The sequence below is a fragment of the Thalassophryne amazonica genome, chromosome 10 (assembly GCF_902500255.1).
Source record: "Thalassophryne amazonica chromosome 10, fThaAma1.1, whole genome shotgun sequence".
NCBI classification, from domain to species: domain Eukaryota; kingdom Metazoa; phylum Chordata; class Actinopteri; order Batrachoidiformes; family Batrachoididae; genus Thalassophryne; species Thalassophryne amazonica.
Window position 1 is genome coordinate 76,971,087 of NC_047112.1, and position 116,346 is coordinate 77,087,432.

The following is a 116,346-nucleotide window of genomic DNA, read 5'->3' on the forward strand; positions in this document are numbered from 1 at the left end:
ATCTGCAAACTTGGGACATGGATTTAACAGGTCCTCCAGCTGCTGTGAAATAGATCCTGCCATGTTTATATCAACTTAGCATGTGCTGCGTTCACACAGTTCAGTGGTTCACACCGCTTTCGGCGCAGAAAATGACGTCAATAAATTGCGACGAGCCTACGTGGAAGTAAAATTGTCCCTGAGTAAGGTCTCTCGGGTAGATAAACAAACAAAACGACAACAACAAAAAACTAACATGTTTTTACTGATTTTTACGTTACACAGGCAGTTGAAAGTTCCTAACTGAAAAATATCTAACATGTCTGGGCAGCTTTTCAGAAATATATGCGTTTTTTAAATTCAGAAACTTTATTGATTTAGAAGTAGTTCGACATAAAAACAAATAGTTTAAGGACAGGTACAAAATGAAGTTTTCTGCTGTTGAATTTACACTTATGAATAAATTTTTTTTGCCTGTAGTAATAAAAGGTTAATCACAAAATACTTGTTACATTTTCTAAAAAAAACAAAACAAAACAAACAAACAAACAAAAAAACCCAGCAACAACAAAAAAATTACTTTCTCCCACAATAAAGTAAAATCTTTACAGACACGGTCAATTAAATTAATAAATTTACTGAAATCTTGCTAAAATTTACGAATGTGTGAGCAGTGCCATAAAGGTGCAGTTTTCAGTGTGACCCTCTCAAAAGGAACAGGTTGTGTTTATATCAACATGTAGTGATTGGCTGGTTAATATCTATGACTGATTCTAAAAGACACCTCCTTTACTTTATTTACAACCAGGAATTTATGAGGAATCATCCAGACTTTGTTTCCAGTTGATATCACTGACATATCGATTCCAGTAAAATATTGAAGATGGATTACAGACGATATCTTTTTGAAACAAGGCATGTATATTTATGTTGCTATTTCTCAAAGAATGTTGTGAGAAGCAATTTTTATGCACCTCACTGGCCTGTAGGCTTTTTTGTTTTTGTTTTGTTTTTCTTTTTTTTTTTTTACCAAAAGTGGAGCAACTTTAACTTTTGACGCCTGTATAAAGTGAAATTGAATTTTGTCACCTTTTTTGTTTTTTTGCTGTTATTACCCCATAACGCCATAACATTTCATCATAGATAGTCCAAACTACACCTTTTTGGTATCTTTATGATAAGACAAATAATCTGGTATTTCTTTCAATATGACTGCAGCATTTTTCAGTCGTGACCCCTGTATAATTCATCATTGACCCCTGTAGGGCATTAGAGGTCAGCTCCAGGATACCTCCATGTCTGAAAATAAACTTCATGCCATATATACTAACATTTGGTGCTTTCTCACAAAATGCACAATACCTTAAAAATAAATAAAATTAATTTATTTATATATATATATATATATATATATATATATATATATATATATATATATATATATATATATATATATATATCAGAGGTGGGATGAAGTCATTCTCAAGTCAGGAATCGGTAAGTCTCAAGTGCCAAATCACACATCTCAAGTCATCTTGCAAACAATTGGTGGGTATTATGACTTGAGAGTGACTTGCTGGTGACTTCGTCCCACCTCTCATATATATATATATAAAACAACAAAAAAATACCAACAAAGAATAAAGCAAGCACAGACAATACAGATTAATCAGCAAACTAAAATATTTCAACCCAACAGTTAAAAGCCAATACAGACTTAAGCTTTTGTGTTTTGAGATCAGGGGTATGTCATATGCTTGGACATTGCTTACAAAAATAATTTAAAATCAGGTTGGGGATGTGAGGTTTGCTAGAGTTTTGAATGATAGAATTGTTAATTGTTAATTGAATTGGGAAAGCTCAAAAGTTGCAATCTGTTGGGAACGCTGTGGTGACTAAGGTTGTGAGATTGGGAGAACATGGAAGTAAAGGAGGATCTTATAAAGAATGTAAAGTTCAGATGTGGAGCAGTTAGAAGTGCAATGCATCTAACCAAGAGAATCGAGAAGACAGAAACTGAGTGAGGTGTATCTTGGATTCATGAGGTACAGGGTAAGGGAGTATGCACAAAAGCCAATGAGATGCTTTAAGTACCATAAGTCTGGCCATGTGGCAAAAGTGTGCAAGGGTGAGAAAAGATGTGTCAAGTGTGGCGGAGGCCATGACTATGAAGAATGTGGGGAGGGAGTGAGTCCAAAATCTTGTAATTGTGGTGGAGGCCACAGTGCTACATACTGGGGATGTGAAGTGATGACAAATGCAAAAAGGTGATGAACATAATAAGGTGTCCTACTGGAATGTAGTGGGGAGCAGATACAACATCTTTAATGCAAATTTATGTGTATTTGATAACATCAAGAATGGAATATGGAAGTTTGGTGTATGGATCTGCCTCCAAGACAGTTTTGTTTTGGTTGGATCTAGTTCAAGCTCAGGCTCTCAGGGTATGTACAGGAGCGGTGCATTCATCTCCGGTGTGCGCTCTGCAGGTTGAAACAGTTGAAATGCCACTTAGCTTGTGTCAGAAGCAACTTCAGGCTAATTATTGAAAAAACCTAGTGGATCAGAAAGACAATCACCCGGTTATTCAGCCAAGATGGGAGAAAGAAGTGGCAAAATTTTCAAGCTTTGGATGGTCAGGAGAGATGGTAGCAAAGGAACTATCATCTTCTGTCCAGGGGTTTTGTGGCCTCCTGTTCCTTTGTGGCAGCTAGAGATACCCAAGGTTGACCTTGCACTACTTAAACTTAAGGCAGTGAATAATAATGGAGTCCTGTCAGTGCATTTCATGAGCAAGTAACAGAGAGGTACCAAGAACATGTGTTACTTTTTACTGACGGGTCGAAGGACCCAGAAACAGGTGCTCCTGGAGCAGCTTTTGTAGTCTAAGGATGGAATATTAAGTAATGCAAGAGTGCATCAGATTTTCTGATATATTTACAGTGGAGTTATTGGCTATTCTAATGGCAGTCCAATGGGTGTCACAGAGTTATCATTGTAAAGTGTTGGTGTGCAGTGACTCTGTGTCACCTATCAATAGTATTGGGACAGGTTCATCCAGGAGTTGGCAAGACCTCATTTACGACATTGTTTTGGCCATTAGGGATGTGGCAAGGAAAGGGGTTGAGATAATATTGATCTGGGTTCCAGCACATATAGGTATCCTAACTAAATGAGAAGGTGCATAGGTTGGCCATGAAAGTGGTGACAAAAAAAAACACAGACATCAATATCAATTTTTTCCAAAGCATAGGGCAAGTTTATAGTATGGAGGGAAATTAATTTACAATGGAAAAAATGCTGGGAGCAGGAGAGGGTAAGCATTTATTTTCAATAACTAGCAGAGCGACAGATTCAGGAAAGAGCTGTCAGAGGAAAGGGTGGAAACGAAAGGATGATGTTACTATTGCTAGACTGAGAACTGGTCATACTTTCTTGAACAGTACTCTGGAAAGCATCAGGATGGACTATGTTTGGAATGTCCACAGCTAGAGACAGTGCAGCATGTCCTCGTGTAATGTAATAAATACTCCAGAGCAAGGCAAGAGCTTCTCTCAGAATTTAGACGAACAGGCCAGAAAGAAGTTTCTGTAGCAAGTATTTTAGAGATAGGGTCGAGTGGGAGGTGGAAGTGATGTTTTTTTTTAAATACAGGACACGTACTGGACTTATTGAGAGGATTTAGTACTGCTATAACGGACTGATGCAGAAGGTGGCAGCACTGCAACAATAAGGATGCCGGCTGCCGTTAAACACCATAGAAGAAGAAAAAGAACGCAGCGAGGCAGCGTCGTCCAGACTAGAACACATTTTAGGGTTTTTCTGAGTAAAAATGTCAACAAGCGATTTCTATTTGAGGTATTATGTTGGGCACAAAGGAAAGTTTGGGCACGAATTTTTAGAGTTCGAGTTCAGACCTGATGGTATGTTCGGTCCCCCAATAGTTCTGTTGTATTCGCTTTTGTGTATGTGTGTGAGCTAACTGGTTAGCGAGGCCGCAGCGGGCTTTGAATGGACCTAAAATACAACGCGCTACTTTATAAGTATAAGTTATGTGGACTGAGTCAGAGAGAGAATGATAGTAAATGAAGTTTTGTTTGCGTTTCACGCTGAATATTTATTTGCAGGTAAACTGAGGTACGCAAACAACAGCAACTACAAGAACGACGTCATGATCAGAAAAGAGGTAAGAATTTACGTCGCTCATCAAACCTCTTGTACTATATATAAGCTATAAACATTTCCACTATTAAAAAAATGTAACCAAAGAAAATTGAGGTTGCCTGTTTGTGGAGCTGGTGTTCCCGTATCTTGCGAGAGAAATAAATGACAGCTACAGACGGTTGCCCAGTTCCGGATCACCTTTTTAAAGTCCCTCTATACGGAGCCATAATGCAACTAAATATCCTTTATTGGGTATTGTTGTATTGGGCATAAGTCTGGATGGGGTAGCCCTTCTACTTAAAGTGTGAAGCCACATTATGTGTGGTGCAAATATTTGCCGGAAATGGATCACTTTGCCCGGTTCTGGATCACGACACTTTGGGGGCATTCCTAGCATCTGGCTGGAGCCCTTCTAATGCAGAATGATACACACTGTGCCTGAGAATGTGTTTTGAACACAAAATGATATAAATTATACTTATTAAATGAGAATTTACTTAGTTTCTTAAGGCACTATTATACGTTTTTACGAGCAAAAAATGAAGTGTGGAGGTGAGATTTCTCCCGAATTAAAAAGTAAAAGCCCCCACATTCATGCCCATTCATGATTTTGAGATGACCCCCAAAGTACACATGGCTCACAAGTACTGACACGAGGCTGCTGCTTCAGTGACCCACAACCGGCAAATTTTCGCGTCGGAGATAAATGCGTGCAGCAATTAAACAGCAAGACATAACACACGGACATTTTCTACCCAAGTAAGTAAGTATTTTCCCACTCTAGAACCAAAAACACCGAATGGCTAACTCACCTTTGCAACGTTTTAGAGATCGTTACTTTAAAACTTGCAGGAATGAGTCGGTTAGAAAAAGCGCGCACACCGCAGACACCAGACGTTTTGATTCCTCTGCTGATCACAAGGATGGCTGGATCCGGACGAGCTTGTGGTCGTTTGTCGACAAAACATCAATCTTTCCATTGGTACCAAGTATTAGCTTATTCGCACTGATTACGAGAAACTGCGGCACAGATACTACAGCAGTGATCCGGAACTGGCAATGATCCAGAACTGGGCAAGTGACTGTACGATCCTCAGCACATAAACTGTTTAGATTATTTCATTATGAATCTGACTCCTCTGCTTCCATGGGCAGCACATAGGGTTTTAAAACGGAATAGTCTGCACCATGTGTCATACTTAGTTTAGTATTACAGGGTAGTAACATATGTTATATGCCACTGAAGCCAACATTCAACACGGTCAAAACTATCCATCCATCCATCCATTTTCTTCCGCTTTATCCGGAGTCGGGTTGCGGGGGCAGCAGCTCAAGCAAAGCCGCCCAGACCTCCCGATCCACACACACACCTCCCCCAGCTCCTCCGGGGAGACATAGTCCCTCCAGCGTGTCATGGGTCTTCCCCGGGTCCTCCTCCCAATGGGACGTGCCCGGAACACCTCTCCAGCGAGGCGTCCAGGGGGCATCCGGAAAAGATGCCTGAGCCACCGGTCAAGACTAGTATTCCATTTATTAATACTATGTAATGTGGAGTTGTGTCAGGAAGGGGGTCCAGGGGGCATCCGGAAAAGATGCCTGAGCCACCGGTCAAGACTAGTATTCCATTTATTAATCCTATGTAATGTGGAGTTGTGTCAGGAAGGGCATCCGGCGTAAAACTTGTGCCAATTCAAGATGCAGATCCACCTCGAATTTACTGTGGCGACCCCAAGTACAAACAAGGGAGCAGCCGAAGGGACTTACTTACTTAATCCTATTAGCTCAATCAATAATTTGCATCACGAACTTTAACTTTTGACCCCTGTACATAATGAAATTGACTTTTGTCACAATTTTTGCCATTTTTACCCCATATCTTCATAGAATTCAGTCATAGATAGTCCAAACTATACCTTTTTGGTATCTTTATGATCAGACAAATAGTGAGAATTTTAAAATTTTGACCTCTGTGTAATTCTTCAATTGTCCCCTACCTTGGCTGCCCACTGAAAATTCATGAACACACTCATCAGTCCACAAAATATTCCTCCGTTTCTCTTTAGGCCAGTTGATGTGTTCTTTGGCAAATTGTAACCTCTTCTGCACGTCTTTTATTTAACAGAGGGACTTTGAGGGGGATTCTTGCAAATAAATTAGCTTCACACAGGTGTCTTCTAACTGTCACAGCACTTACAGGTAACTCCAGACTGTCTTTGATCATCTTGGAGCTGATCAATGGGTGAGCCTTTGCCATTCTGGTTATTCTTCTATCCATTTTGATGGTTGTTTTCCATTTTCTTCCACGCGTCTCTAGTTTTTTGTCCATTTTAAAGCATTGGAGATCATTGTAGATGAACAGCCTATAATTTTTTGCACCTGCGTATAAGTTTTCCTTTCACCAATCAACTTTTTAATCAAACTACGCTGTTTGTCTGAACAATGTCTTGAACGTCCCATTTTCCTCAGGCTTTCAAAGAGAAAGCATGTTCAACAGGTGCTGGCTTCATCCTTAAATAGGGGACACCTGATTCACACCTGTTTGTTCCACAAAATTGACGAACTCACTGACTGAATGCCACACTACTATTATTGTGAACATCCCCTTTTCTACTTTTTTTTTTTTTTTTTAACTAATAGCCCAATTTCATAGCCTTAAGAGTAGTGCTGGACGGTATGACCAAAAATGTATATCATGGTATTTTTCTAAATTATATCGGTTTCACGGTAAAGTAAGTCCCTTCGGCTGCTCCCTTGTTTGCACTTGGGGTCGCCACAGCAAATCCAAGGTGGATCTGCATGTTGAATTGGCACAAGTTTTACGCCGGATGCCCTTCCTGACGCAACTCCACATTACATGGAAAATTTAAGCAATGCTGTCTAATAATACTGCCTAAGGGAAGCATGTATAAAGTGAATAAAATTGTTCCTAGCACAGAACCTTGTGGAACTCCATAATTAACCTTAGTCTGTGAAGAAGATTCCCCATTACATGAACAAATTGTAATCTATTAGATAAATATGATTCAAACCACCGCAGCACAGTGCCTTTAATACCTATGGCATGCTCTAATCTCTGTAATAAAATTTTATGGTCAACAGTATCAAAAGCAGCACTGAGGTCTAACAGAACAAGCACAGAGATGAGTCCACTGTCTGAGGCCATAAGATCATTTGTAACCTTCACTAATGCTGTTTCTGTACTATGATTAATTCTAAAACCTGACTGAAACTCTTCAAATACACCATTCCTCTGCAGATGATCAGTTAGCTGTTTTACAACTACCCTTTCAAGAATTTTTGAGAGAAAAGGAAGGTTGGAGATTGGCCTATAATTAGCTAAGATAGCTGGGTCAAGTGATGGCTTTTTAAGTAATGGTTTAATTACTGCCACCTTAAAAGCCTGTGGTACATAGCCAACTAATAAAGATAGATTGATTATATTTAAGATCGAAGCATTAATTAATGGTAGGGCTTCTTTGAGCAGCCCGGTAGGAATGGGGTCTAATAGACATGTTGATGGTTTGGAGGAAGTAACTAATGAAAATAACTCAGACAGAACAATCAGAGAGAAAGAGTCTAACCAAATACCAGCATCACTGAAAGCAGCCAAAGAGAATGATATGTCTTTGGGATGGTTTTGAGTAATTTTTTGTCTAATAGTTAAAATTTTATTAGCAAAGAAAGTCATGAAGTCATTACTAGTTAAAGGAATACTTGGCTCAATAGAGCTCTGACTCTTTGTCAGCCTGGCTACAGTGCTGAAAAGAAACCTGGGGTTGTTCTTATTTTCTTCAATTAGTGATGAGTAGTAAGATGTCCTAGCTTTACGGAGGGCTTTTTTTATAGAGCAACAGACTCTTTTTCCAGGCTAAGTGAAGATCTTCTAAATTAGTGAGACGCGATTTCCTCTCCAACTTACGGGTTATCTGCTTTAAGCTGCGAGTTTGTGAGTTATACCACGGAGTCAGGCACTTCTGATTTAAGGCTCTCTTTTTCAGAGGAGCTACAGCATCCAAAGTTGTCCTCAATGAGGATGTAAAACTATTGACGAGATAATCTATCTCACTCACAGAGTTTAGGTAGCTACTCTGCCCTGTGTTGGTATATGGCATTGGAGAACATAAAGAAGGAATCATATCCTTAAACCTAGTTACAGTGCTTTCTGAAAGACTTCTACTGTAATGAAACTTATTCCCCACTGCTGGGTAGTCCATCAGAGTAAATGTAAATGTTATTAAGAAATGATCAGACAGAAGGGGGTTTTCAGGGAATACTGTTAAGTCTTCAATTTCCATACCATAAGTCAGAACAAGATATGGTATGATTAAAGTGGTGGGTGGACTCATTTACATTTTGAGCAAAGCCAATCGAGTGTAACAATAGATTAAATGCAGTGTTGAGGCTGTCATTCTCAGCATCTGTGTGGATGTTAAAATCGCCCACTATAATTATCTTATCTGAGCTAAGCACTAAGTCAGACAAAAGGTCCGAAAATTCACAGAGAAACTCACAGTAACGACCAGGTGGACGATAGATAACAACAAATAAAACTGTTTTTTGGGACTTCCAGTTTGGATGGACAAGACTAAGAGTCAAGCTTTCAAATGAATTAAAGCTCTGTCTGGGTTTTTGATTAATTAATAAGCTGGAGTGGAAGATTGCTGCTAATCCTCCGCCTCGGCCCATGCTACGAGTGTTCTGGCAGTTAGTGTGACTCGGGGGTATTGACTCATTTAAACTAACATATTCATCCTGCTGTAACCAGGTTTCTGTAAGGCAGAATAAATCAATATGTTGATCAATTATTATATCATTTACTAACAGAGACTTAGAAGAGAGAGATCTAATGTTTAATAGACCACATTTAACTGTTTTAATCTGTGGTGCAGTTGAAGGTGCTATATTATTTTTCTTTTTGAATTTTTATGCTTAAATATATTTTTGCTGGTTATTGGTGGTCTGGGAGCAGGCACCGTCTCTACGGGGATGGGGTAATGAGGGGATGGCAGGGGGAGAGAAGCTGCAGAGAGGTGTGTAAGACTACAGCTCTGCTTCCTGGTCCCAACCCTGGATAGTCACGGCTTGGAGGATTTAAGAAAATTGGCCAGATTTCTAGAAATGAGAGCTGCTCCATCCAAAGTGGGATGGATGCCGTCTCTCCTAACAAGACCAGGTTTTCCCCAGAAGCTTTGCCAATTATCTATGAAGCCCACCTCATTTTTTGGACACCACTCAGACAGCCAGCAATTCAAGGAGAACATGTGGCTAAACATGTCACTCCCGGTCCGATTGGGGAGAGGCCCAGAGAAAACTACAGAGTCCGACATTGTTTTTGCAAAGTTACATACCGATTCAATGTTAATTTTAGTGACCTCCGATTGGCGTAACCGGGTGTCATTACTGCCGACGTGAATTACAATCTTACCAAATTTACGCTTAGCCTTAGCCAGCAGTTTCAAATTTCCTTCAATGTCGCCTGCTCTGGCCCCCGGAAGACAATTGACTATGGTTGCTGGTGTCACTAACTTCACATTTCTCAAAACAGTCGCCAATAACCAGAGTTTGATCCTCGGCGGGTGTGTCGCTGAGTGGGGAAAAACGGTTAGAGATGTGAACGGGTTGGCGGTGTACACGGGGCTTCTGTTTAGGACTACGCTTCTTCCTCACAGTCACCCAGTCGGCCTGCTTTCTCGGCTGCTCGGGATCTGCCGGAGGGAAACTAACGGCGGTTAAGCTACCTTGGTCCGCACCGACTACAGGGGCCTGGCTAGCTGTAGGATTTTCCAAGGTGCGGAGCCGAGTCTCCAATTCGCCCAGCCTGGCCTCCAAAGCTACGAATAAGCTACACTTATTACAAGTACCATTACTGCTAAAGGAGGCCGAGGAATAACTAAACATTTCACACCCAGAGCAGAAAAGTGCGGGAGAGACAGGAGAAGCCGCCATGCTAAACCGGCTAAGAGCTAGTAGCTGCGCTAAGCTAGCGGATTCCTAAAAACACAGAAAGTCAATAATGTGTAAAGAATTTAGAGGTGATTCAGCAGAGGGAGGGAGGCACGTGAAGATTACACTGTGAAACAAATCGTTATCTAGTTAAGTAGATCAATCTAACTGCGCAGATTAAACAGCTAACAGATACAGCAAAACACCGTTGTGCTCCGGAACAGGAAGTGATACAATACCGCAGTGAGAGCCAACCACCAGTAGAGGCCGGTGAAGCTCTCAGAGTTCACAGAAGCAGTGAGAAGGTGAAAGAAACAAGGGGGGTATATTTAGAGAACAAACAATCTTTTCAATTGTAATAAAAGTGGTTTGACCACTAAAAACAGTTTGAGCCATGAAACATCAACATACCAAAACTATTAGATCAACCCCAAAGCTAGTGCACTATTATAATAGGGCAGCAGGTTGTGAAGAGTTGATAAATAACAAAATTTAATTTATGATATTTACATCATAATGAGCAGCCTATATACAACGCGCCATTGGAGAACACAGGCTCTATGCCCACTTACTGGCTGATTTAAAGGGTGCTGCCCCATCAGCAGTACATCACTTTTTCAAATGATCTGCAGAGTGCCATTGTGATACAGAAAACATGCGTTTGCCTGATACATTATGATCAACGCTAGGCAATTTATACACATCATGTACACTCTACACCTTTATTTTTAGAAAATGTGCAAATGTTTAGAAATACATGTACAAATTGCAAGAAAAGACAAAGCTTGATATTTTATCCAGTAAACTTTTAAAGTTTAATTTACAGCCTTCCAGTAAACTTTTAAAGTTTAATTTACAGCCTGTGATTGAAAGCTCTCTGCTAAGAGTGAAAACCTTCATTCCAAGAAGGAATAGGCTGTATTCTGATAAGTATTATATCATAGTGATTGTGTATAACTTTTATCAAAATTCATGTGGATTGACAGCGGCCAGCTGTTAAAGCTGAGAGATTTGTGCTGGAGTTCAACTGCCACTGAGGTACATATGGTTCAACTGTATGTATCAGATTATTAATATTGTTGTCTTAATATTAATGTTTTTGTTTGAAAATAGTACCAGGTTGTAGCCCATGTCATGGTGGTTCAGAATATGTAACTTTGGGGAGTTCACCTTTTGTAGTTTTAGAGCCTATTCCGGACAGACAGAAAGACAAAAGTAGCCATTTATGTATATAGATTATTTTAAACTTGTTTTATGGAACTGATAATGAGCGAAGGGGTAATGAACTACTTGTATGTAAGTCCCTTTGGCTGCTCTCTTGTTTGCACTCGGGGTCACCACAGCAAATCTAAGGTGGATCTGCATGTTGAATTGACACAGGTTTTACGCTGGGTGCCCTTCCTGACTCAACTCCACATTACATGGAGAAATGTGGCAGGGGTGGGATTTGAACCCGGAACCTTCTGCACTGAAACCAAGCGCATTAACCACTTGGCCACCACCCCTAATGAATTACTTGTATTAAAAAAAAAAGTTCTTTCAGCTTCTCCCGTTTTCCTCCGGGGTCGCCACAGCAGACCCGAGATGGATATGCATGTTGATTTGGCACAAGTTTTTCGCTGGGTGCCCTTCCTGACACAACTCCACGTAAGATGGAGAATGGGCAGGGGTGGGCTTGAACCAAGAACCTTCTGCTGTAGACCCAAATGGGTTTTGACTTTATTGTGACATCCCTATAAAATATGACCTGAATGAATAAATAATAAAACAGTGTTTACGTAAACTACAATAACCAAATATTCAGTCTGCCGCAAATTATGGAAGCCAGTATTCTCTCTCTCTCACACACACTCACTCACACACACACACACACACACACACAGCATAATGTTATCCTGATGTCGGTGCATCATTTTGCTCTTGAGGTTATAAAGTTCAACTATTATTTTGTGTGATGTACCCCCCCCCCCCCCCCCATTTATTATTATTTTTAAATAAACTAGGCGTACGTACACAAGAGTGTGATGGAGGAGCTGAAGAGGATCATTGATGACAGTGAGATCACCAAAGAAGACGACGCGTTATGGCCGCCTCCCGACAGAGTTGGCAGACAGGTCTGTTTTCCTTAGAAAAGTTAACTAGATTTTCCCTGTTTAAAGGTTCTCTATGTGACTTCACTAAATTTCTGCTGATTTTAATTCCATCATCAATGATAAATGTGGCTGAGTAGCTGACACATTAACTCACTGATCATTTACGTGATTTTTTTTTTAACCCCAACTTTTATAGGAACTAGAGATAGTCATCGGAGATGAACACATTTCATTCACAACGTCAAAAATTGGCTCTTTGATTGACGTCAACCAGTCAAAGTAAGTATTTTGTCTGGTGCTTATGTATCATTCCAGCCGGCCACATTCATTGAAACGTCTTTTTTTTTACTTCTTTCAGGGACCCTGAAGGCCTTCGTGTGTTCTATTACCTGGTTCAGGATCTGAAATGCCTGGTCTTCAGTCTCATTGGTCTACACTTCAAGATTAAGCCCATCTAAATTTATACTTTTATTTCCTTTAACCAGTTTGTTACCACATTTGTACATTTGCTTTTGACAAAACTGTTTATTTTAAATAAAAGCTCAAAGGTAAGAAGTCTATTTGATTAGTTATGTGGGAATGTTGCCTGTGATTGTTCGTGCTGTATAATTGAGGGAAGAATAAATGTGATCCAAGGTGACTTTATTTCAGAATGCATTCATTTACAACCAACAGAAATGCCACCTAATGATTTAACAAGTTGGTCAAATCGATTCTTTGTCAACATAAGCAAAATTCACAACTTGATAAAGCACTGCCTTTGCTTCTATTATGAGTCACAGAGAATAGTAACTTAGAAAAAAAAAAGAATATCTCAGCAGTTAGAGTTTACCCAAAAACCTTCAACTGGCACTTCACATTAAGACACAGCTATAGTGGTCAGAAAAATTGGCGCCCCAGGTTTAAGTATAGAATTTAAATTATGTTAAAAAATATGCCAAATATGAATGAAAACTGATCAACTGTTTCTTGAGATATTGCGCTAACCAGGGTTAGCCTTGAAATTGACCCCAAGCTCACCATAGTGACGTGTGTGTGTGTGTGTGTGTGTGTGGGGGGTCAACCAAGTACACCCTTATGCTAAATATGAATGAAATTGGTCAACTGGTTCTTGAGATATCACGGACATGCTGATTGCTGTATCCCCCCAATATTTCATACCAGGAATAAAAATTGTATACCGGATACTGTAATTGGTGCCTATGAAGACTTTACAGTAAATTAACACTTTCAACCAATTTTCTTGAGTCAGACTGAGAGTAAAGGGACTTTGGATTATGCAGTTTCTCCAGACAGACACCTATAATTCCAGTTAGGTTTCTTGGTGACTTCCGTCATTAGTCTTGCAGTTTTTGAGAAGTGCCTACACAGATTTACTGTAGAATCACACCGTATTTTCAATTTTGTACTTAAGTTGTAGTGCACCAATAAAGCTGAGAGTCTGTAACAGTGCAAAAATGGCTTGTAAAAAGATCCTTTTCCAGTTAAGAGTTGTAGACAAAATCAGTTATGGATCAATACGAATGACACTTTGTGTACACTGACTCACACGACAGTAATTACAGTACATCTGATTTTTGACATTCATGCCACACGCTTTCAGGATCTTACAGGATGGTGAGCTGCTCTTGCCCCTGCAGTATTTAGACCGCCTCCAAAAATCTTTATCTGTGATGTGAATAAATCATAATTTTATAATACAGAATAGATAAATAAGAAAACACAGATCTGTTCCTATTTTGTAAAACACTAATTATAGTCACCACATAATTAAACTGCATCCTTCAAGTATTCTTTATTTAGCTGAGTGGCTGTCCTTCCAACACAGAGAAAATGTCCTCTAAAGACTTATGTACACACTGCAGGAACTCGTGGACATTTCGAGCTGGGTAGCTCGACACGTTGCAGCCAATCCAGTCGTCATGAACACCGTAGCCAATGCCAAACCCGTCTGGTACCACCGGGGCAAAACCACCGAGGTTGACAGCTGGACTTGAGAGGGTGCTGGTAGAGAGGATATTGTGGTTGATGGCAGAGTATGCTGGGTCTGTGTAAAAGCTGTGCAGGGTCTGGCCAGCAGAATGAGCCAGGTACCGCAGGGCAAACAGATGGCGGTCAAAGCCTTGGCCTGGAGAAAAAATGCAGTTGGAAGTGTAAAGTGTCTGGGGTGGGATCACACCTGTAACTGCAGAGGTTACAGCAGGTGCAGAAATAGTTGATAGTACAGAAATCTGTAAGCTTATTGCCAATAATGGGCAGCTATTGTAAAAATCAAGTTTATCAGAAACAAGTTGAAAATTTGGTTTAATGCTCTTAACTGTGACAAGCTTATTTTTAAAGTTTGAAGTTACTTTAGGAGAAACATCTGGCTGTAACTCAAACAAGTTAGCACTGTTTTGGCCAGCTGACAAATGATAAAAAGTCCCTTCGGCTGTTCCCCTAGGTTCCACTCGGGGTCGATACAGCAAATCCGAGGTTGATCTGTTTGTTGATTTGGCACAAGTTTTACAACAGATGTCCTTCCTGATGTAACGCCACATTACATAGACAAATGTGGCAGGAGAGGGGTTTGAACCACCAACATTCTGGACTGAAACCAAGTGCAAGTGTATTTTTTTCCTCAAGATTTGTTTTTGCATAAGTTCATAACTTTTTGCATAAGTTCATCATAACTTTAGGATAAATTACTTATTATGAATTTAATTTTCAAAGTGGCACTAATGACAACACTCATACTAAACATAATGTTGCTTGCATAGACTGATTTTGGAGATCAAGCAATAATTGCAGATGGGCTTTCTGAGGTCCCAGATAGCTTTTCTGATTTCCTTTTCTAACTTTCAAAATTTAGTAAATTAGCAGATGGTCCACTGATACTTATGTGTAGACACTAGTCCCTAGAGGCATCTATTTTTGATTTCAAATGTGTGCAAATGCAGTCCCAGAAAATTCTGAATGTGACAAACAAGAAACAGGTGTTGTAAACAAGTCAATGCTGCTAAAAATACAAACTTGCAGAAACAAAGATACTATTCTGACATGGTTTTGCACATAAGACTGGCATAGCATGTTTGAAGTACACACATATGTCAGAAGGTGGGGGGGGGGATACCATATTCTGTCCCCCCTGGTTGAAAAGGTGGGGGGGACATGTCCCCCCTATCCCCCACCAAATTGCGCCCATGGTAGATGATGGAATCCCGAAATTCCTTGCAATTGAACGTTGAGAAACATTGTTCTTAAACTGTTGGAGTATTTTTTCACACAGTTGTTCACAAAGTGGTGATCCTCGCCCCATCTTTACTCGTGAATGGCTGAGTCTTTTGGGGATGCTCCTTTTATACCCAATCATGACACTCACCTGTTTCCAACTGGGTGTTCTTTGAGCATTCATCAACTTTTGCAGTCTTTTGTTGCCCTGTCCCAACTTTTTTGAAATGTGTTGCAGGCATCCATTTCAAAATGAGCAAATATTTGCACAAAAACAACAAAGTGATCATTAAATATCTTGTCTTTGTGGTGTATTCCATTGAATATAGGTTGAAGAGGATTTGCAAATCATTGTATTCTGTTTTTATTTACATTTTACACAACGTCCCAACTTCACCGGAATTGGGGTTGTGTATATATATATATATATATATATATATATATACTCGTGTATATATATATATATATATATATATATATATACACTCACTCAACAAAAATATAAACGCAACACTTTTGGTTTTGCTCCCATTTTGTATGAGATGAACTCAAAGATCTGAAACTTTTTCCACATACACAATATCACCATTTCCCTCAAATATTGTTCATAAACCAGTCTAAATCTGTGATAGTGAGCACTTCTCCTTTGCTGAGATAATCCATGCCACCTCACAGGTGTGCCATATCAAGATGCTGATTAGACACCATGATTAGTGCACAGGTGTGCCTTAGACTGCCCACAATAAAAGGCCACTCTGAAAGGTGCAGTTTTATCACACAGCACAATGCCACAGATGTCGCAAGATTTGAGGGAGCATGCAATTGGCATGCTGAGAGCAGGAATGTCAACCAGAGCTGTTGCTCGTGTATTGAAAGTTCATTTCTCTACCATAAGCCATCTCCAAAGGCGTTTCAGAGAATTTGGCAGTACATCCAACCAGCCTCACAATCGCAGACCACATGTAACCACACCAGCCCAGGACCTCCACATCCAGCATGTTCACCTCCAAGATCATCTGAGACCAGCCAGTCGGACAGCTGCTGAAACAATCAGTTTGCATAACCAAAGAATTTCTGCACAAACTGTCAGAAACCGTCTCAGGGAAGCTCATCTGCATGCTCGTCGTCCTCATCGGGGTCTCGACCTGACTCCAGTTCGTCGTCGTAACCGACTTGAGTGGGCAAATGCTCATATTCGCTGGCGTCTGGCACGTTGGAGAGGTGTTCCCTTCACGGATGAATCCCGGTTCACACTGTTCAGGGCAGATGGCAGACAGCGTGTGTGGCGTCGTGTGGGTGAGCGGTTTTCTGATATCAATGTTGTGGATCGAGTGGCCCATGGTGGCGGTGGGGTTATGGTATGGGCAGGCGTCTGTTATGGATGAAGAACACAGGTGCATTTTATTGATGGCATTTTGAATGCACAGAGATACCGTGACAAGATCCTGAGGCCCATTGTTGTGCCATACATCCAAGAACATCACCTCATGTTGCAGCAGGATAATGCACGGCCCCATGTTGCAAGGATCTGTACACAATTCTTGGAAGCTGAAAATGTCCCAGTTCTTGCATGGCCGGCATACTCACCGGACATGTCACCCATTGAGCATGTTTGGGATGCTCTGGACCGGCGTATACGACAGCGTGTACCAGTTCCTGCCAATATCCAGCAACTTCGCACAGCCATCGAAGAGGAGTGGACCAACATTCCACAGCCCACAATTGACAACCTGATCAACTCTATGCGAAGGAGATGTGTTGCACTGCAAGAGGTAAATGGTGGTCACACCAGATACTGACTGGTATCCCCCCCCAAATAAACAAAACTGCACCTTTCAGAGTGGCCTTTTATTGTGGACAGTCTAAGGCACACCTGTGCACTAATCATGGTGTCTAATCAGCATCTTGATATGGCACACCTGTGAGGTGGGATGGATTATCTCAGCAAAGGTGAAGTGCTCACTATCACAGATTTAGACTGGTTTGTGAACAATATTTGAGGGAAATGGTGATATTGTGTATGAGGAAAAAGTTTTAGATCTTTGAGTTCATCTCATACAAAATGTGAGCAAAACCAAAAGTGTTGCGTTTATATTTTTGTTGAGTGTATACACACACACACTATATTGGTAACTACTTTTCTATTAGTTGAGCTAATAGAAGTGACATATGTTACCCTGTAACGTGATAACTAGTAGTTTGGACACATGGTCCAAACTATTTCTTTTTAAAAGCGTATTAACAACCAATAATTTGCATCACGTTTTACCAAAATTAGAGCAACTTTAACTTTTGACCCCTGTACAAACTGAAACTGACCTTTGTCACCATTCTTGTTGTTTTTACCCCATAACTCAATAGAATTCATTCACAGATAGTCCAAACTATACCTTTTTTTGAATCTTTATGATCAGACAAATAATGTGGTATAGTTTTCAATATGATTGGATCTTTTAATTTTGACCCCTGTAATTCTTCAACTGACCCCGACCTGGCTGCCTATTGAAAATTCAAGTGGCTAATAATTTTTTTTTTTTCTTTTCAAAAGAGCAATATCTAATTAGTATTTGTGCTGAATTTGATGCTTGTATCACCATTTTCAGGATTTCACTGTAAATATTCTCTTATCTGCTGCACTAATGGAGGAAAGGAGCAAATTTAAGCACCCTGGAAGTTCAGGTAATTGACATAAAATGGGGAACACTGTTTCCATTCCAAGCTTTTATCTGGCAAGATGTGCCTCAGCCACACAACTATCTGAATGCTGCTCAAGACAACAGTGATGTTGTCTTGAGCATGGAAGAAAAACTGGTCTTAAGGCAGGTTCTTGAAAAATATGAATGAAATCCACATCTTGCAATATTATAGATAAAATACCGACTGAACATGTCCATACAAACCTTTGTCAGTGTTTGCCCAATATTTTAGAGATATTCACAAAGACAGACAGGCAAACGTATAACTGCTGCTCTACTCTGGTGATTGATGGCCAGTGTTGTGGAAAGTAACTGACAAGTTACTTTATACAGGTGCTTTATGCAGTTACTTCATTAGCAGCTTTATGCAATTACTTTATTAGAATCTGCAGAAAACGTGCAACTAATAAGTAATGTAACTAATAAGGTAACGAGTAATCTAACTTGGTTACTCGTAAGATTGAGCAATCAGAAAAGTAACTAATCAGCAAAGTAACTAATAGTTACTTTTCTGAGTACTAAATCTTAAAAATAACCAAATTAGATTATGAGTAACTTTATTAATTACATTCAGCAGCTGCCGACAAGGTGTCCGCAGCTGCTAATGAAGTAAAAGTAAGAAGTAACTGTAAAATATAACTGTATAGATTAACTAATGAAGTAACTTTCCAAAGTTACTTTCCCCAACACTGTTGATGGAAGTGTAATACCCACCCATAGCTGCTTCTTTGGTGAGCTGCCCGTGGTATTTAGAACATTCGTTGAGCATGGCTCGAAGCTGCTCCAAGTTGTGCTGGCCTCGCTGGTAAACAAAAGCCTGTGAGCAGAGTTTGGTGTGCACGGTGGCTGGCCGGATGGTCTCTGTGCGGCCATGTTTGAATGCCGCAGTGCTGCAGGACTCATACGTGGCTACTGTTTGTCCATACTGCCTCAGGAAGCCCATCTGAAAAGCTAGCTGGACTATAGCATCAGGACTCAAGTTGTTCTTCTTTAACTGTTCCTTGCCCCCCTTCTTGAACTCCAGTGCATCAATGGTGAGTTTTGCTACAGCTGAATCAAAGTGCTCTTTGGCTGTTTTTATGCCCGCCTCCAGCTCGCTGGTCAGCTTGAACTGGAGTCTGCGCACAGCAGAGGCTGAATCGGCAGTGGTGTCAGATCCCGGGCTTACCAGCGGCTGCTCTGTGGCGTCTTTGAAGACCTCATTCTGAAAGCGGAGCACTGCGACACCGTCGCCCCAAGAGTGCTCAAAATTAATAGCTGCATGTCCAGTTTTGGCTAGTATAATGCTGAAGGACTTGTCGTACCAGCGGTTGCAGCCATCGCCGTGCAGCATGTTGTGGGAGACATGAATATGGTCCTGCATGCTCTCATCATCGAGGCACACACAAAACAGGGCGCTATCCACAGTTCGTAAATCCTCTCCGTTCCCAGCAGCTATCAGCTTCTCCCTCAAGCCGGCCCACACATCCCTGTTTTCACTGGTCAGGACCCCGAGAGGAAAGGTGGGCGCTGGTGTTGGGTCAGATAAAATGTATTTCAAGTGGGACTGGATCTCTGCAGGCTTTACCAGATTCCCATCCTGGTTCACAATGTCAAACACGTATATGTTTCCCTTTCTCATGACGAGGAGATGCCGTCCATTCTCATCTGTGAAAAGCTCATCTTTCCCAGGTTTGGGGATGCGAGTGGAGTTGAAGAGGCGAAAGTACTGAGACATGTCCAGGGGATATGCATTTACCATGTAGGCTCCAAACCAAGACAGCGACGAGGGGACCCAGCGAATGAATCGCCTGAATGCGTCTGTGTCACTCTTTGTAGGGTTGAGATGGAAAACCTCTGGTGCCAGTAGTCCAGCTCGCAGTGTTTTCATAAAGCGTACTGCTGAACACACCATATTGGTTGCCCGTATGAGTTGGTCATTGTACTCTGGCTTTGGATCAGGCTTGAAGGACATGAAGGGGTTGAAGTTCAGCACCACCGAGTCACGTGCAGAAAGGTACATGTCAAACCAAGGTCCTGAAAGATAGCATCCATTAGTGATCATATTCATTCAACTGGCCACACATTACATGACACATCATACTGCCACACCACAAACAAACATGTACATTACTACAAGGCACACGAGATACAATTTCTATTCACGATTTAATTCATTAGTTCACATATTGATGAGTTTGTTTGCACATGGTATCTGTTCTGTGCTGTGCCATGGTACGTGAGCACGCAGTGTGCCAACTTCAGAGAGCAAATTCCCACGAGGGACATTGTTGTTGCATATTTATGTGCATAACAACAAACACAGAAATACATTTGAGCACAGAACAGATTTTTGTTTGCTCAGAGATGTGTGTACATTGAGACCATCAGCACAACAAAGCAGCCTTTTGGCCATGTGCACCAGCAAGTTTATTTATCTCATGCACAATTTAATCAAACTGTGAGCATAGTTATATGACATCCACACAATAAGATTTTGAGAGCTATTTAATTTTTTTAATGTCTTTTTTAGTTGTTCTGTTCTAACCTATGGGTGTGTCCTGGATACTTTCATGTGCACATCTTAGATGTCAGATCCTTTCAAGGTATACAGCTATTTCTTTATTAATGCAGTTACTCCACAAACAGTGCAATATGGGATATGTTTCTTTCAAGCCTTAACACATATTCATATTGCATCACTGTATAGTGTATATCCAGCTTCAGACATCTCTCATGCTGATAATCATCAAAAGCGCAGAGCCACCTGAGATGTAGCTTGTGTGCTTATTATTTTTATCTTGTGCTACCAGCTCCTCCTGCAGCTGTTTCCCCGCACCACTCTGGAAGTCTGCTGCAAGCTTCTCTGTTGTTCTGAGGCCACATCAGACAAAAACAAACAAGAAGATTGTTGCAGGTATAAGTCGGATCAATATGATTTGTTCAACAAATTTTCAAGCAATGAAATTAAAACATTTAATTTTTGAAACCTACCTGAACTGATCATCATCCAAAAGAGGCCTCTGAGCAGCCAAATATCTCCTGATTGTATTCTCCAGTTTTGGTATGGGTAGCCTAAACAACATACACAGGATTACCCAAAAACAAAATTAATGTTTTGGAAGTGCCTTTAGGTGTGGGCCAGTGAAGGCTCCCCTCGTATCTCTGTATGACTCATATTTCTCATTCTCAATGAGCAGAGTGGTTATCTTCCAACCAGTCATCAGTGGTTCAAATCCCTGCTACTTTGTGTGTTGATGTGTTACTTAAGTTCTCTCTGACTGCTGTTGAATTCTGCTTTCAAAACATGAAAAGGACTGTGGAGAAACAGACTTAAGGCACACTTGCACAAATTTGATCCCCGCACTGCCCCACAGTTTGTCCCGCTTGACGCCACGCTATATAAAATAAAGCATGTGCCATATCATTTCGTAGCCGATGAAGCATTAGCTCTCAGAACTTGGCTGATGGAAACCATTCTCTCAGCACTCCCAGTACATTTGGAATCTTGTCTCAAAGGTAATATTTTGTAATGGATTGGTAAAACAGTTGCATTTTCATTCCTTCTCATGAGTTAGATGATGTATCTGTAATGTTATGTTTATTATACGTAGATGTAATATGTTATAGTGTCTCCATTTCCAGAAGTAATTGGACAAACTAAGGCATTATTGTGAATACAAACCATAACTTTTACAGCCTTAAACAACTCAGGGGAAGATTAATTATACATTAGAGGACGCCAATGGGAGCAATATTTGTTTTATGCATTTTTGTACATGTACTATTATTGCCAAATTATTCTAATCTAATTTAATGAATATTTCCAGGTCACTAAATATGTCTCGGACTTTGTTACGCTACATTTCTTATGAGGGGGAACTTCTTACCCATTAAATGTGAGAGGAGTTGTAAAAACAGGCCACAGTGTTACTTTATGCTCAGCAGAAAAATACTGTCAATTGCCTTTTACAACCTCATTTTTTGTTAAACTGGCTGTACAACCAGTGACACAATACCCTTTTGGCACACAGTAAAACTCACCTAAACCATCACTGTATAAATCGGATACTCGCACTCACTGGACAAAAGCAGATGTTCCAATGTTTTTGTATGGTTTTCCATGTAATAAACATTGTATATACCGGATTTTGTATAACGGATTTTCACTCACATCAGACAAAACGTCCTGTCCGATCAAAACATCTTCCATTAAAAACCCCTCACATCTACTGGACAGAGCAGTCTGGATGTGCCCAGTAACACAGGTACAAAATGAAGTTCAGCAATGACACTCACAGATTCAAGGAAAGTGGGTGCCGTATTTCCTTGATTAAAAGCCTGGGCATTTATTTTTTTCAAACCATGCTCAGACCTGGCATCTAAACAAGGCAGGGCGTAATTCAAGGCTGGCAATTATTAACAAAATACTGCTTGCTGCCTGCACTGTAATATGGTGTTAAGCTTCACACAGAAATCCCTGAGTGTGACGGACCAAAGACAACCCTCCGCGTGGCTGCAAACCCTTCCCGTAGCCTGAAATGCACCTGTTAAACAATGGAGACCACAAAGGCTGTGATTGCTAAATTTTCCAGTTTCACTCCTTCCTCTCCCATCATATTTTAATAGTTTTTGCAGTGTGCCCATAGATTACATTTTGATTATGGATCAAATAGAAGGCCTGGTAGAAAAATCCACAAATATGACCAACTTTACAACACAGAGTGGGAAACAGGCGCTCAAATGACCTGCAAGTCATGGAGGGAGTACATAATGGTAATGTTGGTTTCGAGGCTGATGATTGCATAAAGAAGTGGAGCTTGTTGAGGGACAAATTGGTCCAGAAAAAGCCACTGTTCCTGTGGTAAATTGCATTAAGACACCCACCAATGTGACAGAGAACTTTAAAAAGGGTCACGTGCACGTTGACGTCATTGCATGGCCACGGAGTTACAGAGATGTAGAAGCATAAATCAGGCTTTAGGATTTTAAGGTACAGCGGAGGATAAAACAAAGAGTGGCTCGACCAAATGTAATCCTTTTAATGAACATAATATCCGGTGCTTGATTAAGGCAGGCGCCTATTTTTTTCCAGACGAAGTTCTGACCCGGTCATTAAATGAGGCAGGTCCCTATTCAAAGTCAGGCGTTTAATCAAGGAAATACGTAAGCCTAACTGGTGCTGGGGATTCCACGGAGATCATTCTGCACCTCTTGATTGTAATTAATCCGTTACATACATATAGCAGATTTTGCCTATTTTATACATATAGTGAATTTAGATTATAACAAAAATTTGCTGGTCCACCTGAATCCATTATATACAGGTTTTACTGAATATTTACAGTACACTTCACCCCACTTTCACCTAGTCTAATATGGCAGCTGTGTTATTGCAGGTCACATGACCACTGAACGGGATGTCCGACTTCCTCCATCAATGCCAGACAGTCAGATGGTAACCATTCCTGAAACCCTGGCCACATATTTAACATTTAGTGTTAAATCCAACAAGCTGCAGAGGCCACTATGATTACCAACAAGACTTCATAAGCACCTGTATTTATTATCATATTATTCCATGTTAAACGATGCTAACATGACCCAAAACAGGAGGTTCACAGACCTTCACTTGTGTCCATCACAATTTCACATCAGGAAATTCAGTAGAGTTATGCACCATTTACAATGGACTGAGACCTATATAAGACCTACAAGATCATGACATTTTGCCAACTCTCACAAGTCTTGGCAGGTCTCTGTTGTGATCTGTTATTTGCGTTTACACCAAGCTTGCACTGCGACTGAATTGTGCGAGTGAAGAATATGTTGATATACGTGATCACTGATGCAACCCCATGCATAGTCAAGTGAGAGTCTTTTACGACCAACATGATCACCTTGAGACGTGAGAGTTTATTGAGTCTGATTATGAGGCCCATGTATCTGTTAACTGGTTGCACAACTTGTGCGAGTGTTTTAAACAGTTCAATACACTTGCACACCTGTTGGAGAGTGATGGCGACCAAGAGGGATCTTTTTCCGACCACGGAGACCCCATTGAGACCAGCCTACAACCCCAGCGGGAGTCAGTGAGAGTGACGGTGAGCAGAGGCTGTTTTTCCAATCGCAACTCGGTCATGAACTCGGGTGTAAACGGGGTCTTACTGACAGAAAATTTGCAGACCCAGTCCCAATCCTATTGACCAAACCAGGTGTTACTACCTAGGTATACGCTCTTTTTAATCATGTCATCCCACCTGGTTCATAGTGAAGTCACCCCACTGCAAACTCGCCCCAGGTGAAGTCACCCCACTCTAGTAATTCTGTTATGTTCGTGTAATAAATTATTTATACACACCAGCAGCATAATACACTGTTCTTACTCAAGTTTTGCTAGTGAGATGATGTTATAAGGTCGGGGAATGTAATTGTCAGGTAAAAAGCCCAATGATGGGAGAAGCAGGAAGCACTGCCCATTTCTATACATCACACTGGCACATCCCTGGCTTTCGTTTAGCTTTTCTGTATGTAAATCCCATTTCCTTTACGCGGTTTCTTACAGTTCGGTCACAGATGTTGACTCCAGTTTCCTCCCATTCGTTCATTTGTTTTGTTGTGCATTTTCGATTTTTAAGACATATTGCTTTAAGTTTTCTGTCTTGACGCTTTGATGTCTTCCTTGGTCTACCAGTATGTTTGCCTTTAACAACCTTCCCATGTTGTTTGTATTTGGTCCAGATTTTAGACACAGCTGACTGAACAACCAACATCTTTTGCAACACTGCGTGATGATTTACCCTCTTTTAAGAGTTTGATAATCCTCTCCTTTGTTTCAATTGACATCTCTCGTGTTGGAGCCATGATTCATGTCAGTCCACTTGGTGCAACAGCTCTCCAAGGTGTGATCACTCCTTTTTAGATGCAGACTAACGAGCAGATCTGATTTGATGCAAGTGTTAGTTTTGGGGATGAAAATTTACAGGGTGATTCCATAATTTATTCCTCAGAATTGAGTGAGTCCATATTTTTTTCCCTCTGCTTGGTCTAAAAAAATAACCGTTACTGACTGCCACAATTTTTTTTTCCTGATTTCTTATAGTGTTTCTTAAAGCCAGAAAGTTGCCATTTGAAATGACTTTAGTTTTGTGTCATGTCTGTGATCTGCTTTTTTTCTACAAAATTAAACAACTGAATGAACATCCTCCGAGGCCGGTGATTCCATAATTATTGCCAGGGGTTGTAGTCATTCTTCATTATTACTGTTTTTTTTTAAAGCATGGATAGATGCAGTGGGGTGACGTCACCTGAGGCGAGTTTGCAGTGGGGTGACTTCACTCCCTACCACCTCGCCTAATAGCTAATGTATTTTACAGAGGATGGACGAAGTTACTGGCAAGTCATCAATCTGCAAGTCCCATGTCAAGTCTCAAGTCAGCTTGCAAACAATTGGTGGTTATGACATGAGACTTGACTTGAGAGTGTCTTGATGGTGACTTTGTCCCACCTCTGGTATTTTTGCAGTCATATTAGTTTAACATTACAATCAAATCATCAGCACTTTAAGTTACTGCAGTGTTAAGAAATATTTTCACTTATCTTCTTACCTGGGTAAACTCTTCTGGTAATGCATGGTCGGAACAATACTTTGGTGTAAATACTCTGAAGAAGAACCCTCTTTGGTGCTGTAATATCGTTTATCAAAACCCAAAGTCACCGTTCTTAAACGAATTAAACTCCCAGATTTCTTCAGAGAGGCGACCCGTTGCATTGAAAGCAGACTGGCCATCGCACCAGCGAGCAAAACCAAGGTATTTCATCGAGAACGAGCAGAAAATTAGCTAAAAGACAACCAGCTACCTAGCTTAGCCACATTAGCAGACAAGAAAACACCGCATACGGTTTCGTAAATATAGTTAAATCACAGAGGAAAAACACACAACAAATCAAACCGACACCAGGAAGTACCAAAGCTGTTCCGCACAGTACGCCAAATCACGAATGTGAAGTATTCCGTATCTGAACCTGGACCGCATCGGAATTCCGCTATTGTGCAAAATATTCGAAAGTGCGCAAAGCTGTGGTCCGGAAGCAGAAGTTTTATTTATTTATTTATTTTTAGATATAAATTTCAAAACTTTTTATGCATTCAGAAAAATACATCTTGCACTTTATTCTATCGCTAAACCGAAACCTTTAAAAAATAAAGCAATTTGCAAAGTGGCCGGGCAACTGAGACTCGTTCCGATACTAGAGGTGGCAGCGCGCTTACGAAAAAAGCGGTTTGTTTCGGAAGAGCGCAAAAAATTCCACTTTCGTCCAGTGTCACACACCGATGTTGTAAAACTTCTTCTTAGACGCCTGACAGAGTGCAACTAACACAGCCACCTACTGTACAGGAGTGTGAAGCGGGACTGGGGGTATATTTCTTAATAATAATAATAATAATAATAAATTATCTTTAAAAAAGAGAGCCTTAATAATATCTCTCTTACTACATCTAAATATCTCCTACATCTTTTTTTGAACATGTTAAACATAAACCCTCTCATTATATGCCTGTTTAGGGTTTTGCCAGAATGTGTAAGATCCCTTCACAAAGGTAAACACTTCAGACTTGACTCTGGGATAAAGTACAGATGTCCCACCACTGAAATACACTCAACAAAAATATAAACGCAACACTTTTGGTTTTGCTCCCATTTTGTATGAGATGAACTCAAAGATCTAAAACTTTTTCCACATACACAATATCACCATTTCCCTCAAATATTGTTCACAAACCAGTCTAAATCTGTGATAGTGAGCACTTCTCCTTTGCTGAGATAATCCATCCCACCTCACAGGTGTGCCATATCAAGATGCTGATTAGACACCATGATTAGTGCACAGGCGTCTGTTATGGATGAAGAACACCGGTGCATTTTATTGATGGCATTTTGAATGCACAGAGATACCGTGACGAGATCCTGAGGCCCATTGTTGTGCCATACATCCAAGAACATCACCTCATGTTGCAGCAGGATAATGCACGGCCCCATGTTGCAAGGATCTATACACAATCCTTGGAAGCTGAAAATGTCCCAGTTCTTGCATGGCCGGCATACTCACCGGACATGTCACCCATTGAGCATGTTTGGGATGCTCTGGACCGGCGTATACGACAGCGTGTACCAGTTCCTGCCAACATCCAGCAACTTCGCACAGCCATTGAAGAGGAGTGGACCAACATTCCACAGGCCACAACTGACAACCTGATCAACTCTATGCGAAGGAGATGTGTTGCACTGCATGAGGCAAATGGTGGTCACACCAGATACTGACTGGTATCCCCCCCCAATAAAACAATTGTGCTGTGTGATAAAACTGCACCTTTCAGAGTGGCCTTTTATTGTGGACAGTCTAAGGCACACCTGTGCACTAATCATGGTGTCTAATCAGCATCTTGGTATGGCACACCTGTGAGGTGGGATGGATTATCTCAGCAAAGGAGAAGTGCTCACTATCACAGATTTAGACTGGTTTGTGAACAATATTTGAGGGAAATGGTGATATTGTGTATGTGGAAAAAGTTTTAGATCTTTGAGTTCATCTCATACAAAATGGGAGCAAAACAAAAAGTGTTGCGTTTATATTTTTGTTGAGTGTATTTGCTCTATCTTCTGTTTTTCCTGATTATTTTGTTGTTGTTAGATTTGCATTATCATTATCATGGTATCTCAGCAGTGACATTCATGTCTCCAGGTCATCAAAATTTGAGACCAAGAGATGCCTGGTAAGATCTTATGAAGTCATGACTTCAGTGGACAGAGGTGTTTGGTTTTGTCAATATGTCTGCAGGAAAATGAAGGTTCACGTTTTTTGGGTCCTTGTGCTTCCTGTCTTACTGTATGGTAAGACTTGGCCCGTGAGCAACGGTGACAACTAGATGTCTTTGGTACAGTGTTTCTCTGAAGGATCCTTGAGTACTGCTGGAATGACTTTATGTCAAATGAGTGGTTACTTATGGAGACTTGTGTGAGGAATGTCACCTGCATTCTGAGGCAACTTCAGCTGTGACATTTTGACCACAGGTCCATTTCTCTCAGCATGACTGAGCATGCAGGTGCCTCAGTGTTGAGGACCCCAGTAACCAGAGACGGCCCTGTTCCACCTGGCTGTGACAGATAGATGGTTACTTTTGTGAGATGACTGTAGACCAGCTGTCTGCCAGGGACCAGCTGTCTGCCATCCAGGATCCAAGGTGGGTCTGTGGTGTGGTGGATATGGTGAAGTGAGGAGCAGATTTTAAGGTCCTGCCATTGCTCTATAAGGTTCTGCACGCGCTTATCTTGTGGAACTTGTCAAGTGTCACATTCTGTCTTGTACCTGTGGTGTCAGGGTGTAGACTTACTCTGTGTTCCTAAGGTTCGCATGTACAGCTTTTTCCTTACTGTACTCCAGTTTTATAGAATAATCTGCTAGTAGATGTGACAAACATGTTCTGTCAGTCTTAAAAAAATACCTCTTTACAGTTGTTAACTCTGCCAACGAAGATGTTTGCCCCTGTTTGTTTGTTTGTGAACAGTCTGGAGCCCACAATTTTTCATATATTGTTATCATTTTTTTCTTTTTTTTTACTGAAGTTTCATATCCTGATAGGCAAGAACTGATTCAATTTTCAAGGTTATAGGTGAAAAGGCAAAGTCAGGAAAAATCTTGTAAAATTGGAAAAATTCCTATCTTCGACATTGAATGAATTTTTTAAAATTCATAACTCTGTCCAAAAAGATCACATTTCTTTCATATTTGAGAGCATTATGTAGGATGGTATCCTTTATCAACTGACAATGTTTGATCCAGATCTGATCTAGATTACAGATTTTGTGGCCATTTAAAATTTAACATCGAAAACCCCATTTAATGTATATTTACATTATATCTTAATCAAACATGCCCCGATCACTCTCATATTTGAAAGTGAGGTGCAGACTGGCACTCACTATCACCTGACAAAGTTTGATCCAGATCTGATCTGGAAGTGAATTTTGTGAACATTTGAATGTGATATTGAAAAGCCCATTTGGTGTACATTTTGCATTATATTTCAATCAAAAGTGCCTCAATCACTCTCATTTGTGACAATGAGGTGCAAACTGGCACTCTCAATAAACAGACTAAGTTTGATGCACATCTGATCCATATTGCAGATTTAGCATATATTTGATTCTTTTTAACATTAAAAAGCCCATTTGATCTAGCCATAGTTTGCGTTCTATTTTAGGTTATGAAAAGTCACTTCTAACAGGACTTTGACCTTGAACATTTTTTCCAACGTAAAAATTTGTGGGGTTGGAAACTAGTGTTAGCGGAGGTTTGCGCTCTACAAGCACGGTGCTCTAGTTTAGAATTATAATGTATTTGAACTTTTTATATAAACATTTTACATTTACATTCTGTATATTTTTAGGTCCCTCCTAACTCAGCCACTATCAGACATTCGTGGCTGTGTTGCAAGAGATGAACTTCTCAAGCAAATAAGCTTCACAAGCAATTCCAAAAGTACAACATGATAAATGGACTGCATTTATATAGCACTTTTCCATCTGCATCAGACACTCAAAGTGCTTTACAATAATGCCTCACATTCACCCCGATGTCAGGGTGCTGCCACACAAGGTGCTCACTACACACCGAAGTAACTAGGGGATTAAGGCCCTTAGTGATTTTCCGGTCAGGCTGGGATTTGAACCAAGGATCCTCTGGTCTCAAACCCAACAGCTTCACAGCTAGACCATCGCCTCCCCTGGCATCTTGGCAGAATAGGTGATAATATAGTCGGAGGGCCTCAGCACATCACTTTCAGAACCAACAAAGAGAAGATACATTCAGAAAGGTCTACACCTGTGCAACTGAGCTGGTCATGTCCTTGGGCTGGACGTCGAACAAGTAAAGTTGCCACAAATACAAAAGTCGGTATGTAGACATGCTGGTTCAGCTGCCCTATGACCCACCCTGTACTACCCTTTTTGAGTTGTCAAAGTCCTTGACAACTCAAAAAGCAGTTTGAACAGGAAGGGCTGCTGCACTTGATTAAGCTGGAGAAAGTCCTACTCTGTGTGGATGCCATGGATGACCTGAACTGCAGTTCCTCTCCCTAAAGGCACAGCTGGACATGTTCAGTGCCAGTTACACCTACAGAAGTGTCAGAAATCATGAAAAACATGGCACCCTAGATCCAGATCCTAGACCTCTTCAAGTCATGTTGTACCACTTGTGTGTTTGCTGCCCGTTCAACTCACAATGTAATTCAAACAGAGCTGCACTGACATAAATAAAAATAGTATGTTGTTCTATTATGGCTTGTTCTGATTTCTTATTGGGGAAAAAAAGTTGAGATAGATGCATCAAAACAAGCTCCAAAAGAGAGTTCGTAATTCAGGAAGTGCTAGGATAATCACTTTCAATAAAATATTCTTACCACTGCACTCAGAAACATGGATAATTTGTCTGATATACTTGTCTTGCAGGTAAAAAAAAAACAAAAACAAAAAAACCCCCTGCATGCTTATATTTAGACTCCACATATTTGGATTGTTCTGTGTACACACAACACTGACACAACTGCAACCACAACGATGCAGCTGCTCAACCACTTCGAACATTAGGGGCAGTGAACGCAGCCTATTTATGCAAAGACCACAAACTGAACTTTCGACCGTGACCTGTGGGAGGCAGCAAAGTTTGTACAATACAACCAGAAGAAGAAGAAGACGAAGACGAAGAAGAAGAAGAGAAGCGGCGCTTTACTGTGACATTCCAGCAAAATGCCTGAATTACGGACTGCAAGGTAAGAGATAAAATGTTTTAGACACAGAAGATGTTCATTTTTTTACGTGGGTAACGAAGGCACTTTTTCAGCAGCATATTTCCAGGGGGGCCCACGGTGCGTGTTTCTCATTCGCCCTCAGCACATCTGTTCAAGGTTCCGGCTGGAAGCGAACCAGGATCCCAGTCGGTTTATGTAAACGTACGTGTGTAGTGACGGACAGGCTAAAGTCTTTAGCTTGGAAGTGATGTACTAGTGACGTGTGTTCAGGGAGTGTTTTGCACCATCCCATCATGCCTTGCACACGCAGTAGTTCCGGTAGTAAGATTTGTTTTGTTTGGCATTATGTACATTTCTCAGCCAATCAGAAAGCCAGTACCCACTACGTCATTCATAATGGTCAACACACGATTTACATGGGTGCTAGTCTTCCGTTTTATGACTGTTGTAAAAGTCAAAATTATTATTCCGTTATTTCTGTTTTTTTTTTATTATTTTTTTTTATGTAAAACCGAATGAAAACCAGCCTTGTGGTTCGAGCAGAGAGTCGAGACATCAGCTTGGCGGACGTAATAAGAAAGGGTTATTAACCGAGCAAGTGAGGTTAATAATTTGTTTATTATATGACTATTACATATATAAACATGCAAACTTGCCACACTGAGAAGCCCATTTATCAGATGTGACTTCAGATTTTATTTATTTATTTAGTCTCATGAGCAAAGACATCACCCAAGGCCGACGAGCTCAGTGTATTATAATCAGTCTACCAAGTTGGTCTCTGTTGACATCTGTCATTTGCCAGTTCATCAGTGTGTTCATTTTTTTCTTTGAACTATAAACTTTATTTTGTTTGCTTTTTCGTCCTAAGAATCGGAGCAGTTCACACTACTGCAAGCAGTGAACTGGAGGAATTCAAGGCACATGCTGTATTCCAGGAAATTAACAAGAAACTTCAAGAGGTAAGTACACGCGTCATTTAGACATGAGACGATGCGTTCAGCTGATGTGTTCTGATATGAGTACAAACCATTGGCCACTTAACGTATATGACACTTGTCATAATTTTGTTAAACATGAAAACAGCATCTGTGGAATTGATATATTCAGCAATACGATTGTGTTCAAAATAATAGCATTGCATTTTAAAAAAAGTGAGTAAAGCTCAAAATCCTTGAAATAGCTTTTATTTCCATACACGGAAATGCATTGGGAACACTGCACATTCTATTCTACAACAAAACATGCAGCAAAATTTATCAAATTTGTTACTATGTTACAGAAAGTCAAGAAAATGGAATGTTAGGCTGTTCAAAATAATAGCAGTGTCTATATTTTTCTTTCTGTGACCCTTATTGCAGCCTTACAGTTGGCCCTTATTTAAGGACGAAGCCAGCAAATGTCCATACTGGTTGTCATGCATTTTTCTCTGAAAATCTGAGTAAAATGGGTTGTTCCAGACATTGTTCAGAAGAACAGAATACTTTGAGTAAAAAGTTGATTGGAGAGGGGAAACATATAAAGAAATGCAGAAAATGATAGGCTGGACACGTAAAATGATCTCAAGTGCTTTAAAATGGCAACAAAACCAGAATGACGAAGAAAACAGAAAACCACCATTCAGATGGATCGAAGAATAGACAGAATGGCAAAGACTCAGCCATGATCATCTCCATGATGATCAGAGAAGGTCTAAAGTTATCTGTGAGTACTTTAACAATTAGAAGCCTCCTTCCATTGTATCCAGAAAGTATTCACAGCGCTTCACTTTTTCCACATTTGTTATGCTACACCCTTATTCCAAAATGGAATAAATTTTGTTTTGTTTTTTTTCCTTCAAAATTCTACTCGCAACGCCCCATAATGACAACATGGAGAAGTTGTTTTTTTTGTTTGTTTTTTTTTTTTTTGTTCTTGTTGAAAGTTTTGCAAATTTATTAAAAATAAATAGCTAAGAAATCACACGTACATAAGTAATCACACCCTTTGGTTAGTACTTTGTTGATGCACCTTTGGCAGCAATTACAGCCTCAGGTCTTGAATATGATGTCACAAGCTTTGTGCACCTATCTTTTGGTAGTTTTGTCCATTCCTCTTTGCAGCACCTCTGAAGCTCCATCAGGTTGGATGGGGAGTGTCGGTGCACAGCCATTTTCAGATCTCTCCAGAGATGTTCAGTCAGATTCAGGTCTGGGCTCTGGCTAGACCACTCAAGGACATTCACAGAGTTGTCCTGAAGCCACTCCTTTGATATCTTGGCTCTGTGCTTAGGGTCATTGTCCTGCTGAAAGATGAACCGTCGCCCCAGTCTGAGGTCAAGAGCACTCTGGAGCAGGTTTTCATCCATGATGTCTGTACATTGCTGCATTCATCTTTCCCTCAATCCTGACTAGTCTCCCAGTTCCTGCTGCTGAAGAACATCCCCACAGCATGATGCTGCCACTACCATCCTTCATTGTAGGGATGGTGCCTGGTTTCTTCCAAACATGACACCTGACAGTTACGCAAAATAGTTCAATCTTTGTCTCATCAGACCAGAGAATTTTGTTTCTCATGGTCTGAGAGTGGATTGCTGCAGAGATGGTTGTCCTTCTGGAAGGTTCTCCTCTCTCCACAGAGGAATGGTTTGCACTTTTGTTGTGATTTGGCGCTATGTAAATGAAATGTAATGAAATTATTTCCTACTATTTTTTGCTCTTTATTTAACTTTGTCTTTTATTTGTTTTATTGCCTCTTGCAATTCCATTGTTGTTTTTTATTTATTTATGATAGGAGGTAACTTGGTGCCCATTTTTTAAAATTATGTACAGCACTTTGGTTGACTGCTGTTGTTTTAAACGTGCTTTAGAAATAAAGGTTGAGTTGAGTTGCTGGAGCTCTGACAGAGTGACCATCGGGTTCTTGGTCACCTCCCTGACTAAGGCCCTTCTCCCCCGATCGCTCAGTTTAGATGGGCGGCCAGCTCCAGGAATCCAGCTCAGTTGGGATGTTGTGTAAAATGTAAATAAAAAATGGAATACAATGATTTGCAAATCCTCTTCAACCTATATTCAATTAAATACATCACAAAGACAAGATATTTAATGTTCAAATTGATAAACTTTGTTTTTGTGCAAATATTTGCTCATTTTCAAATGGATGCCTGCAACACATTTCAAAAAACCTGGGACAGTGGTATGTTTACCACTGTGTTACATCACCTTACCTTCTAACAACACTCAATAAGCGTTTTTGGAACTGAGGACACAAATTGTTGAAGCTTTGTAGGTTGAATTCTTTCCCATTCTTGCTTGATGTACGACTTCAGTTGTTCAACAGTCCGGGGTCTCCATTGTTGTATTTTGCGTTTCATAATGCGCCACACATTTTCAATGGACAACAGGTCTGGACTGCAGGCAGGCCAGTCTTGTACCTGCACTCTTTTACTACGAAGCCACGCTGTTTAACACATGCAGAATGTGGCTTGGCATCGTCTTGCTGAAATAAGCAGGGATGTCCTTGAAAAAGACGTTGCTTGGTTGGCAGCATGTGTTGCTCCAAAACCTGGATTTACCTTTCAGCATTGATGGTGCCATCACAGATGTGTAAGTTGCCCATGCCATGGGCACTAACACACCCCCATGCTATCACAGATACTGGCTTTTGAACTTTGCGCTGGTAACAATCTGGATGGTCTTTTTCCTCTTTTGTCCTGAGCATATGACATCCATGATTTCCAAAAACAATTTGAAATGTGGACTCATCAGACCACAGCACATGTTACCACTTTGCATCTGTTTATTTCAAAGGAGCTCGGGCCCAGAGAAGGCAGCAGCGTTTCTGGATGTTGTTGATGTATGGCTTTTGCTTTGCATGATAGAGTTTTAACTTGCACTTGTACATGTAGCGATGAACTGTGTTAACTGACAATGGTTTTCTGAAGTGTTCCTGAGCCCACGTGGTAAGATCCTTTACACAATGATGTGGGTTTTTAATGCAGTGCCGCCTGAGGGATTGAAGGTCACGTGCATTCAGTGTTGGTTTTTGGCCTTGCCTCTTACGTGTAGAAAGTTCTCCAGATTCTCTGAATCTTCTGATTATATTATGGACTGTAGATGATAAAATGCCTAAATTCCTTGCAATTGAACACTGAGAAACATCGTTCTTAAACTGTTGGACTGTTTTTTTCACACAGTTGTTCACAAAGTGATGATCCTCAGCCCAGCTTTGCTTGTGAATGGCTGAGCCTTTTGGGGATGCTCCTTTTATACCCAATCATGACACTCACCTGTTTCCAATTAGGTGTTCTTTGAGCATTCATCAACTTTCCCAGTCTTTTGTTGCCCCGTCCCAACTTTTTTGAAATGTGTTGCAGGCGTCCATTTCAAAATGAGCAAATATTTGCACAAAAACAATAAAGTTTATAAGTTTGAACATTAAATATCTTGTCTTTGTGGTGTATTCAATTGAATATAAGTTGAAGAGGATTTGCAAATCATTGTATTCTGTTTTTATTTCCATTTTACACAATGTCCCAACTTCATTGGAATTGGGGTTGTATATTTAAATGTTTTTCCACATTCCAAGTTCAGTGTTGGAGTATACCAAAGAATCAGTAGTTCATCAGTGGCACAAAACAGTCTTAATAGGATATTAATATTGTTTATGACCATTATTACTGGGATAATATATCATCCAACAAAAGTACCTATTGTGACAGGCCTGCTAAGTATGTGCCATGAGAGTCCATCTGGTGTCTTTTGCATGGAGTTAAAGCATTAAATCATTTGTCCACTAGAGGGCAAACTACCACTGATCATCTGTGGCTAACACCAGAATCTCTTCCTGGCTTCACATGATGAAGTTGAATCAGGAGTTTCTGTTTGAGAATTTCTGCCGTTTGGGTTGTGTTGTTCCACAGGAAGTTATTAAAATACTTTTCAGCCCTTGACATCCTATGATGTTTTCACTGCCAGCAGAACCAGTTTTACAGTGCAATTACATGTTTGTCCGCAGTTGTCAAAACAGTGGTATGTATGTTTGTAAAGCTTTTTTGTCCCCGCTAATTTTAACTCTCTGAGCATGAAACTAGTTCAGGATTTCAATCTTTCTTTCTAATTCCCACTGCTGTGGTGTGAGAGCTAAAGAAATGGGTTCCCTCCATGTGTCCGTCTGCCTGGAATGGTTAAGGGTCACTTTGGGGGGTGGTGGCATGGAGCCTATTCCATTCAGTGACTTGGAAACATTCATGTTTACATCCCTTGATTTGTCTAAAAAAAAAAAGATCTGTAAAAGTTATGATTTAGTAGTTATAGTGAAAGGTATTCATACTTATGTGCACTCATCATGTTATGAGATTAGTTTAGAACGTCTGAATTATGGTTAGTGCTGTTGTTTCCAAAGCAGAAGGTTCTGGTTCAAGACCATTCTCATGCAGTGTATCTGGTATAAAACTTGGTGCCATATTAACATGTAGATTCATCCAAGCTGAAGGAACTTACTCTTACTATTTTCAAAATTCCATGTCATTGAAAAATGAATACATGAAAATGCTCAAGGGTGCACAAATGTTTTGGCAGCACGATATGCAAGGAGTTTGATTTGTTATCAAGGAAAAACATCAGTGGATATGGATTGATATATTATACAAAATATTTTAAAAGTACAGTTTACATGACTGAGATTCGACTGACCCCCAATTGGCATTTCATTAGTTCATTGTTGGTAAATGTGGAGTTGTGTGCTTCTTATTCGCTTTACTGTGTTTTAGGGTGGGTTTAGGTATTTTAAACTCATACGAGGTCTGTCCATAAAGTATTGTACCTTTTTATTTATTTTTTTAAACTATATGGATTTGATTCATGTGTTTTCACATCAGGCAAGCTTGAACCCTCGTGCGCATGCGTGAGTTTTTCCACGCCTGTCGGTGACGTCATTCGCCTGTGAGCACGCCTTGTGGAAGGAGTGGTCCCGCCCCGTCGTCGGATTTTCATTGTCTGGAAATGGCGGAATGATTTGGGGTTTATTTCCATCAGAATTTTTTCAGAAGCTGTTAGAGACTGGCACCTGGAAACCATTCGAACAATTTATCTGGCTTTCGGTGAAAATTTTACGGGCTTCACAGAGAATAAGGACTGTTACTACAGCTTTAAGGATGGCCCACAATGGCGCTCGGCGCGCTGCGCTCTGAGCCGCGACGACAGGCACGAACCACCAGATTATTTCTAAACCGATGGCTGTGTGGAGGTGGGACATGCCTATCTCGGCTTTCAATGCTTACCAGTTGAGTGAGTTATAAGAGAAATTGTGGAGAGCTGGGCATGTCCCATCTTGTCCTCTGACACGCCGAAATGGAGGCGTTCTTTGTCGCGCTCGAACAGCGAATCGGTCATGACGCACAAAGCCTCCGCGCGGCTTTCCACGACAAAATCTCGTTAAAAGTGAAATCTGCCGGAAAACGGTTGATGTTCAGCTCTTGTGATAACCAGAGAAAGTGCACACGATGGTCCCAGCTCCACACAGCCATCCGTTTAGAAATAATCCGGTGGTTCGTGCCTGTCGTCGCGACTCGGAGCGCGGCGTGCCGAGCGTCATTGTGGTCCGTCCTTAAAGCTGTAGTAACATTCCTTATTCTCTGTGAAGCCTGTAAAATTTTCACCGAAAGCCAGATAAATTTTTCGAATGGTTTCCAGGTGCCAGTCTCTAACAGCTTCTGAAAAAATTCTGATGGAAAAATAACCCCAAGTCATTCCGCCATTTCCAGACAATGCAAATCCGACGACGGGGCGGGACCACTCCTTCCACAAGGCGTGCTTACAGGCGAATGACGTCACCGACAGGCGTGGAAAAACTCACGCATGCGCACGAGGGTTCAAGCTTGTCTGACGTGAAAACATATGAATCAAATCCATATAGTATAAAAAAAAAATAAAAAGGTACGATACTTTATGGACAGACCTCGTACATATCTTATTTCCTTGCCCATTGATTACAGTTCATAAGCCCATTTTATTTTAAAAATCTAAATATTACGCAATGCTAATATACCCGTGGTTGTATGAGCATAAAAATAGGAAACAGAATGTGACTTTTTGACCTCTTAAAATAGGTCAAGGTTAGCTGTTGTTGAACTTTTCCAAGGTCTGTGTCCCACAAATGGACCCTGTCAATTTGAAGACCCTGGCAGTAATAGGAATAAACTTATGATGAGCACAGACAGATGGACGGATGGACACAAAGTCTTCGCAATACCCAATGGCCATATTTTGGCCTTGGGTAAAAATGAGTTGGCCAAAGGTAAAAGCTTGCTTTGAAAAATACCACATCTGCAGCTTGTCAAGGTAAGGGGTGATGTGTTTGTGTATTTGCTGTGAAATATATGTGCATTCTTTTGTGAGAAATTATTCAACCAGTTAAAGTATGCTAAGATGAATAATGTGTTGTATGGCTGGGGGGGGCCTGGCTGCCTTTTTGTTTCTGTCTTTTGTTTTTCCTTCCAGGTGGCTTGCATTTGGGACTGAGTGGCTGTGTAGCTGAGTTTATCAGGACCTCACCCTGATCACCTGAGGCTGATCACCTGCGGCTCGTCAGGACTCACAGCTGTGGTGCATCTACATGGATTGGAACATGGTGGCATTTAAGACTGGAGTACACAGTGTGTATTTGCCAGAGACTCGACCTTGTGACCAGACGGGTGAGATCGTCGTCTCGAGAGCCATCTCATCATCCGTGGATGCAGAGAACGTCCAGGTTTGATGCATGGTCTGTGAAAGAGGAGAGGGTGAGGTCTCACGCTCGTCAGCACACTTCCTGAGGTACGTTAGATTTTGTGACTAACATTTATACAGTCAGTAAATATGGTGTCCCTCACACCTTATTATATTGAGCTGTATGTTGGTCGTGTAATCAGTTTCCACTGCAGTGGAGTTTTGTGAACTGGATGTTCCATGCCTGCAGGGTGGGAAGCTGATTAGTAATTAAGCCAGGAAGTGTTTGCTGTTTGTGCACCTTTGAGCGTTCTCTCTGTGTGTTGAGTGTGGACTCACATAATGATTACTTCTTTCACAGACTCGGTTTGTCGCGGCCACCTGGGGGGTGTCGGCGGGGTCCTTGGGTCCGAACCAGTTCTGGCTCTGGACCGTTAGCGCTGCTGGGAGCGCACCGCAATCCACCACGCCAGACCGTGCACTTTTATATTTTTCACAGCACTGTTATGTTCATTAAACTCTGTTATCCTTTGTACCGTGCTCTGCTTATTTTATACTGGGTCCTTCAAACGCTGGTCGGTTCTCCGGGCTGCGTCCGACACATAACAGTAGTCTCTGGCCAAACATCACGGACCCAGCGGTAGCAGAGACGGTAACGCGCCGGGAAGGCGGCAGCAGACGTTCAGAAGTTATCCGGATCAGTTGCGGGTGCTCTCCGCCTGGATGGTGCGCGTTGGAGAACCCATTACTGAATACTGATTTGAGCGCTCATGCAGCCGTGTTCCTGTGTGTGCCTTATCCGAGGGTCGTGGTGGAGTGTGACTGGCGATGGCTTCGCGTCACGCTCCGACCGGATAAGAGGTTTAAACGGGAGCTGCAAGAGTGTGTCTGTAATGGGTGCACGCGCACGGCGGAGCTCTGTGGCACGGGTCGCTGTGCTTCCCGTGTGACAGTTGTAGCCCCGTTTCCCCGGATGAAGATAACTACTGTGTCTGTTGTGTCAGCTCCGGTGTTATTTAGTTAAATCACATTTTTGGTTGTGTGTTACACAGAGCTGCGCACAGAAAGGCAGCATGAGTTTGTTTTCTCAGTTACCAAAGGGGGTTTTTAATTTTTAGCACTTTGGCTCCGTCTTTTGGTGACTGAGTCACACTACCGTCAAGCTCTTAAGTTGGAACAGGTGTGTTCCATTTGTTTGAGCTTGACGGTATAAATCACTTATTAGTTTTGTGTGTGTTCATTTTGTGTGGGTGTTTTTTGAGTTGGTTTTTGTGTGGGTTTTTATTTGTACACTATTTAGTGTCTGGGGTCGTGACCCTGCAGTTCTGTCTGGAGCAAAAAAAAGGACCCAAGCAACTTTATGTTAGTCTGTTAGTCTTTCTTTTTATTTCTTTCAGTTTCGCCTCCCAGGGTTTGATGGGACGGTCCCCTGGGGGGTCATGGGGGGGTAATTGGGTTGTTTTTTCTTTTTTCTTTTTTTTTGTTTTGTTTTTTGTTATGCCCTCTCTTCTCCTCTGACTCCAGCCGGGTGAGCCGTAGAGTCGGCGTTGCTGGAGTGGTGCAGTTTGGTTATGCTGGGCGTTTCCCTGGTAACCTCTGCACCCGGGAGGGGAGGGGGGGGGTTTGGGGTATTTTCTTTTTGTTCCCTCTCTTCTCCTCTGGCTCCAGCCGTGTGAGCCGTAGTGTCGGCGTTGCTGGAGTTGTGCAGTTTGGTTATGCTGGGCGTTTCCCAGGTAACCTCTGCACCTGGGGGGGGGGGGTGTTTTTGTTTGTTGATTCCCTGTTCCACCTCCGGCTTCAGCGCGCCTTTGAGCCGTCTGCCATCGGCGTGGCTGAGGTTTGGGGCAGTGGGATATACCCGCAGCTGGTGGGTGGTTTGGAAGTCGGAGGAGTGGCGTCGTTTTGTGCCGTCTGCCATAACCGCTGTTCCACTCCTCCCGGTTGGCTTCTGGGGTATAGTCACGGTTGGTGACACTGGACGTGCTTCCAGTTTCCACTGCGCCAAGGGGGTGGGGTTGGGGTTGTTTTGTTTGTATGTTTTTTTTTTTTTTTCTCCTTTTGTTTTCCCCCCAGTTTCCGCCCTCAGGGTTTGACTGTGGTGTCGTCTGGCGGGGAAAGGGCTGTGGGTCCATCTAGCCATAGACGGCCGGGGCTGGGTCCGTTGGTCATGAGGGGAGGCGTCTCCTGGGGTTGATGGAATGGTCCTCTGGGAGGCGCTGGGAGTCCCCGTGGGTGACATTGGATCCCAGAGGGACCTCGGCTGTGGTTATTACTCCTGGAGCTGGCGGGATGTCCTCTGGGGGGTGTTGGTCCCTACATGTCGTTGGGGGGGGGGGGGGGGGGGGGGTGTTAGTGTTTTTATTTGCTAGCTTAAGTTTGGGTTTTTCTTTTCTCCCTTCCCGGGGTTTGATGGAACGGTCCTCTGGGGAGGGGGGGGGGGGTGTTAGCATTTTTATTTGTAAGCTTAAGTTTGGGTTGTGTTTTTCTTTTCTCCTCTTCCCGGGGTTTGATGGGACAGTCCCCTGGGGAGGGGGGGGGTGTTTTGGTTGTTTGTGTTTGTCTTTTTTGTTTTATGACTAATCAGACTGTGAACATGGTTGGACAAAGGCTGACCGCACAGGTTCAAGAACTCCTGGCCACACCTGTGCTAATTGACTGATAGAAACAAGGGCAAAGATGCAGCCAGAGGAGAAGATATCAACCGTTCTGTTAGATGAAGATTCTGTTGGAAGATGAATGCGGATACGGTTTCCAGCCATGGTCCCTGGAGGGGGGTGTTTCTCCTGGGCCAGGTTTGTGTGGTCGCCGGGAGGCTTCCCGTGAGGGTGGGGTACTGTTGTATGGCTGGGGGGGCCTGGCTGCCTTTTTGTTTCTGTCTTTGTTTTTCCTTCCAGGTGGCTTGCATTTGGGACTGAGTGGCTGTGTAGCTGAGTTTATCAGGACCTCACCCTGATCACCTGAGGCTGATCACCTGCGGCTCGTCAGGAATCACAGCTGTGGTGCATCTACATGGATTGGAACATGGTGGCATTTAAGACTGGAGTACACAGTGTGTATTTGCCAGAGACTCGACCTTGTGACCAGACGGGTGAGATCGTCGTCTCGAGAGCCATCTCATCATCAGTGGATGCAGAGAACGTCCAGGTTTGATGCATGGTCTGTGAAAGAGGAGGGGGTGAGGTCTCACGCTCGTCAGCACACTTCCTGAGGTACGTTAGATTTTGTGACTAACATTTATACAGTCAGTAAATATGGTGTCCCTCACACCTTATTATATTGAGCTGTATGTTGGTCGTGTAATCAGCTTCCACTGCAGTGGAGTTTTGTGAATTGGATGTTCCATGCCTGCAGGGTGGGAAGCTGATTAGTAATTAAGCCAGGAAGTGTTTGCTGTTTGTGCACCTTTGAGCGTTCTCTCTGTGTATTGAGTGTGGACTCACATAATGATTCCTTCTTTCACAGATTCGGTTTGTCGCGGCCACCTGGGGGGTGTCGGCGGGGTCCTTGGGTCCGAACCAGTTCTGGCTCTGGACCGTTAGCGCTGCTGGGAGCGCACCGCAATCCACCACGCCAGACCGCGCACTTTTATATTTTTCACAGCACTGTTATGTTCATTAAACTCTGTTATCCTTTGTACCGTGCTCTGCTTATTTTATACTGGGTCCTTCAAATGCTGGTCGGTTCTCCGGGCTGCGTCCGACACATAACATAATGTCTAAGAAAAGCATTCGACATCCCGGAGTATCTACGTGTAAACAGCAGGTTTTTGTGACATTCCAGTGCCAATCAATTTATTATTGTTAAACAGATTTGCGCAGTATATATAAAACTCTCTTTTGAACAGGATGGAGAGCAGTTTGTGAAGAAGATTGGTGGAGTATTCGCCTTCAAAGTGAGGGATGGTCCAAATGGAAAAGAGGCAACATGGGTTGTGGATGTGAAGAATGGCAAAGGCTGTGTTCACAATGACACTGGTGAGCAACATCCTAGGTTATACATATAAAGTGTTGCACAAAGTAAAATACAATAAATATGCCCCATTGTTCTGGTGGATTACTTTTAAAAAGTAATAAAATAGGAAATGTAGCTCAGTCACATGGGGTGTGCAGCCAGTACATTCTGAGTGCCGGTCCCAAACCTGGATAGATGAGTAGGGTTACTTCAGGAAGAGTATTCGGCGTGAAACAAGCTAACTCGACCATGTAGGGTACAAATCAAATTTCTATACCAGCGACCACTACCGTTGCTGTTGCCCAACAGGGTGCCGGTGGAAATTGGTTTACTGCTGGAAGAAGAAAAGAAATCTAAAAAGAAATCTAAAAGTGTGGAGAGTCATACAGAGAGCTAGCTGACATGGAGAGGAGAAAGGTAGACATATTGTGTGTGCAGGAGACCAAGTAGAAGGGAAGTAAGGCCAGGAACATAGGTGGTGGGTTCAAGTTGTTGTATCATGGTGTTAATGGGAAGAGAAATGGCGTTGGAGTCATTCTAAAGGAAGAGCATGTTAAGAGTGTGTTAGAGCTTAAGCGAGTGGCTGACAGGGTGATGAGTGTGAAGTTTGACATTGATGGGATGATGATGATGAATACCATCAGTTCATATCCCCCACAGGTAGGCTGTGAGATGGAGAAAGAAGATTTCTAGAGTGAGTTAGATAAGGTGGTGGAGAGTGTGCCCAAACATGAAAGAGTGGTGATAGGAGCGGACTTGATCAAGAAGTAATAAGTAGATATGGTATCAGGGACAGGAATGTGGAAGGACAGATTGTAGTTGATTTTGCAAAACGGATGGAAATGGATGTGGTGAATATCTACTTTAACCCGTTTTGCCCTACTGGCAACAATTGTTGCTGATGTGTATCACTGTCATTTTCTCCTCACAATAAAAAATCTCAAAGGTACTAATGCAACTTTTTCCACTTAGAAAAAAAAATCTGGGCATAAACAGGTTCAGAATAGGGAGGAGCACAGGGTGACATATAATAGTGGAGAAAGATGCACACAGGTGGACTAGTACAAGAGAGTAGTCAGCTATGTTGTATGGCTTAGAGACGGTGGCGCTAACAAAAAGACAGGAGGCAGAGCTTGACGTGGCAGAGCTGAAGATGTGATTCTGTTTGGGAGTGACAAGGGTGGACAGGATTAGGAACGAACATATCAGAGGGACAGCTCAGGTAGGTCACTTTTGAGACAAAGAGAGGTGAGACTGAGATGGTTTGGACATGTGCAAAAGAGGGACCCAGGGTATATGGAGAGAAGGCTATTGAGGCTGGCGCCACCGGGCAGGAGGAGAAAAGGAAGGCCAAAGAGGAGGTTTAATTGCTGAAGGAGGACATGCAGGTGATTGGTATGAAAGTGGAAGATTCAGAAGACAGGGTGAAATGGAAACGATTGATCTACTTTGGCACCCCCTAATGGGAGCAGCCGAAAGAAGAAGACCGTTGAGAACAAAAAATTCTTAAGTCTAGTTTTAAAAACCTAGTTCACAGAATTGGCAGTAGATGTCAGTAACGCTGTAGAACTGCAGCAGAATAGACAGTTTGTGATGGACTTGTAAAAGACAACATCAAGATTTTATATTATCATCAGCACAAGATAGTGCTTACTACCTGAAGTCTATGTGTACCAATTGACCACCAAGCATTTTGAGCTTCTACTGACGTCAATGTGTTATACTCACTGGCTCTTGCACCACCATGCTTAGTGAGCAGCTATTAAGGTTAACAGCAGTTGAAGTCGCCCTGAAAAGATGTACGCTATAGGTCATAACGTCATTATCTGTGACAAATTGGCAACAAAATTGTCTAAAACCGACAATTTTGTGCAAACTTCAAATTTAAATGTACAAGTTGAAGTAGAAACATACATATATGTTTAGCACTGACACCGTGATGTGACTGTTGGAGCTGCATGTTCAGGATCCTACTGCTAACCGTTGGCTACATGGTAATCTTGAATGAACAAATATTCCACAGATGAATGTTGCAGTTTTTGTATTCAACTGTCTGTGCCCCACAGGTACGAAAGCTGATTGCACAGTTTCCATCTTGGATTCAGATTTAGTGGCTTTAATGACGGGGAAAATGAACCCACAGGCTGTAAGTATTCAACGCCATTCTGCTGGAAGATGGTGATGATGTTTGGTTTTTTTTATGTCTAAAAATTGCCATTTTTGTCTTTGAATGCAAATTTCATTGTTCTGTGATGCAAATTTTGTGAGAATCCGTGGAAGTAGTTTTGACGTAATCCTTCAAAGCCTATATAAAGTGAAACTTAATCCAAAATCCGGATCTGGAACTGGATCATCTCCAAAATTTATCGGAGTCTTCCTTGGCCTAATATGCATCTGTGGTGAAAATCCATGCAGTAGTTTTAATGTAATCTTGCTAACAGACAGACAAATAAATAAACTGTGATGATTTTATTACGTCCTTGGCGGATGTAACAACTAACGTCCAGACAGCAGGAGAGATTTGTCTGAACTCCCCTCAAAGTTTTGAACACGTACAAAACATTCTGATGAACTTTGCGGACATCAGCTGACAAAGGAACTTATTTTGCTGGATGGAAAAAGGACTTTTGCTGGACAGACTGGGGCTTGTACACAGCTAGCCACATTGTCACAGAACACTTCCTGTTTCTCGTACAAGAGTCTTTCACAAAGACACAAGGGTCTAAGCAACAGTGTTTCTGCCATTTCATTGGTAGTGTTTGCTGTTGCTTGTCAGACCAGCATGTTGGGGTGCTTAATTTCAAAGGAAATGCCTCTGTGCATTTGTGTGTGCATGCTGGTGTTAATGTGCCCCCAGCATTCGAATTAAATAACAGCTCATGAAGAGCATTGTGAGTGTTCATGGAACTGTGAAGAGTGGTGGGAACTGCATTCTGTGCTGTATGCCAAAATGGAAAATTCAGTTGTATAAAATTGTGTTTCACAATTCATAAATGGTAAATGGATCACATTTATGCTTTTCCATCTGCATCAGACGCTCAAAGCGCTTTACAATTATGCCTCACATTCACCTATTCACACAGACACACCGACGTCAGGGTGCTGCCATGCAAGGTACTCACTACACACCGGGAGCAACTCGGGGATTAAGGACATTGCCCAATGGCCCTTAGTCATTTTCCGGTCAGGTTAGGGTTTGAGCCGAGGATCCTCTGGTCTGAAAACGCAACGCTCTCACCACTAGACCATGACCTCATAAACACCTGTATGGATGTGATCATTTCTTACCCAGCTTTGTGAAGTATACCTGTAAACTGACTGATCAGAATGATTCCATAATGACTGGATTCTCTGCAGACTGGAACCCTTCATGTAGCTACAAATAGAAAAAGCTAAATGAAGACCAGCACTAACACAGAAACAAAAGAAAGCAAAGTTCCAGTGGGATTAAAAACAATCATGGATGAAAGTGGTATTTGGAGATTAATTGCCAATCTGCTAAATTGATGCGGCAGGACCTTTTGCTTGGTGTTGTTACCTGAATGTTGGGTAAAAGGACAAGTGTGATTACCGTAACTGCCTCAACCGTCAGTGGCTCCTGGTGTACAATGTGTATTTGGAGACTTCACAGTCCATCAGCAGGAAATTGATTTGGTGGTGGTGATGAGTTGTCAGGGTGATGATGCATCTTGCTACAGAGAAGAGTGTTAAAAGCTTTTCTACATGGCCAGCAAACAGTATCTCAGTCCAAATGAAAATTAGTGGTGGAAATTACAAAAGAGTGGTCCTTGGTAAGGCTCCATCTGCAAAGCTGATCTCACAGCCACTATTTGAGAAAAGTGGAACCAGCGTGATGGAGATAATTGTCTTTCATTAGTGAAGTTCATTCCTCAGGCCAACATAAAAGTCAGAGCAGAAAAAAAAGAACTTGTTTAAGGTATGTTTTGTGAAGACATTTTTAGCTGTTGAACAAAACTAGTTTTGTCATATCTGATTTATTTGGTGTAGAATAATGACTGTAATCCTGTAAGGGTTGTATGGGGTTGTGGATTACATACAGCAAAATTAGTTTTCGGCATTTAACTCTTCCGAATTACAGTTAGACATAATCCAACCACTCTGAGCACTGTGAGGCCACAGTCCATCATCTGGGTACCATGTCCAGAGACTCATTCGCCCACTGTACATTATTTAAAAGATCCAGTATCAAGTGGCTGATTCATGATCTATTGATCCTGGTTACACAAGTCCATTTTCTGACTGAAAGTGAGGATTTGATTAGCCAGTCTGGGTTCTATCATCTGAGATGATTGCACACACTATCCTTTCTTGGCTGCTCCCCCTTGGGTTGCCACAGCAGATCATCAGTTTCCATCTCACCCTGTCCTCTGCATCTTCCTCTGTCAAGCCAACCACCTGCATGTCCTCCATCACCACATCCATAAATCTTATCCTTCTCCTCCTGCCTGGTAGTTACATCCTGAGCATCGTCCTCTCTGTGTTCTTGTGTCCCTCCTCTGCACGTCCAAACAATGTGCCCTCTCTGACTTTGTCCCGGACCCATGCAGAGTCCCTCTGATGTATTGATTCCTAATCCTGTCAATCCTTGTCACTCCCAAATAAAAATTTTTAGCACCACTGTCTGTAAGCCATGCAACATGGCTGGTCTCACAACAGTCTTTTTACATGTGTTAGCACATACAAAGACTGAACCCCAGCTTTAGAGACACAGCGTTGGTTAATGATAATTTTACATAATTTAATTTAACCTTTATTTAACCAGGGTAGTCCCATTGAGATCGATATCCCTTTTGCAAGGGAGACTTGGACAGTTATGAAGTTTCCAATCCACCTAAACTGCATGTCTTTAAATGTGTGAGGAAACCAGAGCCCCTGGAGGAAACCCATGCAAACACGGGGAGAACATGCAAACTCCACACAGAAAGGCCACTGGTGGGAATCAGTCCCGTGACCTTCTTGCTGTGAGGCAAAAGTGATAACCACTAATCCACCGTGCTGCCAAATAATATGCATGTTTTGATTGTGGAAAACCCACAAAGATATGGGGAGAACATTCAAATACCACACTGTGCCACCATGCTATGAGTCTGAGTTTTATTTATTTTTTAAACATGCACTAAACAAAAATATGTAAATTAACAAAAAAAAAGTACATTTGCCAGATATGTGCTCCTGAACCCTGACACCTTTGTCAGGATTATCCATCCACTTGGCAGTTGTATATTAAGATGCTACTTAAAGAGTATGATGGTTGTGGAGGTGTTCTGTGGGTGACCGGTCTAAAATGTGCAGTTGATCATGAAAAATGGCATTGAACTACAGTATGGTCGATGCTGATTATGCAGGCTATGCAAGAACTGGGATATTTCCAACTTACAGGAAATGTGTACAGATCCTTGAACCCTGGGGCCATGCATTATCAAATTGGTTATGACAGTGAGCTGTCAGGTCAAGATTTCAGTTAGGAGGACGGGTATTCAGGTGAGCTTTACTAAGGTGGTTTCTGACCATTTATGCTGAATCTGTTTGGCCGTGCAAACCGGTTGTTGTTTCAGATGGTCTCTCAGGTGGTCCTGAGCTGGTGTGGTTGTAAGTGATCTGCGGTTGTGAGGCTGGTTGGATGTACTGCCAAGTTCTCAGAAACAGTGTTGGAGGCGGCTTACAGTAGTGAAATGGACATTCTGTTTACTGGCAACTGCTCTGGTCAGCATTCCTGCAGTCAGTGTGACAAAAGGCGGATTGTATACCCGCCATATTGGATTTTGGTCACGCAGGGGATTGTGGGAAATGTGTGCCTGCTGCGGATGCACAGACACGCTCAGAAAGTAAGCAAAAGGCTCCGAATGCCGGAGGTTACTTGTGTCCCTGGATGCTTCAGTAACAATCTCAGGGATAAACATGTGAACGTCTGTGTTTTTCCACTTAGAAACAAGCAGATTCATAATATTGGAAGGACTGGAAATAATGAAAAAGATTTTCTCCGTTACAGCAGTGTTTTGTTTTTTTCCAGTGGAAAAAGGTCAAATATTAAGCATTTTATGATCCTTTGATATAAAACCTCTAAATATGTGCAATTTCCCCCGTCACTCACAAGGTAATACCTCGTAGAAGCAAGTTAGTGGGAACTTACGTCTCTATCAGATATGTATCACGTCCATAGCGTATTCACCCGTTGGAGCACCCAGGCTTCTCCAGGTGAAATTCTGCCTGAAGCAGGGGTTGGCCAATGCACAAGCATGGCCAATATGTTCGTCAGAACGTCCAGTTCAATAAAATGTCTGATTTTAATCACAAATAAAAAATAAATCACAACTCACCTGTTTGTTTGTTTGTTTTTCCTTTTCTCATTCGATAAATATGTTCCTTGTAATTCATTTTAATTTTGGGTAAAAATATAGTTGAGGTGTGTGTGTGTGCATGTTTTATGTACTGTAGGTAGTGAAGAAAAAAAAAAAAATCCTCCAAAACAATTTTACAACTAAATTAAGACATTAGAGCTTACAGATGTTACTGCATTTTTGAGTTCATGAAGTGAATGCAGTTTTAGGAATTTTCAGACTTGGGGTTTTTTAGTGTTCCCACCTCTGCATATTTGTTTTTTTTTGTTTGTTTTTTTTTTTTTGCTGACACATTCAACACTTGTGTTATTTTGTTATTGTGAATCACATGAAAAACATCATGTTCTGTGTTGTACGTTAGCTGGGATCATGTTTCTCCCTGAGCTTTCTAAACTTGTTAGCTTTGTGGTGTGCAGTGGGGCAATTCTACAATAACAGAATTACAATGACGGCAAAATCTGGCCATATTTTCACTTAAAATCACTTAAAATAAATAAATAAATACATATTTTACTGCCAGATTTTAAACTTTTTTTTCTTTTTGCTCTCCAGTCCAGAAGCATCATTGTAACACAGTGACATTTAGGGCAGTCACAATTATTACAATATTCGCCAATCGAGATTATTTTTCATATTCGCGATCACCGTGAATTATTTATTTTATCCATAAAGCATAAAACGACTCCGAATCTGACGTCATTGTGCTGCAGCCTTGCTCACTCTGTTTCGCTCTCGTCTTAAGGCAAGACAATAACACGGATGCTGAGATCCGTCCTGCCGTTTGGATAAGACGGCCGATTAAAGCAGTGGCCGTCTTCTTCAAAGCCCTCTAAAATGCGGAGTTTACCGAAGGAGCTGTCGGTGTGTGTGTGTGCACGGAGTCAACAGGCTGCAGACTGCGAGGGAGGGGGTGGGGGAGGGAGATTCCTGAATGGAGGCACGACACGTTAGTCTGCTGAGAACCATCAGTGCACGCAGCGAGCGCGGAGCAGAGAGAGGATTTTAACCTGCGTGAACATGTTAAAAAAAAAAACGTGGAGCTGCCTTTACTTCTCTCTGAACTTTCTCTCCCGGTGTGATTCTGCCGTTACCACCCTGTTCACACCATGTGCGTGTCGTATACTGAATTTATGAGATCAAGAAATGAAAGAAACAGTCAAATATCTTTAAAAACATATTTAAAAAATGAGAATATATGAATGAACGTGGAGAAGCTATGGTGATGTTCAGATGCACAGATCACAAAAAGCAGGTGAGAACTCTGAACTTTAACAGCTGTTATTTTCCAAAGGTATTTATTTGTTCAATCTTGAGCTTAATGTAGTGTTTAAGCACAAAACATGACTAATGAGGAGAAACAATTTCAGAAATGCAACAGAAACAACCACAAATCAGAAAAAGCTGGGACTGTATGTAAAATGAAGATAAAAATAAAAATGTTGCACTATTCCAGTTTCTCCACTCACAGAAGCCAAATGTTCTTCCAGAGTTGTGTAATTATACTACGATAGCAGAATATAAAGAAGGGGAAAAAAGAAAAAAATAGACAATATATTCGTCAATCACAATTATTTGTCTGACATTTAATCATCTCCAGAAATTCCTAATCGTGACAGCCCTAGTGACATTGTGTTATGATGTTTCATAAGCTGCTGCTGTTGCTTGTCCTTGGTGTTGCCCCACTTCCTCACACCCAAGTTAATCTCTCAACCAGTAGTGTGTCGTTCTCTTCAACTCCCATCTGGCTGCACCTTTTCTGCTTCTTAACGATGGGCTTCGTGGTTCTTATTTTGGGTGGAAGATGATCCATGATCCCACTTCTAACAGCTGAGATGTTTGTGTCCTTTGTGATCCACAGGCGTTTTTCCAGGGTAAACTGAAGATCACTGGGAACATGGGTCTGGCAATGAAGCTTCAAAACCTGCAGTTGATGCCAGGCAAAGCCAAGCTGTAGATGTGTCAGAGCTCAGCTCGGCTGCACAGTGAATGCTGAATTGGGCTAAACTTTACTACTGTGACACAAAGCAGGCAGGTTTGTCTCCTGGTCTGTTTTCAGATAAATCCCAGAGGGTCTGCACCTCGTTGTAAGTACTGGACTGAAGAACTTTCCTGTTACTGATCTCACTGGGTGGTGGATTACTCAGCCCTGCACTTCTAACTGCACAAACCTGTAGGAAGGTAGATCATTCTCTCAAGAAAATCAGTGTCAACCCATCTCATGTTGATGCCCTTGATAGGAGAGATTGGTGCTCCCCCTGCCCAAACCCCAACTATTTCAGTTTAATATTTCAGCATTCATATAGGTCAAGTTCTTATTTGTTTAACAAACGTCAATATAATTTTTTCCCCGTTTTACTAATGAACATTCTTCTCTGTGTTGGAGTTTTTTTTTTTTTTTCTCTAGCTGAGTGATTCACAACAGACCAAGTGCCTCAACTCAGATTTGTTCCAAGAGTTTTAACAAACTCACCACTATGGGCATGACATGTTTTATATGCAGCTGGCTGTTGTATTAACGGACGGGATTGTGATACTTTGCGCTTGTCATTATAGTATGAAAAAGATGTCTAATAAATTTTGTGGTAAGGTGTATTTAGTTGTCTTGCAATTATTTGTATGTGTGTCCTTTTGTTTAAATATTAATAACCTCCACCTACGAAGTCGGAGGAGGTTATGTTTTCACCTTTTTTGTCTTGTTTATTTGTGAACAGCCTGGAGCCCCCATTTTTTCATATATTATTATAATTTTTTTTACTGAAGATTCATATCCTGATATGAAAGAACTGATTCAATTTTCAAGGTCAAAGTCATAAAAAAATATTGGAAATGGGAAAACCAAATGTTAAAAAATTCATAGGTGTCAAAAAAGATCAAATTTCTTTCATATTTGAGAGTGTTATGTAGGATGGTATCCCTTATCGACTGAAAAAGTTTGATCTGGATCTGGTCTGGATGACAGATTTTGTGGCCATTTAAATTTAACATCGAAAACCCCATTTAATGTATATTTTACATTATATCTTAATCAAATGTGCCCCAATCACTCTCATCTTTGAACTTAAGGTGCAGACTGGCACTCACTATCACGTGACAAAGTTTGATCCAGATCTGATCTGGATTGTGAATTTTGTGGACATTTGAATTTAATATTGAAAAGCCCATTTGATATATATTTTGCATTATATCTCAGTCAAAGGTATCTCAGTCAAAGGTACCTCAGTCACTCTCATTTGTGACTGAGGTGCAAACTGGCACTCAGTGAATAGACTAAGTTAGATCTGCATCTGATCAGTATTGCGGATTTAGCGAATAACTGATTTTAACATTGAAAAGCCCTTTTGGTCAAGATTTTGTATTATATTTTAGCTTTTGAAAAGCCACTTCTAACAGCAGTTTGACCATGAAAATCTTTTACACGCTAAAAATTTGTGTAATTGGAAACTAGTGTTGGTGGATGTTTGTGCTGTACGTGCACGGTGCTCTAGTTTTATTTAGAACACCTTTGTGAACTCTTTCACAACACCTGGCTTTGATGGTTTTAGATTTTTACATATATATACAAAAAACTCCTAAAAGACTAAAAATTCTAAGACATTTGATTCTTAGAAGGAAAAATCCTTTGGACTTTTAGAATGATTGGTAATGAAAAGTTTATGGATGGTGCTGAGCAAATGGAAATATTGGCTAAGCGCTATATTTGCAAAACATCTTCAAGCTAAATGTGGCTCCTAACTGGTCGCTTTAGGAGAAACCCGACAAGAATTTCACTGTTTGTATGTAACTTTTGGTCTCTCTAAGAGTTTGATCTCAGAATCGCAACATCTCACAATACAACTGCTCATAAAAGTAGTTTTTCAGTCTGAAAAAAGTTAAAGTGGCCCTGGAAATTAATCAGTGAGCTTCTGTGAAGTATTGACTTTGTTTTGCTGGTGGATAAGCTGAAAGAAAACACTCAGTGGGAACAACCGTACTTTACATCCCTGACACTGATTCCCTGTTTAATAGCAACCGGAAGCGTCTTCAACCAATTGTGCAGATCAGCCAGTATAAAAATGTTTAACCGTTCAAAACCAAAGGGTCATGTAACCGGTAGAAGAATGATGATGATAATAAAGGATTATTACCGAGCGCGAGGTCTGTACGGGAAAATATCAGACTTTGGTCCCCCCACCCCCCACATACAAACCAAGCAATGTAGATTAATAAATCGTTTATTATATGGCTATTTTTTTGTTTTGTCTTTTGTTTTTTTAGCTGTGCCGACAAAATTGAATACATATTTATGGAAAATGTTCATGTCCGATTTGGTTTTTCTAATCGTGTTTTTTTTTTTTGTTTTTTTTTTAATTCGTGTTTTTAAGTGTTCAATCTGTTCTTGACAGTTAGGAGCTGAGTTGTCATCTTGTTGGTCTTTATTTGGCATGTCCACTTCGAGCTCATTTGCTGTTAATTCCTGTGGAATAAAATTCGCTCGGAGAATGGTCCTCTTTGTCGCTGATAATTTCTTTGTTCACTTTTTGTTTTATTTTGCTTTTAACTTGTTTAATGAGGGAAAATGTCAAATGTCACGCTGTGAAAATTGTAAACAAACTCGCAAACCTGATACGCGATCCGGAAAAAATTGAAAGGTGGCCCTATGAGGCCAAATGCATGTCATGGTAACTGTCTGAGATGGGAAAATCTCAGACCACAAATCAGCCAATCAGAGTGCACATGCTATCGTAGCCATATAATAATGTTGTAGATTAAAATTTCATAGTAACCACAGGCATATCTCTCACCAGTTTCTAAAACGAGCCGCTCTCCATGAGTTTCTGGCTGGTCCCCGCCTCCGCTGCTCTCACAGTAAATGAGGCAGACAACCAAGTTCCTCCATTGGATTGGCTGGCGAGCGCTTTGCAGTGAGGACTTATGATTGGCTCAAACAGATGCAAGACGGGCCGGTTCCCGCCTCCTCCTTTGCTACTATGCTCATTTATATGCATATTTATTTTTTGCCAAATAAAATTCTATTAAATAGTTTTTAGTCCCACTGTTTTTTTTGTTTTTTTTCATTGACACAAAATTAAAGCAGAATAATAAAAAGTAAATAAATAAATGTCCCAACTGCCTGTCTGATGTGACACACAGGCAGAGGAGGCAGGGACCAGACAGCATGAGTTTGACTTCTTGCAGTCACTCAGGGTCAAAGGCCATGTGACCCATATGAAGGTGATGCGTATCTTCATGTTAGTTTATTATAGTAACTACAGGTATACCTTAAACTATTTTAAAATGACTGTTGGAAACAAATGTGATCTTTCAAAGTCCTACAGGGTCAAAAAACGTGACCCGGTAGGAAGGTCACATGACGTCATATTTGCAATTTTAACTATAAGCACTGGGCCAAAAGCTTGACCTTGACCTGTAACCATGGCTTTTACCTAATTTTCATCTTATGACTTTATCCTTGGCTGACCCTCAAACTTTCAAAAAATGAGTTTTTCACAAATAAGACGGGCACATGGGGTAGAAAATATGACTGCAGCAAATGGGAATAATAAATGTCAGTTAAATAAAATAAAACTGAGGTGTAAATTTTTTTTCCATTGCATTTTCAGCTTTCTGTTCAATTGTATGTTTGTGGCGCTTAAACAGAAATATGCAGAGTGTGATTTTAAAAATGTATAATCACACCAAATATGTCAAACACCATATGCTTTAAAGAGGTATGAATCAAGACTTACTGGTTATCTTTGTATCCAAAAAATACAATTTATTAAATTTCTTACTGGGTCCCAAGCAACTTGCTATAATATATAATTCTGACATATGAAACACTCACTTGTTTTATTTACAACTCTGTCATCCAGTTATTATTTTGTACTGTGCATCCAGAAAGTATTCACAGCGCTTCACCTTATTCACATTTTATGTTACAGCCTTATTCCAAAATGGAGTAAATTCATTTTCCCCCTCAAAATTCTGCTCATAACACCCCCCATAGTGACAACATGGAAAAAAGTTTTTTTTTTTTTTTCTTCTTCAAATTTATTAAAAAAGAGGAAGAAATCACATACAGTAGTGTTCAGAATAATAGTAGTGCTATGTGACTAAAAAGATTAATCCAGGTTTTGAGTATATTTCTTATTGTTACATGGTAAACAAGGTACCAGTAGATTCTCACAAATCCAACAAGACCAAGCATTCATGATATGCACACTCTTAAGGCTATGAAATTGGGCTATTAGTAAAAAAAAGTAGAAAAAGGGGTGTTCACAATAATAGTAGTGTGGCATTCAGTCACTGAGTTTGTCAATTTTGTGGAACAAACGTGTGAATCAGGTGTCCCCTATTTAAGGATGAAGCCAGCACCTGTTGAACATTCTTTTCTCTTTGAAAGCCTGAGGAAAATGGGACTTTCAAGACATTGTTAGAAGAACAGCGTAGTTTGATTTAAAAAGTCGATTGGAGAGGGGAAAACTTATACGCAGCTGCAAAAAATTATAGGCTGTTCATCTACAATGATCTCCAATGCTTTAAAATGGACAAAAAAAAACAGACGCGTGGAAGAAAATGGGAAACAACCATCAAAATGGATAGAAGAATAACCAGAATGGCAAAGACTCACCCATTGATCAGCTCCAGGATGATCAAAGACAGTCTGGAGTTACCTGTAAGTGCTGTGACAGTTAGAAGACACCTGTGTGAAGCTAATTTATTTGCAAGAATCCCCCGCAAAGTCCCTCTGTTAAATAAAAGACGTGCAGAAGAGGTTACAATTTGCCAAAGAACACATCAACTGGCCTAAAGAGAAATGGAGGAATATTTTGTGGACTGATGAGAGTAAAATTGTTCTTTTTGGGTCCGAGGGCCGCAGACAGTTTGTGAGACGACCCCCAAAATCTGAATTCAAGCCACAGTTCACAGTGAAGACAGTGAAGCCAGGTGGTGCAAGCATCATGATATGGGCATGTTTCTCCTACTATGGTGTGTTTTTTTTTTTTTTTTCAATTTCAATTTATTTTCCTTTATATAGTGCCAAATCACAACAGAGTTGCCTCAAGGCACTTCACACAGGTAAGGTCTAACCTTACCAACCCCCAGAACAACACTGGTAAGGAAAAACTCCCTCTGTGTTGGGCCTATATATCGCATACCAGGTATCATGGATCAGTTTGGATATGTCAAAATACTTGAAGAAGTCATGTTGCCTTATGCTGAAGAGGACATGCCCTTGAAATGGGTGTTTCAACAAGACAATGACCCCAAGCACACTAGTAAACGAGCAAAATCTTGGTTCAAACCAACAAAATTAATGCCTCACAGATGTGAAGAAATCATGAAAAACTGTGGTTATACAACTAAATACTAGTTTAGTGATTCACAGGATTGTTAAAAAAGCAGTTTGAACATAATAGTTTTGAGTTTGTAGAGTCAACAGCAGATGCTACTATTATTGTGAACACCCCCTTTTCTACTTTTTTTTTTTTTACTAATAGCCCAATTTCATAGCCTTAAGAGTGCATATCACGAATGCTTGGTCTTGTTCGATTTGTGAGAATCTACTGAATCTACTGGTACCTTGTTTCCCATGTAACAATAAGAAATATACTCAACCTGGATTAATATTTTTAGTCACATAGCACTACTATTATTCTGAACAATATATATAAGTATTCACACCCTTTCCTTAATACTTTGTTGATGCACTTTTGGCAGCAATTACAGCCTCAGGTCTTCTTGAATATGATGCCACAAGCTTGGTGCACCTATCTTTGGGCAGTTTTGTCCATTTCTCTTTGCAGCACCTCTCAAACTCCATCAGGTTGGATGGGGAGTGTCGGTGCACAGCCATTTTTAGACCTCTCCAGAGATGTTCAGTCAGATTCAGGTCTGGGCTCTGGCTGGACCACTCAAGGACATTCACAGAGTTGTCCTGAAGCCTCTCCTTTGATATCTTGACTGTGTGATTAGGGTCATTGTCCTGCTGAAAGATGAGCCGTCACCCCAGTCTGAGGTCAAGAGCACTCTGGAGCAGGTTTTCATCCAGGATGTCTCTGTGCATTGCTGCATTCATCTTTCCCTCAATCCTGACTAGTGTCCCAGTTCCTGCTGCTGAAGAACATTCCCACAGCATGATGCTGCCACCACCATGTTTCACTGTAGAGATGGTGCCTGGTTTCCTCCAAACATGACACCTGACATTCACGCAAAAGAGTTCAGTCTTTGTCTCATCAGACCAGAGAATTCTGTTCCTCATGGTCTGAGAGTTTGTCAGGTGCCTTTTTTCAAACTGCAGGTGCGTTGCCATGTGCCTTTTACTAAGGAGTGTCGTCTGTCTGGCCACTCTACCATACAGGCCAGATTGGTGGATTGCTGCAGAGATGGTTGTCCTTCTGGAAGGTTCTCCTCTCTCCACAGAGGAACGCTGGAGTTCTGACAGAGTGACTATTGGGTTCTTGGTCACCTCCCCGATTGCTCAGTTTAGATGGGTGGCCAGCTCTAGGAAGAGTCCTGTTGGATCCGAACTTCTTCCATTTACAGATGATGGAGACCACTGTGCTCATTGGGTCCTTCAAACCAGCCTAAATGTTTCTGTCCCCTTCTTCAGATTTGTGCCTCGAGACAATCCTGTCTCTGAGGTCTACAGACAATTCCTTTGACTTCATGTTTGGTTTGTGCTCTGACATGCACTGTCAACTGTGGGACCTTATATGTAGTCAGGTATGAGCTTTTCCAAATCCTGTCCAATCAACTGAATTTACCCCGGGTGGACTCCAGTAAAGCTGTAGAAACATCTCAAGGATGATCAGTGGAAACAGGATGCACCTGAGCTCAATTTAGAGCTTCATGTAAAGGCTGTTAATACAATAGTGTTCAGAATAATAGTAGTGCTATGTGACTAAAACGATTAATCCAGGTTTTGAGTATATTTCTAATTGTTACATGGGAAACAAGGTACCAGTAGATTCTCACAAATCCAACAAGACCAAGCATTCATGATATGCACACTCTTAAGGCTATGAAATTGGGCTATTAGTAAAAAAAAAAAAAAGTAGAAAAGGGGATGTTCACAACAATAGTGCTCAATCTGCTGTTGACGCTACAAACTCAAAACTATTATGTTCAAACTGCTTTTTTAGCAATCCTGTGAATCACTAAACTAGTATTTAGTTGTATAACCACAGTTTTTCATGATTTCTTCACATCTGCGAGGCATGGAGTCAACCAACTTGTGGCACCTTTCAGCTGTTATTCCACTCCAAGATTCTTTAACAACATTCCACAATTCATTCACATTTCTTGGTTTTGCTTCAGAAACAGCTTTTTCAATGTCACCCCACAAGTTCTCAATTGGATTTAGGTCCGGGGATTAGGCAGGCCACTCCAAAACATTAATTTTGTTGGTTTGGAACCAAGATTTTGCTCATTTACTAGTGTGCTTGGGGTCATTGTCTTGTTGAAACACCCATTTCAAGGTCATGTCCTCTTCAGCATAAGGCAACATGACCTCTTCAAGTATTTTGACATATCCAAACTGATCCATGATACCTGGTATGCGATATATAGGCCCAACACCATAGTAGGAGAAACATGCCCATATCATGATGCTTGCACCACCATGCTTCACTGTCTTCACTGTGAACTGTGGCTTGAATTCAGAGTTTGGGGGGTCATCTCACAGACTGTCTGTGGTCCTTGGACCCAAAAAGAACAGTTTTACTCTCATCAGTCCACAAAATATTCCTCCATTTCTCTTTAGGCCAGTTGATGTGTTCTTTGGCAAATTGTAACCGCTTCTGCACGTCTTTTATTTAACAGAGGGACTTTGTGGGGGATTCTTGCACATAAATTAGCTTCACAGGCATTTTCTAATTGTCACAGCACTTACAGGTAACTCCAGACTGTCTTTGATCATCTTGGAGCTGATCAATGGGTGAGCCTTTGCCATTCTGGTTATTCTTCTATCCATTTTGATGGTTGGTTTCCGTTTTCTTCCACGCGTCTCTGGTTTTTTGTCCATTTTAAAGGATTGGAGATCATTGTAGATGAACAGCCTATAATTTTTTGCACCTGCGTATAAGTTTTCCCCTCTCCAATCAACTTTTTAATCAAACTACGCTGTTCTTCTGAACAATGTCTTGAACGTCTCGTTTTCCTCAGGCTTTGAAAGAGAAAAGCATGTTCAACAGGTGCTGGCTTCATCCTTACACAGGGGACACCTGATTCACACCTGTTTGTTCCACAAAATTGACGAACTCACTGACTGAATGCCACACTGCTATTATTGTGAATACCCCCTTTTCTACTTTTTTTTTTTTTTACTAATAGCCCAATTTCATAGCCTTAAGAGTGTGCATATCATGAATGTTTGGTCTTGTTGGACTTGTGAGAATCTACTGAATCTACTGGTACCTTGTTTTCCATGTAACAATAAGAAATACGAGGTCTGTTAGAAATGTATTGGACCTTTTTATTTTTTCAAAAACCTGATGGATTTGAATCACGTGTGCTTGCATGAGCAAACCTTGAACCTTCGTGCGCATGCGTGAACTTTTTCACGCCTTTCGATTGCATCATTTTCTGGTAAGCAGCCTTTGTGTGGGACGCGTGTCGTGCGCAGCGCCGCATCAAATTTTACCAGAAACTGGGTGACAGCCAGGTGGAAACCATTCGGATGATTCAGGCGGCTTTCGGTGACTTTTCAGTTGTGTGACTATCCGAGAAATTGTGGAAGAGGTGGGCATGTCACAGCATGTCCTGTGAGACTTCAACACAAAGACACTTTTGCTGCACCGTCAGCTTTGTGCCGAAGCCAACGGCATGATTTTCACCGCCACTCTTTTCATAGCCAAATCTTCTATCACAGTGGAATGTTCTGAAAAAGTGCTGATGTCCACCTCTTCCGCAATTTCTCGGATAGTCACACGATGGTCCTGCATCACCACAGCGTTCACTTTGGAAATGATCTGGTGATTTCAGCATGTTGATGGCCGACCGGAGCGTGGCTCGCTCTCCACCGTTGTGCGGACTTCTTTAAACCGGTTATCCTGCTCCTTAATCTGTGTGATGCCCATAGGATCATCACCGAAAGCCGTCTTAATAATCCGAATGGTTTCCACCTGGCTGTCGCCGGGTTTCTGGCAAAATTTGATGCGGCGCTGCTCCATTCGTTCCGTCTTTTTCCTTGGAATGAAAAAATGCCGAGCACATGACGCACCTCACACAAAGGCTGCTTACCAGGAAATGATGCAATCGACAGGTGTGAAAAAGTTCACGCATGCGCACAAAGGTTTAAGGTTTGCTCACACAAGCACACGTGATTCAAATCCATCAGGTTTTTGAAAAAAATAAAAAGGTCCAATACTTTTCTAACAGACCTCAGATTAATGTTTTTAGTCACATAGCACCACTATTATTCTGAACACTACTGTACTTAGGTGCAGATGATTTCTTGGTTTCTTTTTTGTTTTTATTTTTAATAAATTTGCAAAAATGTCACAGTTTTTCACATTGTCATTATGGGGTGTTGTGTGTAGAATTTTGAGGGAAAAAATGAATTTCTTCCATTTTGGGATAAAGCTGTAATGTAACAAAATGTGGAACAAGTGAAGCACTGTGAATACTTTCAGGATGTATTGTATGTTCAGAGGATCATTAATCTTTTTTCTTTTTTTTCCTAGCACTGCAGGGACCATCTTCCAGACTGCCACGCTGTAGTTTTTCTTTGTACAAAGAATAACGTGGCTAGAAGACAAATATTTTAAGTAGCTCTGACCCAAATTTCTCTGTAGCTTTTGTTCCGCTTTTATAGTTTTCTGGGTCTTACTCTGCAGTTTCCGTGGGGTTATTTCATTTAGTGTCGAAGATTATTATGTCTTTGTGTTTTGCAAAGGAACATTTAAACTCAATTAGGCATTTTAAAGACGGTCGTGGCACACGTGTTTTTCAGAACCATATTGAGTACAAGAACATTTAATGCTCCAATTCTGCTGTGGATTCCATACCAATTGAATTTATTTACAGTTGAAATTAGAAAGTCACTGTGAATGAGGATGAAATTCCAGAACTGCACATATATGGTCATCATGATTCACTCTTCTGACTAAAGAAGCCTTCGGGATTGTCATGTGGTAAATTTAATGTGCTGTCACATTCTTGCATTAAGTTCTCAAAGAGGCACTCAATGATCTGTCAAAACAAGTCCTAGTTTTATGTCCCATGGAATTCTTTTGAAACTGGGAGTGGATACATGGATGGATCGGAGCGGGTGGAGTACACGCTCATCCTCTGAACTGAATCACGTAAATTAACAATGCCCCTTTAAGTGGTCTTTTATGATGCATCATGCCCTATTTGCCACAATAACATAAACATTTTTTTTTTATAAGGAACACTGGTGGAAAATTTTCCAATAAAATTATTTAAGTGTGTGTAAGACCGCTAGACAAGTTCTTTCCCACAATAAAACACAAACAAACTGGCTTCTTTATGTGCAATGAAAAGGACCTACTTCTACTTTGAGGTTTAAAGATAAACCTGGGTTTGAATCCCACTCATGCGACCTGTATGTGTCCTTGTACAATGCACTTAATGTACATTGTCTTCGTCTGCCCAGCCTGGGTGGACTGAGATGATGACTTTGACCAACATAGACAAACTTCTGTATCTGCTGAGTGAAGTACAACAATATGCAAATGCAGCGGCAGCAAGGTTTGTGCGTTGCTGCAATAAGAAAAGAAGGAACAACAAACATAAACCACCCTCAACCCAGAACAGGAGAGTAAACCGCTGTGTCTATATGTATAACACAATGTATACAATAGTATATTTTTTTTACCGCAAAGCACTATTTCTGCTATTATTTCAATCTCACATCTCCTCTTTACACATTCACTTACTGCTGAATATTGTTGACTGTATGTACATTTTCTTAGTTTTTTTTATTTTATTTTTTGCTCTATGTAACACTTGCTTTGCTCCCATATGAATAAAACTCCATTGAAATAAATGAAATGCGAGAGGGAGAGAGCTCTTTTTCTCTACACATGGTCCATGGTTTTTCTTCAGGAGCTAAATAATAATAATACATTTTATTTATAATGCACATGTCTATAAGTTTTGTTTCATAATATCAGTGGTCTGTCAGGCCCTCAGGTGGTCTGGGATGGTGTTCCACAGCCTTGGAGCTGCAGAGCAAAAGGCCTGGTACCCCATGGTGCTGAGCTTGGTTCTGGGGGCTTTGAGGGTGTTTGTATTTGCGGATCGGAGGGTGCATGTGGGGAGCTGTGGGGTGAGGAGTTCCTTGAGATGTTGGGGGGCATGTCCAGGAGCTGCCCTTTCTCCACTTCCAAAGAAATCCAAATTCAACTAATGAACTTAAACCATGTAAACCTGGTTTTTATTTTATTTATTTTATCCCCTTTTATGACATGGATAATAATCCATGTCATAAAAGGGGAGTGGTCTCTGTGTGTTTGTGCATCTGGAGCATCAATTAAAATCCAGAAAGAGCTGACTTTCATCCTTTGGCATACTTATGCATTTATTTCATGAGGATTCAAGTCATAAAAACAGCAAGGTGATCGGTCCAACGCGCACTTCCACAATAAGAGCCTGTATTTCAAAATGAAAGCCTGTGAGGTTGCTGCACACCTGACAGAATTCGTCCGTCTGTCTGTCCTCCAACATCCCAGACAGCACATTCAAATCTAGACATGTTCTGTCTGCATTTGACCCCAAACCCAGAATTAACATGTTCACACTCCAGACAAAAAAACAAACAAACGGCAGAACTGTGTCTCAACAATGTCTCACATGCCCCCCCCCCAAAAAAGAAGAAAATTTGATCTAACGTGAACACTGTCAACTTACGTTTTTTGTAATTTATTTACATGTAATTTTGTTCTAGTTAAGCAGCTTCAGAAAAGCTTATTGATGACAAAAATTCATTTTAAAAAATTGAACACAATGGAAAACAGATTAAACCTTCAATAAAGATTTTCATAAAAGCCAAAACATTTTTGTACTTAATACTTAAAAATGTAGCATAAACAGTCCCCCAAAATCAGCTGTTTTCTGTATTATTACAAACAACTGTAGTTCCAAATTTCGCCACCAGGGCATTGCTTTGTGAATAGAATCGGCTTAAAAATTGTTCTGTATGGCTATTAACTAATTATTTATAGAGATCTCTGTGGGCAACAGTAAGTGACATCAGAGGCGCTTGTAAATAGTTTTAGCTCAGGTTTATCTTTCTGATCTTCAACTTCAAGAGCTGTTTCTTTGCATTATTGAAGCAGAAGGTCAGGAAAGTCACATTGATGTATGGAATGTAGCATAAGAATCTGCATCCTGCTCTCAAAGAAGTTGTCAGTGACTGTTGGAGTCATCATTGCTTCATTGTCTGTGTTCCACTGAAACAATGGAAAGTTATGAAAAACACTTTGCAGTGACCATATGTGCTCTTCTGACGGGAAAGCGGCCTGGCAAATAATGTGATGAGTAATGAAGAGAGCATGGATCAGGATTTGGCTCCTCACATTCCTTCACATTAGAAAGCAAAGTTGAGGATTCAAAGTGATCCTGAATGCAACACGCATGTGATCTCTAAGTGATGTATTCACAAGACATAAGCGACCCAGAATCCCTTTACCTGCCCCGTTACAAGCATTTATCACTGTCTTCATTCCTGTCTGCACTGGGTGTTGGTGCTTCCCGCACAAATACTTTTTAGATGCCGATTTATCTGGCATGAGAAAAATACTGTGTGTCTTGAAAAGGTTGCTTCAAGAAGATTTACCGCAAACACCCAGAGTCCAGATGCACTTCATCAAATATTCTTTCAATTTTAAACAGACTCCACACACACTGTTTCCACAACTAAAATGACCCTTTTTCACTTGAACCCAAAACACTGCATTGTCTCCTAACAGTCCTTTCTGGCATTATTTTGGAATACAAGAGAGGATTATTGATATGAATTAATATTGAGTTGCTTCATGTTTCTACTCACTGCAAACCAACAAGGACCGAAATCTAATTCCATACAGGAGAAAAAGACAAATTTATTCTATACTGTTTGACATTTAGAATCCAAGATGGTTCTGTAGTGTGGTGGATATGGTGATGTGTGGCAGCAGTGGATGCTCCCTGACCGGACTTCCTTTACACTGTGACTAGAAAATGACATCATAGTATAGTGTAATTTTTTAACAAATTTCCATTTCAACAGCCGCATTCGAAGATACTAGGGGCGCTGCAGTAGGTCGCTTGCTCACATACACCACCAACATATCAACATGCCTGGTCAGGCAAAACAAGCAGCGATGCCATTGTGAATCTATGTTTAGGTAGTCGAAGTAATGCCATGGCCGAGAAACATATAATTAAATGCATCAGAGAGCATTTAAAAGATCGGAATGTTTCAACCGCGGGTTACAGAAAGCAGGAGCTGTTGGGTGATTCTTTAACTACGGGCACTATTGGCCTTGTAAATGTAATTTCCACCACACCATTGCCTTACAATATAAAGCGCCTTGGGGCAACTGTTTGTTGTGATTTGGTGCTATATACATGTGCTCTGATGTTACTGTTTATCTCCATAGAAACTACCCACACAATCTTTCATACAAACTTTTTAAAGGGACATTATTGTTGTGGTGGAAATTACAGCAATAGTGTGGGACAACTACATTTCGTTAAAAAAAAATCACAACAGTTGTATGACATTGAATACCCCAATTATGTTTTGATTATTTTACTGATATTTTATTCAGAGATATTTTAAAACATTAGAAAAAACGTTTGTTTACTATTCATTTTTATCATTGAAGATCATAAGTCTGGGTGTGGGACAAGCACAAAACGGCAATATTTGCATATAATGATGCTGAAAAAAGGTGAAAAAAGTCATCATAGACTACTAGGATAAATTTCTTAAAACACTTTCATTGTAAAGATAACTATAGAAGTGTGAAATTTCCCCTTTTTTCTTTTTTCATAAAATATGATAAAGGGACATAAAAGTGCCCGTAGTCTAAGAATCACCCTGTTACATTTGATGGAGAGAGGACATGATTGGCCTGCTGGCAAGAGAAGACGGCGTTCAAGAACGGGAATACAAATGAGGTAGAACTGTTGGTCCACAATGGCGAGTCGTGTGTACTACCTGCATCATCGGCTATTCCAGATGCCCAGCAGTTACACCCAGGCATGTCTACCCAAGCGTAATTTGTAATTTCTGCGGCACAAATGTCACATAGCAACGACCCGGACGGCCAACCTCTGGAAAGCCAGAAACTCCCTGGGTCTCAATCTTACATCACAAAAGCTGCAGGTGTGTACTGCAGCGGCCGTAGTAGCTTCAAATGTGACTATTTATAATAAACTACTGGGAGCTAGAGTTGGCAGTTTGATGCTGTTATTCTACAGTGCACCTACTGTCACATACAACAACAGCTTATTTGTGCAAAGATATTACAGTACTGCCACCCTTTTAAATTACTGTTAGCAGCTGGACTTGCCAGACTAATTCTGCAAAATAAAAAAATAAAATAAAAACCAACAACATAAACAACAACAACAAAACACATGTAATGGTCATCTTAACTCATCTGTTGTAGCCTACTGAGATAGCCTACTCAAATCTATACAGACAGCGAGTTTATATTTTCATTGGAAATTAGTGTCAGATATATTTGTGTTTATCTATTATTTTTTATTTTGCTTTCTTTGCTATTTGTATTGGTATTAAGTAATTACTTTACTTAAATGGTTATATTCTTAGTTTGAGTCTGTTATTTGTCTAAATGTGCATGTCGAACTGGGTTGAACTGGTTTTACCAGTTACAACAAAGAGATTCAAGTTACAATATAAATCATATGTCCCGTCATCGTGCGGGTTATGGGCATGGGGTGGGACCTCCCTTGAATGCCCAAGAGGACCAATAAGGGAAGGATTTTGCAAAATAAAGTCCGCCTTCGTCACACCCATGTTGTGCTTTATAAACAGGGGTGCACATAACTGATATTCATCGTGCTCGCCTGTGCTAAAAATCATTGATGCACTGCAGACAGCACACAGAGGGAAACACTTTTCCTACAATCTGTCATTGTTTTCCTCCTATGAAGTGCTTCTCTTGAGTTTTCTGCTGCGCATCATTTATTTTTAGCACACACAAGCACACTGAGTACGAGTTTTGTGCATGCCTTTTCATAAAAACTTTTATTCCATTGTTCAGGGTTCTGAATGGATGTATCTCCTGCGAGAGAGACGTTCTTCAGAATCCAGGCCTGTTTTTCCACTGTGACTTTGAATAAATTGAAATGTGCAAAATAGTTTGACTTTGTACTTTGTGAGGGACAGTATTACAGTAAGAACCGGGTGAAATTAACATTAGCATAGGGCTAGAAGTTTGACCTTGACCACTGACCTTGATCGCTGACTGACACTAACTAAAATTAAATTGCTTCTTCCCATCCACCGGCCCAGTGCACAAATTTCATCAAAATTGTTTTTGTTTTTTAATTTCTTGCTAAAATACGTACATACAAACGTCGGTAAAAACCAAGGCGATGAGCAGAGTGCACGCCTCTGATGGTGTTGCTGATAATGAGAGGTGTGCAAAATGTATTTTCTTGTAATAAACTTAACGTTACACCGCTATTTGCTGAAGAGCTACTTCAATGAATATGTTTTGTAAATGTGGCCAAAGAAGCAGAACGTGAGAGAAAAGCACAATTAATAAAATGTCGTCATGTAAAATATAAGCTTGTTTTTGGTTGAATTCTTATGTGAGCTTTGATACTCAATTAACCCCAAAGCCTTGCACCTGTGTGCTTGAAATGGTAGAGAATTATACTGTTACGGACAGATTATTCTCTCAACGTGCCTGATGTGACTTGGATCTGGCCCACAGACATGTGGGACAATAGGTCGCATCCCATTGCTTCTGGTTTTTTGGGAGCCACTTCTGTCATTTTTTTTTTTCATTTATTGCTGCAATATGAAGGAAAAACATGTCTGTTTTTCCAAATGAAGGTTATCTCAGGGCATTTCTCTGAACAATTTATTTTCTTTCCATTTGAAAGCATGAATCTTAAAAAAAAACAAAAACAAAACATCTTTTATCAATAAGCCTCCCATGATGTGGCAATGTGAGATTCAGTGTACATTGGAAAGATAAATGGGTGGTTTGGTTTTTCTAGCATTTTATTTCTGTGGCTGGCAGGATCACCACTGTTTCTGACACAATAAAAATGCTTCCAAAGCACAACCGCTGTTTGCGTTTGAAGTGATCTGGCTTTTGTGCACATCCAAGCATTTCTTCTCCAAAAGTCTGTAAATGGAGAAAAAAAAATAAAAGAATCTTGTGGGACTGGAAAGATTTAGATGAAAACAACATTTTAAAAGAAAGTGAACAAAAAGGTATCACAACTTGAACTTACTGTACATGTTTACATGACGAGTGCCACATTTTGGTGGACTAAAAAAATCAATATAATGGAAAAAAAATATGAAGAAAAAAAGGAAAGAATTTGTGTTTTTGGCTGGTGTTCGGGTCAGCACTTTCTCTTACTCCCTTCCTTTCCTCTCTCCCACTCTCCCTCACATCTGGAGGGTGTCTGCTGCTGCTGTGACTACTCGCCTGCTATGGGACAGTCTATGTTTGGACTGGACGTCAGACTTCAGGAAAGGTAAAGCGCACGTGAATGCTCTGTTTGCTGCTGTTGTGCATGTTTTTGGATGACTCTTAGATTACGTTGGCGTTGGTGTCCTTCTCTTAGTCATGACAACTCGGGTGTGGAAGATTTAAACGATATGGTTACATTGAATGTGGCTGTTGGCTGCTGTGCAGCTGTAAACTGTGCACACAGATGTGTGCGTACAGCTGGGAAAGAGCAAGGAGAGCATGAAAACATGATGTTGCGTCTCTGGAAACGCACAGTACTGCCAAAGTGTGAGGTCCTAAAGGAAAAGTTTTAAACTGGATGGCTGAGATAAGGTGGACATTTACAGTTTTGTGGACATGTTCCTAAAGTATTTTCCTGTAACTCCTCTGATACATGTTGTGGTGACAGAAGACAGGCAGGAAAGCCACTCCTGATAGAGAACTTTTAGACATTTGCTTTGAGAACTGCCATGAAGGCTTACTTGGAATATTTCTGTCAACGTTGGCAGAAAACACTGGGGGACTTTTTCCAGTGTTCTTGTTTTAAGCTGATCTCCCACTGCTGATTTTTGACACCAGGCTGTGTACAACCCCAATTCCAATGAAGTTGGGATGTTGTGTAAAATGTAAATAAAAACAGAATACAATGATTTGCAAATCCTCTTCAACCTGTATTCAATTGAATACACCACGAAGACAAGATATTTAATGTTCAAACTGATAAACTTTGTTTTTGTGCAAATATTTGCTCATTTTGAAATGGATGCCTGCAACACGTTTCAAAAAAGCTGGGACAGTGGTATGTTTACCACTGTGTTACATCACCTTTCCTTCTAACAACACTCAATAAGAGTTTGGGAACTGAGGACACTAATTGTTGAAGCTTTGTAGGTGGAATTCTTTCCCATTCTTGCTTGATGTACGATTTCAGTTGCTCAACAGTCCGGGGTTGTGGTATATTGTGCTTCATAATGCGACACACATTTTCAATGGACAACAGGTCTGGACTGCAGGCAGGCCAGTCTAGTACCCGCACTCTTTTACTACGAAGCCACGCTGTTGTAACACGTGCAGAATGTGGCTTGGCATTGTCTTGCTGAAATAAGCAGGGACGTCCCTGAAAAAGATGTTGCTTGGATGGCAGTATGTGTTGCTCCAAAACCTGGATGTACAGGGACCGAATTAGTACGTGCATGTGCTAGTTTGTGCACGTATTATTTGAGCAGTGCACATAATTTTATATTGCACTAGCACTGGTGCAAGTAACTTTATCCAAGTTTTATCAACTATAGAACCAGTAGAATGAACCAATAAAGGAATAAATAAGGAAAAAAAAACTATTTCCAGTGTGTTGTCTTCATCTTCCCAGCGTTTTATGACTCTTACACATGGAGCAAGTTGCTGTGCTCTATTTGTTGTGGAAAGCTGACAAACGTCGCCAGCGGCGCCGTCCCTGGGTTCACAACATCCTCATGAGATATTCCCAATTTGGGGAGTTTCATTATTTGCTGTAGGAGTTGCAGCAAATAACTGGAGCTGCAGGAGCTCCAGTTTGAGGACCTCCTGTCCCGTTCATGCGCGCACATGTAAACAAAGAAAAGAAAAAAAACTGTCTGCCGCTGCGATTCCTCGCTCTCTCTCCCCTCAAACTCTGTCATCATTGTGTTATAAACCAGTCACCATTTGTTTTATTATACATCTGTGTAGTTAATAAAATTTTCTTCATGGACGATAGGTTCACGGGCGCACGTGAAAAACAAAAACTGGCTGCCGCTGCGGTTCCTCGCTCTCTCTCCCCTCAAACTCCGTTATAATTGTGTTATAAACCAGTTACCATTTGTTTTATTATACATCTGTGTAGTTAATAATAAAATAATCTTCACGGACGATTCGTTTGCGCACGCATGTGGAAAAAAAGCTGTCTGCTGCTGCTGCTGCTGCTGTCCCCTCAAACTCTCTCCAGAGAGGAAGAGTCTGACACATCAGAGGAGGAGTTTTAAGGTTGATATAAGACTGACTTTTGGTTGTGCAAGTAACTTTTTTTTGGTGCAAGTAATTTTTTTTTTTACTAGCACCAGTGCAAGTAGGTTAAAAAAATATATTTCGACCCCTGATGTACCTTTCAGCATTGATGGTGCCATCACAGATGTGTAAGTTGCCCATGCCATGGTAATTTTATGAGAAAAAAAACCTTAGAGAATAAAGTCATAATATTATGAGAATAAAGTCGTAATTTTATGAGAAAAACTCATAATTTTATGAGAAAAAACTTGTAATATTACGAGAATAAAGTTGTAATTTTATGAGAAAAAAAACTTGTAATAGTACAAGAAAAAATTCTCTTTATTCTTGTAAAGTCACAATTTTATTCTCATAATATTTCAAGTTTATTCTCGTAATATTACGACTTTTTTCTTATAATATTATGACTTTATATTTCGTAATATTACAAGTTTTTTTCTCATAATATTATGACTTTATCTTGTAATATTACAAGTTTTGCTCATAAAATTATGACTTTTTCTCGTAATATTACAAGTTTTTTTTTCATAAAATTATGACTTTATTCTTGTAATAGTACGACTTTATTCTCAAAGTAAAACAAAAAACAACATCAACAGCAAAAACCCCTCAATGTGGCCCTACAATGCCGTCGTAGGAAGGGCACCCAGCTGCTGAAGGAAATGAGGAAAATGCTTCTTTGGCTGCAGAGATAATTTTTGTTTTTGTACCAGTTGGTCAGTAGAGAAAAATGTTATCAAGGTTTCCTTGTTGAACAATATCCAGGCATGTTAGAGTTCACCTCCTCTGCTGATATATCAGTGATATCATGGTTAGAATTTAGACATTATGCACACAGTTGTGTATGTGTGATTGGCACACAAAGTCAGCATCCAGGCCATAAGTAATTGTACAGTAACACCGTTGTGTAATTTTGCCTCTGTACTCCACTACAATAAAGTTGAAAAGGAACAATTATAATGTGCTTCCGGTGTATGTTGTTATCTTTAATTCAAAGGATTTAACCAAAATAGAGCATCAACCATTTAACTTGAGCACCGCGCTTACAGAGCACAAATCACCACGAACACCAGCTTCCAATTCCACAAATTTTACCTTGGGAAAAATGTTCACGTGAAAGTTCTGTTAGAAGTGGTTTTTCATAAGTTAAAATATAATACAAAATATAGATTAAAAGGGCTTTTTAATGTTAAAAACAGTCAAATATCCGCAATACAGATCAGATGTGGATCAAACTGGTTGACCTGTCACAAATGCAAGTAATCGAGGCACTATTGATTAAGATATAATGCAAAATGCACATCAAATGGGCTTTTGAATATTAAATTCAAACGTCCACAAAATCCACAATCCGGATCAAACATTGTCAGGCGATGGCGATTGCCAGTCTGCACATCACTTTCAAATATGAGAGTGATCGGGGCAACAGACTGAAAAACTCCTTTGTTCCTCCGGCTATAGACTGTACAGCTCCTCACACAGGGGGAGGAGGAGTAACAGGAAGACAGAGGACAGGAAGGAGAGAAACATCAGTAGTCAGTAAACCAGTATTGATCAGTATGTCTGGTATTTATATTTGTGTATTTATATTTATATTTGCAAACTGCGTGTGTGTTTTTTTTTTTTTTTTTTACTTTCACTTTTGATAGTAGATGTGTGCTTCCTACCCTGTGTGCTACTACACAATGCTGCTGGAACCCAAATTTCCCTGAGGGAGTCTTCCTAAGGGATCAATAAAGTACAGTAGAATAACAACACAGTAACACTGTAAAATAACAGTACAGTAACTCTGTAGAACAACAGTGCAGTAATACTGTACACTAACAGGACAGTAACGCTGTAAAATAATAGTACGGTAACACTGTAGAACAACAGTGCAGTAACACTGTAGAACAACAGTACAGTAACACTGTAGATTAACAGTCAGTAACATTGTAAAATAACAGTACAGTAACTCTGTAGAACAACAGTGCAGTAACAATGTAAAATAACAGTTGTAGACTAACAGTACAGTAACACTGTAGAACAGTGCAGTAACACTATACACTAACAGTACAGTAACACTGTAGATTAACAGTCAGTAACACTGTAATATAACAGTGCAGTAACACTAGCGACTAACAATTCAGTAACACTGTACACTAACAGTACAGTAACACTGTAAAGTAAAAGCACAGTAACACTAAAATAACAGTACAATAACACTGTAAATTAACAGTACAGTAACACTGTCGATTAACACTTTGCACCCAACATAGTGAAGCATCAGCTTATTTATCCCAACCCTTTTTCCCCACTACCAATTATTACATATGCCCCAAATACATATATACACATCTACACATACACAAATCTATCTATCTATCTATCTATCTATCTATCTATCTATCTATCTATCTATCTATCTATCTATCTATCTATCTATCTATCTATCTATCTATCTATCTATCTATCTATCTATCTATCTATCTATCTATCTATCTATCTATCTATCTATCTATCTATCTATCTATCTATCTATCTATCTATCTATCTATCTATCTATCTATCTATCTATCTATCTATCTATCTATCTATCTATCTATCTATCTATCTATCTATCTATCTATCGATTGTTGTGTGGGCCGATGAAGAGGAGGTACTGCTGGCCCACCACCACCAGTCGGCGCCCTGCTTGGAGTGCGGGCTTCAAGCATGAGAGGGCACCGAGACAACAGAGAGTGACAGCTGTCACTCATTTACACCAGCTGTCACCAATCACCACCGTCCCTACAAAAGCCAGATTATTACTCCACCTTCTCGCCGAGAAATCAGCTACCGTCTAAAGTAACCTTCTCTGCGGTGATTATTATAACTAAAACTTGTTCTGTGTGCAGCCGTATTCCTGTGGATTGAGTCTGAAGCTGGATTGGCGGATAGTGGGAGTGCGACGTTCTTCGCCTCTTACTCCATCCAGGGAAGAGTCTAACAGGAGCTGCACGGGTGAAATTGTGTCTGGAGGTGGAGGTTTTCCCTCCTTGAAGATCTGTAGGTGAAGGAGTACTGGGTGTGTGGATACACACTCACCATTAACTGTTTTTTCATCTTCTGCCAGCAGTACCAGGGTCTGCAACTGAAGACGGTGACCACCTGGGGACTCAGGACTTGGCGGCTCCGGTGTTCTTCAGGCCGTTGGTGGTGGAAGCTGTGTGGGTCCCGGCTCTTCGATCGCCAGAGGTCTCCTATCTTCGAGCCTGCCCGCACATCACCTTGTGTTTAATTGGCATTATATCTTTGTCTGTATCCAGTTGTGCGTTTCACAACATTAAATTGTTACTCTTTGTCTTATCCATTGTCCGTTCATTTGCGCCCCCTGTTGTGGGTCCGTGTTACGACACCTTCCCAACATCTATCTATCTATCTATATATATATACTCAACAAAAATATAAACGCAACACTTTTGGTTTTGCTCCCATTTTGTATGAGATGAACTCAAAGATCTAAAACTTTTTCCACATACACAATATCACCATTTCCCTCAAATATTGTTCACAAACCAGTCTAAATCTGTGATAGTGAGCACTTCTCCTTTGCTGAGATAATCCATCCCACCTCACAGGTGTGCCATATCAAGATGCTGATTAGACACCATGATTAGTGCACAGGTGTACCTTAGACTGTCCACAATAAAAGGCCACTCTGAAAGGTGCAGTTTTGTTTTATTGGGGGGGATACCAGTCAGTATCTGGTGTGACCACCATGTTCTTGGATGGCAGAACAATGTGCCTCAGGATCTCATCACTGTATCTCTGTGCATTCAAAATGCCATCAATAAAATGCACCTGTGTTCTTCGTCCATAACAGACGCCTGCCCATACCATAACCCCACCGCCACCACGGGCCACTCGATCCACAACATTGACATCAGAAAACCGCTCACCCACACGACGCCACACACGCTGTCTGCCATCTGCCCTGGACAGTATGAACCAGGATTCATCCGTGAAGAGAACACCTCTCCAACGTGCCAAATGCCAGCGAAGGTGAGCATTTGCCCACTGAAGTTGGTTACGACGACGAACTGGAGTCAGGTCGAGACCCCGATGAGGACGACGAGCATGCAGATGAGCTTCCCTGAGATAGTTTCTGACAGTTTGTGCAGAAATTCTTTGGTTATGCAAACCGATTGTTTCAGCAGCTGTCCGAGTGGCTGGTCTCAGACGATCTTGGAGGTGAACATGCTGGATGTGGAGGTCCTGGGCTGGTATGGTTACACGTGGTCTGCGGTTGTGAGGCTGGTTGGATGTACTGCCAAATTCTCTGAAATGCCTTTGGAGATGGCTTATGGTAGAGGAATGAACATTCAATACACGAGCAACAGCTCTGGTTGACATTCCTGCTGTCAGCATGCCAATTGCACGCTCCCTCAAATCTTGGGACATCTGTGGCATTGTGCTGTGTGATAAAACTACACCTTTCAGAGTGGCCTTTTATTGCGGGCAGTCTAAGGCACACCTGTGCACTAATCATGGTGTCTAATCAGCATCTTGGAGGAGAAGTGCTCACTATCACAGATTTAGACTGGTTTGTGAACAATATTTGAGGGGAATGGTGATATTGTGTATGTGGAAAAAGTTTTAGATCTTTGAGTTCATCTCATACAAAATGGGAGCAAAACCAAAAGTGTAGCATTTATATTTTTGTTGAGTATAGATAGATAGATAGATAGATAGATAGATAGATGTATTTGTGTATGTGTAGCTGTGTATATGATTTTGTAATAATTTATTTGTATGTTACTGCTGCAAATAAGTATTTGAACACCTACCAACCAGCAAGAATTCTGGCTCTCACAGATCTGTTCATTTTTCTTTAAGACACCCTCTTATTCTGCACTCTTTACCTGTATTAATTGCACCTGTTTAAACTTGTTGCCTGTATAAAAGACACCTGTTCACACACTCAATCAGTCACACTCCAACGTGTCCACCATAGCCAAGACCAAAGAGCTGTCTAAGGACACCAGAGAAAAAACTGTAGACCTGCACAAGGCTGGGATGGACTACAGGACAACAGGCAAGCAGCTTGGCAGAAGACAACAACTGTTCTGATTATTTATTAGAAAGTGGAAGAAACACAAGATGACTGTCAATCTCCCTCGGTCTGGGATTCCATGCAAGATCTCACTTTGTGGGGTAAGGATGATTCTGAGAAGGTCAGAACTACACAGGAGGACCTGGTCAATGACCTGAAGAGAGCTGGGACCACAGTCACAAAGATTACATTAGTAACACATGATGCTGTCATGGTTTAAAATCCTGCAGGGCAGCAAGGTCCCCCTGTCAAGCCAGCATATGTCCAGGCCCATTTGAAGTTCACCAGTGATCGTCTGGATGATCCAGAGGAGGCATGGGAGAAGGTCATGTGGTCAGATGAGACCAAAATAGAGCTTTTTGGAATCAACTCCACTTACCATGTTTAGAGGATGAGAACAACCCCAAGAAAACCATCCCAACCGTGAAGCATGGGGGGTGGAAACATCATACTCTGGGGGTGCTCTTCTGCAAAGGGGACAGGACAACTGCACCGTATTGAAGGGAGGCTGGATGGGGTCATGTATTGCGAGATTTTGGCAAACAACCTCCTTCCCTCAGTAAGAGCATTGAAGATGGGTCATGGCTGGGTCTTCCAGCATGTCAATGACCCCAAACACACAGCCATTGCAACTAAGGAGGGGCTCCGTAAGAAGCATTTCAAGGTCCTGGAGTGGCCTGGCCAGTCTCCAGACTTGAACTCAAAAGAAAATCTTTGGAGGGAGCTGAAACTCCAACCTGAAGATTTGGAGAAGATCTGTATGGAGGAGTGGACCAAATCCCTGCTGCAGTGTGTGCAAACCTGGTGAAAAAACTACAGGAAACGTTTGACCTCTGTAATTGCAAACAAAGGCTACTGTACCAAATATTAACATTGATTTTCAAAGGTGTTGAAATACTTATTTGTAGCAGTAACATACAAATAAATTATTAAAAAAATCATACATTGTGATTTCCGGATTTTTTTTTTTTTAGATTATGTCTCTCACAGTAGACATGCACCTAAGATGAAAATTTCAGACCCCTCCATGATTTCTAAGTGGGAGAACTTGCAGGGTGTTCAAATACTTATTTTCCTCACTGTATATACATGTACACATACCTACATACATATACACCTACACATACATATATACATACATACATACATACATATGCAATGTGTGTGGTTTTATACTACATACGAGGTCTGTTAGAAAAGTATCGGACCTTTTTATTTTTTGCAAAAACCATATGGATTTGAATCACGTGTGATTGCATTAGCCAAGCTTGAACCTTCGTGCGCATGCGTGAGTTTTTTCACGCCTGTCGGTTGCGTCATTCGCCTGTGAGCAGGCTTGTGTGAGCAGTGGTCCACCCCTCTCGTCGGATTTTTATTGCGAATAAATGTCTGAACGATTTGGAGCTTTGCTGCATCAATTTTTTCCAGAAACTGTGAGAGACCTCCAGGTGGACACCATTCGGAAAATTCAGATGGCTTTCAGGACCATTTATGGGGATTACACAGATTAAGGAGTGCTCCAGCCAGTTTAAAGGACCGCCCCACAGCGTCTGAGAGCCGCGGTTGCACTCCGAGCGCCGATTGACAGGCTGAAACCCCGCTGAAACAACCAGATCATTTCCAACGTGAAGGCTTGTGTGATCCAGGGATGTCGTCTGACTTCCACAAAAAAGGCATAAGGCGTGGACATCAGCACTTTTTCCGGCACATTCCACAGGAGTTTTTTTCATGTAAAAAGAGCGGACAGATGCGCCACCGGTGCCGCTCATGGCGCGGGACAAAACCACCTCCGTGTTGGTCTCACAGGACGACTTTCAGGTGGATTTCAGATGGCTGTCGGTGGCTTTTTAGTCGTGTGACTATCCGAGAAATTGTACATGAGCTGGACATGCCCAACATGTCCTGTGAAGCTTCATCACGGTGTTGCTTTGTGCAGCATCCGCCGCAATGAGCGGAATTCCTCCGCATGTCTGTCTCAATGTGCCGAAAAAGTGCTGATGTCCACGTCTTCCACAATTTCTGTGCTAGTCAGAGGACGTCCCGGATAAAACACAGCGTCCAGTTTAGAAATGAAACGGCACATTCCACTCTTACAGGAGTTTTGTCATGGAAAGAGGAGCGGAGGAATTCCGCGCGTCGTGGCAGAGCCGCAAGGCGCAAAGCACCGCCGTGATGAAGCCTCACAGGACATGTTCTGGCATGTCCAGCTCATGCACAATTTCTCGGATAGTCACATGACTAAAAAGCCACCGACAGCCATCTGAAATCCATCTCAAAGCCGTCCTGTGAGACCAACACAGAGGTGGTTTTGTCCCGCGCCATGAGCGGCACGGTGGCGCATCCGTCCGATGCTTTTTCCATGAAAAAACTCCTGTAACAGTGAAATGTGCCGATAAAGTGCTGATGTTCACGCCTTATGCCTTTTTGTGGAAGTCAGACGACGTCCCGGATCAACAAAGCCTTCACGTTGGAAATGATCTGGTTGTTTCAGCGGGGTGTCAGCCTGTCGGAGTGCGCTGCGCTCTCAGACGCTGTGGGCGGTCTTTAAACCGGCTGGAGCACTCCTTAATCTGTGTAATCCCCATAAAATGGGTCCCTGAAAGCCATCTGAATTTTCCGAATGGTGTCCCCTGGAGGTCTCTCACAGTTTCTGGAAAAAATTGATGCAGCAAGCTCCAAATCGTTCAGACATTTATTCACAATAAAAATCCGACGAGAGGGGTGGACCACTGCTCACACAAAGCCTGCTCACAGGCGAATGACGCAACCGACAGGCGTGAAAAAACTCACGCATGTGCATGAAGGTTCAAGCTTCGCTGATGTAATCACACGTGATTCAAATCCATATTTTTTGCAAAAATAAAAAGGTCCGTTACTTTTTCTAACAGACCTCGTATTTATAAGATAGAAAAACAAAGTGCACACAACTAAACAATGATCAACAAAAACACCCTAACCCTCAACACCCTTCCTTCTCCCTATACCTAGAAAAAACCATGTGCATATACCGCTGCTTAAACTGGTTCAGGCTTGGACATTGATTGAGCTCCACCCCCAATCTGTTCCACATCCTCATTCCGCAGACAGAAATACAGAATCCTTTTAATGTTGTACGTGCCCACTGATGTTTTAAGTTAAATTCCCCCCTCAGATTGTACCCCCTACTTTATTAAAGAACATGTTTTTAATATTTCCAGGAAGTAAATTGTTTATTGCTTATACACGATTTGTAAAGTTTAAAAATGAACCAGATCAGTAAAATGTTAAAATTTTTGATTTTAAGAATAGTGAATTGTGTGGTCTCTAGACCAGTATTATGAATTATTCTTATAGCTCTTTTCTGCAGTATGAATAATGTGTTGTGTTGTACATGTATAATTATGCCCCAGACCTCTGCACAATAGTGTAAATATGGTAAGATCAGTGAGCAATAGAGAATGCGGAGTGAGTTGTGGTCCAGAATGTATTTAACTTTGTTCAGAACTGAATCCTTCTTGACAGTTTGCTCTGTATATGTTTTATATGAGACTTCCAGTTTATTTTATCATCAATATAACCCCAAGAAACTTAGTGCATATACTCTTTTCAATATCCACCCCTGTACTTGTAACTGTACTTGTATGTCTTTATTACAATTGCCAAATAACATATATTTTGTTTACTTAAGTTTGATGATAATTCTTTCTGTCAAAACCACATTTTCATTACAATCAGTAAACTACAACTTTAATTACACATTGAAATATTAGAACACCGCATACCTGAGTTGTCGTTCTCCCGCAACCAGTCATACATACACACAATCCCTCCAGTCTTCCTCAACAGTAAAGACCCTGTCATACAAAATGTATTTAAAAACCCGGATCACACCGTAAAAGCACACAAGTTAAATCATATTTACCAAATTGTCCAAGCAAACCGTTCCCATATGTAGGCGCAGCATATACTTAGGGGGGGGGGAGGGTGAACCCACCTAGTGGTGGCCCTACATTACATTAAATAACAGTAATACTGTAGATTAACAGTCAGTAACACTGTAGAACAACAGTTGGTAACACTGTACATTATCAGTAACACTGTAAAATAACATTATGGTAACACTGTAGAACAGAGTACAGTAACACTGTAAATAATAGTCAGTAACTCTGTAGTGGACAGTACAGTAACACTGTAAATACCAGTCAGTATCACTGAAGACAACAGTACAGTAGCTCTGTAGAACAACAGTCAATAACATGTAGAACAGTACAATAACACTGTAGATTAACAGTCAGTAACACTGTAAAATAACAGTACAGTAACACTGTAGAACAATATCAGTAACACTGTAGAACACAGTACAGTGACACTGTAGACAGGAGTACAGAAACACTCAACAGTAAAGACCCTCTCATACAAAATGTATTTAAAACCCGGATCACACCGTAACAGACACGTTAAATCATATTTACCAATTTGTCCAAGCAAACCTCTTGGCCCTTTCTGGAATCAGTTTGACACCTATGCTCTAGATTACCAGTCAGTAACACTGTAAAAATAAGTCGTAACACTGTAGACTAACAATCAGTAACACTGTAGATAAACAGTACAGTAACACTGTAGAACAAACAGTCAGTACACTGTAAATAATAGTCAGTAACACTGTAGATTAACAGTCAGTAACACTGTAAAATAACAGTCAGTAACACTAAAATAACAGCCAGTAACACTGTAAAATAACAGCCAGTAACACTGTAAAATAACAGTACAGTAGCACTGTAGAAGAACAGTCAGTAACACTGTAAAATAACAGTCAGTAACACTGTAGACTAACAGCACAGTAATAGTGTAAAATAATAGTCAGTAACTCTGTAGATGGACAGTACAGTAACACTGTAAAATACCAGTCAGTAACACTGCAGAACAACAGTACAGTAGCTCTGTAGAACAACAGTCAATAACACTGTAGAACAGTACATTAACACTGTAGATTAGAGTACAGTAACATGTAAAATAGCAGTCAGTAACACAACAGTCAGTAACACTGTAAAATAACAGTACAGTAACACTGTAGAACAACAGTACAATGACTCTGTAGAACAGCAGTCCAGTAACACTCAACAGTAAAAGACCCTGTCATACAAAATGTATTTAAAACCCGGATCACACCGTAAATGCACACAAGTTAAAATCATATTTACAATTGTCCAAGCAAAGTTTTCCCATATGTAGGCCCAGCATATACTCAGGGGGAGGGCGACACCAAGTGGTGCCCTACGTTACATTAAAATAACAGTCAGTAATACTGTAGATCAGGGGTGGCCAAGTTCGGTCCTTGAGAGCCACATTCCTGACACTCTTAGTTGTCTCTCTGCTCCAACACACCTGAATCCAATGAAAGACTCGTTAGCAGACTTTTAATGAGCCTTTCATTGGATTAAGGTGTGTTGGAGCAGAGAGACAACTAAGAGTGTCAGGAATGTGGCTCTCGAGGACCAAACTTGGCCACCCCTGCTGTAGATTAACAGTCAGTAACACTGTAGACCTAACAGTCAGTAACACTGTAGACCAACGGTCGGTAACACTGTAAAATAACAATCAGTAACACTGTAGATTAACAGTACAGTAACACGTAAAATAACAGTCAGTAACACTAAATAACAGCCAGTAACACTGTAAAATAACAGTCAGTAACAGTGTAGAACAACAGTACAGTGTTTCTGTGTAGGCTCTCAGATGTCCAGGTGGTTTCCATAGTAGAGAAGCTTGAATCTTCGACTGGACTTGGTTGCTTGACGTGAGGACGTTTCGCTTCAAATCGCAGAAGCTTCCTCAGCTAAATTCTTGCTCTGGTAGTCTGACGTCTGTCTTGACTCTTGTAGAGAAGAATAAAACAGAAGCCAACAAAAGCTGGAGTTTTTTATCCTAACCAGACCCCTCCTACCGAAAGGCCGACTGCTACAGGCTAGTGACTAAACAATTAGCTCTAATTAGCACCTATTGTGCTCTAGTTAGCACCCTCCTAATGACAGGGCAGCTGTCCCTCCTAATGATGGGACAGAAGGCTCCCTGATGGCTCCCTTGACGACTCTCCTGATGACGTGAATGACTCATTACCATGAACAAAAGACTGAAACTGCTTTGACTGAGTACCCATTGTAAACAGGGGACAAAGCGTGGTCTGAGACCCCCTCCCCAGTTTAAGGCTGGGTTTCAACTCTGTTTTACAAAGAATGCCTTCCTTGACACCTCTCTCAAACCGTTTCTTCTCTCTGGCTAAGATTTTAACTTCCTTGTCCTCAAATGTGTGGTTAGTGTCTTTCAGGTGGAGATGAACTGCAGACTGAGGTTCCACTGGCACCCTCCTCTGCGGTGCTGGTATAGCCTTTTGTGTAAAGGTTGCTTAGTCTCACCTATGTAGTGTTCATTACAGTTTTCCTGACATCTGATAGAATACACTTCATTGCTCTGTTGTAACTAGGGATCCTGTCCTTAGGGTGAACTAATTTCTGTCTCAACGTGTTAACCGGTTTAAAGTAAACTGGGATTTTGTGCTGTCTGAAGATCCTCTGTAGTTTTTCCCCTACTCCTGCTAAATAAGGGGAGAGACACTCCTCTTCTTCTTTCTCCGTCTCCTGTCTATCTGGTCTCTTTGTTTTCTGGGACTTCTGCACTTTGTCCAGGACCATCGTGGGTACCCACATACTGTGAGGGCTTTCTGTACAAGTTGTTGTCTTTAGCCCTTCCCCAGCAGTTGTGGGCACCTGTAGGGCTCTGTGTTGAAGAGTCCTGATCACCCCGAGCTTGTGGTTCAAGCTTGTGTTGTGACCAATATCTGCTCTGTGTGCTCAAACCACCCCCTTGAACACAATAGGTGCTAATTAGAGCTATTGTTTAGTCACTAGCCTGTAGCAGTTGGCCTCTCGGTAGGAGGGGTCCTGGTTAGGTTAAAAAAACAAAAAACTCCACCTTTTGTTGACTTCTGTTTTATTCTTCTCTACAAGAGTCACGAGACAGACACAGACTACCAGAGCAAGAATTGTAGCTGAGGAAGCTTCTGCGATTTGAAGCGAAACGTCCTCACGTCAAGCAGCCCAGTCAGTAGAAAAGTCAAGCTTCTCTACTATAACAACAGTACAGTAACACTGTAGACTAACAGCACAGTAATACTGTAAAATAATAGTCAGTAACTCTATAGATGGACAGTACAGTAACACTGTAAATACCAGTCAGTAACACTGTAGAACACAGTACAGTAGCACTGAGAACAACAGTCAGTAACACTGTAGAACAGTACAATAACACTGTAGATTAACAGTACAGTAACATTGTAAAATAGCAGTCAGTAACACTGTAAAATAACAGTACAGTAACACTGTAGAACAATAATCAGTAACACTGGAGAACAACAGTACAGTGACACTGTAGAACAGCAGTACAGTAACACTGTAGAACAACAGTCATTAACACTATAGACTAACAGCACTGTAATACTGTAAAAATAACAGTACAGTAACACTGTAGAACAATAATCAGTAACACTGAGAACAACAGTACAGTGACACTGTAGAACAGCAGTACAGTAACACTGTAGAACAACAGTCAGTAACACTATAGACTAACAGCACAGTAATACTGTAAAATAATAGTCAGTAACTCTGTAGATGGACAGTGCAGTAACACTGTAAAATAACAGTCAGTAAAACTGTAGAACAACAGTACAGTAGCACTGTAAAATAACAGTCAGTAACACTGTAAAATAGCAGCCAGTAACACTGTAGAACAACAGTCAGTAACACTGTAGACTAACAATATGTTAACACTGTAGAACAACAGTCAGTAACACTGTAAAATAACAGTCAGTAACACTGTAAAATAACAGTCAGTAAGACTGTAGAACAACAGTACAGTAGCACTGTAGAACAACATTCAGTAACACTGTAGAACTGTACAGTAACACTGTAGATTAACAGTAACACTGTAAAATAACATTATGGTAACACTGTAGAACAACAGCCAGTAACACCATAGAACAAGAGTACAGTAACACTGTAAAATAACAGTCAGTAACACTGTAAAATAACAGCAACACTAAAATAACACCCAGTAACACTGTAGACTAACAGTACAGTAACACTGTAAAATAACAGTCAGTAACACTGTAGAACAACAGTACAGTAGCACTGTAGAAGAACAGTACAGCAGCACTGTCAAATAACAGTCAGTAACACTGTAAAATAACAGCCAGTAAGACTGTAGACTAACAGCACAGTAGCACTGTCAAATAACAGTAACACTGTAGAACAACAGTGCAGTAACACTGTAGACTAACAATACAGTAACTGTAGATTAACAGTCAGTAACACTGTAAAATAACAGTCAGTAACTCTGTAGATGGACAGTGCAGTAACACTGGAGAACAACAGTACAGTAGCCCTGTAGAACAACAGTCAGTAACACTGTAGACCACTACAATAACACTGTAGATTAACAGTACAGTAACACTGTAAAATAGCAGTCAGTAACACTGTAGATTATCAGTCAGTAACACTGTAAAATAACAGTACAGCAACACTGTAGAACAATAATCAGTAACACTGTAGAACAACAGTACAGTGACACTGTAGAACAGCAGTACAGTAACACTGTAGACTAACAATATGGTAACACTATAGAACAACAGTCAGTAACACTGTAAAATAACAGCCAGTAAGACTGTAAAACAACAGAACAGTAGCACTGTAAAACAACAGTCAGTAACACTGTAGATTAACAGTAACACTGTAAAATAAGATTATGGTAACACTGTAGAACAACAGTCAGTAACACCGTAGAACAAGAGTACAGTAACACTGTAGAGTGACAGTCAGTAACACTGTAAAATAACAGTCAGTAACACTGTAAAATAACAGTCAGCAACACTAAAATAACACCCAGTAACACTGTAGACTAACAGTACAGTAACACTGTAAAATAACAGTCAGTAACACTGTAGAACAACAGTACAGCAGCACTGTAGAACAGTACAGCAGCACTGTCAAATAACAGTCAGTAACACTGTAAAATAACAGCCAGTAAGACTGCAGACTAACAGCACAGTAACACTGTAGAACAACAGTGCAGTAACACTGTAGACTAACAATACAGTAACTGTAGATTAACAGTCAGTAACACTGTAAAATAACAGTCAGTAATTCTGTAGATGGACAGTGCAGTAACACTGTAAAATACCAGTCAGTAACACTGTAGAACAACAGTCAGTAATACTGTTGACCACTACAATAACACTGTAGATTACAGTCAGTAACACTGCTAAAATAACAGTACAGCACACTGTAGAACCATAATCAGTAACACTGTAGAACAACAGTACAGTGACACTGTAGAACAGCAGTACAGTAACACTGTAGTAACAACAGTCAGTAACAATGTAGACTAACATATGGTAACACTGTAGAACAACAGTCAGTAACACTGTAAAATAACAGTCAGTAACACTGTAAAATAACAGCAGTAAGACTGTAGAACAATAGTACAGTAGCACTGTAGAACACAGTCAGTAACACTGTAAATAACAGTAACACTGTAAAATAACATTATGGTAACACTGTAGAACAACAGCCGTAACACCGTAGAACAAGAGTACATGTAAACACTGTAGAGTGACAGTCAGTAACACTGTAAAATAACAGTCAGTAACACTGTAAAATAACAGTCAGCAACACTAAATAACACCCAGTAACACTGTAAAATAGCAGTCAGTAACACTGTAGAACAACAGTACAGTAATACTGTAGACTAACAATAAGTAACACTGTAGATTAACAGCTATAACACTGTAGATTAATAGTCAGTACACTGTAAATAACAGTACACTAACCTGTAAAAAAAACAGCCAGTAACACTGGAGACTAACAGCACAATAACACTGTAAAATAACACAGCAGTAACACCGTAGAATAACATTGCAGTAAAAAGTACAGTAACACTGTAGGCAGTACAGAAAATTAAAACAGAAAATGTTACAGTGCACTTAATCTGAAAACAGGCTCAGTGTTGCCAACACAGTTCATCATAGTTCCAGTCTTCCATGTTAAATCAAAGATGTTAAACATTTTTAAAGACAAGGTAGAAGCTTTAAAGACCAAACATAACAAATAATCCTTCCAGAAACAAACTAGTTCTGTAAACAATGTTTTCAATGTGACTCTCGGCAGAGCTCAGCGGTGCACATGGCTTTTCCCAAACATTCCGTCCTGCAGGCCCTGAGTGTTCTGCTCTTGGCCTGGTCGTTGGTGCGTTGCCAGGCCCCTCTCGATCCAGAGGAAGAAGAGGAGCAGGAGGAGGAGAACATAATGGAAACCAATATTGCAACAGTGGTGACGAAATCTGAGCAGACCGAATGTCCGCTGGAGTGCAGCTGTATGGCGGAGGGGGTGGTGGACTGTGCTGGAGTCGACCTTACCGAGTTCCCCAGCGATCTGTCAGAGAGCACCCGCCAGCTCTCTCTGCAGGTCTCTCTCTCTCCCACACACACACACCACACAACACACACACACACACACACCCACACACACACACACACACACACACACACACACACCCACACACACACACACGCCGACACAAACGTTCACAGAACTGTCTTCAAATGATTAACAACTGAGAAGAAACCAGTGTCTCGTGTACATCTGCCATTACCTTTGGTTTTCTCATGATATCAGAACAATAAGATCGAAGAGATCACAGTGGAGCATCTTTCCCATCTGCACCAGCTTGAGACGCTCAACCTTCAAAACAACTGGCTCACCACGAACGGTAAACAGAGAAGCACAGCGTAGACATCTAGAAAGAGCATGACAGACAGACATTTCTGTGTTGGAGAATATTTAAAGGAGTCATACTGTGCAAAATCACTTTTGTCTTTTACACTTGCATATGGTTGAAGTGACGTCAAAAACTCCAAAAGTCGCTCAAATGATATGACTTTGCATATACTAATTCTCCTAAGCAAGACCTGAAATGACTCGTTTTAGACTGCTGTGACATAAGTCACAGAAACCCATATCTTGCCTCTTACTTTCTCTGTGGGACACGAAAGCTGAGCTGGTCAATTCTGTATGTGTGTGCTTGAGATGCTGTCAGCTGCCCCCCCCCCCAAATAAATTTCAAGTTCAAATTGACATTTCTTTGGTGCTTGATGCCACACAATTCTGTATCTGGACTCACCCCACTCCTCTCCCCTGTTTGTCCGTGAGATTGTTCACTTGGTGTCTAGGGGAGACGGTGGGCCCTATCTTTCACCCAGCGTAAACTGAAAAGTTGCCAAATTACATGTATTTTTGCTGAGTTCTGCAATGATTCACTAACCAAAAACGGCTACCAGAGGGCCCTGGGGTAATACCCGACTCTGAGAATTCAGAAAAAAATAAAAACAACATTGCACACATCTCAATAAGACTGAATAATAAAGATTACATACCAAAGTGGTGTCTCTGATTTCTCTCCTGCTGTGTTCACACACACAGAGACATGTAGAATTACTGTCCCACTGTGTGGTGCTCCACAGAATAACAAATGTCCCTTCATCAGCCTGCAGATCCAGTGGATCCAGAATCAGTGGGTGCTACCGGTAGCGCTTAACATAGTCATCACTTTAGCTCAGCTTAGCCATTAACTCAAAAGGCTGGGAGCTGCTTCACATCACATCTGTGCGGTTAAAAGTGGCAACTCGTCCAACTTTGTGATGACAGAAGCAGCTTCCTCAGTGAGGCTGACCAGTGTATGTATGCATGTATCATCTTAGCTTAGCATGGCATGAAGTCGCGGCACAAACCACAAACACGACCCGTTCCACGCTTTTGGGAGAGGAAACATACTTTAAGAATTTTCTCCTGGCCACTTGAAAGGAAAGGATAAAATCCGTGGTTAGATTCATCATGTTTTAAATACCATTCTCCTGCTGCTCTGGGCTCCACTTCCTGCTGTTTGTACAAGATGAACTAAAAAAAACCTCTCACTTTCCTCCTCAAAATATTATCTTTGGAAAATCTGTCCTGCTAATAAGCAACACTAGTCATGTGACTACATGCACATTTAAAAAAATGCACATTTTAATCACACTGATTTCACATTGTAAAAAAAAAAAAACATGTTTCCCCTCATTCATTTTAGGGGTGTGACCTGAGATGATGTCACCAAAATTCATATTCCTCACAGTGTGAGATTTCTGAGTGCTTCTCAGAGGCAAGTAAAATCAGGCTACTTTCTCCATGTTTATGGCTTAATTTCTATAATTTCTATAATGTTTTCATAATTCTTTATGTACTTAGAATAGTCAGCTTATTTGACATTTTATTTACGCGTGATATGCACTTTAAATTTGAATTTACGATGTGATCCAGCACTAATTCAAGTATAACATTTATGGCTTCAAACCATCCTTAATTTCCCCGATAGGAAAGGTCTCCTACAAATTTTTACTCCTGTTTAAAACATCTTCCACAAATTTAGGACACATGTTAATGTCCTTGTTGCAACTTAAATGAGTTCAAATAAACACTTTATCTCCTGCTGGACAGACATTCAGGTCTGATCATCTCGACCTGAAGCAGTGCTCACAAAGGAGCCCTACTGTGACGACGTAGCATTTGGGGCATGTCCATCTCCACTTTGATTTTTAAAATGGATGTAATCTGAGTGCAAACTACTGTTTATTTGGATTAATGCTGACCATGCGTCTGACTGAGAATGAACACAAAAGATGTTCTTTGGAAGTCTCCTGTACCCATTGTAGCTAACTAGACAGCAGGACTGATCCGTGCACGGCTGCACAACGTAAATGATCCAGGCACGGCGGTACATGCACAACTGATCCATGCTCCACATGGAGCTGCACAAGCAGAACTGATTCATGCATGGATCATCTTCCGGTGCAATGTGACATGCAGGCGAGATGCAGAGATTTCCAAAGTAAACATCATCTGGCCATAGTGCACCAATGCACACCAGAAAATGTGTGGGTGGTCTTTCCTTCTCACACATGTGCTGTCCAAACCCGATTGTCTGTGTGATATTACATTGGTCATTTACTGCCAAACAAAGACAGAAAGAAAGAGTCACACCTCTGTAGTATTTTCAGACCACTCTCGCATGTTCCTCATATTCAGAGTTAAGTGTTGCTGTGTTTTAACTCCAAATGGTCAGTACTTTCATTAATTAACATCTTCAGCTGCCTTCAAAATGTTTCTCTACAGGTCTTGAAGATGAAGGTTTTGAAATGCTCGAACAACTGGCTTATTTATACTTGGCAAATAACAAGGTGAGTCACACAGCGTACTCTGTTTGTTCTTACTGCAAACCCAAACTGTGCTGAACACAACTTCATGTCGTCTGATTGCTGCACATCACATCACATCACATCAAATCACTTCTATTCTATGGCACGCTGACATGTTTCCAGTTGGCAGAGAGATATGGCAGTGTCCTCTCACACACTCAGCCAAGCTTATATATGCTTGTAATCACTTCCAGTATCACTGTGCCAGCTGGTCAGTTTCCATGCACCTTTGCTAAATATTTTCAAAAGAAATTTTCCTGGACTGTGCAGACATTTTTTAATCACGTAAAATGTGTGTTAAGTCAGTTTGAAGGTCTGCTTCATTTCCATGTCATGTTAGTCACAAAAATATTGATAGCACAGATCAACACGCTTTTTCTTGCATGGACTTTTTCAGCGGATTTGGGGTCATTTGGGGGCGCTCAGTCCGAATCTGGTGTTAGTTTTTGCCAATCACATCATGTCTTTGAGATATGAAAACATAATTCTCATATCAAGCATGGAAGGAAAAGCTGTAGTCTCGCACACCTCTTCGGCGCCATAAATGATATTATGGGTCTTTGTTCACATTAGTTTAAAAATTATGCTTTTATGCATGATTAGTGGCATCAAACTTGTAAGTGAATGAGCAACTTTTATGTAATCCATCAATATGGAGCATGCAGACTGCAAAGAAATGTGATGTGATAGAGGAAATCTGAGCTCAGATAGACTAGACTAGAATAGAATAGAGCCTTTATTGTCATTGTACATACATACATACAATGAAATTTGTCCTCTGCATTTAACCCATCCTAGTTACAGTTAGATGCAATCCAACCACTAGGAGCAGTGGGCAGCCACAGTCCAGCGCCTGGGGACCAACTCCAGATGTAGAGACTCTGCCTTGGTCAGCAACCCAAAATTAAATCAGTTCTCAAAGTCCATGCAATATTTTTTTTTTTTTTTTTTTGCTGTTGTTGACCAGTGTTATTAGTCAGCAGTCACTGCAGTGCTCAGGTCTGTGAAGTCTGCTTCAATGCAATGCTGTTGTTCATGTATCATTCCTTGGCTTCTTAAAAAGTGGTTAATTTGCACTTATTTCTGAATACGTTTTAAATTCTGTATTTAAAATTCAGCGTTGTTAATAAATTAGAATTATTAACAACAGTTGATGCATCGACATCAATGGGCCTCACAGCCTATACGTCTACGACTGACATCCTTTCCGGGGGTGGGGGCAGGGGGGGCTGTAGACTCTCATCTGGTTCACATTACAGTATCTTGAGATAAGCGCTGCCCCATGGGCCTCAGGGTCTGTGTGTTCATGTGGCTGTATATACAGCCCCAGAAAGAGACAAGCTGAAGTCAGAAAACAAACCTCGCTTTGCCCCCCCCCCCCCCACAACACACACACATCAACAAAAAGTAGCCCAAATAACAGCATGATCACATCCTTCCAACACTCACTACAAATGTGTCCTTCATATTCTTTCATGCTTCTATTCCTGTATTTGCAGCTCACTTATGCACCAAAAGTCCTACCACCCTCATTGGTCAGCGCCGATTTTGCTGCTAATCAGCTTACCAGGATCTACCCCTATACCTTTGGACACAAACCCCATCTGAAGTAAGAGCACTTAAACATGCCATGTTTCAAGAAGTATGTCCTTTTACTTGCTACAGTGTTGTTTTTGAATCATGGTTTGCAGGTCCGTGTATCTCCATAACAACAAGCTGACTGACGCAGGGCTACCCGATCACATGTTCAATGCCTCTGACAATCTGGAGATCCTCACCATGTCCAGCAATTTTCTACGGGTTGTCCCCAGGAACCTACCTGCCACTCTTTACCGCCTTCATATGAAGGTTCAGTAGATGTCCATCTGGTTTCTTTTCAATCATAAATGTTGTAATGACAATATCATATGAACATCTTTCATTGGTCATTTGGTCAACAGAGCAACAAGCTGGAGAAAATTCCAGCAGGAGCCTTTGACAACCTGCCAAACCTCAGAGAGCTGTATCTGCAGAATAATCTGCTGAGCAATGAGGGCATGGACAACGAGACGTTTAGGTATCCAAACATCTCCACAAACACATTAAGTAAACACAACATCCTTGATCCCAATGGTATCATGAATAATGTGTTGACTTTGTCTCCGCTGGCAGCCAGCTGAGCAGTCTGGAGTATCTGGATTTGTCAAATAACAACCTGAGCGTCGTGCCCACTGGTCTGCCACGCAGTCTAGTGCTGCTCCACTTGGAGAAGAACTCCATCCGCAGCATCCCCAAAGATGCTCTTACGTCTGTCCGAAATCTCGAGTACCTGCTCATTCACAATAACAAGCTCCGCTCTCGTTCCATCCATCCTGCTGCCTTCCAGGTATGCTTCAGTTCAAAAGAAATAAGTTTTTTTTAATCACGCTATTTGTATTAAAACATTATCAGTAATTAAGCAACTGGGTGATGTACCCAACTTCAATGATTGTTTTGTTTATAAGACATTCCCTTCTTGAAAAATTGGTGAATGGGGCAGTCACAAAAATAGCATCTGAACAAAATGAACGCTCTATAATTTTTAACGTTAGTTACTTTTGTCTGAAAAAAAAACATGGCCAGCGAGGTGTATTTTTTTCTGATACACTTAAAAAACCAATGCATTGGATGAACTCAGTTCAATTATGAGCAGAATTTTCATCTAACAAATATATGTAGCCTCAACTCAAATACAGTGCATCCATGCAAGATAATTTAATTTAATTTAGTTGGGGCTACTTATATTAATTAGATGGAAATCCTGTACATAATTGAATTGAGTTAATGCAAATAGTTATTTGTTTGAGTGATACACTCAAAAAGTGGCTCAATGGATTTGATTCCACCTAAATATATGTTGACCCAACAAAATTAAGTTACATTATTTTGCATGGATGTGTTTTATTTGAGTTGGGGCTACATATATTTATTAGATAGAAATCCTGCACATAATTGAATTGAGTTAATGCAAATAGTTATTTGTTTGAGTGATACACTCAAAAAGTAGCTCATTGGATTGGATTCCACCTAAATATATGTTGACCCAACAAAATTAAGTTACATTATTTTGCATGGATGTGTTTTATTTGAGTTGGGGCTACATATATTTATTAGATGGAAATCCTGCACATAATTGAATTGAGTTAATGCAAATAGTTATTTGTTTGAGTGATACACTCAAAAAGTAGCTCATTGGATTGGATTCCACCTAAATATATGTTGTCCCAACAAAATTAAGTTACATTATTTTGCACGGATGTGTTTTATTTGACTTGGGGCTACACATATTTATTAGATGGAAATCCTGCACATAATTGAACTGAGTTCATCCAAAGAGTTATTTGTTTGAGTGATACACTCAAAAAGTGGCTCATTGGATTGGATTCCACCTAAATATATGTTGTCCCAACAAAAATAAATTACATTATCTTGCATGGATGTGTTTTATTTGAGTTGGGGCTACATATATTTATTAGATGGAAGTCCTGCACATAATTGAATTGAGTTCATCAATTGAATTGAGTTCATCCAAAGACCCATTTCTTGAGTGTAGACTTTTTTATCTATGCTGCACCAGTCTTAGAAGTTAGCTTTGTTGTTTGTTAACATTTATGCCATGCATGGGTCTTACAAGTGAACGTTTTATTGTCACGGTCTTTCAGTTCGATTGTGGACCTTTGCAAAACATTCAAATTCCTGTAAATAATCAAACTTCTCAGGTGCCGTAGTTCTTAGCTGCTTTGCCCTTGGAACTTCCTGATTTTGTCAAAGCGGGTGACTATTTGAATCTTTAATTTGCACATTAAATAGGGCCTGAAGAAGTTGCACACTCTCCACATGTACAACAACTTGCTGGAGCGGGTTCCCAGGGGCATGCCCCGGCGGGCCAAGACCCTTATGCTTCTGCACAACGCCATTTCTGAAATTGGCCGTAATGACCTGGCCCTGCTGTACACCCTGACAGAACTCAATCTCAGCTACAACCGTCTGACCAGCTCCCAAATTCACCGAGAGGCTTTCAGGAAGCTACGTTTGCTAGAAAACTTGGACCTGTCAGGAAACAGCCTTCACTCGCTGCCACTAGGACTTCCTCGCACCCTCCAAGTGCTCATAGTGAAGAACAACCAGCTGAACTCCATACCAGATGGCGCGTTGACAGGAATGGAGAAGCTGAGGAAGGTCATCCTGAGCGACAACCAACTGAAACTGAACTCGATCTACCAGGGAGCCTGGATGGAGCTCAGTGCGCTCACAGTAAGTGTCTGGTGAAAGGGAAGCAGATTTTTTTGTGTGACTCCTGTCATCATACTACACACTGGTTTCTTTACTATCACTTTAGACACTGGATCTGTCGGGCAACCAGCTGTCACACATCCCCTCAGACCTTCCTGAGTCTCTTGAGTACCTTTACTTGCAAAGCAATCGCATCTCCACTGTCCCTGCTTCAGCATTTGAAGGCACACCAAACATCAAGGGCATCTTCCTCCGGTATGGCACACACAATCCACTTCTTAAAAGCCTGTGACCTGTTACAGCTTTTTCTGATTTTTGATTAACCCATGAATGTCACTACTATTCCATACCTCCCAAAGCTTTTGTATGAGCTGTTTTATTTCAAACCGCCTGCATAGTGAATGCAGGAGGTCCTTCCTCACCACGCTCAGGGACTTCGTGGAAAACTGGTGTGTGTGGCTCATTGCATAAGTTTCTTTTCCGTTTGGATAAACCCTTGTTCAGGAAATGATTATGCAAATGCAACAGGAGAATACTTCAAGAAAACTGTCTATTGTTTATACTGCTGCTCGAGTTTCCAGAGGACAGCTGTAATCAAGCAGTCATACAGCAATGTCCTTTTCCTTTAGAACTTTTTTTTTTGCACAAATCAGAGGTAATTTAAACGCTGGTAAAAAAAAAAAGAAGAAAGAAATAAAAAGAAATAAAAAAAAACTTTAGGAAGCATATCAAGTAACTGTTCATAAAAGTAATTGTTAATTTCACATTTTACTTCTAACGTTTCAAATAATAAATTTCAGATTTGTGCATATGTAAATTCCTCAGATTTTGTTTGTCGATAGTATGACTTCAGCCAGACACGATGCGGACATATTGTTTTAATGTTATTAGCAGTCACTGTTGCATACTATACAAAATGAATATTTATGAGTGCAGTGGTAAGAATATTTTATGAGGTGAAAGATGAAATGTTGGAACATTGGAACCCCATCATGAGTTGCGCTCCATTTTCGTGACACATTTTTTTTATTTTGCTACTTATAATCCTCCTTTCCTAACACTAACCATAACCATAACATAAGTGTCTCCCCTAACCACACTAACCATAACCCCATGCAGACCCCCAGTCACCCCACATTTCGTGTCCCCGTCATGAAATTAATTCATGCCCTCATCAAGAAAAGTGCCTCATTTTTGTGACCCTGTCATGAACCAAAAGATTAATGTACTTTTCATGAACTGCCATTAGACTGGGTTGCATATGTACCTGTTTGTAATAGAATTTTGACATTTCATGTTACAATTCTGAGTAATAGGTACAGGTATTTCAGAATATTTCCATCAGATATTTGCCATCCATTTGACTTTGAGCTGGTATTGTCATTTTATAAGCTTCTATTCACCACTGTTTGGTTTGCTGCAGGGTTCTCAGTAGAACTCTGATACACATCACCATTTTTATCTATAGTGGTCATATTTAACTATGGGATGATACTGAGTAGAGTCCTTGTCCTTTCCAAAGTGACTGGCCAATCATCTCTACTGCCAAGGCTTTCCCTTTGCATACCACATGTTTTCCTGTCATCTGCATTTACACCCACTGTTCAACATACATAAATCTCGTTGGGTCTCGTTGCATAGCTGACAGAGAAACTGAGAGAGTAAAAGTAAACATGCACAACAGTGTGCTGATATTTAAAGCGTGGTAAGTCCTTTAGTACAGTGGTTTGTTCCACAGAGTCAGTGGAACAAACCACAGTAACTCCCATCTGTGTGTCAATAATGTCTTTTTACAAGATACTGAATCCCAAATTGTTCCCGTTGTGTGGATCAGCACAGTGTGTGAATGTAATTGCAAGTTACTTTGGATAAAAGTGTCTTCTAAATATCTGCAAGTGTTTACAATAACCCAGCCTCACGCCATTTTGTGATGGCATCACGAAATGGGAGCACAAATTCATTGTGTGACGGGAGCACAAAATGCAGGGTGACGTGGGGGCGTCTGTGGGAGTTATGGTTATGGTTTGGGGAAGGGAGAGGGTTAGGCTATGGTTAGGGTATGTCACTAATAAAACTCAGCTTTCATTGCATTAGTGCTTTTGGAGGATTTCATACCAATACTTCTATAGTTTGGTCCCAGACCAGGGACCAAAATGTTACACTTTTTCGAAATTGACCAAAACATATGAGAACGAGAGAGGACTGTCCTTTCACTGGTCAGAAAAGTGGTGTTAATGTTCAGGGGAATACAGTACATCATAGCTGCAATTTTGCAAGTCTGGTAAACTGAGGTGAGTCATGGTCACCTCACCGGGTTGGACTGAAGCAACACAACAAACCACAACTCAAACTATGCAATGTGCTGAATCGATAGCGCTGATATTTGTCCCATTGGTATGGTTTGTGCTGTCACCATAAGTGAACCATAATTATAGTCAGCAAATGGAACAGGTCCCACCTTTTCAGGCAAACTGGAGAACACTAACCCAGACAAACCCAAACCCAACTTTCTGAATAGACAAACAATTATCTGATTGAAATGGACCAAAGAGGGCAGCTGTGAAAACAGCCTTATTTTGTAGAATGCTTCTATCTGAGTTCCTCCATCTCTTTTCTGTGTACAACAAAATGTCTTCTTTGAGGTTTTCAGCAAAGTCCATAAAGTCCCCATTAACAGTCGCTGAATGAGAGGGCGGATGATTGCACATACATCTTCACAATGAAAACCCATGAATTTGGTGTACAAGTTACTTTTGGGGTTTTCAAATTAACAGTTATATTTACAGCACACCTGTTATTGATTGAATATCACTTCACAGGTTTCACATTGCCCAATGTTTGTGGTAACCATCACATGGTCTATCAGAATACAAGTTGAATATTTGACCACTGTTCCTGCCAGATTGGCAGAGTTCAGTAAATTTGTTAGATTCCTGTCATCACAGTTCATGTTGATGTTAGACTTTTTAGAAAAGCATTCCAAACTTTTGTTTGCTTGCTTTTGCATTCCACATCCAGCTTTGATGTATGTTTGGGGTCATTGTCCTGTTGGAACACGTAATTGTGTCCAAGTTTCAACTGTCCAGCTGACAGTTTGAGGATTTGCTGAAGAATTTTGACATAGTCCTGCTTCATAATTAACCTACTTTGTACAATGCACCAGTTCATCTGGAAGCAAAACATCCCCACAGAGTGATGGTGATAATACCACCATGCTTAACATTTTTTACAGGTACACTGTTCCTGGTACTGGATTCCTCAACTTTATTTATTGAAGTTTATCTCATCTTACCATAACTACCAACATTTGGAGGTGGGTGTCCCGCATTTGCAGGACACCCACGCGTGGCCACGAGCACCAATGCTGCAACGTGTAACTAGGGGGGTCTGGGGCCGTGTCCGGACCCACACAACTGCAGGCGTCCCACACACTCAAGCGGGAGGCAGGACACGGGGGTAAAAACGGGGACTGTCCCGCACAATGCGTGATGGTTGGCTGGTCTGTCTTACCCTAAAACTGTCAGGGACCTGGACCCAAAACGGCTGGACACAAATGTGAGACTCACTCAAGTGCTTAGTGTATAAAAAGAGTTTTACTGAAACCAGGCAAGCTCGGTACACAGGTAGGCAAGCCAAAATCAGCAACAGCGTCCAAAACATGAGACAAGGTCGAGGTCAAAAAGTTAAGCTCAAGAACAAAAGTACAAAGCTGGAACAAAGACACAAGGAACAACGAACTGGCAAAGGCATGGGGAAAAAAACAGAGGGTTTAAATAACAAGAGTGATTAGAGCAAATGAGATACAGGTGTGGGAGAACAACCAGGAAGAGGGCGTGGCAAACAAAAGGGACAAGACACACCCAGATCCCAACCACCAGACCAATGAGTGCAGTCAGACAAACACCAAGTAGACCAAAACCAGAACACTGAGAAAGACTACATCATGAATACAATGAAAAGACATAAATCCCAACATACCACAACCACCCACATGACAAAAACATTCCTCAAGCAGGGTTTTTTGGTCCATGTGGTCAGTTGAAAACTCTAGTCAGGCTAGAAGGTGGAGATTCTGGAGCAGAATCTTGTTTGATGGTCAGCAGCCTCTTAGTCCATGGTGAATTAAAATTTGCTTTGACAGTGGCATTGGTGTTCCAACAGCTTCCAGTTTATGAGAGAGAGGTTCCTGGGTTGTTCCTGAAAATCTTACCCAATTTCTTCTCAAAAGAGGGGGACACCTTGGGTTTTCTTCCAGACCCTGACAAAGTGACCATGCTGCCTCAATAACCTGTTCTAATGTGCAGTTGTTTGAAATCTTGGAATCTGCAGTTGTTTAGAAATGCATCCAGGCGAGATTCTGGGCTTGTATAAATATACAGTTTTCTTTCTAGATCTGTACTGAGCTTCTTGGACTTTCCAGTTGTACTGTGTGCCCAGTGAATGCTGTGAACCAAACTCTTTTAATGCTGGCACAGAGAAACTACCAGCTGTAGTCAGTCATTATCACCAATAGGAAATTAAGACTCCATGGCAAGTTAAAACACATTTTGGAACTTTCAGCATCACAGAATTAACTCCTTGCTCTTCAAACAGTGTTGGGTTTGGACAGCAGAAATGCAGATGAGGTGTGAGTGGGGTGGTTTAGTCCATCCTGCGTGCGTGCATAGACACTAACTCACCAATTAAAAACACGAAGTAATGAGCATGAAGTAATTAGTGGTTAACTTAGATGCACCATATCACTTGAAAGACCAACTTTGTTTTGTACTCGTATTATGTAATATCCCATAAATGTGTCTGACACCTGCTGGATGGTTAGTGGATAGTGGGTGGATTATGGAAAAATATGGACAGTTGCAATCCAAATTACATGTACTTTGTCTGCCATTTGTTGAATACCGGACACATTGTGTGCTCATCGTGCACGTCGCCCATCACCACCCACCATCACATCAACAATTTAAACTCGCAACCGTGAGGGAAAACACTATGTGGGGAAATTAGTGAGAGCAAACTTGAAAAACTCCTTCTGAATATTTTGAATCTGTTTCCAAAAACTTCCTGTCAGGGCTGCTGTTTCCACCACGCACATCACGAGCTGGGCACCGAGGTGTGAGGGATGCCACAATAGCCTCATCATTGATCAGCATAATGTAATTAAAGCTACGTGATGAATAATGTCTAATTCGAACCTGTGTCATTATATACTCTTGAAGGCTGATATTAATAAATAATCACACATCGCCTTGTGATGACCATTAAAATACCATTTCCCCCACATCAGATTTTGCACTTTAATCAAGCTTCAGGGAAAACATAAATGGGCACGGAGAGCCTTTAATATAAGAAACTGTGCGTATGTTGTGTGGTGTGTGTGTGTGTAAGGTCACTAACATCTCATTAACAGGCATTTAAATGATGTATTTCTTTGAACACTTCACAGATCTCACAGAGTTTTTTTAGAATAGAGTAAAAAGCTCTCTGAGCAACAATAAAACAACGTTTGGAGCAGAACGGGCTGGGATTAATGCACGGACCTGCCTCGACTGATTCACTCGAAGACACACTCGAAGACATATTCATCCATCCATTCACTGCGTATTCCAGTTAAGGGCTGGGGGGTGGGGGAGCAGTTGTCATTGGGCGAGAGGTGGGGTTCACCCTGGACAGAAACTCCAGTCTATATCATAGGCCCACCACACATATATAGAAAACCAAAAATAAACCTTCATGTCTAAAGTGCTATATAAATGCAGTCCATTTCCCATTGTCTATATTTTTTGGTGTAAGCAGCATTTTGGTGGTTTGAGTGGATTTGTGTTCATATTTGTTCTGTCACATAATATTGTGTTTGAACCACCAGCATCATACAACCCTTTCAATTAGGGAATAACCCTGTTGTGTCTGATGATGTTGTCGGACGTTCATGCTGGGATATATGGTCAAAAATATGCTATACAGATATTTTTCAACTGTATGTAACAGTGTGAACGTCCTCAGACACAAGGGGTTAGTTCCATTCTAATCCAATTCATCGTTTGCACGATTTATTTTTCTGTAGGTAATTCGGTCGGCGAGGTCGGCTTACTGTGAAGCAGCAAGCCGTCTCTCCGACAGCGGTCAGGGTGCGGAGTAATCCATCAAATGTGAAAATCCATCAAATCCATCAAATGTGAAATGGTAATTCTGTATCTGAATCCACATCAGTACTTTCGTACAGTAGCTTAAATTCACCCATTTCAGTGGTGGCACGCGACTTTCTCTCACTTTGAGGTAACAGTGCTAACAGCTAACAGAGCGTGCAGGCGGGGGTTCTGACGAATTGTGAATCTCGAAAGTTCCGCATCCTGACAATAGTGCGCATCACAGTTAAGAGTTGGAGTACAGGAATGACAATCAACAGTAATGACATTGCGTCAGAACACCAGTCAGGGCGCGGAATAATACATCTTTCCCACTGGTGTTATATTTTGTTCTCTTCCACAGATATTATATGGCTGATTATGTCACATGATTATTGGCATTCAGGGCTATGCTCTAGAATGGTTCAGATCCTACTTAATGGATAAGAGTTTTTGTGTAAGACTTGGAGATTTTGTTTCCTCCACAGCTCCTCTGTCATGTGGTGTACCACAAGGGTCCATTCTTGGGCCACTTCTTTTTTCATTGTATTTGCTTCCGCTGGGATCAGTTTTTCATAGATTTGGGGTGTCATTTCACCTTTATGCTGATGACAGTCAAATCTATGTGCCCCTAAAGTGTGAGAATGCTTTTGGTGCCAATCATCTTCTGGAGTGCATTGAGAACATTAAAGACTGGATGTCTGCAAACTTCCTACTCTTTAATGAAAAGAAACTGAAGTTTTCTGGTCGGGCCAAGTAAATCAGGTAGTTGTGGTTCAATAAACCTTGGACCAATTGACACAATGTATTAAATCTACGGTTTGCAACCTTGGTGTGAGAATGGATAAAGATTTTAAGCTTGATAAACAAATCAGTGCTGTTGTGAAGGCAAGTTTCTTTATCTGAGGCAGCTAGCTGTTGTGAAAGTGTAGTGACATGGACCCACAACAGGGGGCGTTAATGAATGACAATGGATAAGCCAAAAAGTAACAATTTAATGTTGTGAATCGCACAACGAAATACAGACAATAACAGAGGATGAGGATGGTCAATCATACACAAGGTGATGTGTGGGCAGGCTCGAAGATAGAAGACGTCGGGCCAGAGAAGAGCCGGATCCCACACAGTTTCCACCGCCAACGGATCTGAAGAACACCGGAGCCGCCAAAGTCCTGCGCCCCAGGTGGCCACTGTCTTCAGCAGTCAGACCCGGTACTGCTGGCAGAACAGAAACAGTAATGGTGGGTGTGTGAATACACACCAGCAATCTTTCAGTGCTTAATTCTCCAGGAGGGGAAAACCTCCACCTCCAGACACAGAATCACCCCTGCAGCTCCTGTCAGTCACTTCCTGGAAGGAGTGAGAGGGCGAAGACGTCGCGCTCACACTATCCGCCAATCCAGCTTCAGACTGTAGCCACAGGAAAACGGCTGCACACAGAGCAATGTTTAGTCACAGAAAATCACCGCAGAGAGGTTACCTGAGTGGTAGCTGATTTCTCTCTGGGGGAGGTGGAGTTGCAGTACGGCTTTTATGGAGGATGTGGTTGATGAGTGGCTGCCTGTCGCTATCGTATTGATTTTAAAATTTTATTGTTTGTTTTTAAATGTCTTAATGATCTTGCTCCACGGTATCTGTCTGACCTGCTCATGTCTTATTCCTCATCACGTTCTCTTAGGTCACGAGATCAAGCTTTGCTTGTAGTTCCTCAGACAAAGCTCAAACGTAGAGGTGATAGAGCTTTTTCTGTTGTTGGTCCCAGATTGTGGAATGACCTGCCTCTCTGTATCAGGCAGGCGGAGTCACCTCTAGTTTTTAAATCTCGTCTTAAAACATACTTGTTTTCTATGGCTTTTGACTAGAGGGTTGATGATTTTATTGTTTTTAAAAACTTTTATTGTTGCCAGTCTATTTATTTATTTATTGATTGATTGATTTTATGTCATTGTACAGCGCTTTGGTCAACTTTGTTGTTTTTAAATGTGCTCTATAAATAAACTGGATTGGATTGGATTGGATTAACCAATCAGATTCTCAGAAAAAATGTAACTGGATTAAAATTTCAATTAAATTTATTTAATTTATATAGTGCCAAATCACAATAAAGTTGCCTCAAGGCGCGTCACAAAAATACCAACCCCTAGAGCAAGCACACAGGCAACAGTGGTAAGGAAAAACTCCCTCTGAAACCTCAAGCAAACCAGACTCAAAGGGGTGACCCTCTGCTTGGGCCATGCTACTGACACAATAGACAAAATGAATATACAGGAAATTTTGGGAGTCTATGCCGGTGCACAGGATGTGAGGCCTGCAGAAGAAGACACTGACTCCCATCTCTGGATGGAGCCGCACCTCAAACAGAGTCAAAAAACAGAATCAGGTGGCAGAAGGACAACAAATACAGTATAATTTGTCAGCATTAAGCAACAAGAAAAACAGAAGAAATACTAAGGTGATCACCGGCCACTAGCGCCAAGCTTCAATAACAGACCTAGAGTTTAGAAGTTGAGGCCGTGACCCGCTCTATTTACTAATAAAATGAATTTAAAAGGGTAGAAAGCACAGTAACATACTATGCCAGTATGCTAGCCATACGAAAGGGAAAATAAGTGTGTCTTAAGTCTTTGCTTTTCATTTCAGGTTTAACCGCCTGTCTGTGGACACCGTGGACGAGAGCTCATTTGCACATCTGACCAACTTGCAGGTGTTGGATATTGGGATGGGAAACACCAGGTTCCCGTCTCTGAAAGAGGATTCAGATGGTTACACGCTGACGGAGGAGGAGGAAACATAAGACACTATACCCGCTGGCTTTGGACTGCTTTGTATAAAGGACAGAAAGGGCTTTTAAACAGGAATGAATCTGTGAATGCCATTTCTCAGCTTCATTATTGTACTGAGAGGCAGAATCACATATTTCTGGTGCAGGATACCGGATAAAGTTACTTTTATTTCCATGTTATGGGCTGGTTTGAAATGCATATCTTTATATCTGTGCTTTAATATTTGTCTTTAACTGTTGCAATGTCGACTTTGTTCTGTGCTTTATGCTGCAAAACACATCCACCAAATCAGTCAAGTTTCCCATGTTCATGTTTCATAATAAAGACACAGAATACGAGCAGATTGTAAAAAAAAAAAAAAAAAAAGACAGCAGCTGTGTCTTTCCCTGCTCTGTGTTGTTGTTCCCTGTCTGAAAAGTGATTTATGTTTCTAACAGGTAGCGAGACAAACAGTGTGACTCCAAGTGACACCAACAAAAGTACTGTGATTTCAGGCTGTGCACTGAGCTTTAGACAGGACATGCTTTTAATGTGAACAGTGTTTCGGCTGGGAATCAGACAGTCAGACCAGCTGACGCACAGATTCACAGGTTGTCGTAAGAAAAACCAGTCGCGGTAGTGTTTCGCAACATCCAATAATGCCATGTACACCAGGGGTGGGCAACTTGTTCCAGAAAGGGCCAAGAGGGTGCAGGTTTTCTTTGCAGCCACTGACTCCACCAGGTGATTTCACTGATTAATATCATTTTGAGCAGACTGAAATCACCTGGTGGAATCAGTGGCTGCAAAAAAAACCTGCACCCTCTTGGCCCTTTCTGGAACAAGTTGCCCACCCCTGATGTACACACAGTAATTCCGGTGCAGCAGGTGATTATGCTATTTATTATTTAAGCAGAATTGATGAAGGACAAAGGAGTAACAGGAAGACAGGGGACGGGAAGGAGAGGAGCGAGCAGTATTTCTGCCATTTATATTTTTGTGTATTTATATTTGCAAATTGCTTTTTACTTTCACTTTTGATACTCTGTGTGCTTCTTACCCTGTGTGTTGTTATGCAATGCTGCTGAAACCTAAATTTCCCTGAGGGAATCTTCCCAAGGGAAAATAAAGTTCAATCTAATACTTAATCTAATCTAATAAAGAGAATATTAAGCAGCTGTCACACTGACAGATTGAGGAAACGTGTGAGTAACAGAAATGAAATTTTAATATCCATTTATGTTTGTTTTTGTCCTACAAATCCTTTTCTTATTCATTAAAAGCATTCCTCGTCGCCTGAAGTCATCTGACGTTCGGCGAATCTGTTAACTTTGAGCCGGTGTCGCCGACTGAATGGTCCCCCTAAAAATCTGTCCCCCCGATCATGCGGTTCACTGATTATCACCTCGTTTCTGCTTCAAACTGCCTCCAGTCATCATTTATCTCAGCAACAGATATCTGAAGCTTTTGTACAACAATCATTTCCACATAAATTCAGCATTATTTCATCATAAAAGGCAGAAGTGATCAGATCGCAGCTGCTGAATGAGCTGCGTTCACTGCACGTCGGACATTTCAAAGCATCACAGAATTTCACCTCGTTTCTGCTTAAAACTTTAGAATGATTTGACTTCCGGCTTAGCAACTAATGGAGTAAGATGTGCTTTGGGGGGCTCCCGTGAAAACGCTCAAAATTGTAGACCAGGGTCTTTTATTACTCTGTGGCGAGTCATTGTGGCACTTTAACTTCACTTTTTTGGCACTTTTTGTACTTTTTTACTCTCAACATGCCCCCGAAACCTAAAACTTTAAGTAACTCCACGACAGCACATACGCAGCCTGGTGCTCCGGCTACATCCTCGACCTCGAGTGATTCGGTTCCTGCGCAGCTAACCCCTTCGCCTCCAGCTCTGGATTCTGTTACATTTACATAACATTTACAGTAACATTTACATTTACTTTAATGGACTACCCAGCAGTGGGGAATAAGTTTCATTACAGTAGAAGTCTTTTGGAAAGCGCTGTAACTAGGTTTAAGGATATGATTCCTTCTTTCTTATGTTCTCTAATGCCATATACCAACACAGTGCAGAGTAGCTACCTAAACTCTGTGAGTGAGATAGATTATCTCGTCAATAGTTTTACATCCTCATTGAGCACAACTTTGGATGCTGTAGCTCCTCTGAAAAAGAGAGCCTTAAATCAGAAGTGCCTGACTCCGTTGTATAACTCACAAACTCGCAGCTTAAAGCAGATAACCCATAAGTTGGAGAGGAAATGGCGTCTCACTAATTTAGAAGATCTTCACTTAGCCTGGAAAAAGAGTCTGTTGCTCTATAAAAAAGCCCTCCGTAATGCTAGGACATCTTACTACTCATCACTAATTGAAGAAAATAAGAACAACCCCAGGTTTCTTTTCAGCACTGTAGCCAGGCTGACAAAGAGTCAGAGCTCTATTGAGCCGAGTATTCCTTTAACTTTAACTAGTAATGACTTCATGACTTTCTTTGCTAATAAAATTTTAACTATTAGAGAAAAAATTACTCATAACCATCCCAAAGACATATTGTTATCTTTGGCTGCTTTCAGTAATGCTGGTAATTGGTTAGACTCTTTCTCTCCGATTGTTCTGTTTTGAGTTATTTTCATTAGTCACTTCCTCCAAACCATCAACATGTCTATTAGACCCCATTCCTACCAGGCTGCTCAAGGAAGCCCTACCATTAATTAATGCTTCGATCTTAAATATGATCAATCTATCTTTATTAGTTGGCTATGTACCACAATCTTTTAAGGTGGCAGTAATTAAACCATTACTTAAAAAGCCATCACTTGACCCAGCTATCTTAGCTAATTATAGGCCAATCTCCAACCTTCCTTTTCTCTCAAAATTCTTGAAAGGGTAGTTATAAAACAGTAACTGATCATCTGCAGAGGAATGGTCTATTTGAAGAGTTTCAGTCAGGGTTTAGAATTCATCATAGTACAGAAACAGCATTAGTGAAGGTTACAAATGACCTTCTTATGGCCTCAGACAGTGGACTCATCACTGTGCTTGTCCTGTTAGACCTCAGTGCTGCTTTTGATACTGTTGACCATAAAATTTTATTACAGAGATTAGAACATGCCATAAGTATTAAAGGCACTGCGCTGCGGTGGTTTGAATCATATTTATCTAATAGATTACAATTTGTTCATGTAAATGGGGAATCTTCTTCACAGACTAAGGTTAATTATGGAGTTCCACAAGGTTCTTTGCTAGGACCAATTTTATTCACTTTATACATGCTTCCCTTAGGCAGTGTTATTAGAAAGCATTGCTTAAATTTTCATTGTTACACAGATGATACCCTATCCATGAAGCCAGAGGACACACACCAATTAAACTGCAGGAATGTCTTACAGACATAAAGACATGGATGACCTCTAATTTCCTGCTTTTAAATTCAGATAAACTGAAGTTATTGTACTTGGCCCCACAAATCTTAGAAACATGGTGTCTAACCAGATCCTTACTCTGGATGGCATTACCCTGACCTCTAGTAATACTGTGAGAAATCTTGGAGTCATTTTTGATCAGGATATGTCCTTCAATGCACATATTAAGCAAATATGTAGGACTGCTTTTTACATTTGCGCAATATCTCTAAAATTAGAAAGGTCTTGTCTCAGAGTGATGCTGAAAAACTAATTCATGCATTTATTTCCTCTAGGCTGGACGATTGTAATTCATTATTAGGTTGTCCTAAAAGTTCCCTGAAAAGCCTTCAGTTAATTCAAAATGCTGCAGCTAGAGTACTGACGGGGACTAGAAGGAGAGAGCATATTTCACCCATATTGGCCTCTCTTCATTGGCTTCCTGTTAATTCTAGAATAGAATTTAAAATTCTTCTTCTTACTTATAAGGTTTTGAATAATCAGGCCCCATCTTATCTTAGGGACCTCATAGTACCATATCACCCCAATAGAGCGCTTCGCTCTCAGACTGCAGGCTTACTTGTAGTTCCTAGGGTTTGTAAGAGTAGAATGGGAGGCAGAGCCTTCGGCTTTCAGGCTCCTCTCCTCTGGAACCAGCTCCCAATTCAAATCAGGGAGACAGACACCCTCTCTTCTTTTAAGATTAGGCTTAAAACTTTCCTTTTTGCTAAAGCTTATAGTTAGGGCTGGATCAGGTGACCCTGAACCATCCCTTAGTTATGCTGCTATAGACTTAGACTGCTGGGGGGTTCCCATGATGCACTGTTTCTTTCTCTTTTTGCTCTGTATGCACCACTCTGCATTTAATCATTAGTGATTGATCTCTGCTCCCCTCCACAGCATGTCTTTTTCCTGGTTCTCTCCCTCAGCCCCAACCAGTCCCAGCAGAAGACTGCCCCTCCCTGAGCCTGGTTCTGCTGGAGGTTTCTTCCTGTTAAAAGGGAGTTTTTCCTTCCCACTGTCGCCAAGTGCTTGCTCACAGGGGGTCGTTTTGACCGTTGGGGTTTTTCTGTAATTATTGTATGGCTTTTGCCTTGCAATATAAAGCACCTTGGGGCAACTGTTGTTGTGATTTGGCGCTATATAAATAAAATTGATTTGATTTTGATTTGATTTGTTTCTGAAGACTTTAAGACTGAGCTGCTCACTAGCCTTCGAGATGAGGTGGTAAGCATATTTAGAGCTGAGCTGGCGATGGCTATGTCGGACAACTTATCCAAAATAAAAGCGGAGCTACGAGATGTGAAAGCTGAGCTAACTGGTAGCATAGCGGCCGTGAGCACAGACGTGGGCGAGCTAAAGGCGACTGTACAGGACATGGAGGGCTCGCTATTGACCTGCACAGATGATGTGGTTTCACTCCAATCTAAAGTTGAAAAACTCTCAAACCAAGTTGCTGCACTAAGAAAATAAATGTGATGACTAGAATCAAGGAGCCGCCGCCAGTTAGAATTGTGGGTTACTCGGAGGAAATGGTGGTCAATGGTACACTGTATCAACCCTGCTGAAGAGGCTTTCGGTCTTGACAAGCCACCTCTGATTGACCGTGCGCACAGATCTTCTCAGCCTCTGTCTGGTGGTCGGCCCCGTCCTATTATTGCACGTTTGCATTACTACTCAGACTGTGCTGACATCCTGAGACATGCTAGAGTTCAACAGCTGATCAAGATTGGGGACGAGGTGATCTCCGTATTCCCGGACTATACCGCTCGTACATCCAGAGCCAGAGCCGCCTTCAACGACGTACGACGCCAGCTTAAGGACATACCAGAATACGGTTTGGTATAGAACACCCTGCCCATCTCCGGATTACAAGTAAGGGGATCACGAGAGAATTCACATCTCCAGGAAAGCCAATATCTTTGTGAAAACTCTCAAGTAAAACTGTTCTGTAACCAGGATGCTGTCCCAGTTAATATGAAACGCACTTTATACTGTTAGTTTACACAGGATAGCTTTATATATAGCTAGACATTGTTCTGCCACTGATGTTAAAGTTCTATAAGGTGATAATTTCTTTGAGTACGTACACATTTGCTTACACAGAGATTGTTGGTTTTTTTTTTATTTATTCATTTAGATTATTTTATTTTTTATTTGAGGTACGACCATGTGTCCTTAATAGTACTGTGATTTTAAATTGTATTATTTTTACTACTTCTAATTTGCCCTGTCAGTCAAGTTTTTACTTCACAGGAGCCCTCCTAGGTTTGGAGTGTTGTGAGGATAATGCGCAGGTTCAAAGCCCTGAGTTTTTCATTTTGGTTTTTGGCTCCTTGTGGAGTCTGCACTGGTGTCCTATCGTTTGGGGATAGGGTATTGGTAGGTGCAGGGGGGGGGGGGCATGAGGGTGGGTGTGAGATTTGTATTTTTATTTTTTTTTTTAATTTTTTTCTTTTCTTCTTTTTTCTATCCCTTTTTCTTTTCTCCTTTTTTGTGGGCTGGCAAAACAAACCAAAAATGTCAATGTCAATCTTTTCATTATTATAAATGGCCAGTACCATAGGTACCTCTGTTAAGTTTATTAGTTGGAATATTAAAGGTTTGGGGAGTGCTGTTAAATGATCTAGAATGTTTTCTCATTTGAAACGTTTGAAACCTGATATAATTTTTTTGCAGGAGACACACATGAGAAACAAGGATCAGGTCAGATTGAGATGTCCATGGGTGTCTGAAGTCTTCCATTCTAACTTCAACAGTAAGGCCAGGAGGGTTGCCATTTTGATTGGTAAATCTGTTCAATTTACACTGACTAATTCCATTTCTGACAGAGATGGCAGATATTTGATTGTTTTGGGCACAATTTTTAATTCTCCAGTTCTATTGGTTAACGTTTATGCACCAAACTTTGATAATCCACGGTTTATGAATAGGTTGTTTGGAAGTCTGCCTTCACTCAATAATCATTTTTTGATTTTTGCTGGGGACATGAATTGCTCAATTAATCCACTTTTAGACCGGTCCAGATCTGGCTCTGTCCACTCTCAAATGGCCAAAACATTCTCCTCTTTCATGTCCAGTGGAGGCTATGTTGATCCCTGGAGGATCACGCAGTCCCATTAGTAGCAATATTCCTTTTATTCTCACGTACATCGCACTTTTTCCCGTATAGATTATTTTTTTTATAGATGCCAACTTTTGCCTAAGGGTTGTAGATGTAAGTATCACCCGATAGTTATTTCGGACCATTCTCCAGTTTCACTGGGACATTCAGATCTCACAGGGTCCTCGTTACTTATCACATGGAGATTTAACACCTCCTTATTATCGGATGACAAATTCTGCACATTCATTACTAAGGCGATAGATGATTTCATTTCTTTTAATCAATCAGACTCTGACCTTTGCTTGGGAGTCTTTAAAAGGCTACCTGCGGGGCCAGATTATTTCATATTCCACACAATGTGAAAAAATTAGAGAATCAAATGTAAGAAATTATCCGCTGAGATAAAATCTCTTGATCAACAATTAGCAACAACTCAATGTGATAACTTAGTTTAAGCATAGAGTGGCATTAACAAACCGACTTGGATCTTATCACAACAGCTGAAGCAGAACGTCTATTATTCCACCTCTCGCACCAAATACTACGAACATGGTGATAAGTCAGGAAGATTATTACTCCTCATCAATTACGTCGTCAAGCATCCTCTCGATTGATACCGCATATTAAGATGGAACAGGCATTTTGGTGGAGGAACCTAAATCTCTAACTCAGTTTTTTTCTACTTTTTACCAGTCTCTGTACAGTTCGGAATTTTTGTCGATGTGAGAGACATGAATAATTTTTCTAGATGATCTTGATTTTCACGGTGGCTAGTGGTTAGCACTGTTGCCTCACAGTGAGAAGGTCGCGGGGTTCATGTTCTCCCCAGTGTTTGCGTGGGTTTCCTCCGGGGGCTCCGGTTTCCTCCCACATCCAAAGACATGCGGGTTAGGTGGATGGAATCGTTAAATTGTCCGTAGGTGTGTGTGTGGGTGTGTCTGTTTTGTTTGTCTATTTGTTTGTGGCCCTGCGACAGATGGCGTCCTGTCCTGGTGTCCCCTGCCTCGCGCTCTATGGCTGCTGGGATAGGCTCCAGCCCCCGCGACCCTTAATTGGACTAAGTGGTAGAAGATGAATGAAATGAATGAATGATCTTGATTTTCCCTACCATAAGCCAAGAATCAGCTACTCTATTAGATTCTGAACTGACTGTCCAGGAACTATCCCTCGCTTTACGCAGCATGAATAACCTCAGAGCTCCTGGCCCGGAGGATATCCGGTTGAATTCTTCAAAACATTTCAGACTAAACTCATTCCTTTATTACACTCAGTATATGTTGAATCTCTGTCCTCTGGTAGCCTTCCTCCTACATTAAGACAGGCCTCAATTAGCCTCTTATTAAAAAAGGATAAGGATCCTGATCTTTGCACTTCCTATAGACCTATTTCTTTGATGACTGTTGATGCTAAAATTCTGGCAAAGGCTTTGGCGCACCGTTTGGAAAAAAACACTACCAGCAATTATTTCAAAAGAACAGACAGGCTTTATAAAGGGGTGACAACTTTTTTTACAACATTCGTACTCTATTAAAATATTATATACTCAAAAGTCGCCAATGCTATTCCTGAAGTTGTAATAACAATCGCTGAGAAGGCGTTTGATAGAGTTGAATGGCACTATTTATTCGCGGTTTTAACTAAATTAGTTTCGGCAAAGTATTATATCTTCTTCTTTACACTCAACCATGTGCCAGTATTGGCACTAACAATGTTCAATATGAATATTTTACCTTAAATAGAGGCTGCAGACAGGGCTGTCCCTTGTCACCTCTTTTATTTGCCCTTGCAATAGAACCCTTATCTATACATTTGAGATCTTCTCCATTTTTCACCGGTATTACACGCATGCGCACGGAATTTAAACTCTCACTCTATGCAGACGACTTGTTATTATATGTCACTGACTCAAAAACAGTTGTTCCTAATATAATCTCAATTTTCCATAGGTTTGGCTCTTTTTCAGGTTACAAAGTCAATGTTTCAAAGAGTGAATGCTACCCTGGCAATAAAACGGCAATGCAACTTTCTCCATCAGATGTCCCTTTAAAACTCACTCCGTCAGGATTTAAATATTTGGGGGTAAACCTGACTAGATCTTACAAATCTCTTTATCCGTCAAATTTCTTATCCTTACTGACTGAAGTGAGGACAGACTTTCAGAGATGGAATTCCCTACCTCTCACTTTGATTGGTAGAATTAATACAGTTAAAATGGTTGTTCTACCAAAGTTCCTATTTTTGTTTCAAAGTTTGCCCATTTTTTTACCTAATCAGTTTTTTTTTAATTAATTGATTCTACAATTTCACATTTTATATGGAATGGCAAGGCACCTAGAGTTAGATTAAAAATGCTTCAAAATTGTAAATTTGATGGTGGCCTCTCCTTGCCAAATTTTCAATTCTATTATTGGGCTGTGAATATAACCAGAATGATTTACTGGATGAAAAAGTTTGATGTGCCATGGTGTCAATTGGAGGCTCAATCATGCTCCATGTCATCATTACCTACCCTATTAACTGGTTCTGCAACTGTCAACCCCTCTGGCCTTACCAATAGTTCTGTGGTAGTTTCTAGTCTCAAGATATGGTTTCAATTCAGGAAGCAGTATGGATTTGCTGGTCCTTCCTCTCTCACTCCTTTGTTAAGAAATCATGTGTTTAAACCTACATTTACTGACCCAGTCTTTTCCACATGGCATGAAAGAGGGCTGAAATGTTTTAAGGATTTTTACAAAGATGGTGTGTTCTACTCATTTACAGACTTGGCACAGACATTTAACCTTCCACCCTCTCATTTGTTTCGGTTTTTTCAGGTTAGAAATTGCGTAAAACTCTTATTTCCTGGTTTGACCAAGTTTGGGCTGAGCTTATTCAATTAAATCCTTTTCAAAAATCTTTAATCTCAAAAATGTATGGCAATATCCAAACTTATGATTGTAATTTGATCTCCAAAACCAAAGAGTCCTGGGAGCGTGAGTTGGGGCTGGCCCTTGATGATCACTGGTGGGACTTTGCACTACAGCTTATCCATAAAAGTACCATTTGTGCCTGCTTGTCTTTGATCCAATTTAAAGTTTTGTTTAGATGTCATTACTGAAAGACAAGACTAGCTCAAATTTTTCCATCCACAGTGGATGTTTGTGACAGGTGTGGTATGTCACCCTGTAATCTTACCCACATGTTTTCTCTTGCTCAGCACTCACAAATTATTGGCAGGTTTACTTTGATACTTTAACTAAAGTCCTCTCCAAAACAATAGATTTTTCACCCTTTGTGGCTATTTTTGGTCTTCCAGAAAACTTCTCCAACTACTCATCCTTGCAGTTACAGGTTTTATTGTTTACATACCTCATCGCCACACGTCAAATTCTGTTACAGTGGAAATCTGTAAATGTCCTATCCAGCACTCAATGGATGAATGAGGTCATGTCTTTTTTGAAATTGGAAAAGATATGATATTGAAGGAAAGGTGACATAAACAAATTCTTTAAAAAATGGCAGCCTTTTATCGACTTTTAAAAAACTTTTTAAGCCAGCTCCCCCTCTCCATTTTTGTTATTTTTATTTATTTAACTTTAATTTTAACTCTTAAATTTACCATTTGCATTATTTTAAGTGAAAACTGCTTATATTTGGTATTCTCTGTAATGTTTTATTATTAACATTTTTATTTTTAATTTTTATTGTTACTTCTTGTATAAAAAAGGAAAATATGTGTGCAACATTTTCTGTATAATTGTTTATGTTATATGGCTGGGGGGGGCCTGGCTGCCGGTTTGTTTCTGTCTTTTGGTTTTCCTCCCAGGTGGCGTGCGTTTGGGACTGAGTGGCTGTGTTGCTGAGGCTGTCAGGACCTCACCCTGATCACCTGCGACTCGTCAGGACTCACAGCTGTGGTGCATCTGGATGGATTGGAACATGTTGGCATTTAAGACTGGAGTGCACAGTGTGTATTTGCCAGAGACTCGACCTTGTGACCAGACGGGTGAGATCGTCGTCTCGGGAGCCATCTCATCAGCAGCGGATGCTGAGAACGTCCAGGTTTGATGCACAGTCTGTGAAAGAGGAGGGGGTGAGGTCTCACGCTCGTCAGCACACTTCCTGAGGTACGTTAGATTTTGTGACTAACAGTTATACAGTCAGTAAATGTGGTGTCCCTCACACCTTATTGTATTGAGCTGTTTGTTAGTCATGTATCAGCTTCCACTGCAGTGGAGTTTTGTGAACTGGATGTTCCATGCCTGCAGGTTGGGAAGCTGATCAGTAATCAAGCCAGGAAGTGTTTGCTGTTTGTACACCTTTAAGTGTTCTGTGTGTAGAGTGTGGACTCACATAATGGTTCCTTCTTTCACAGACTCGGTTGTTGCGGCCACCTGGGGGGTGTCGGCGGGGTCCTTGGGTCCGAAACAGCTTCTGGCTCCGGACCGTTAGCGCTGCTGGGAGCGCACCACGCCAGACCGCACCTTTTTGTTATTATATTATCACTGTTATGAATTAAATTCAGTTAGCCTTTGTACCGTGCTCTGCTTATTTCATACTGGGTCCTTCAAACGCTGGTCGGTTCTCCGAGCTGCGTCCGACTCATAACAGTTTACTTTGTATCTGTTCACACTCCAATAAAATATATTAAACCTAGAATGATTTAAGAGGTTTTACCTTTATCATCTGATGGTTAATAATCCCATTAATCCATTTGATTGCTTTGGGCGAAGAGATGCCATCTCTGACATGCTGCTGTGGTCCGAAATGATGCATGTGCAGATGTAAAAGGCAGCCCAATTTTTATGGGGGACCGTTCAGTCTGCAACGCCAGCATCAGATTTTGAGCTTTCCCTGTGGCTGCATGTTTGTTTACCGTTTTGTCCTGGAATGCCATCGTATATACACTGCTCAAAAAAATTAAAAGAACACTTTTTAATCACAGTATAGCTTCAAGTCAATTCAACTTCTGGGATATTGATCTGGTCAGTTAAGTAGCAGAAGGGGGTGGGAATCAGTTTCAGCTGCTTGGTGTTAATGAAATTAACAGACGCATTAGAGGGGCAACAATAAGACAACACTCAAAACAGGAATGATTTTATAGGTGGGCGTCAGTGACATTTCTGTCCCTCCTCATCTTTTCTGACTGATTTTTTGACTAGTTTTGCATTTGGCTAGTGTCAGTGTCACTACCGGTAGCATGGTGCGGTACCTGGACCCACCTGGTTCCGTGGCGTGTCAGTGATGGTCTGGGGAGGCATTTCCCTCCCCAGACCATCAGTTAGATGCCTACAGTTGTCTAACTTGTAGGACCTCTACAAGTTAGACAACAGCACCCTGACTGTTATTAGGTATCAGGATGAAATCCTTGGACCCATTGTCAGACCCTACACTGGTGCAGTGGATTCTGGGTTCCTCCTAGTGCACAACAATGCCCACCCTCTTGTGGCAAGAATAAGCAGGCAGTTCTAGGAAGAGGAAGGAATGGATACCACTGACTGGACCCCATGCGCGCCTGACCTAAATCCAATAGAACACCTCTGGGTGTTTATGTTTTGGTCCATCCGAAGCCGCCAGGTTGCACCGCAGACTGTCCAGGAGCTAAGTGATGCCAGGTCCAGATCTGGGAGGAGACCCTCAGGACACATCCATCATCCAGACCCTGGTTCTGATCTCGTGCCTGACACTAGCTGCAACATTCTGCCTGCCAAAGTAAATGAGACACTCTAAATTATCATTCAGTCCAATTTCTGTGAAGAGGATAGTGTTGATTGCGAAATTACATGCTAACCCCCACCCCCATGACCCTTAAATGGGGTAACCAGTTGAAAATGAGTGAGTGAGAGTGAAACTGCATACCAGTCTGCACACTGGTGAAGAGGAGCAACTCTGCTGGGTTTGCCCCCCTGTTTATGTGGGCCTGTAAATATCTCGTCTGTGGTATCCATTTCTTGTGTACAGGTTTGCCACTCACCTGTCTTCTTGAAAGCGTGGTCTAGGCCTCAACCCTCGCCTTTCCCCGACCGCTGTTTGCACAATTTCCACAGTGCTTCTGAATCTGTTAAATTCATCTTACCTACGGTGCTTGTGTTCTGTGTGCTGCCTTGGGGTTCTCCCCTGTGTAACCATAACAGTATAGTCTAACCAGTATGAACCCCGCGGACACAGATGCTGTCTAGAAGGCCTCAGCCAGTCAGGCAGCCCTGGTGCATCAACACGAACAATCCATCGTGGAGGTTATGGGCACTCTCCTCTCTTGACTGATCTTGTTAACCAGCTTGGATCTCCAGTGGAGAGAATTTTGACTAACTCTGCTCCTGACAATCCACTTCCACCTCCAACCGTTGACACACCTCCTCCGACACCAGCCTTTCCATCCCCTGAATCACATCTCCTGCCAGTGGCGGTCCTAGAGTGATTTACTCCCCGGGCGAAACCCCCTGCGTGCGCCCCCCTGCGCACACTAACGTGGCCACCACCTCCGCCCCACCACCCATGAAAACACTAACTTCATCCAGAACACCCACAATCCCACAAATTAACTCACAACAGCTATTTTCAAGAACAAATTTCCGGTTTTAATGTCTACTGCAATAACAAACGCAAAGATAAACAATAATTACTTAAAGTTTTTGAACATAAAAAAAAAACAAAAGACTCAGTGACTTCACATTACAACTATGTACAGTACAGGTATTTAAGAAAGCACAACTGCACTACAGCACCACCCGATGGTCAAAATATTGCACATCATTCAGTGTTACCAGCAGAGTGCACTTTGCATTATCATAGAGTACCATTCACCATAATGAACAAGACTTAAACCTCCATTAAAGTCGCACCATATAAATAACAAAAGAAGTTAAACAATCTGTATATTACAGAATACCATGAAGTGACAAAAAATGTACAAAAAAAACCCCTATACATTAAAGTGGCAAAAATGGTAAAGCGCAATCATGTATCATAAATAAATGAACTAACGACAGAGGTAAATTCTATACCCATTACTGTACACATAAGAAGAAATAAACACTATTGTGTATCATAAGTAACAGGAAGCAACAAGTGAAGTTAACACTCTTTAAAGGCAAAAATGGCAAACCACAATAATTTGTCATAAATAACAAGAAGTGCAAAAGAAGTAAGAGGAAAACAGTCTATATACAGTGCTCACTATCCGTGATGTGAAATTCCATCGAGTAGGAGCATTTCTGGGCAACCTTGAGCAGCCTGCAGACTCAAGAAAAGACTCTTTGTGGATTTTGAGAAAAATGTTGCAAACCCAGACAGTGATGCAAAAAATATTCTGCACTCAGATAAGCATTTAGCCCCCTGAGACAGAACCGGATTCAGTCTGTGTGCATAGCAATGCACAAACATTACACTGGGGGCTGTTGCTTTAACTTTGGCCTGCAAACCATTGAGAGCTGAAGCCATGACAGCAGCCACGGCTTCTTTGTAAGGAAGACTATCAAATGGCTTTGCCAAAATCCGGTCCACAACATTCAAATTGTCTGCCATTATGTGCAGCTTGCTACCTAGCTAGCTCGCTAGCTGGGACTGGTGCGAGGCTAGTGTGAAGTTTGTCCGCCTGTGAGTGCTTTGTGACTGTGGAGGAGCTCAGCAGCACCCGCTGCTCGGTAGGGACAGAAACTGCGATAGAAGTCAGAAAGAGTGATAGAAGTCAGTCTCCAAACACAAGCAGCTACAAAAAAACCACCAGAAATAGAAGCTCGATTTGTCGCTAGTTGTTTTTAACAAAGAAAATGCCACTAAGAGGATTAGGAAAGTCTCCGGTTCAACTCAGAACAGAATGAAAATCAAAAAATGCTCCCACAGATGTTTACACCAAAAGATCGCTGATTCGCTCATTTCGCTGTCAATCAAAAAGGGATTCAGCCTCAGACAGATCATCCAATCATCATGCAGAAGCTGAGCATCTGGGCCAGCCGAAGTCAGCCCACTGCCCCATAGACTCCCAGAGACGCTGAGCGTCCGATGGGCGGGACAAAGCCCAGCATTTATCCAATGACTCGTCTCGTTTTGTTGCAGTCTTTGCTTCGCTATTAAACTCTGTGGACGCTCAGCGTCCACACTGCTTAAAGTACTGTGAAGCTGCGGGAATACGTAAATCAATACATACCTTTTTCTTTTGCTCGTTTCTCCTTTTCTTCTTTCTTTTTCTTTTGAAATTGGGCACCTGATGGCTTTGATCGTTTCCTATCCATGATTATGTCTTGCTCCGTTTTGTCCACCTCCTCGTCCAAACATTGAATGATTCCCCCCTCCCCCTGCACAAACTCTGCACTGTGCAGCATTGCTCACCTAACGCAAGAGGTGAGATGGGGGGGTGCGCTCTGCCGTAACATAACTACAAAGTCCCCCGTCAGGACAACCCCCCCACCCTGGTTTTTATTTTAAACCTTTTTTTTTTTTTTTTTACCCCACGCTCGTGCCGCCCCACCCCGCGATGCCGCCCCGGGCGGCTGCCTGGTCGGCCCGCCTCCAGGACCGCCCCTGTCTCCTGCAACTGGAACCCAACACTGGGGACCATGGTAAATGTAGAGCCTTCCTGTTTCAGTGCTCCCTGGTTTTTGAGCAGCGGTTGTCACTTTACTTATCCGATCGTGCTAAGCTCACTTACGTCATGGGAGTCCAACATGGGCCTGCGTTAGACTGGGCGTTCGCAATGTGGGAAAACCAGCCAGTGATTAGTTCCACATATAATAAGATGATTACAGAAATGAGACACATTTTTGATCATCCCAT

The 116,346-nt window shown here is 41.1% G+C and overlaps 5 protein-coding genes across 7 annotated transcripts in view; 3 read left to right on the forward strand and 2 right to left on the reverse strand.

Annotated features, from left to right (window-relative positions):
* aatf (apoptosis antagonizing transcription factor) overlaps window positions 1–116 on the reverse strand; it is a 2,420-nt gene extending 2,304 nt beyond the window's left edge. For both annotated transcript variants that reach the window (XM_034180324.1, XM_034180322.1), the window contains exon 1: window positions 1–116. This exon is cut by the window's left edge. In XM_034180324.1, the coding sequence (XP_034036215.1) occupies window positions 1–63 (63 nt within the window). In that variant the 5' untranslated portion in view covers window positions 64–116.
* Window positions 117–3,722: 3,606 nt separating this feature from the next.
* On the forward strand, window positions 3,723–12,731 carry magoh (mago homolog, exon junction complex subunit). The gene is made up of 5 exons (XM_034180325.1): window positions 3,723–3,902; window positions 4,107–4,165; window positions 12,090–12,200; window positions 12,376–12,458; window positions 12,538–12,731. Exons 1-5 carry the CDS (start codon window positions 3,812–3,814, stop codon window positions 12,635–12,637), a joined length of 444 nt encoding a protein of 147 aa, XP_034036216.1. The 5' UTR covers window positions 3,723–3,811; the 3' UTR covers window positions 12,638–12,731.
* On the reverse strand, window positions 12,655–26,374 carry cpt2 (carnitine palmitoyltransferase 2). The gene is made up of 5 exons (XM_034180321.1): window positions 25,672–26,374; window positions 21,059–21,139; window positions 20,832–20,938; window positions 18,800–20,101; window positions 12,655–14,307 (listed from the first exon to the last, which is right to left on the reverse strand). Exons 1-5 carry the CDS (start codon window positions 25,851–25,853, stop codon window positions 13,979–13,981), a joined length of 2,001 nt encoding a protein of 666 aa, XP_034036212.1. The 5' UTR covers window positions 25,854–26,374; the 3' UTR covers window positions 12,655–13,978.
* A 4,473-nt stretch (window positions 26,375–30,847) lies between these two features.
* Window positions 30,848–51,459, forward strand: scp2b (sterol carrier protein 2b). Its single transcript, XM_034180326.1, has 5 exons — window positions 30,848–30,893; window positions 31,744–31,834; window positions 42,402–42,531; window positions 44,575–44,654; window positions 50,726–51,459. Exons 1-5 carry the CDS (start codon window positions 30,871–30,873, stop codon window positions 50,819–50,821), a joined length of 420 nt encoding a protein of 139 aa, XP_034036217.1. The 5' UTR covers window positions 30,848–30,870; the 3' UTR covers window positions 50,822–51,459.
* Window positions 51,460–67,398: 15,939 nt separating this feature from the next.
* podn (podocan) lies at window positions 67,399–101,434 on the forward strand. 2 transcript variants are annotated; one of them, XM_034180328.1, is made up of 11 exons: window positions 67,399–67,548; window positions 84,816–85,112; window positions 85,323–85,416; window positions 87,855–87,919; window positions 89,437–89,546; window positions 89,629–89,785; window positions 89,878–89,993; window positions 90,089–90,302; window positions 91,766–92,209; window positions 92,295–92,443; window positions 100,951–101,434. In XM_034180328.1, the coding sequence occupies exons 2-11, from the start codon at window positions 84,831–84,833 to the stop codon at window positions 101,102–101,104; spliced, it is 1,785 nt and encodes a 594-aa protein (XP_034036219.1). In that variant the 5' UTR covers window positions 67,399–67,548; window positions 84,816–84,830; the 3' UTR covers window positions 101,105–101,434. The 2 variants fall into 2 exon arrangements, with proteins under 2 accessions (XP_034036219.1, XP_034036218.1); XM_034180327.1 differs by having other exon boundaries at window positions 67,416–67,548; window positions 84,813–85,112.
* Window positions 101,435–116,346: the final 14,912 nt, after the last annotated feature.

What these genes read in the sequence shown, in the direction of transcription:
- podn (XM_034180328.1), top strand. Translation starts at nt 84,831, where the DNA reads ATGGCTTTTCCCAAACATTCCGTCCTGCAGGCCCTGAGTGTTCTGCTC. An exon ending in CCCGCCAGCTCTCTCTGCAG is followed by an intron (nt 85,113 to 85,322) that starts GTCTCTCTCTCT and finishes TCATGATATCAG; the next exon opens with AACAATAAGATCGAAGAGAT. An exon ending in TATACTTGGCAAATAACAAG is followed by an intron (nt 87,920 to 89,436) that starts GTGAGTCACACA and finishes CTGTATTTGCAG; the next exon opens with CTCACTTATGCACCAAAAGT.
- cpt2 (XM_034180321.1), bottom strand. Translation starts at nt 25,853, where the DNA reads ATGGCCAGTCTGCTTTCAATGCAACGGGTCGCCTCTCTGAAGAAATCT. An exon ending in TACCAGAAGAGTTTACCCAG is followed by an intron (nt 21,140 to 25,671) that starts GTAAGAAGATAA and finishes TATGTTGTTTAG; the next exon opens with GCTACCCATACCAAAACTGG. An exon ending in TTGGATGATGATCAGTTCAG is followed by an intron (nt 20,939 to 21,058) that starts GTAGGTTTCAAA and finishes ATGTGGCCTCAG; the next exon opens with AACAACAGAGAAGCTTGCAG.
- magoh (XM_034180325.1), top strand. Translation starts at nt 3,812, where the DNA reads ATGTCAACAAGCGATTTCTATTTGAGGTATTATGTTGGGCACAAAGGA. An exon ending in GTTCGAGTTCAGACCTGATG is followed by an intron (nt 3,903 to 4,106) that starts GTATGTTCGGTC and finishes ATTTATTTGCAG; the next exon opens with GTAAACTGAGGTACGCAAAC. An exon ending in CCGACAGAGTTGGCAGACAG is followed by an intron (nt 12,201 to 12,375) that starts GTCTGTTTTCCT and finishes CAACTTTTATAG; the next exon opens with GAACTAGAGATAGTCATCGG.
- scp2b (XM_034180326.1), top strand. Translation starts at nt 30,871, where the DNA reads ATGCCTGAATTACGGACTGCAAG. An exon ending in CCTGAATTACGGACTGCAAG is followed by an intron (nt 30,894 to 31,743) that starts GTAAGAGATAAA and finishes TTTCGTCCTAAG; the next exon opens with AATCGGAGCAGTTCACACTA. An exon ending in GGAAAATGAACCCACAGGCT is followed by an intron (nt 44,655 to 50,725) that starts GTAAGTATTCAA and finishes TGTGATCCACAG; the next exon opens with GCGTTTTTCCAGGGTAAACT.